At 43.5% G+C, this 144,179-nt stretch overlaps 1 protein-coding gene across 1 annotated transcript; it reads right to left on the bottom strand.

Annotated features, from left to right (window-relative positions):
• Window positions 1-49,260: 49,260 nt before the first annotated feature.
• On the bottom strand, window positions 49,261-101,590 carry MAP2K6 (mitogen-activated protein kinase kinase 6). The gene is made up of 13 exons (XM_032591100.1): window positions 101,586-101,590; window positions 98,471-98,474; window positions 93,666-93,732; window positions 84,528-84,576; window positions 83,592-83,705; window positions 81,630-81,749; window positions 80,214-80,330; window positions 79,501-79,552; window positions 77,088-77,215; window positions 76,095-76,172; window positions 74,382-74,521; window positions 65,880-65,925; window positions 49,261-59,573 (listed from the first exon to the last, which is right to left on the bottom strand). Exons 5-13 carry the CDS (start codon window positions 83,667-83,669, stop codon window positions 59,496-59,498), a joined length of 837 nt encoding a protein of 278 aa, XP_032446991.1. The 5' UTR covers window positions 83,670-83,705; window positions 84,528-84,576; window positions 93,666-93,732; window positions 98,471-98,474; window positions 101,586-101,590; the 3' UTR covers window positions 49,261-59,495.
• Window positions 101,591-144,179: the final 42,589 nt, after the last annotated feature.

The raw sequence follows: 144,179 nt of genomic DNA, 5'->3' as shown, positions 1-144,179 counted from the left end.
GGTTATGTGGTTGGAGGAAAACAGGCATTAATGGAAAAGGGACCGAAAGCAAGTTCTCTTCCGATTGCTATTCTGGAACTTCTGGTTTTCCTGTGGAACTCCTGGTCAGTGGTGATTGCAAAAAGAAAAAGAGCGACCCGAGTATCAGACATGCAAATCACCAGGAGTCTATGCAGAAGACACATACATGCAGACTTCAAAGTCGGAGGGAATGGGTAATGTTCAGGAGTGGGTAAGGTTGCACAGTCTGAGAAGTACACAGTCTGTACTTCTCTGTCTCACGTCGGGCTCCCTGTATCTCCAACCAGACTCCTCAGAAAGGTTCCACAGCTGTGCCCTTAGGACACCGGGCATGTTCTGACATGTACAAGGTTAGCTTATGCACTCTGTAGCAGCCAGCGCCACCTAGCTTCCACATTTCCTCAGGTCGACGATTTTCCAGACGGTTAAAAAGAGTCTTGCCGAGGGGCTGGGTATCAGTCTCACAGCCTTCTGGATGATGGAAGTCAGGACGGGAGAGGAGCTGCCAAATTGCTCTGAATAGTTCTCAGGTGGGAAGACACGTTCTCCAAATCTGTGGAACTTTATGTGGGATTTACACGGTTTCTCAGTGCCTTGACTGGTCAGAGCCTGCCTTTCATCTGACAAATCGCCGCGTGCCAAGCCATCAGGTAACATGCACGGAGACCTGACTTCTGGATTTTAACCACTAAGTCCTGAATTAGGGAGGATTTCTAATAAGAGAGTCTTTGCGAGGCTCACGCCCAGGGACTACTGCCTTATAACCAGAGAACAAAAATTGATTGCTAGCAATGAAAAAAGTTAGAAAGTCCGGGAAAAACGGCAGGAGGTGATTTGCTGTATCTCAGCATTCTCAACCTTTATGATGTCAACCTTACCTTTTTACATACTTTTTTTTTTTAAGTTCATTCATTCATTCATTCATTTTTAGTAATCTCTACACCCAGCACGGGGCTCAAACTCAAGACCCTGAGATTAAGACTGATTAAGACTGCTCTTCTGACTGAGCCAGTCAGATTCTCACCTTTTTGAAAAGAAGACAAAGATCTCATCCAGGACATTATACTCTTCTGCTTTTATGATAGCTAATTATAATTATCATGTGAGAAACACAGGACACAGAATCAAAGCCCACGCTGGATCTATACTGTTGAGATCAATTGTGTGGGAGCATGATTTGATACCCGTGAGAGTTCACGGGTGTTTTATTTTTTATTTTTTCTTATGTTTCAAAGTTTATTTATTTGTGAGAGAGAGAGAGAGAGAGAAAGAGAGAGAAAGAGAGTGCATGCAAGCAGGGGAGGGGCAGAGGGAGAAGGAGAGAGAGAATCCTAAATAGGCTGTCAGTGCAGAGACCGAAGCAGGGTTCAAACTCATGGTCATGACCTGAGCTGAAACCAAGAGCAGAACGTTTAACCAACTGAGCCACCCAGGTGCCCCATGGGTGTTTTAAATATGTAATGAATATGTAATGAATCAACACAGAGAGAAAAAGAGCAAGCAGAAGAATATCCCACTTGGATTTCTTGGAAGGCATTTCTTCTTGTTTTGTTTTGGAGGTCAGGATAATATGATCACCAGCCATTAATTCAATGAGGGAATTTTCCAGATAGTATCAATGATGATGATGAAGATTATGAAGCTAATGATGAGGAAGAAGAAATGGCAAAGTGTTCGATACTCACAGTGTTCGCCTCTTCTTGTAGACTTAGACTTTTTTAAGGTAACATCAAAAATTACTACAGTTCCCAGTGGTAGCAATGAAGGAAGGCAGAAGGGTCTCCTTCTGCCCAGAAGCCTAAAAGCTCCTTCCGTTCCAACAAGAAAGCAGCTTAAACCTGTCCAAATTCTTGTATGTTACCTCGGCAGGTAAAATTCTATCGTTCTATGGACTGGGTGATTACTACCCCCAATAGGCTTTCATTAAGAATAGAAATCTCATTTCAAAGAAAAGATAACTGGGGTCTAGCAACTATCTCAAGTTCCAAGACAGGCATGCTTTACTAACTATTCTTAACAAAAGAAGCAAAGCGAAAAGTCCAATATAAAGCCTCCATTACTGTTTCTTTGAATTGAGTTTGTAGTCTTTGGAATCCCCAAAGTAAGCCACACAAAGATCTCAGATATTGGTGCACTTTTTGATTTTCCTCATATGAGGAAGGGCGATGGGTTTCACACCAGCATTTGCTGATGGTGAAATACAACGAAAACATTTATTTCAAATAATGCAGACCACATTCTAACTGCCATGTAATGTAACCATGCTCTATTTCTTAATATTTAAATTCAGCATAGTTAGTCCCAGGACCAGTTATGCTATGATGTGAACCTTTTGAGTCCTGCCTGAGAAAGTCTGCTAAGGTACTTACTGCTCAGGAGAGAGACCCAACCAAAGTCACATTTAGAATTAAACATCTTAGAAGGTCAAACTTCTTGAAGGTTACAAACGATTGGGCTTTTCAAACGAACATCTATTCTTGTGTATAAATCATTAGCAAAGGGAAATTTTGGCTTTTCATCTGTAGCGGGTTGAATGGTGACCCTTCGCCCAAGAGATATGTCGACCCAGTGAGGGTGTCCTTATTTGGAAAAAGGGTTTTTGCCAATGTAATTAAGCTAAGGATCTTGAGATGCCATCATCCGGGATTAGGGCAGGTCCGAAATGCCATGACGATGGCTTTATAAGAGGAGAGAAGACAGGGGCACAGAGAATAAAGCCATGAGAAGACATATCAGTTATGCTGCAACAGGCCAGGGACCAACCACCTGGAGCCAGCAAGGAAGGACCGGGACAAGCAAGGAAGGACTCTCTCCAGAGGCGTCAGAGAGAGCGTGGCCCTGCCAACACCTCCATTTCAGATTTCTGGCCTCCAGAACTGGGACAGAATCCAGTTCTTTTTTTCAGCTCCCGGATTTGTGGCAATTTGTTACAGCAGCCTGGAAAACTAGCACGCTCTCTAATGCCACACAAAAAAGAATCAGTTAAGAGGAACAAATGTTTAAAGAGCAAACCCTTCTCCTTCTCTACTGCTCACTTCCTTCTATCCGTCCTCTACCTTCACCAGCATGGACGCTGCAGTGAGAAAATTTAGAGGTTTTGGAATATTTAAGTATTAGAAGTATAAGAATCAAAGAAACTACAGAAAGTGCTATTAATTTGCTTATTTTGAGAGAGATGGAGAAAGAGCGAGAAAGCAGGAGAGGGGTAGAGAGAGAGAGGGAGACAGAGCATCCCAAGCAGGTTTCACACTCAGTGCAGAGCCCAAAGTGGGGCTCCAATTCCACGACGCTGGGATCATGACCTGAAACCAAGAGTCAGATGCTTAACTGACTGAGTCACCCAGGCACCCCCAGCATGCCCTTTCCACCTAAGAAATCCCACTAGGCTTCCAGATGCAAGACAAGTGTCGCCACCTTTTCCACTCCCTACCTCAACCCCCCTACATACACACAAGATCACTCTCTATTATGGCCTTCTACAGCATTTCTTACTTGCCTCTATTACAACACAGATTACGATGCTTTGCGGTTTGCGGTTTATAGAGCTATCTCCCCCACCAGACCGTGATGTTCGTAAGCACAATGATATGACCTATTTATTCCCAACCTCACTACATACGGTCTCCAATCCTTCAGTGGCCTAGCCTGGACTTCCTTACAGCATTATGGTTGGGTTCCAAGTTCTAAGATACAGAAGCTGCCAGTTTTCCAAAGGCCTAGACTCTGAAGTCCCAGAATATTCTATCAGTCAAAGCAAGTCATAAAGCATCCTCAACTCAAGAAGTAAGGAAATGGACCCCACCTCTTGATCTAAGGAATACAAGCATCCACAGAGATGGGAAGAATTGTTGGTGGCCATAAGTGGAGACTACTTACTCTACCTGAGTTCTAATCCTGCCTGTTTCTTACTAGTATTATGACCTTGGCCACAGACACAGAACCTCTGTGATTCAACATCCAGGCCTTTAATACTAGGATAACACTGTTTACTTATAAAACTGTTAGAAAGAGTAAAAGAGATGTTGCAATTCGCTTAGTGTGGTTCTTTGCACATAGTAACCTTCTGACTAATGATATCTACTTTCCTCTTCCGATAAAAGGGGGACACATGAGAAAACAGGAAGTTACTATGTGGCTCAAAGGAGGAAATGCAAAGGGAGACCTTCCTGGAAAAAAAAAAAAAAAGAAAAGAAAGAAAGGCAAAAGGATGATAAATACAACCTTTATCAACTTCAATTCTGCCAAGGGTTAATCTTATTACGTAATATCCAGCAACCATAATTGAAATAACCAAAACTCTAAAAGAAATATTGTGGGTGTTGAACAGCTTAGTGTACTCCCATCTAGGAAACCTCCTAGTTCAGCTTCAGGGTATATACTATAGCTTTGCAGGTTTATGAAAATGTATAGCTTTATAAAATAATTTTTTATTTCTAATTATTAAAACAATATACACGGAGAACTTTTTCAGTACTATAGAAAGTAGTAGAAAGAAAATAATCATCTATAATGCTATCACAAAAGATGACTGGTGTAAATAGCTCAACATACTTCCCTTGCAGTTCTTCTGTTACTAAAATACACATGTAGGTCTGGTGTCATGGGTATACAATCTGTGCAGTAACACAGGGCCCCACGCTAAGAGAAATCCTGTTTTTGGTTTAATTCTCTGCTGTCACCGTCTTAAAATTCTTAATTTTTGTACAAGAGGCCTTGAAATTGCTTTTTGCTCAGAGCCCTACAATTACGTAGTCACCCCTGCTTACATGTGTATATGTGTGTGTGTATCTGTGTATACATAGATGGATGTAGCTACATATATATACACGTATGTAAATACTTCTGGCATATTTACAATTACATTTATATCAGATTTTAATGTAACACATTGTTATAAGTATTTTCTCCCACATTATTAAGCCTATTTTGTAAACATTATTTTTTTTAAATTTTTTTTTTTTCAACGTTTATTTATTTTTGGGACAGAGAGAGACAGAGCATGAACGGGGGAGGGGCAGAGAGAGAGGGAGACACAGAATCGGAAACAGGCTCCAGGCTCTGAGCCATCAGCCCAGAGCCTGACGTGGGGCTCGAACTCACAGACCGCGAGATCGTGACCTGGCTGAAGTCGGACGCTTAACCGACTGCGCCACCCAGGCGCCCCTGTAAACATTATTTTAATGGGTGCATATATTTCACCCATGGACCTCTCATATTGCAATTAACTGTTCCATTCCTATTAAGCTTTCAGGTTATGTACATGTCTACTTATTCAACTTATTTTGCAGCATATATCTTTGTCCATACATTTTTCCTAAATCTTGTGTTTATTCCCATATGAGGGATCCTGAAAAATGGAGATACTGGATCAGAGTATAAATACTTTAGATGTTAAAATACATTTTCAAACTGATTTATTCTTAGCAAAACCATTCAGACGGATAGTCCAAAGGGCAGTGAGAGTGCCTTAGGTATATTTCATAAAAGACCAGTAATGAAGACAATCCATTTATACAAGGAAGATGCACAGTGCTTAAGAGACTGGGGTTTGAATTCATTTTTAATATTATCCCTGCAGTTGATTGGCGATAGCTATGTGATTTTGCACAACCTCTGTATGCCCTCAATTTCCTTACGTAAGTCACTGAGACTAGTCATAGCCACTGTACGGAGGTGCAGTGAAGGTAAGTGTACCTCATTCAGCAAGTGTGAGTCCAATACCTCCTCTGGGTCAGGAGTTCTGTCAGGCCTGTGGGATGCAGCAGTGAACAGGGCAGACCAGTCCTTGCCTCCTGGAGTTCACAGTTGGGCAGGGAAGGTAGCCATGAAGCAGGAAATGGTATAAAGTGTAATGGGCATTATGAGAAGGAAAGGAAAGGAGAGGAGAGGAGAGGAGAGGAGAGGAGAGGAGAGGAGAGGAGAGGAAGCAAGAAAGAAAGCTTTTTAAGGGTATATAGTAGTGTCCAGAATTGGTATGGCTTTAAGATCTGAAAAATGAAGGCGTAGGGGACCCAAGGGAAAGCTGAACAAGAAGGAATGTTGAAGACAGAGGAGAACATATGGGGCAAAGGTCCAGAAATATCTGTCAAGTTCAAAGAAACCAAAAGAAGTCCCATATGGCTGGGGTGACCAGAAGTCCAAGGTTACCTAGACAGCCCATGTTTATATCAACTGTTTTGACATAATAATTAATAGTGTTCCCACATCATCTCAAAAATGTCCTGGTTTAGAAGATAAATAATGCCATCAAGCTACAGCAAAAAAAAAAAAAAAAAAAAAAAAAGAACAGGAGGAGGAAGAGTGGTAAGAAATTAGGTAAGGGTAGACTTTGGAGGATCTATATCATGTAAAGAAGTTTCCCCTTTATCTTAAGTACTTAAGAGGCATTGAAGGATTTCATCAAGACAATTACATCATCTGATTCGCATCAGAATGAGAGATTTTTGCTGAGCTGAAGATTAGCACTCACAGAATTTAGGGACACTTTGCAATGTCTAAAAATGACAAGGAATGGCTACCTGGATTTGCGGAGAAATTCTCAGAAATGAGTAATGAAAAACAAATAAGAAATTCGATAGGCAAAGATTTGAACAAGCATTCCCTGGAATAAGAAACCCAAACAGGTAACAAGTACATATGGAGAGACACTTGCCCTCAAAAGTTCATTATCAGGAGGATGCAAATAAGAACAATGAGATGCCACCTTACATTCACCAGGTAAACATAGAAAGTACAATGACACTGTTGCTGGAGATTCCTCATTCACACATGCAACAAATATTTGCTAAGAGCCCATCAAATGCCAAGCACTAGGATAGACACCGGGAACACAGCAAGGAAAACAAACAAACACACACAAAAAAAAAAAACCCCAACAGGCAAAATCTCTGTGACAGTCGGAAAGAGGGCAAGCAATAAACCAAACAAATAAGGGTATGTGATGGCATGTTCGCTGGCAATAAGTCACCATCAGATGAAAAAGGAATGAGAATGTTGGGAGAGAGGGGTCGTGATTTTAAATATGGTGCTCAGAGAAGCCTCACTAAGGGGGGGTGGCACCTGACTAAGGACGTAAAAAGAGTAAAGGAGAAACCTCTCCAGGTACCTGGAGGCAAGTATTGCAGGTCGAGGAAACAACAAAAGCAACGATCCTGCTAAGGAGGTAGTGGGGTGCACTCAAGAAAAAATAAATCTGTGGAAGTTGGCTGGGGATGGCATAATGCAATGGAATAGTCTGGCTGCCTTTGCCTAAGAAGTTTATGGGATCAGGTATGAAAGAAAGATGGGGGACACTGTAATTACATAAATATATCATTTTTAAAAAGATGGGAGAAATATAAATTACGTAATTTATAACTATAATATAAGTAACACTAAAGGAATCTTCCTAACAACTCAGGTCTGTAGAGTTGATGTCAAGCAACAACACAAAGGGTAAAACCAGAGCCAAGGTTATCTAGGGTACTGGGAAATGAAGTGTGGAAACTACTAAGCCAAGAGAGAGCGCACAGAGAGAAATTAGTCACATTCAAAGGACTAGAGGTCACAGTGAGACCCAAGGACAGGTGTAACAGAGTTCCCGTAGGAGTCATCCAGAGGGTAAGTGATGAGAGCCGGAGACGGAACTCCGACTCTCTAAGCTGGGACAACACTGGGTGACATGGCCCAAGATATAAGCCTTGCAAGTAGTGACAGAGAGTCATTGTAATGAGGAATCATCAGAATTAACCAGCAGTGGGGTGCGTGGGTGGCTCAGTCAGTTAAGCATCCGACTCGACTTCAGCTCAGGTCATGATCTCATGGTTCGTGAGTTTGAACCCCGTGTCGGGCTCTGTGCTGACAGCGCGGAGTCTGCTTGGGATTCTCTGTGTCCCTCTCTGCCCCTCCCCTGCTGGCACATGTGCGCTCTCTCTCTCTCAAAATAAATAAATGAACTTAAAAAAAAAAAAAAAAGAATTAACCAGCAGCAATGGACTGGTTAGCCACAAGCAGCTGACATTAAACTTGGCCAGGATAATAGCACATTTATTCCAGATACTTAACACTGTGCAGAATATATGTAAGAACTCAGCAATCAGGAATGTTGTTATTATTATCATCACTGTTATAAATCATCACAGTATTCTTAAGGACTAAAAGAAATATAGACAGCTCTATGTAGAAGGGTCTTAAGGTCTTAGAAAGCAACTAGATATTATCTTACAAAAGTGATACCATCCAACTGCTGTTTCCAAATGCTAGTTTATGTTCAAATCTATAGTGTTTGAAAGAATAGAGAAAACAAGATGTCAGACACATCACTGATTATATATGTTTTTCATCTTCACTGATTTAAATTTCTTTTTTAATGTTTATTTTTGAGACAGAGACAGAGAGAGAGAGCACAAGGAGGGGAGGGGCAGAGAGAGAAGGAGACAGAGGATCCGAAGTAAGCCTCGCGATGGCAACAGAAAGCCCGATGTGGGGCTCGAACTCACAAATTGTGAGATCATGCCCTGAGCCGAAGTCGGACACTTAACCGACTGAGCCACCCAGGAGCCCCCATCTTCACTGATTTATACAGCAGATGCTTCTTTATACTTAACTACGTATTTGTTGCTGATGTTTTTTAATCAGACGATTTCAGAAAAGAAAATATGACCAAAAGGAAAGAGAGAGAGAGAGAGACAGACCATGTATATGAGGCCATCCTAGTTTAGAGGGAAAAGTGGGGGAGAGAAGAATGATGAAGGACACCTCAGATGGAAGACAGCTACCCAGCCCGTGTTAAGACCATCGCATAGATGCCCGGGGCCACCTAGACACCTAATATAAACTAAAAGGGATTCGCTTTCCATTCTTCCCCATTTAAACCACTTCTACCTTATTTCACACAAAGCAAACTAGTCAGATAAACTGAAAAACCACCAAAAAGGCCTTTATTCCGCGCAACTTTCTATCACAGCATAATATATAACACACACGACACCTAACACAACATAACACCATTGGGCACATGTATCGCCAAATATCTGAAATTTTCTTAAATGCTTAAACTTTTGGTAGAGGCATTCAGAACTCCAGTTTTTCTCCTTGAATTGGATCCTATTCTTCTGAAAGTTCTTGGGGATGAAAAGCATAAATAGCCTCTAAACTTCATCAAATCACAGCATATCTTTCTCTTTGCTGAACCAGTGGATCCCATGGCCTACCCCTGGAGGAGACGGGAGAGGCGGAACCAAAATGTTTATTTTTTTAAGTCTATTTATTTATTTTGAGAGAGAGGGAGTGCAAGCGGGGAAGGGGCGGGGGAGGGGGGGGAACAGAATCCCAAGAAGGCTCTGCCTGTCAGGGCAGAGCCCGACACAGGGCTCAAAAACTCACGAACCATGAGATCATGACTTGAGCCGAACTCGAGAGTCAGACACTCGACTGACTGAGCCACCCAGGGGCACCGGGAACCAAAATATTTAAAATGCATTCTCTGGATCCACCGTAAGGAGTGTTTAATACAAGCTACAAAAGGTATAGTCCAGGAGCGGGGGGAGGGAAATTCAGCCAGGGATATAGCGTAGGCCAGGGAGAGCGTCCACAAGTGACAAAGGATTTGGTGCGGCCGCCAAAACAAGGAGGCTGGGAGGCTGGGAGGCTGGGTGTGTGATCCAGTTACTAACTCTCCACCTTGGGAAACGACAGGGTCTTATGAGTAAGCCCTGCCCAAGGTAATGAAAGTTTAGACATATATTTACACAATACTCATTGAAGTTGAGCGTTTTTTCATCTTGTTTTCTAGTCTCCTGGCTAAACAGGAAGTTTTCTGCAGGATGCTCCGATATCCTCTGTTCAGAGTAACAACTTAGCACTTTGCTTTCCTTTTCTCCCACGACACACTTAATGTTTTCCGCTCTGGGTCCTGGATTCAGTCACAGATTTCCTGCAGGAAGCTAAGGCTCCTTAACTCTTTGCAAGGATCAGTCATACCCCCCTTGGGTAAAAATAATCACCAAGACTTCTTTGTAGATAGATTCCACTCACTGACGTGCCCCAGGGAAGGTCAGAGCTGGTGAGTTAACCTTGCAAAATATGACTGGCCATCTATGTCGATCCCCACAGCATTCCCTGAATATCAGGTCCTTAAAATAATTCCTGATCTTAGTGAAAAGGATAAATGATTCACTGGGGTTAGCTATGAAAGGAAGCTCTTCCTCCAGGCCTTATCTTGGCACCTGGAAATAATTAGAAGGGCTAAACGCTGTTGTCATCTAAAGAGGATGATGAAAATAAAATTAATATTAGCTCCAATATGCAGCGAGCCATATTGCATTAATAGCCATCGTGATTACACCAACAGCTGTGAATCTCCTTTTGAACCAATCTCTTATTCATCTGGTCACGTTTAATTTCAGTTCTGCCTGTCTGGTTCAGTACTGCATGGTGACTGAGAGTGTGGCCTTGGAGTTGGGCCCTGGGTCTGGCTCCCAGCTCCAACACTTATTTGGGTAAAGTGGAGGAAACCTGTCTATCCTGGGGGGGGGAGGTGGGGACAGGAGCACTTCTCTTTTTCTTCATCTTTAAAATGGGAATCATAATCGCATTTGGTTGAACCATAAAATTACTCATTTTTTTTAGGTGAAAGCCTACACAAAAATTTTTTTGGAAAGGGTTAAGTAGTTAACACATGTAAAACTCCCGGCACACGGCGAAGGCCTGTTAAATCTAATAAAGCAATCCTATTTTTATCATTGTCATTGAGCATCATTAGTCGTTTCAGTCTATCATTGCTGAGTATTTATAACATGGAGACCACTTAATAACATGGTAGAGCCTGAGATTCTAGGGCACGGTGTTTGTTCACTGCCATATCTGACCACAGAACAATGCCGGGTGTGTGCTCGATAAATATTTGCTGTATGAATGAGTATATTAATAACATAAAGATAACTGTAATGAGATAGGGCTTACCACTAGCTTGAAAAATCTTGAGCTATTTTCTCCAATGTCTTGCCAGTGAAATGAGTTATTTGCTGAAAAGGCAGCTTTTTCTAATTGGCCCAGGCAGGTGGGCGCATTTTCAAGATGGCGGGACAGATCTGCTTCTAAAAGCCTTAATCCCTAGAGATTTCACATCTCCTCAGAAATGTCAGTAGCCATCCAAGTGAAGCGGCAGCTGAAGCTATGGAGAGGGCGGGGAAGGCCTCTGCTTTAAATCACAGGAACCAGCAAGAACGGCCACCACGGTACTTCTTATAAAACCAACGATAGCTCTGCCTATTCAGGGGCAAGAATGGTTCACCTTATTTTGACACTTTCCTTCTCAACTTGTCTTCTTCCTGGCTTCTTTCCCTAAACAAAGAGAGGACAGGCAAGTCCTAAGATAGAGATGATATTTTTCTTGATAATTATAGAAAAAAGATCTCAGGCCTGACCCTTAAACAATCACATAAAAGCACTGACGCAAGGCCATCAGAACAGTGGCACCTGCTAGAAGAAATTGGCTTTGGTGGGAAATTTCACTGGGATTTTGAATCTACGACTGGAGAGAGACTGATACTTTTTTGATTATTTTAGAGAGAGAATGCGCAAGAGCCAGGGAGAAGGACAGACGGAGAGAGAGAGAATCTCAAGCAGGCTCCATGCTCAGTCCAGAGCCCAATTCGGGGCTCAATCCCACAATTCTGGGATTATGACCTGAGCTGAAATCAAAATTCAGACACTCAACCGACCGAGCCACCCAGTCACCCTGAGACTGATCATTTTACCAAACAAAATTAACGGAGTGATCGCGAATTTTCATTTGCTGATCACAGGGTTTTCATAGAAGAGTGTGGACGTCATGCAACACCTACTGAAAAGTAAGGATAGTACAGACAGGCAAAGAACATAAGGCACAAGAGACACACTGCCTGGGTTCCAGTCCTGGATCCACCACTTACTGGCCGCGAGGCATTGGGAGAGTCACGTCCCCTCTCTGTGCAGAAGTTGCTCCATTTATTAAGTGAGGTAATACACAGGGAGCACTCTGCCCAAGGCCTGGAATGGGGAACTCTTCAAAAACGTCATCGTTTGCCGTTAATATGGTGTTTAGTGAAGACAGCATCTGCTTCAAAGGAGATGCTGTCGGAAAGATAAGGTCATGAAAACCCTTTCTTCTTTTTGCTTTGTTCCAATTTACATCATTTCCCTTAAAAGAGTGTCAGTCCTGAAGTATTTATGTTTTTATTCAGCTAAAGACAAGTTCAACAGTGTAGAAATGAGACAGTTGGTCATACCCACGCGCGCACGTAAAAATAAAAGGGCAACAATAAGACGTGTTTACGATGTCCACTGGAAATCTTGAAACTTTGTTTCATCTCTAGATCATCTTCCTGTTCCAATAAAGATTCTCATGAGAGCCTTGAAAAACTAGAGTCCGGCAGACTTGGGTGTGAGCTGTCTGCTCACTTGTGTCGGGAGGATGTTGTTTATGTTTTAGATCCTGTTTTCTTCCTGGTCAAAGTGCCGTAGGCTACCAGGTGCTACTTCTGCTGTTATTGCCCCCTCCTTGGGGCTCGGGCTGCTGGAGGCAGCTTCCTGCAGCCCCCCATGTGAGTCTGGCTGCTAAAGGCAGGCGAGAGCCTGTCAAAGGTTATCTCCCACCCGGGGTTGTGGCTTCAAAGGGTCATCACGATCCCGTACAGGCATTTATATGATGTGCCACAGACCACATGGGGGAGGCAGAGCTGTTGCTGGAGGGGAGTTGAGAAGGAAAAACTAAGGCCAAGAACACAAAGATGGGCGGGGCGGGGAGGTGGGCAGTGGAGATGCTGAAGGAAAAAAGAACCCCAACAGCCACACGCCGGAGGCAACAGGTAAAGTACAACCCGCTTACCCTCCCGGGAAAGGCAATGAATGCACGTCACACTACCCATGACTTCTAGATTGCTTTGCACAATCTGATGCTCATGCTGCTCCCAGAAACAACTTCGATTTTGCTATCCAGAGAGAATGACTCTTTGGATCCTCCTTCAAAGAAAGAAGCATTGTTCCCTCCTCAGATAATTGGTCTCCAGAACTGAGACACCATGGACCAATTTTACTCCTAAAGGCAATACATGAGCCGATCAGAAAGCAAGGATGCTCCATTAGGCCCTTAAACTTACAGTTTCGGCTCTGCTGTGCCTTAGAACCAAAGGCAAGACCGACCTTTGCTCCATTCTGCCTGCCAGACTGGGGAGGGTAGCAGGTAAAGAGAGGCTTACAGAGATACAAAAAATGATCCCACGAAAGCAGGCAGACAGTTCAATGCCTGCCAGCAAACAAGCCAGCATGCCTGTAGAAGCCACTTACTTAAGGAAATGAATTACTCAGGTCGTATCCTCTGAGTTATCCAGTTATTGACGGGAAAAGCAAAGACTTGACTTAGGAAGAAGGAAAATATCACTCGCTACACTTCCTCTAACTGAGTCTCAGCTATTTCCCTTGACTACCCGTGGCTTCTTTCCAGACACAGGCTCAAGCAACAGTCCTGTAATTCCAAAACAAGCCCATTCAACCCACCCAAAGGCAAATCACCAATGGTAACCGTAACAGCAAACTCCAGAGCGTGATCAGTAATTTTTCCACTTGCTGGTAAATTAGGGACGAAAATGGGGCAGAAGAGAGGTGCTGGTAGGTGAGGGGTTGTGATTTCTTAGAACAATCATTGGGATTCATTTTTATAGATTTCAGGAAAACAGAGATTTGAAAATACACAGAACTGCTTTTCCTTTCAATCTTTTTTTCTCGATTCGGGTAAAAACCTTTCCTAAGCCCTAGGGATAATCACTTTCCAGTAGTGGGATAAAACTAAGCAGTTTCTAGACCACACGGGAATTCAGAACTCTTCCCACTGAATAAGAAACGAGAAGTGTCTAGGGGAAGCCATGTGTCCTACAAGGAGATTTTAGAGTCTCAAAAATAAGCAAGAAAACTTAATTTTAAAAAGTAAGTCTCACTACTCTTAAAATATTAATCAAAAAAGAAAAAAATTATCACCATTTCCACTCAAGCTGGCTATAGTATTTGAAGGATACTGAAGTGTTACTCCAAAATATGTTTCCTCCAAGCCTATGACAATGTCGAACACGCCACATTTAGGGATTTGTCCAGTTGACTTAGGACCTGAGCTTACTGAGTGCCTAATATTTCTAGGCACTACAGAGTCGCTGCATAGACACAGTGCCTGACCGATAGTAGTTCAAATTGTTCCGTAATGAACAATTGTTTAAAGAAAAAAAGAGTCCTTGGGGCGCCTGGGTGGCTCGGTCGGTTAAGCGTCCGACTTCAGCTCAGGTCACGATCTCGCGGTCTGTGAGTTCGAGCCCCGTGTCAGGCTCTGGGCTGACGGCTCGGAGCCTGGAGCCTGCTTCCGATTCTGTGTCTCCCTCTCTCTCTGCCCCTCCCCTGTTCATGCTCTGTCTCTCTCTGTCTCAAAAATAAATAAACGTTAAAAAAAAAATTTTTTTTTAAAGAAAAATAAGAGTCCTAAAACACTTTCAGCACCAAAACAAACAATAATAGTAACAGATTATAAACCACAAAATAAAATAAAAAATCCACAAATCCATACTGATAAATAAATAAATAGGAAGAAAAAAAAGAAAGAAAGAAAGAAAGAAAGAAAGAAAGAAAGAAAGAAAGAAAGAAAGGTTTTTTTCTATTAACAGAATTCACACTGATACATATAGAGGAATAAAGGAATTTTAAAATTCACCACTTTAAAATGGTTATTTGGTAACCACCATAGTAATCATTGTCACAGATATGGATTACCAATGGATGTTAAAACTACTGTGTAAAGGTTTAATAAGAGAAAAAAGAATACTTACATAGATTCAACGTACCCTCCCGTTACATACTTATTGAATATAAAGGGAGACATTAATTCTAAAAGTGGAGACAATCTAACAGATAGCACCTTAACCAAAAGGATCAAAATTAACATCACCAGTAATGGGAAAAATAAACACCAAGTGTCTCCTGTTAGGCTGCACTGAGAAAGATAGAACATGACACCTGGAGTACTCATGGCAAAAATGTGTAACACGAATCTACTAATAATGCAACTTCAGATAAACCCAAATTGAAGCGTGGTCTACCAAATAAAAGGCTTCATATTTATCAAAAATGTAGAGGTTGTGAACAATTAAAAAGGACAAAAGAAATGTTTTAGAGTGAAGGAGAATCAAGAGACGTAACAACTAAATACAAGACATCATCATGGATAGGATACCAAGCTAGAAAAAAAATTGTACTTTTTCTTTTACAATAAAAAACATTGTGGGCAAATGATAAAATTTAATCAGATCTATCAACCACATTAGGGGCCAAAAATTTTTTCCCTAGAAGTAAATACCTTCAGCTCTGCAGACCACATTGGCTCTGACATAACTATTCAATTCTACTGTATTGGGAAGAAAGCAGCCATAGACAAATGATAAGCAAATGGATGTGGCTGGGTCCCAATAAAGCTTTATTTACAAACATAGACAGCAGGCCACATTTGCCAACTGCTGGACTATATAATAGCATTAGATCAATGTTAATTTCATAATTATCAAAATTTTAATAATTTTGATGATTATTCTGTAGTTCTACAAGAGAATCTTTGTTTTTAGGGAACGTACACTGAATTACATTGAAGTAAAACACATCACACTTGCTCGTGACTTACTCCCAAAAAGATAAGAGAAAGAAAGGGAAGAAGAGTCATAAATGTGGCAAAATATTAATATTTGGGGAAGCTGATAAAGGATACATGGGAACTCCTTGTACTATTTTAGCAAATTCTAACTCTGAAATAATTTCCAAATTAACAATTACAAGGAAAAACGGGAACAAACATCCAGGAGACAGGGTAACTGCTTGGGACATACCTCCATCACTGGCACCATAACCCCATCATGGCTCTGCCACCAGCCACACAGAAGCTGCTCAGTTAATGTCTGATAACAAATTAATTAGAATTCATTAATTAATAAATTAATACCAATTAATTAATTAATTAATTAGAATTCACTGGAGGAATGACACATAGGACAACTAGATTTTAAAAAGTTGAGAAACAGGAGGGGTGCCTGTGTGGCTCAGTCAGCTGAGCATCCGACTTCGGCTCAGGTCATGATCTCGCAGTTCATGAGTTTGAGCCCCGAGCTGGGCTCTGTACCGACAGCTCAGAGCCTGGAGCCTGCTTCGGATTCTGTGTCTCCCTCTCTCTCTGCCCCTCCCCCCCTCTCAAAACTGAATACACATTTTGAAAGTTATTAAAAAAGAAGTTGAGAAAAGAAATGAAGGAGGAAGGGCAGCCTATGTGGGAAAATGCCATGTACACACAGAGAGAGGGGTAGAATGTGACAGAGAGTACAGAACAAGACAAAAATAACAGCTGGGACAGGCCATCGGGACAAAATTTCTCCGGGACTGACTTCCACAGACCCACCTGAACTAAACTGATACTCACTTTCTTACCAGCCATGATTTTAACTGAGGCCCCTCGGGCACAATATTCATAAATGTTCCTCCTACCCTGTGTTGCGAGCAAGATGCGTTAACTCGGAAGGGAAACTGCTTCTACGCTTCCTTTCTTCTCAGCTCTCACATTGTTGGGGTTGTCTGGGCATTTCGGAATCCACAGGAATACTCTGCATAACACACAGAGCTGCCAAACATCGCAACCAAAGCTTTTCCAGATATACGTCTCAATTAGTGGGATAAGAATTATAAGGTTGTGGAAATAAAATCTGTACATCTAGGATCGTTTCCAAGGCGATATTTGGAACCACGCTAAAAATTTGGATAATCATTCCAATATCAAATACATGTGAAAAATATCTAATAGGTTCACTTACGGTATGATGAAGTCATGAGGAAATACGATACCCAAAACATGGGTGGCTGACCTCAGCAAAGGATCATTTCTTGCTCACAAGTGCCATGCCGAATTTTCTCTGAGAAGTCCCGGCCACCGCTCCTTCCATGTTGGGTGCAACCATTTTGGCTCCCAGGGCCCCTAGAGCATGGGAGGAGAGAACTGCATGGTCACAGAAACTTTTCTGGCCAGGCATGAAAGGAACAGAGATCACCTCTGCTCACATCCCATTCCCTAAAACCGGTCAATGGCTCCAACTTAAATACACATGGGGCTCGGAATTGGAAGCAGGGCAGCACTGATATTCTGTGAGCACAAAACTCCTCTGCCACCAGTTCCCTTGTGGCTTGTGTTGCATAAAAACCCATAACCTTCTGTCAAGATTGCCATTTAATAGGCAATGGAACACATCAAGTTTACTCCATGACAGAGTGACTGAACCACAGTTTGAGAAGTGACTTCCCTGTTCCTGCCCTAAAACAAACCCTACAAATGTCACGTGCACTTTGGTGTTAAACGTCTAGCCTTTCAGAAGGCACGAGTAGAATTTCTCTGTGACTGAACTGGCTGCAGAAGTGATTCTGTCGTTCTCGGTGTGACAGGTGGTAGAAAGGCACTGGGGACTTGGGTGGCTTCTTATTTCTATTGTAACTGAGTTTGGAAAACTACTCAGCAGCAAGTAAGTAGATCACCACTGTCACCATCATAATAATGCAAGAGAAAAACATCTCAGGGAGAAAGAAATTAATAAATTTCTGACATTCCAAGGTGTGAAAGGAAACAACGTGACGTCTGAAAGCCGGAAAAAACAGTTTCTTGGCCCATGTTTCTCACACACACCAAGGTCACCTCGAGAGTTACCAACAGTCAAAAATGGATGAAATTAACAGTCTATTTGAAATGATACCTTCTACCTGAAAACCACAAACAAGCAAGTTGAGACCTGAACGTTTTCTCTCCCCTGTGTGAAAGTCCTCAGAAAGACTTCATTATACGAAGATGGTTATTCACCAGAGCAAACGCTAGAATTAGAGAATAATTCCCAAACGTATTGCCCACCATATGTCATGGAAACCATAAGAGGCAAAGCCTGAGAATGTTTACTCCAAGATGCAAAAATGATGGAAAGTCATCACTCAAAAAAACTAGATTAATGGAGAAGAAAATCCTTACCACAACTAACGTCACAGGGAAGCAAAGGAAGTAAAACAAGGTTTGCCTTGAAATTCCAACGCTCCTGTGGCATAAAAACTACACCTCTGGGGAAGATTCTAGTTTTAAGATGTTAAACATTTACCAATAAAAGTCCTTCTTATGACTTAAAGAGTCAAAAAAAAAAAATAGACTTCCTTGCATTAGCAAAGAATATGCCACCATTGGGCTTTTTTTTTTAATTAAACTTCATCTTCACAGCCAGGTCCTCTCTCTCTCTCTCTCTCTCTCTCTCTCTCTCTCTCTCTCTCTGTCTCACACACACACAAGCACACACCCTCACTGGAATAATATCTTACGTCACTGCTGAGTTATCAACTGAAATAATTTTATTTATTTTTTTTTCAACGTTTATTTATTTTTGGGACAGAGAGAGACAGAGCATGAACGGGGGAGGGGCAGAGAGAGAGGGAGACACAGAATCGGAAACAGGCTCCAGGCTCTGAGCCATCAGCCCAGAGCCCGATGCGGGGCTCGAACTCACGGACCGCGAGATCGTGACCTGGCTGAAGTCGGCCGCTTAACCGACTGCGCCACCCAGGCGCCCCTGAAATAATTTTAATATATACTTAGTGTGGTGAATGGGAAAGGTGGTGATATGAATCAACCAAAATGGAGAGATACTGAGGGAAAAAAAAAGAAGAAAACAGAAAATGGTGGAAAGTTCCAACACACCTACTTGTTGTATCCTGCTTCTGCCATTCCTTAATGCTGTGATCAGAAATAAATTACATTACTGGGGCGCCTACGTGGCTCAGTTGGTTGAACATCCGACTTCGGCCCAGGTCATGATCTCGCAGTTCATGAGTTCGAGCCCTGCGTCGGGCTCTGTGCTGATAGCTCAGAGCCTGAAGCCTCCTTCAGATTCTGTGTCCCTCTCTCACTCTGCCCCTCCCTCACTCATGCGCGCGCGCTCTCTCTCTCTGTCTCAAGGATAAATAAAACATCAAAAAAATTTTTTTTGTTTAATTACATTACTTCACCAAGCCTCTGGCTGATCTTCTACAACGCCGGAGAGCGTGGAGTCTGCAAGATACACGGACGGACTAAATGACAGGACACCTGTAAAACGATACAGGGCCGGCCACAGATTTTCTCACTCTTCTTCCATCGAGGCTGTATCATCAACATCACTGCGAAAACCTTCTAACCACCCACATGTGTGTTAAACAACCAACCGAAATGGAGTAACGACAAGCATACGTAGAACGGAATTCTCACTAGCTGATAAAGACGTAAAGACAGAGAAACCAGATGACAAGAAGATGGCGTTGGCACCTAGCAAGATAGACTGATCTGTAGCTGCTCAACAGGATATTCGGGTACTGCTCCAACCCACCCTTTCCCCTCACTTTACCTTCAGCTCATAAAGTAGAAACCAGCTGAACAGTATTTGCTTGCGTGTGGTTTCAAATGACCCTTAGAAACTATCACAAATGTAGTCACTTAACAGACTCCTGACGTTGGCGAGTGATTCAACTCTTCTGAGTCTTGCTTTCTTCATAGATAGAGTGGTGATGGTTATTGTAAACATGGACCATAGTGCAGTACCTAGCAGAATTTCCTTTGATTCTACCTGTTTCCTCACCTCATACATCCAATTCAAGAGTGAGTCTGAGGCCAGTACCTTCAACACATGCCAAAGCCCTCCATTTCTTCCCATCCTCACTTTGGCTTTTTAGGCCTTGCCTTACAATCTGATAGTCACATAGTACATTAGTCAGGGTTCTCCAGAGAAACAGAACCAATAGGATGTGTGTGGGAATATACACAAATGGAGAGAGAGAGATTTATTTTAAGGAACTGGTTCATATGATGAGGAGGCTGCCAAGACCAAAGTCTGAGGGGTCCAGCAGGATGAAGACCCAAGAAAAAGCTGATGTTGTAGCTCCGGCCCACAGACAGTCTGGAGGCAGAATTTCCTCTTCCTGGGAGTACACTGCCTTTTCTTCTCTCTTCAAGCCTTCAATCGATTAGATCAGGTCCACCCCCATAATGGGAGCTAGCATGCTTTACTGTCAGTTGGCTTAAAGTCTACTGATGCTCAAATAATATCTGATTGTTATTTTTATTAATAATTAATTTTCATCCTTTATCATGACAATGATTTACATTCTAGTCTTTTACAACCAAATCCACACTCTCTCTCTCTCTGGATTCCCTTTTAATAAGAGATACTAAATTTATCCTTAATCCCACTGTCATGATGACTTTGTGAAATCTCAATTCTATTATAGGAGGAGCAGAAGAAGGATTATTAAGGAATTAGAAACAAGACTTATCTTGCAAAGCGTAATATTCCACATATTATCTTATCTCATTGTGGATATAAAGAACAGAGCCCTAAAATAGAGTATGCCTACACACACAGAATGAGTTAGAAATGACTCAATAACCCTGTGTCATTCAGGCTGAAATAACCATGTCAATTGTAGATATTCTGGTAAGTAAAGCAAAGATGGGTTCCTGTTTCTTGGATTACCTCGTTAATTGGCTTTATTCCTTCCATCGTTTGTGCATACAGACACTGAAGAGCGCTCTGAAATTTATATTTGGCAGAGAAAATGAGCCTCCTTGGAAATTCACTTTCTTTAGAAGGATATAAAAGTTCTAACTTCACTGTTCACTGGGGAAATGGGACACATGAAGGTAGATACTGGGAAGTGAAATGAAGTAAAGCCCTGAATGGACTACCATTTTCATAGTCTATTCTGTTTATATCATATTCGGTTAAAGCTCTGAACCTGCTAATAAATACGACTTTGTGGCAGAGGAATGATAGTCTTTTTTTTTTTTTTTTTTAATGATCAAGTCTTTTCATTAGCACAAAGGTAACCCTAGAAGGGAGAAACTAGTAGAAAATTCTCAGAGACGTTTCTTCTAGCGAGAGTTCTGGGGGACTTCTTCCCAAGAACCTCCTCAGCATCTCAGTGTCCTTCTTTTTCTCTGTTTAGCCTGAAACCTTCACAGAAGCACACACATTGACCCATTTCTGTTTTTAACCTATGAGGACAGTTTCATCTTGTCATAAAATTATTCTTTCCAAAATGTATAATTTGATGAAGACACAGGGACAATATTAACTATTTCTTTTTCAGAAAAAGATGTTAAGCCAGAAAACAGATTGGCCATTCCTTAGCACCCGTAACACATCTTGAGAGCCACTTCCTTGTGGGGCATTTATTAATTGGAAGCAAGGCCAGCGAAAGAGAACTTCTCCACCTGGCCATTCTCTTCTTTACAGAAGCCAGAACAACTCAGTATCCAGTTCATTTTGGAGATGAAAACGAGAAAGGAAATACAACCTTTCCATACTTTTGGTGAGCCCACTGCTGAGCCCCAAACCCCTAAGCCCACTTTATCTCCTTGAACGGTGCTGTGAAATAGGTATTATTCTTACTCACAAACTTGGGCAAGTACTTTAACCTTCTCCAAGTCTCAGCCATATGAGACAGAGGAGAAGATTAATATTGTTCTGTCTAGCTCCAAAACCTGCACAGGAGCAAGCTTTACATCCAGTGACAAAAAAAAAAAAAAAAAAAAAAAGCCATCCAGTAGAAAACACACACACAAAAACAGAAACCATACTGAAAAGACAGGTGCAGCTACTTAAAAAAAAATGTTTTTCATGCGTGTGGAAACAAACCAACCAACAAAAGGCAGCCTAAGACTCAAGGCAAACTAGGAAGATATTGGTATATCTAAGAGAAAAAATTAATATCTAATGGAAAAATGATTCTTATGACTCAATTAGGAAAACCTAACAATCTCATGGGGAAAAGTGGAAAACGATAAAAATTAATCCATTAAAGACAAGATATAAATAACTAATAAACACATGTAAGGTTACTCAAGCTACCCAATAATAAAGATGGTCAGAGGGACAAAGATTAGAACGAACAAAAACTCTATTGGCAGGAGTTTGAGGAAATGGAAATTCTCATATACTGCTCGAGATATTCGAAGTGGGTCCAGTCTTCTGGGGGATGGTATGTCAATGTAAAGCAAAACTTTTCTTTTTTTTTTTTTTAACATTTTTTTAAGTTTATGTATTTACTTTGAGAGAGAGAGAAAGCATATGCACAAGCAGGGGAGGGGCAGAGAGAGAAGGGAGAGAGAATCCATGCAGAGCCCAACACGGGGCTCCATCCCACGAACCATGAGATCATGACCTGAACCGAAATCAAGAGTCAGACGCTTTCCTGACTGAGCCACCCAGGCGCCCCGACGTAGAGCAAAACTTTAAATGTGTATGATTTTTGAGTCAGTAATTTCACATGTAGAATTTAATCTGAAGAAAAATGATTTTAAAAATTCACTTAAATAAAAGTATTAAAAAAATAAGTTGCAGTAGTATTGATAAGAGTCCCCAACAAGTTCATCAAAAAGCAACTGGTTGATTGGATGTAAATAAAAAAAAAAAACAGCTGCATCTTAAACTCACCAAGTTGTGCACATTAAATATGTATAGCTTTCTGTATGTCAATCATTCATCAATAAAGTGGTTTAGAAAAGAAAATAGAGCAGGGCACCTGGTTGGCTCAGTCAGTTAAGTGTCCGACTTTGGCTCAGGTCATGATCTCACTGTTTGTGAGTTTGAGCCCCGAGTCGGGCTCTGCGCTGACCGCTCAGAGCCTGGAACCTGTTTTGGACTCTGTGTCTCCCTCTCTCTGTGCCCCACCCCCACCGATGCTCTGTCTCTCTCTGTGTCAAAAATAAATAAACACTAAAAAAAAATTTTTAAATAGAAAAAAAAAGCAATTGGTTGAATTGTAATAGCCCTGAAATGGATGTCAGCACTGAAAAGAATGTGCTGTGCTCATCCATTTTTCAATTTCATCTTTATATCTTTGCATTCTCTTTGAATTGTCTATATACATATATATATACTCACTCTTTGAATTGTCTCCCTCTCTCTCTCTCTCTCTCTCTCTCTCTCTCTCTCTATATATATATATATATATATATACTCACTTCAAACTCAGGGTTAACAAACTATAATTTTCAAGCCCTTTAATACACCTGGCGCTTTACAATTTACAAAGCGCTTTCCCATATTTTATTCCACAGTAAAAACTAGGTCTCCTATCCAATGAAACTATAGTTTCACATGGTTTCATGCCAAAGGCACTCGTTTCTCTTCAGCTGCGAATTTCTTTTAATTACTTCAAAAACAGGAAGTAGACAGCCTGCTCAAATTCACCCAGATGTTTGAGCTCAGCAGCCGTGATCCAAAGGAGAGAAAAATGTGCTCTTCTCTCTTCTTTTATTTCATTCCCCTTGAGCATCTTCAAGACCCTCCGAACGGACACCTGCCTCTTCCGGGCAACGACTCGGCTTGTGCCCCGAGAGATGAGAGGTACCCGTGACGAGCGGTCCTGTTTGCAGGACCCAGGCAGCTGAACTTGTCCGTGTCTTCCCCGGGCTCTGCGGGGTTGGCCTTTCATGTGAGCAGGAAGGAAATGGCTGACAACTTTCTCGTCTTTATGGAAGGCGGACTTTATTTCCAGCTCTCAGGTCAAAAGGTGGCGGAAAGAAAACAAAACCACCAAGAGATAAAGGCTAAAAATAATGTCCCGTAGGGTGAATCAACACAGTTTGGGACCCTGAAGACAGCAACAAGGCAAGGATGTGCGTAGGGCTAAATCTGCGTCATCCTTAACAGGTGGTCGTGACCAGAATCGAAATGCCTGGACAGGAGAGGAAGAGGCTCTACAAACAGGTGTGCAGGGGGGGAGGCGTGGGGCGGGAAGAGGAAAAAGCCATCTAAACAGGCCTGGGCTTGGAGCCCAGACACTTTCCCAGCAGTCTACCTCTGGGAGAGCCCAAGGGTTGGGCATGGGCTGGGAAGGAGCTAAATTTGATTTGGGGTTTTGTGGTTTGTGTGATGCACTTTGAGTTTAAAATAGAAATCGATGTGTTTATGCAGTTGGGCTTTCTTTCTCCTTGATTTTAATTGTCACTTTAGAAGAAGTAAATCTATGATTCACAGACTAATGTCAAAAAAAAAAAAAAAAGGAGTTCTCATTTGGCAATTTCCTATTTTATAGGAAGCAACAGGAGAACGGGTTTAAGAAATCACACTAAAGACATCCGTAATGGACTTTTGATGCTGATGAGTATAAAGATGATTTAGTTTATTTATACGCACTTGCGCTTCTAACAACATTTCAGTTTGGACATACAACCATCTGGAAGATCAATATGCTAATTATTATTAACCATATTTTACAGGTTAGCAAAATGAGGTCAGATAAGTTAAAGGATTATATGAGTCTTTGTAGATTGAGTTAAAATAATCACACGCACACAGGGGCGCCTGTGTTAAGCATCCGACTTCGGTTCAGGTCATGATCTCACGGTTCGTGAATTGCAGCCCCGCATCGGGCTCCGTGCTGACAGCCCGGAGCCTGGAGCCTGCTTCGGATCCTGTGTCTCCCTCTCCGGCCCCTCTCCTGTTTGTGCTCTGTCTCTCTCTGTCTCACAAAAATGAATAAATGTTTCAAAAAAAATTTAAACAACAATCACATGCACACACACACAGAGGCCAGTCAGAATCACTGTATCTTTAACTGTACCATTGGGCACATCTCCACGTGAGGAGGTCGGTATTAGACCTAAGGAGCACAATGCCAAAAATAATACTCAACACAGGAAGTATGAGAAAGAATCTGGCCCACCTGAATTTAGTAACAGCTAATCCCACAGAGATCTGAGCAGCACTACCTACTAGTCCTTTCCAACTATCTGCTGGGTATCTCTACGAGGATGTCCCACTGACACTAGACATCATGCCTACCTGTGCAAGATGGGACTGGTCATCTCTCTTTCTCCCCCTCCCCCTTTCTCCTCCTTCCTTCCCTTTCTCTGTTAACATCACCCTTTTCCCAGACTCTTGGAAACAAATAAGTTTCCAACTTCTCTACCTCCCTTGCCGTCTACTTTCAACCAACCGGCTTGCTTCATCTGTTGAAATGACTCTCACCTGTGCCTCTCTTATATCCTGTATGAGTCTAGTATTCTTCCCACCCCCAACAAATGCAATAATTGCTTCCCTCTTCCCACTATTTCCAGGTCTATTCCAGCTCCCGTCTGTCTTGCTCACAATCCCAGCCACTTTCCTTAGATGTGACTCCACCACCACCCGGCTCAACATCCTTTACTCGCCATAAAATAAAATAAAAACTCATAAGCCATAACAAATAACACTGAAAGACCATTTTCCTCTAAATACACTCTCTTAGTGTCTGTCACGTAAATTCCTACATCTCGCTTCTCTGTCTACAGAAATAACAAGCATCCTTCAATGGCCAGTTCAGATGTGCCCTACTGAGTGAAACCTCCAATTTTCTGGGCCATTGGGCATCTCATTCTTCCCCTCTGTCCCCACTAGATTTGGCACCACTGATGCACCATCTATCACACTTGGTCTTTTAATAACAGTGCTCTGTATGTTTCCTAATAAGTTGTAAACTCCTTCAATGGATGCCAAATCCTATTCATCTTTTTTTTTTTTTTTTGAGAGAGAGAACAAGAGCAGGCAGGCGAGGGGGGGGGCAGAAAGAGAGAAAGAGAGAGAGAGAATATCCTAAGCAGGCTCCACACTGCCAGCACGGAGCCCGATGCGGAGCTCGAACCCATGAACCACAAGATCATGACCTGAACCAAAGTCGGATGCTTAACCGACTGAGCCACTCAGGCACCCCCTATTCATCTGTATATCCTGGAGAGGGCTGGACATAATCCTGTGCTCATACAGAATACTTAGTAAGTATCAGTTGTAATGGATTTGGATTATCTGAAGCTTGCGTCATAACTTCTGCGTTATTAAAATATGCATTAATGCCACCTCACCGTTCATAATTTCCAAGATAACAACAATGAAAGTGGCAGCATTTAGTATATGCTAAGGATAGTGGACACACGTTCGAGCTCACAATGACCCTGTGAGATTTGTCCTATTCACATTTCATGTAGGGGAAACTGAGGATTAATGACCTCTTCAAAGCCACATAGATGGGAAGCCAAGAAGAGAGACTTGGAACTATCTTACTCCAGAGTGTGGTCCTAACAAGCTATAACCATAACAGATATTACTGGTGGGTTTTCACATCTACCCTGGACAGTACAACCAGTTTTCCCTGAAGAGGGAATAATTTTTCACCAAGACATTGACATCCTCTTTCGCGGCCTCCCCTTGAGAACAGCTGGATTACACCATGACAAGTATAAACCATGGCTCGGGCTCAGGCTGTGGGCTGAAACAAAAACAGAATCTACAGCACAAACCCAGAACTGGGATCACCAGAGAGAAGCCAAGGCAGGGGCAGACTGGGGAGTTGGCAGGAATGAAATCTAATGGGCACTGAAGCCGAGAACTTGACTCAGAACCGACAGGAACAGGCACAAAGTCTGGAGAGACCAGCTGTAGGCTCAGAAACAAAACAAAAGCCTGGCCAGCGAGGGGTCCCGGACACCAACAAGAAGAATGGGCAAGGAGTCAAGTTCAAGCAAGCCCAAGGCCAGAGCGCCAGTATGTGCCAGCCTTTGCTTTCCCTCTTGATGTGGTAGATGTTTCTGAGAAGGCAGGATGCGATTCTGAATGTTATCGGACTTGGGACTTTTAGGTAGAGATAAGTGGAAGATCCTGCCTGGAGATGAGAGTGGTGGGAGGGGAGGGGGTTCAGAAACTTCTGATCATTATTCCCATATTCCCAAAAGTACATGGCACAATGCAAAGTGCAGAGTAAATGCTCCCTTAACAGTTGCCAATTACCCAATGGATCACAGCGAATTTGTTTGTTGTTCTCTTATGAGCAAAAACAAACCAAGGCTATTCATGTTCCTCTTCTCAAACTAGCACAACAAATCCAAAAGGACTCAAAAGAAACCAATTCCTTTGCACAGCGGTGCAGAGTGAGCCCCAGGGGAGTACTCCGCTGCCTAAGCCTGGAAGTGCCATCGCTCTTTGAGAGACGAAGCGTAGAGCCTTGCCTATTTTAGGAGCAACACAAGAATTCTCCAAGATGTTATGATTTCAAGTAGCAGTAGAGAAGCTAGCACGAGTACAATCAAAACTAGATGACTTCCGGAAAGCTCTACTCCACTCCATAAAAATACTCCAAAAACACATTTGCTCGCCCAGATAAGTAAATTCATCATATGTCATCATCAAATTTCCCAGAAAAGTCCAAGTTCTCTGTTATGAGTGTCAAAATTCAAAGCCAATTGTTCACTCCTATCAGGGCCGTTTCTGAAACCTGAAATTCCCCAACGAGTTAGACCTGACAAGATACAATCTGCCCTCGGAGATTTCAGGACAGTGAGGTTTATCATCAGCGATTTCCCCCTGTACCCTTTTCTCTCCAATACCCTGAAATGAGCTCACTCTATTTCGAAGGGTAGCCAGTAACCCAAGGCATCAGGGAAAAGCCTATTTTTCATTATTTTTGAAACACCTCATATTTATTTTAGGGTATTTTACAACAGAGAAGGCTTAGATCCTTAAATGAAATATCTCCCAGCATGGATCACTCTAGAATAATATGACCTATAATACTTTCCACCTGGAGTAAATATTTTCTTCCTGCCAAACAAGAATAAAACATTAAAACCCATGGACAAAATTAATGTTTCTTAACTACAACTTTGTAGTTAGCAGGTTTTCTACTTATCACTGATGTTGTGATCACATTATTCTCCATAATAGAATTTGTTTAGAGCTTGTTCTTTTAATGATTTCAGGAGTAAAACCAACCTCTTTTGTGGCCGCTCAAACAACACACACATGTTGTAACCAGATATTAGCCAAGCATCAGCCACTGAACAAGAGGGCAACACAGTATTTGAATTCCAAAAACAATATCCACACCTTTGGTTATAAAGACCAGGCACTAAGCTTTGCCATAAACTAATGCCATAATGTTAAGTTTGCATAGCTGTGTCTCTTAATCTGTTAAAATTTATAAAGAAATAAATGGTGGGTATAAGAGAAGGTTCTCAGTAAAGTCTAAAATACAGGCTAAAAATTATTTGGGGGATGCCTGGGTACCTCAATCAATTAACCACCGACTCTTGATTTCAGCTCAGGTAACGAATGATCTCATGGTTCCTGAGATCTAGCCCCACGTCAGGCTCTGAGCTCACCGTGCTAAGCCTGCTTAGGCTTCTTTCTCTCCCTCTCTCTCTCTGCCTCTCTCTCTCTCTCTCTCTCTCTCTATTCTTTCTCTCCCTCTCTCTCTCTGCCTCTCTCTCTCTCTCTGTCGCTCTCAAAATAAATAAATAAAGATTTTTTTAAATGATTTTTTCCCTTGCCCTCACGGAAAGGAGGGGGGAAAGAGGAAAATGTTACTAGACTCTAACTGTCCCGTTGGAATAAATACAAATGTCCCCTGATTGGACCCACACATACCCCCTCAACACTGCAGCACACCCACTTCCTGTCAAGCTAATCCAAAGGAGTACCATGGGTCTACTTAGGCAACTGTGCACCCCAAAAATGTATTTGCCAGTCCTAACTCTGCTGGCCAGCCAACCAATCTTAGACATTCCTGGAATACCATTTCTTCCCTCTCTGCCGGGGCAGAAAAGAAAACTGACGACAAACACCTGACATCCGCAACATGGCGCTTACCAGACAGCACCGTCAGAAACACCTAAATATCCCATTCGTAGAATGACTGCACATACGGAGCATGGGATGGGAAGCTGACGTCTGAAGCCAAGCGTGGTTCGGCGCACCTGGGTGGCTCAGTCAGTTAAGCATCCAGCTCTTGATTTTGGCTCAGGTCACGATCTCGCCGTTCAAGGGTTCAAGCCCCGCATCAGGAACCATGCAGACAGCGCAGAGCCTTCCTGGGATTCTCTCTCTCCCTCTCTCTCTCTCTCTCTCTCTCTGCCCCTCCCTCATGGGCTCTCACTCTCTCAAAATAAATAAACTTTTAAAAAAATTTTAAAAATACAGCAAAAAGAGGTTCTATGTATACGGACATGCCAAGAGTTTCAAGAGAAACACCTGACATGCTCCAAACAAGTTTTATTTCATGTATCAGGAGGGTTCTGTTTATAGAAAGCCCAGATCACAAAAGAGCACAGAGAAGAGCCTCTAGAAGGATGAGAAAATCAGGCTGGACTGCTGGGATAGAGGGTAGCCACCAATAACGGCTTTAGGTTTATCTGTAAGTTTTCACTGGGAGGAAGCACTGATGTACTTTTTACCGAGATGCCCTCTGCTCCCCTTCCTTCTGCCAACAAGGCGTTTCTGCCTAGATCCAATAGCCATGCTTAATTGCAAACAGGGTAGCTTCTGGGTATGACACCACCACACACTCCTGTGGACCATGTGGGACATACCACACGTGTCCATCTTCTTGGGCGATTTCTCTTAGCACTTAGGTCTGGCTTTGTTGTTGTTGTTGTTGTTGTTGTTGTTGTTGTTGTTTTAATTTTTTTAATGTTTTTATTTATTTTTGAGACAGAGAGAGACAGAGCATGAGCAGGGGAGGGGTAGAGAGAGAGGGAGACACAGACTCCGAAGCAGGCTCCAGGCTCCGAGCTGTCGGCACAGAGCCTGACGCGGGGCTCGAACTCACGGACTGTGAAATCGTGACCCGAGCTGAAGTCGGATGCCCAACCGACTGAGCCACTCAGGCACCCCTGTTGTTGTTAAGTTTACTTATTTATTCTGAAAGAAAGAGGGAGAGAGCACAAGTTGGGGAAGAATGGAGAGAGAGAGAGAGGATCCCAGGCAGGCTTCCCAAGCACGGTCTGGGCTCTCAGCTCAGAACCCAAAGCGGGGCCCAAACTCACGAACCGTGAGATCATGACCTGAGCCGAAATCAAGAGTCAGCCGCTCAACCAACTGAGCCACCCAGGCACCCTAGGTCTGGCTTTTTAAAAGCCATCTTAACCTGCAAAGCCCAATGGCTGTTGGTTTTACCGTTTTAACCAACTTTGGTGAGAATCGTCCATTTCAATCATTTTGTTACTCCTCTTACTATTTTGTTGCTCAAAGACCCTCTGGGACCCCTCTGCTCTTTGAAGCTTCCTCTGCTGGTCCTCTGCACAACATCTCCCTCCCTCTCTCTCCCTCTCTTTGAATTAACAGATCTTTTTTTTTTTTTTTTTTTTTTTTGTAGATCTCCCAGGCACGTAGTATGCTGCTGCGCACAAACCCGTATTAAAAACAACAACAAACATCTACGCCTTTCCCTTTCCTCTAGTTGACCAGGCTCCTCCATAGTAGAGTGACAACATCAATAATTGACGATGATGCTCCACGTAAACTAATAATGCAGACCACGCTAATAAAACACTGTAAGTCTAGAACCCTGCTAATGACCACACAGTGGTCACAAAATTAACGTTCTGCCTGAGCTCTTCATCCAAAAACATCCCACGGCGCTTTACGGTTTTCAGATATCAAGAAGCCTTTGCCCTCTTCACAACCCATATGGTGGCTGCTCCCAGACTGCACAAGTGGCCAAGATAGGAAGTGTGTGCCTCAAACTGGAAAATTACAAATATGCGAACCGGCTTCTGAAATTCCCCTTTGCACTGGACTGGAGCCAGGACACCACGTCTTACACTTCCATCCATGCATGAATGATGTTTGGGGATTTTTCTAATCCAAGACCCACAGGACTTTTTCCTGATGCCTTCCGGGGGACAGAGCACTGAGTGAAAGCATATCTTGCCGCTGTCTGACTTCTATATCTTTTTTAATTTATTTAACTGCGCCATAATGGCTCACCCCACGTGCTATTGTATTGCATCCCGTTAAGAAATCGGATGAGGGGCGCCTGCGTGGCTCAGTCGGTTGAGCGTCCGACTTCAGCTCAGGTCACGATCTCACGGTTCGTGAGTTCGAGCCCCGCGTCGGGCTCTGGGCTGATGGCTCGGAGCCTGGAACCTGCTTCCGATTCTGTGTCTCCCTCTCTCTCTGCCCCTCCCCCATTCATGCTCTGTCTCTCTCTGTCTCAAAAATAAAATAAACATTAAAAAAAAAAAAAAAGACATCGGATGAAAGATTTGAGTCCATCACTGTTTTCTAAGTAAGGATGTACATTAGAAGCCTGAAACAGAAAGGATCGACAGGTCTGAAATTGCACATTATTCAAGGACAGGTAGAAGCATTAAGTACCCCCCAAATCTGACAGTTCATCCTACATGAGCTTATCAATATGAAAACAGCTGGTCAATTCTAACGGGCTCTGCAAATAGAAGACATCATTTTCAAGGCTATCATAAAAGGTCTAACAAGGACTTTGACCTAAGCATATTGCATAGCACTGAATGGAGTTTTGGCAGGGCACATGGTATTTTTTTAATTATTACTCATTGTTATTAATACAAATAATTTATGTAACAGCTGTTCACGGGGCAAACACTAATGTTTGAAATGGACTTACCAGGAAGCATTTCCAATTTTCTCAGCCTGTTCCTCTTCCCCTCCCCTTGGGCATCCCCCCCGCCCCCGACCATTTCCACCGCGAAGCCACACAGGATGACTCACGCTAGATCACGTGTCTGTCCCACTTTGTGTGTGTGCAAAGCAGCATGTGTAGACATCACGCTCTTCTTTAAGGGATTTGCACCAAAAAGACGGTAAGGAAGGGGCAAAGCTGAATGTCAGAGTTGACTTCCAATCAGGATATCCCACCTGGAAGCAAGCCAGCTTCCGCTCCTTTGAATTAAGCAAGAAAGACATGACCTTTCTTACGAGTCAACGTACAAGCCCTTCGGCACGGCCGCCGTGGGCTTCTGCCTTGAACATGACGAACTCATTCGGTAACAAGTGAATTCCTGAAAAAGACCTGCATTTGGCAATAAAGTCTTAATATTCAAGGTGGCAGAATTAAACTGCTTAGTCACTCTCCTTTAAAATTTCACTTTAAAACGCAAATAAAAATTCGCTTTTAAATATTTCTTTAATGATCACTCTCGGGAACGGTGAGAACCTGGACAGGGTCACACGCTACGAATGAGAGAATGTATTGGTAACACTTTTCTAAAAAGCAGCTTGGCCTGATTTGACAATACATGTTAAACACTCGCATGCTATTTAAGATGTCCTTAACCTTTAACATAGAAATCCTGTTTCCAGGAATTTAACCTAAGTAAGGATTTGTAATGCCACAGAGATCAGGCTATATAGAAACAACTTTTATAAAATACTTAATAGAAAGGAAAAATTGAAAAACAGCTTACAGACCCAAGAATAATGGCCAGTGATATTAATGAGAACATATTCATACACTCACATGCTCTGATCTTCTTAAACAATGGGACCATTTAGGCGTGCCCGGGTGGCTCAGTCAGTTGAGCGACCGACTTTGACTCAGGTCATGATCTTGCAGTTCATGGGTTCAAGCCCCACATCGGGTTCTATGCTTACAGCTCGGAGCCTGGAGCCTGCTTCAGATTCTGTGTCTCCCTCCCTCTCTGCCCCTCCCCCCACTCATGCTCTGTCTCACTCTCTCCGTCTCTCTCTCAAAAATAAACAAACAAAAAGAACGGGAATGTTTAAGAAGAATAAAAGCAAAAAAAACCCCATTTTTATAAGTTTATATATTTTGTAAATTTCATATATCATGTGAGTTTATATAATGTGTGGATTGGATGTGGACAGGAAAGAAAGAAATCAGTGTGTGCACATATACCCACAGACTCACACACAAAGTCTATACCCCAAAAGGTTAAAAATAGAGATTATCTCTGAATGCGGGGGTCGTAGGTGCTTTTTATTTTCTTCTTCTTGCTTATCGACATTTGATACATGAAAATCTCATTTTTGCAATGATTTTTTAAAATTATGTTAAAAATTCGCAACCCAGGGAAACAGAGAAGTTTTTGTTGGGGTTTGGTTTGACTGTTGATGCCACTGATTTTGTTTCCCTTTGTTTCTGGTTCTTGTTTATTATTTGTTTGTTTCCTTGTGGTTTTACAGGTCAGGCTTTTTTTTTTCTTTTTAAATGTTTATTTATTTTTGAGACAGAGAGAGACAGAGCATGAACGGGGGAGGGTCAGAGAGAGAGGGAGACACAGAATCCGAAGCAGGTTCCAGGCTCTGAGCTGTCAGCACAGAGCCCGATGCGGGGCTCGAACTCACGATCGTGAGATCATGACCTGAGCTGAAGTCAGATGCTTAACCGACTGAGCCACCCAGGTGCCCCCGGGTCAGGCTTTTAAGATACGTGTAACTTCATAGAGAAAAGGGACTTAACCTGAACAGATTTCCAAATTACCCTGATTTACATATCTTCCCACTGACCTGATAAAGCTGCATTGGGGGAGGGATACGACCTCAGGTTGAAAGGTCAGAATAGCACAGATGAGGTCTACACCCTGGGCAAGGATGAAGGGTGTTGAATGGACCATTGTGAAGGCAAGGAAAGTTTCGGCCTGATGGTGGGCCCCACACGTCCCTCAGTTTCCATAACTGAACTTCCTTACGCCATTGGTATGAGATCATTATTCTGCCATTCCCACAGGGTCCTGGGGGTGATTCTGTGAACACACACACACACACACAACCTTTTCATTTTCCAAAACAGCACAAAACATCACCCCAACAACGAGCACATAGTCTCCAGCTACCATCACTTTATGCTACCAGATACCCATCTTTCTACTCAAAAAACTCATTCTCGCAACGGGAAGGATGAACTGTTCCAACTGGTCGTTTTCTTCCTTTACATCATTTTTTCCTTTTAGGCCATGTCCAAAATAGGAAGGTAAATACATGTTTTAAATCACCGGTGGCAGTGTCTTAAATTATGTCGTTTCTTAAAGAAGAAGGAGGAGGGGGAGGAGGGGGGGGAAGAGGGGGGAGGGGGAGGAGGGGGGGAGGAGGGGGGAGGAAGGGAAGGAAACAGAAGAGGAAAGGAAAGGAAAAAAAAAGACAAGAAAAAGAACAGCAACGGTTATCTTTCTGGTTCCTTTTTCACAAAGTGCCACCTGTGGAAGTAACTTCTTGCCGTGGGACACGCGGCTAACACACGCCTGGCAGTTCTGGGGGGAGCTGAACAGGCACATCTCTGGTTAAAGAAGTGCTGTCCGATTTTGATTTATTCGTTTGGCAAGAACGTGCTCCCGTGTCAAAGGCAGAGCTAAAAATCCCCTTTGCACAGAGGTAGGGAGTGTATCACTGCATATTTAAAATTAAAGGCCCAACGTAAGAAGGGAGGCTGTTATTTACAGTTTACCAAGAATGAGTAGAAGAACATTTATTCAAAGTATAACGTACAGGGGCACCTGCGTGGCTCAGTCGGCTGAGCACCTGACTCTTGGTTTCGGCTCAGGTCATGATCTCACTGTCATGAGTTCGAGCCTCGGGTTGGGCTCTACGCTGACAGCATGGAGCCTTTTTGGGAGTCTCTCACGTGCTCTCTCTCTGCTCCTTCCCCATTTGCACCCATGTGCTCTCTCTCTCTCTCAATATAAATAAATAAACATGCAAAAAAAGTGTAACTTTATATTTTCCCGTATGTTTTCCATATACGTATTTTGTAGACTTCCGTTCCGTGTGCTTAAATAATCACAAGTGATGGAAAATCTACTATATAGGATGTTTCACAGACGTTTCATTTGCAGGTCTATGAAACCAAAAGAAACACCGTGGGGTTCTAGTTCAGAGTGTACCTCTGGCTCAAGGGTAGGCTGACAAATGGAGGAAGACCTTAGGCAAACCAGAGGCATTGGACCCCCAACCCGCCTCCCTGCCAGACCACCACATTCCTCCAGGCTTTGCAGAGACAGACAAACGCACAGAAAGCCAGTATGTTTCTCAAGGCCCATCCTCAATAAGAACGGAGTCCGCTGAGAATTCTCCCCAAACCACAGCAAGTCAACGTCAGGGGCATGGAAGGGTAAAATAAATTAACTTATATTTAGAACGTAAATGAATATGACTTTTAAATACAACCGTTAAAGTCCACAGATTAAAAACTCAGAAGATGTTTTAAGGGCCTTTTCGACTGAGCCCTAAACTTTTTGAGATGGATGCTGGCAGCCACGTGCCATTGGGCACGGTGCACCTTGATCACACCCCCTTTTGCGTTTGTAAGGCCGGTCCCTGGAAACCTCGAGAGCTTCCGGGGAGGCGGGGGGGGGGGGGGGGTAATCTGAAACTGGCCCCCAGCACGGAGGGGCAGAGAGGCAGGCCACCCCAGACGGGCAGGTGGCGGGTTTAAGAAGCAAGGGAACTTATGGGGCAACCGGGTGGCTCAGAAGGTTGAGCGTCTGACTTCGGCTCAGGTCAGGATGTCACCGCCCGGGGGTCCGAGACCCCTCGGGCTCTGTGCTGACAGCTCAGAGCCGGGACGGAGCCCGCTTTGGATTCTGTGTGTGTCTCTCTCTCTCTCTGCCCCTCCCCCGCTCACGCTCTGTCTCTCTCTTTCTCAAAAACAAATAAATATTTTTTAAAAAGCAGCAGCAGCAAGGGAACTTACTCGTAAGCCTTGTAAGGCTTGTCCTGGGTGCCGCCAGAATCTTCAGCATTTACACAGAGGCCTTCAAGGGGTCCCCACTCACACACGCGTTGCTCGCCGGCTGCGTCCTTGAGAATGGCTCCCACGTGGCGCGGGGGCAGCACGTACGTGGTGCATTTCAAGGAGGGGAGGGGTGAAGAGCCTGCCCCGGGGCCAGCTCCCGGGTCACCCCGAGGTCACGTCCTCTGCAACACACGCCTGTATTATTGCCTGAAGTTAGGGTGTTGAGACCAGCTTTTGTTCCCCGGGGGGCGCACCAGAGTTGTTGTCAAATACTTTTTGAAAATAACTAGGTACAGAAGGAAATGTCCCGTCGCGTCTCCGTAATGGTCTCGGGGGTAAGAGCGCAGTTAGGTTGGTGGCCTTCTTGTTTCCAGTTTTGTGCTGTTCATCCTTCTCATGGAGAATCCTCTGGTTGAAAACTACAAAGAATTTCTGGATTTTCAAGCTGCTTTACCGGAGGACGTTTTGGTTTGTTTTGTTTGTATGTTTGTATTTTTCATTTAAAATGTTCACTCAGTGTGGTTCTCAAATGTATGATGAGTCACACACAACGTGCCTGTAAGCCTGTGGGGGTGGCCTCGTCAATTAAAAACTGTAAGCGTGGGAGGGCGCCTGGGTGGCTCGCTGGGTTAAGCCTCGGACCCTTGGTTTGGGCTCAGGTCATGATCTCACGGTTCGTGGGTTCAAGCCCGGTGTTGGGCTCTGTACTGTCAGTATGGAGCCTGCTCGGGATTCTCTCTTTCTCCCTCTCTCTCTATCCCTCCCCTGCGCGGTGTCTGTCTCTCTCTCTCTCTCTCTCTCTCTCAAAATGAATAAATAAACTTTACACTTTTTTTTTTTAAAGGGGGTCTTGCCTCCTATAATGAGAAGAGAGGACTACATTACACCATATTGAGGGAGACCAGGTGGAACATATTCTGTGAAATTACGTTATTTTTCCTTACGAAGACTTAAAGACTCAGGAACATCTGGTCCCAGACAACCTCATATCTTTTTACTGTAGACAACGTCACTCATCCTGACAAACACTTGTCCCTGTAGACAGGGATCGCACTGGATGAAGTGGGAGACACACAAATGCATGTGATTGTGCGTTTAAGCTGTGTTGCCCTAGATTCAACCCTGGTGAAGCCTGTTCGGGGTTTGAGACATGTGAACAGCATGTCCTTCTTTTGTGGTTGCAAAACAACCTCTCTCCTCTCCACCCCTTCTGTTAGCCTGTTGCATGCATGGGTTAAAACGGTACGATTCTGTCCTGCTTGGGATTCTCTCTTTCTCCCTCCCTCTCTGCCCCTCCCCTGTGCAGTCTCTGTCTCTAAATAAATAAATAAATAAATAAACAAACAAACAAACAAACCCACTGAGTCATTTCAAGAACTGCCAGGTAACTTCAGGTAACGTAGGAGTTACCAAAAGCAGGGGGGAGAATAAGGTGGTCTCCCTACCCGAGCGCAGCAGAAAGTACACGGGGCTTGGAATCAGGACCTGGGTTGAAATCCCAGCTCTCCCACTTAATCCATGATGTTAACCAAGGGACTAACATCATCAAATCTCAACTTTCTCAACAATAAAAATGGGAGAACATAAAACCCAGCTCTCGCAGTACTCACGTGAAGGGAGATGGCGTATCATCAGTACTCATCAGGAAGGAATTACTGAGCCTTGCCATGTGCCACTGATTCCTTACAATAATTTTAAAACTACAGACTTGATCGAATTCTTACCATAGGCCAGGCTCCCAGTTAAGTGGGTGACATACATTCTCTTACTGGATCTTTGACAGGACTTCTCTCCCCCTCTCCTTGTGTTACAGGTAAAAGTTACACCTGGAGATTACAACACCTGACCCAGGTTAACAGCTGCACAGTCAGGAATTCGGCCAACAGTATCCGGGTTTTCCTGGTATCCTAAAATCCACTGCATTTTGTAAGTCTTTCTACCGAGCAGAGCCTAATAATTAGTAAGTGATTCATAAGTCCTAACCACTTCTTCTGAAGAGAGTCTGTTTCCCTACTTAAAAAAATTAAATCCTATGGACACTCTACCCTATTGTTATTCTCTCCTGAAATACAGGAAAATCTTAATAGGGAAAGATTAAGATCTGCTGGAAAGTACAGTGAACAAGTGCCAGGCTTTAGCTCTCTGTGTGTGCAAATCGTAAGAAATACTTAGAAAGCTGATGTCTCCTGTATTCAGTTAGGAATATATCCCAGGAAGCTTAGTGCCCCCCCTCCTAGTCTCACTATATTTGTCCTAGAAATGCCAGTGCTTGTAGATGGCTCAAATCCCAGGTACTTCAATTATTTCTTTTCATTTGCCTTCTTCATACCAGTGGGGCAGATATAAAGTTGTGGCTTCATCGTTTAAGGGGAATCCGGCGTATTTTGCTGCCCCCATGTGGCCGTCTAAAAATTTCCCTCTTGAAGAGCCCCATAACCTGGGTTAAAATTTTCCAAGTAAAATTCCTCCCTTCAGAGGACTAAGTGTGCATTCTTTGTACCATTGTCATCGATGTAAAAAAAAAAAAAAATGTATATGAACTAACGCACTGATTTTAGCTAAGCTACGACAGATACAGTGACGATGGACTTCTCAACAGCGTTCAAAAGGAATCTCCTGATGGAAACGTCCAGTATGTCAAGCAAATTATTTCTTTTTTCCAGAGTTTAGTATTGGAGCCAGGTCATTCACCATATTATCAACATAAATAGAACGTTACATTGAAAGGGACGGAAGGAGGAATTATAAAGTTAATCATGTTGTTTATCTGCTTTTTACAAAAATGTTAAACAAGTTTAGTGTTTAAAAATTTTTTATTTATTTTTGAGGGAGAGAGAGATGGAGCACAAGCAGGGGAGGGGTGGAGAAAGGGAGGGAGACACAGAATCGGAAGCAGGCTCCAGGCTCTCAGCTGTCAGCATAGAGCCCGATGCCGGGCTTGAACTCAAGAGCCGTGAGATCATGACCTGAGCCAAAGTCAGACGCCTAACCGACTGAGCCTCCCAGGTGCCCCAACGATTTTAGTATTTTAAGTTGAGAGAGCAGCGATGAGTCGATTTGAGATAGTTTGCTCATCGGTGCTGTGGAACTGGTCCAGAACACAACCATACTGAGAGGTTGTTGGGAAAGGAAAGAGTAGAAAAGTGAAACTTGACAAAATAAGTGAACCGATCAAAATATACCTGGAAATTTTAAGAGAAATTTTTTTTTATTGACTAGCTTAAAATCTGGTTAGTTCATTTGAATATTTACCAGCCTCTTCTCTAAAACTTTAATGCTTACTGATATTCACACCATGCCTGGAATATACCCTAACAAAAATAGGGTGTGTTTTCCCCCAGAAACACCAAACACTTTAAAAAACAAACATTTTAAGACCTACAGTTGTGTGCTATGGAATATCAATGGTCAAACATTGAAAATGATTTTTTGGCTCTTTGGTTCATCTGTTTTTTGTCAAAATTTATTCTCCACCACTCCCACTTACATTTTCACTTACACTGAAAGTGAGTTAACTCTTTAATTTGGGGGATAAATTGCCTTTGAATCAGAACGAATATTTTAAGGTATATATTGAATATAAGCCCCATGTATAGTGCATAAAGAAAGCTTCTTTCACTTTATGGAAAAGTTAACACACATATTTGGGTATTGATTAGTTAAAATCATTTTGTTATCTGGTCTGGATGTGAGGTTAAGCACATTACTAAAATTCATAATAAATATTGTACTCTATGAAAATAGCATTTCTTTTGGTGTTTTTGGTTTTCTTTTGTGGGGGGGGGTGCTTTTACTGCTATGGATCCTCTATGAAAAGGGTACTTACATACATGCACAATTTTGCAGTTCATCTTGTGAAGTCCACAGCCCCTCTGAAGCCATCCATGGGTCCCAAATCCCCCCTGATGGCTTGATCTGGCCATATCCAGAAGCTGTCCATTCAGCACCAAGGAGGCCCCTGATGTTGGAAAAAACACAAGCCCACCCAGCCTGAGGAAGAGAGTAGATTCCAGTTACTGTTAAGTAGTGTTAGGCATGTACAAAGCTGAGTATCTGGAAGGTGATTCACTGGATGGTATATTTGAATTTCATTCAGCAGTTTTTGGTGTGAAGGCAGTGATACTACCCTATTCACCGGCCCATGAAAACACTGTGTGTAGATTTTATTATTTAGATATTATTGCTGGTGATATTGCTGGTGTTCCAATACAAACTCAATTTTTTTTAATTTTTTTCATGTTTACTTATTTTTGAGAGACGGAGAGGCAGAGCATAGGCGGGGGGAGGAACAGAGAGAGAGGGAGACACAGAATGTGAAGCAGGCTCCAGGCTCTAAGCTGTCAGCACAGAGCCCGATGCGGGGCTCGAACCCACGAACCATGAGATCATGACCTGAGCCAAAGTTGGACGCTTAACCGACTGAGCCACCCAGGCACCCCAAACTCCCTTTTTTAAGACTGTACTACGCCCTCAGGAAATTATTGAAGTCAAGATACCTTACCAAAGATAGTTTTACAATTTGAAACGGATGCCGTTCCCTGAGGACAATACACTGAGATGGCTGTCCCATCTCCTAGAAGCTTGATAATTCCTTCCCTCAAAAGATCTAATTCTCTGGGGGAGTGGGGGTAGAAATTTGCTGCTGAATTTGCTGAATTACTGCCAAAGGTTAGGGTTATCAACAACCAGATTATGAAGGAAAAAAAGGAAAAATAAAAGGCTGACCACTGACTGTTGAAATGCATTGGAAAGAATTGAATCAAAGCTTTTGCGCATTCATTGTTGGCAAATCAGTTATTACTAAGCCTCCTAGAAGCCATCCCATGAAACATTCTTTCCCATTCAAATTCCTGCTCACACCCAAAGGACGACGCAGGGCTTCCCTGTGTTGACTCCTCTAAGGAAAGTGGAAATTGGGATTACTGGTCCGTGTGTACTATACGTCTTAAAATATTTCCGTCTGCTTCCAGAGTTTCCATAAGGGCATGCCAGAAAGTGTTTTACAGATTAACAAGAGGGGGAAAGGAGAGGTTCAGTGAACCTTTTCCCAACCACATCTTCCCACCTCTCTCCTTGCCTGCCACCCCCCCACACACCTAGTCACTGTGTGGTATTCCTTTGGCTCCGACCGAGCTCCCTAACACATGCAAAAGATATTAACTTTACATTTTCCGTAACTTGACCCTGACCACAGAGACATTCATTCACTAAATGTCAGACTATATAGGACATGGAGGACTTTTCCCTCGTTCATCAGGATGGGATTGTGTGTTTAAGGAGGCTGAGCCCCACCCCCACCCAGATTTTCTAATCTGATGTTTAAACAAGTTGCCATTTCACGGCCATCACTGCAACAGTTTAAAGGAGCTAGAAGGTTATTTTTCGAGTGGCATTTCTGAATGGAGGTAGAATTGGTCTTTGCCATGGCTCTTAAAGAATTCATTTCTTCTTCTTTCTTGAATTGGGGAATCAAAGCAGTTCGCATGCTCTAACTACAGCCACTGGTTACAAGAAGCGGGCCTGGTTTTTCACATTCCACCCAAATGGCATGGACAGGGTTGCCTGCTAACAAACCCCAAGTTCCAAAGCACAAAGCCACCTTGCAAGGCGATGGTCCCCATCTAAGACATTTCTCATGAGGTTCCTGAAAGCGAAGAACAGATTATCTGAGGTCTCTTCCTCCCAAGCACCTTGTGTGCACCATGCACGTGGTGGGTGTGGAATCACCCAACCCTTCCAGCTGGGAAATAGAAACGTCTGCCATTGTTTCAAGCCCAAGATCGCGGGTTCTGGTTCCTGGCCCCTCATTCCCCTCCTTTGCTTCATTGGATCCACCAATCCATTTCGCCTCAAGGCTCAGTCCCAGCCTGCCAACCGTGAGAGCGTAACGACCACGTGAGCAGCTTCTGTTGCCCCTGGCACACCTCTGCAGATCTTCACACTGGGGAGCTGGGTTGCCGCCCTGCCGCCATGACAGCTGAGTTACTAGGTGACCTCTCCCTGCCCATCAGCCCCACCGTCTCCTTCACTGTAATCCCTAAATGAGATGCAGAGCACATAGATGAGTTCAATTCACCTGGGCTGCCTGTTACGGTTCTCCATCTCTGAGAGAGGGACTCAACAGTCTTTCTGTTCCCCTCCCCTCAGCCCCCACCAGGACCCAGCTCTCTATTGTGCCCACACTGTAGAAGACAAAGCACCACCTTAAAGCCCGTCCAGCTGCTCGAGTCCTGATGGTCTTCCCCCAGACCCACTGGGAAAACACCTGCCCTCATTCCACCCTTTGCAGCTGGACTAGCTGGGCCAGGCCTGGGCCTTCCGGAATACCACGTGCAGCTCTTTGCTCTGCCTTCCCTGGACCACACAGGGTACCAAAGGTCCTGGGCTCCGCAACTCCTCAAATTGGCCCACTTACAACATTTATTTCCTTGGCAGATGAGAAAACAGAAAAATTGTTCTCAGGGTCAAGGAAGTTAGAAAATGTTTTCTTGGGTTTTTTTTTTAATGTTTTATTTAACATTTATTTATTGTTGTGTGTGTGTGAGAGAGAGAGAGAGAGAGAGAGAGAGACGGAATCCGAAGCAGGCTCCAGGCTCTGAGCTGTCAGCACAGAGCCTGATGCGGGACTCGAACTCACGAACCGTGAGATCATGACCTGAGCCGAAGTCAGATGCTCAACCGATTGAGCCACCCAGGCATTTTCTTTGTTTTAATGCAAATCCAAAAAATATTCAATAGGGCCCAGCCCCTTCTGTAAAGACCTGAAAGTTCTAGCACAAATTTAGGTGAGTTACTGAACTTCTGAATCTCTGTTTGGGGTTCAAAACCTCAGGAGCTTCTCAGGTGAAATCTGAAACTGGCCGGGAAGACAGAGGCTGGCTACTTCAGATGGGCAGGTGGCAGGTTCAAGAAGCAAAAAGACTTACTTCCGAGGCTTAAATCGGTTGCCTCCAGAAGAGCAGATCTCCAAACCTGTTGCCAGAATCCTAGAGGTTTATATGCAGACTTTTTAGGAGGTTCCGACACACATATCATCTTTCTCTCAGGCTGTGTCCTTGAAAATGTCTCCCACTGCGGGCATAGGATCAGCGAGACAGAACGCACATTCCAAGGACAGGAAGGGTTGAAGAGACTCCAATGCCAGGGGCCGGCTCCTGGGTCAACCAGGCATCCTGTCCTCTTGGTGCTCCTCTCACTGCCACTTCTCCAACTGTAAAATGGGAGCACCCAGAGTGCACACCTCTTGACATTTCATGAGGATCGAACGACATGTCACGGCATTACCATTCTCATTTCAGAGGTGTATCCCCTTAAAGCAAAGTGTCAAGCTCTCTTATCAATAATTTTAATACATAAATATCACACAGGACTGCCATATATTGAGCACTTACTGCACACAATCCCCACTTGGCCTGGTACTGTGTCAACCGAAATGCATGCATGTGGGAACCGAATCATCGTTCACCATGGTTCTGTGAGTTGAGGCCACCATATGCAAAGTGAGGGCTGTATGCCAGGCATCGTGGTAGATGCTTCATTTCTTTTCCTTACAATGTCCGCTCCACCCTTCCATACCATTCGTATCGTTTTCACTTTTTGAGGTAGGAAACTGGGCCTTAGAATGAGCCGAGATTCAAACCCAGATCTGAATAGCCCCAAAGACCACATGCTTTCCACTGACATATGTGTGGTACTTTCTCTAAGAATTAAATAGTATAACAAAGTATATATGTTTTTAGGGTCTCGAACCACACAGATTACTTTCTTAAGTATTTGATAAATTGCAAAGACATTTTTGCTTAAAATTATTTTTATGTTTTCAGTATTTATATCCCAGCAGTCTATAACATTTTATTATCTGTTGCCTAATCTTCGTAAAAAAAAAAAAAAAAAAAAAAAAAAAAGAGGAAGGAAGGAAGGAAAGAAGGAAGGAAGGAAGGGAGGAAGGGAAGGAGGGAAGGAGAATGGAAAGAAAGAAATCTACAAGTACTGAGCTGCTCTTTTTTGATGTATCTTATTTCAATCTTAATAAACACCCTGAAATTTTCCTTCAATATACATTGGATTTGCCATTTCAAAAGTGGTTATGTCACTGTTTTAACCTCATAAAGCAGGGTTTGCAGAAGTAAAATGTGTTGCTTTGATCACTGTATGAGTAGGTAAGCAAAGCTTTTAATCTGATACACAAACTGAAAAGTACAGGCATTTGTTTGTGACATGGAGATTTGGCTCTGATGTATAGTCCTGAGCGTTCGGTCAACAACAGCCGACCAAGTCTTATTGTGATGGATTGGGGTAAGTAGTCTAGAACACCTTCATACTTGAAGTTGTCTGCTCATGTTTCCTTTATATACACTTCTGTTGAATCTTATTGGTGGAAAAAGGATTTGAGCAGAGGACTGTATTAAGAAAACTTCATCAACTGATAGTGATGTAGCAGACATTGCGTAAGTGCTCTGCTGTGACATTCCACGGAATCCTCAGTGACTCTCTAAAGTAGGTCCTGTTATTATCTCCATTTGAAGAAGGAATCAGTTGAGGGACAGAGAGTGGAAGGCATACGTCCGGGGTCACACAGCTAGTAAGTGGCCGAGCCAGGGCTTTAAACAGCCTGTGTGGCCCTGGGCTGGTGCCATCTTCCTTGTTTCCATACCCACTCAAGCCCCATCTCCGGCTCACTTCCGCTATTTAAAAATATTTCCTCACCCATTTTCTTAGCATTCTCAAATCATAGTTCAACGCACGTTATCCCGTCAAAAGGATGCCATGAATCATAGGTATTTTTGCACACAAACAATTTTCAGATAAGCTGAAGTAAAAATCACTGGCTCCATAATTTCTCAAGAAATTGCTTACACAAATGAACAGAATTCGTGTTCTTTGCTCTTGGCAGGCATTACCACTTGCCCTAGGTTTGTGGCTTGAAACACACCCAATCTATCCTTCCTTATGAGCTATAGTTTAGGGAATTGGAGGCTTTGGCATATCAGCATTTATGTTTATCTCCAGCTGTGACTCATCTGATTCCGGTGAACGAGTCCCAAAAGCCAACCAGCTCACGGAGTGCACAGCCCATCCAAAGATCACTATCTGACTAGTGAGACCAATTTAGCCACTTTATGGTGGAAGCTGTGAATTGTTCAGAAGTCTTCTAAAGCACACAATGTCACTGGCTTGACTTTCCTGGCTGACAAATTGGAGAAGCCAAGAGACATGGCATGCTCTCGATAAACAGTTCTGCAGCTGTTGAAAAGGTCAAGTGGTTTAGCAAGTTCTTGTCTAAGAACAGCTCTTTGCCTCTCGGTCCATGGGGTCACTCCGGATCAGGGGAAAGCTGATTGCTCTTAGCTGAGCTGAGCATTCTTAGGCGAGTAGCATTAAGCTCTGAGTCTGCCTCTTGCCCTTTCTCGAGGGACAGAGAGCCACCATTTGCCAAGGAAGTTTCTGACTGGACCAGCAGACCAGCAGTGCAAGGAAACCAAAGATGAGGTGCATCATGGCCCAGATAAGACCAGGAAGTTGGGGAATTTGGAAACAGTGGAAGCACTAGGTCGTTCTCTAAGCTTTACAGTTGCTACCCACTAAAGCTCCTTCTCTAGGAAGGCTACACAATGTTTGGCATCCCCAAAGCAGCATTCCATTTACAATCTATAAAACACTTCTATCTCTAACTGATGTAAAGGTGTTCAAGCATGAGGGTCATTTTTTCCCTTCATGAGACTAGTTTTCAGTAATTCTGCATTGAACCCATCATCAGAATACCTATATATTTACATATACCTGAACACATATAATCCTCCATCCACTGTAGACTTTCCATTTCTAAAGCTGATGATCACTTCCAGAGGCATCTTGTTTGTCTGGAGTCCATGTTTCAACATGGCGTCCATGTCGAAAGAATTACAACATTTGCGGCCTGACCACGGAAACTCCAAAATCAGATGAGATGGATAGACGGCTATCTCTCCAACTGTAATGTGAAGGTGAGTCCCCTGGAGCAGGGCTGTCCTCCAGGCTCTTCTCCGCATTGCTAGCTAGCTCCTGGGCGGTGGCACGGATGCCATGGCATTGAGGAGCAGGGACATAGAAGGCGAACTCGAGAGTAGAGCAGAACTTCTCCAAACCAGCGTAGCTACATCACCCCTGAAAAGGGCTTTCAGAGCTAATGCCTATTGAGTGATGGATGCTGAATGGCAGCTCTAGCTTCATTCAGACTTACTTACATGGTCATAAATGGTTAGGGTGCCCACTAGACTAACCAGAAATTCTGCTAGTGTCCATTATAGCCATTGCATAATCATTGCACCAAGACTACAAGGGGAAAGGAAAGCAATCTTTTGCTTCTTAAAGGCAGACACCAGGGCACCTGGGTGGCCCAGTCGGTTGAGTGTCCAACTCTTGATTTCAGCTCAGCTCATGATCCCAGGGTCATGGGATTGAGCCCGATGTTGGGCTCTGTGCTGAGTGTGGAGCCTGCTTAAGATTCTGTCTTTCCCTCTCTCCCCGGCCCTCTCCTCTGATCACATGCTGTCTCTCTAAAATAAAAAAATAATTTTAAAAACAGATTTTTAAAAAGTATGCTCTGTACTTTTCCTCCAAGTGCTTCCTCCTGATAATTTTCTTTCCTCTGTGGCTATTCCTGAAAGACACTCCTTATGCTCCAATTTACTTAAGAAATATATCACCAAAGCGCCATTGTGTGGACTGGTCCCCACACTGAAAATTCCTAATTTGGGTCATTGCCAGAGAAGTCTGATCTCTTATGACTGAAGCTGGGGAAGAGTGGGTGCCACGGTAACAAAAGGAGACAGCCGTGTTGAGACAAGTAAGTGAAACCATTGCTGATGTTCAACCCTGGTGGAAATGTTTAAGGCCCTTTAGCTTTTTAAAACTTCTCCAAGACAATAAGACTCATGCATAAATATGTAAGAATAAGAATATTTATCAAAGCAATCAAAAAGTAAATAATCATAATTTCCACCTATGGGGACGCAGCTAAATATATATGTGTGTATATACATACATATATATATGTATGTATGTATATACACACATGTTCACATACATATATATGTATATATACAATACATACATATATATGTATTGGAATATTAGGCAGCCATCAAAAATGGTGATACCATCTACATTAATCGACATAAGATGCCTGTGGTATAATCTGGAAAGCAAGACAGATGATAATAGCATAATCCCATTAAGATGGTGTGTGTGTGTGTGTGTGTGTGTGTGTGTGTGTGAGAGAGAGAGAGAGAGAGAGAGAGTATAGGACAATATACTTTAAATAACTTATTAAAAATAAGAGCACTTGGGTGGCCCAGTTGGTTAGGTTAAGTGCCTGGCTCGTGATTTAGGCTCAGGTCATGATCTCACGAATCTTGGGGTCGAGCTCCAAGTCAGGCTCTATGCTGATGGTGTGGAGCCTGCTTGGGATTCTCTCTCTCTCCCTCTTTCTCTGCCCCTCCACCTCTCGTGCGTGCTCTCTCTCTCTCTCTCAAAATAAATAAATAAACTTAAAAAAAATAAGGAAGATATGAACTATTCACTCGGAATTGGGGATAATGTTTATTTTCCTGCATGTATTCTCTAAGTTTTCTCATAATGCATTATTTTTAAAATAAAAATCAAAGCCATTTCCATCTGAGGAGAAAACAGCTACTCAGCAAGTATTCATGAGCCCTGACGTCTGGGGTGGCAGGGACATACTAACAGTTTCATGGGTCATCAAGTATCAATGTTCTTGACACTTGTCTTATTTTCATTCCGACTATGGCTTCAGACTTTCAGGCAGGGATGGCTACTTCAGCCTCTACAGGACAACGTCATTGACCAAAGTGCTTGCCTTGACAAAACTGTGGATAATAAATGAATGGAAAACTAATTCCATCATGAACGTTAGCACATTTCTTGTACTGCCTCTGGACCTCCAATTTAGGAAACAAGGAATGAGATCCATTTTTAAAGGTCACGCGTATATTCTAACTGTATGGGACTGACCAAGCATGTAGCTAGTCTTCAAAATGCCCCACCATGAAACACAGTCCCAGTATTCTGCCTGGGGCTTTTGGATGACTAATGTGGGGGAAATCTAATTTGGATGACTAATTTGAGGGGCTGTGAAGAACCCACGGTAGACACATAGACAGGCTGCCTGAAGGAGAGATGCCTGATCAAGCCCAGTCCAGCCACCCCTGCCCGGCACCAGACAAGTGCGTGAGGACACCCCCAGTGGCTCTTGCTTCAGCTGCCCAACTACCAATGCATGAGAGATGACAAGCAAGAACCACCCAGCTGAGCCCAGCCAACCCACAGGCCTGGGAGAAGTAGTAATAAGCTACTAAGTTTCAGGGTTTGTAATGTCACAGTAGATCGTCAAATGACCAAGGCAAAACCAAAGAAGCTTTTGTTACTAACCCAATCATTTTCTCCACTTTCCAGTTTAATTCAGTTTCCTACAAAATCTTGAGTAAAGAGGAACTCAGTTGGATGGGGGCAACTTAGTGTTGGTCAACATGAGAAGCATGCAAAAAAAGAAGGCATTATACCCATCGAAAGGAACAAAACTTTAAGATCTGATATTTCAATGTATGAAAATAAGAATGACTACAGAGGACTGTATAAAATACTTTCATACATGATGCCTGAGAATACGGTGTTTGATGCCTTCCTCCTCCACGCACCCCCACCCCTTATTAAGATAAAATTCCCAATGCCAAGGAAGCCCTATCATTGAAGAAAGATGAACGATTCAATCTTAATACAGTAGACAGGCAGGACTTCCAGATCAGTATAATAGAGTCTCAGCATTGGAAAATACTTAAGCAACATACGCAGAAGTAGGGTGAGTCCTCCACTTCAGACTCTCAACTCTGAGATGATATCTGTCCAAGGTGAAATACTAGGGGATTTAAAAGGAGTCTACTGACTCAGCAACACAACGTGTTTGGGCAATAAGCAAGACAGAGGTGCACTTCTGGGTATAACTGGTGATCCACTCAAAATGGTAACATTAAGATCTAGCCATTCTTGTCTAAATTGGGTTAATGTGGATGCTCATCAAATAGTTTTAGGCACTCAGTTTATAGGAGAAACCAGAGAACTCTGCAGACCCAACCATATATACTTGAAATGACATTTTCTTCCTATCCCAGGACATCCGCATCACAGCATGCCTGATGATGTAAAGCAAATTTCCTAGTATTATGCATGCTACAAGTAGGACTAGGAAAAATTCAAATGATTAGTTGGCCTAAGACTTCAGGGTCAGAAATCTGTAGAGACATAAAGTCAGGGCCTTGCTTCTTTTCATTTAAGCCATCTGGACCCATCCTTCCCACAGCTATCAAATTTTAATAATGTAATATTTGGCCTTCACTTCTAACCTAGGAATACTGACTATAAGAAGATTGAGTCTGAAGTTCGTTACCATGGAAATGACTTTCTAATGAGGCTTCAGGACTACAACACTGTTGTTTTGGTATGCTTTGCTCCGTTATGTTTTGGAAGTAGGGTGGTAGGAATGGGAGAAGAAAAACAGAATGAATCATTCAAGCCAGTTTTTTTCTTTTTTCCACCTGCAGGGCTTCTATACATAAAAGTAGCATATCCCTGGAACAAAGAATTTCCATGCACAACTCAATTAATATACAGACTCGCTGCACTTTTTAAAATGTCTTTTATTGGTTGTACATTTTCTTATGAGATCAACACACCATTTCTTTCAAGGACACCTTGCTTCTGAATACGTATGCTATTTGTCCTAGCTATGAAAGTCATAGCAAGCACTTTGACAAAAAAGAGGTGGATGGGTGTCTGTTGCCATTATTACTGTCTTCTCTCTCTTCAAATTGTTGTTTGAGTCAGTTCATAGATTGACACAACATTGAACACAACACACACAGTGTGAAGTTTTACATACACACGCACAAACATCCGGAGACCAGTTAGAGTCTACGGCTTGTTCCTTCCTCCTCAGCAGCAGTATGAAACTGAAGAATATCCTGAGATAGGAAATCAAAGTGTAAGCTCCTCACCAACAGAGGAGTCCAAGTTTGACTTAATGTCCCAATTTCATTTTCCTTTTGAGGTCGCCATACGAACCATGTAACAACCACTTAGTTCAACATCTCAGCCATTTCCTTGGTCAAAAACAGATTCAATGAACTATTCTGTATCACACCAGAACTTTACTCTTCCTTTACTGTGCTCTTGGATCAGGAAAGAGATGGGAAATAATAGTTATTCTTTTTATAAGATACCATAATTGGAAATTTCACCATAGAATGACCTGTAAAAGGCAAAATTACCTCCACCTTTGGCAATTATTAGAATTCCTTGTAGAGTGACTGACAGAGGCCAGTCATCCAGGCTGTTACGTATGAACCACAAATGGTATTTGCATGAAAAGATGGATTTCCCAAGAATAAGGATCCTAGAACAGGTGGCTTCTCCAAATGTTAAAACAAACACGCTGTCTTTAAAGCCACCTTCAGTATATTTCTGGTAACTCTGTCCAATCTTAACCTACATCAATACCAATGCTTTCATCTACCCCAAGTCCTGCACAGTAGCTATTTCCTTGGCTTCAGGAATTCTGAGATAACATCACCATTTACGATAAGCAGTAGTTCAAAAGAAAACAACAACAATAATGCACACGATCTGGAGAACAGGAAAACAAGGCTAAAGTAAAAATGCATGGTGGCCACCAAAGCCAATATGGCAAAGTCAACAAAAGGCATGCTTCCCCATAAAACAGGTATTTTTAAATACAATCCTAGAGCCTGACTGAAATTATCAATTGATATTCATAATTTTTCTTTCCTGGACAACGGTGAGAAATGCTTTCGCCTTGAGACAGCAGCCCTGTACATTTCCTTATAGGAAAACAGATGAAGTACACCCTCCCCGACTCCTTTCCCTCTGCAGCTCACAAGCAAAACGTTCCCAAGGCCAGAGCATCAATTTCCCAATCACCTCAAAGGCATGGAAACATTCTACCCACATCCTTCAGAGGCCTTTACTTTATGAACTTCTAATGAATTCCATACTCTCCAGTCCAGTCTGCCTCATTCATAAAGAGAAGATATTGCCATCCATAAAGAGGAGATGATTTCCACCAGGGAAAGCTAGCAGCATGTTCTACAGAGCAGGAAAGATGAGGGAGTCAGTCAATGACGGAATCCACAAAATGGTAGTCATTCTGCTATTTCACGCTTTCCAGAGACACAGTGTTGGAGATGGGGTTTTGAAGGATAGGGGTGCACAACCTCTCCAATCTCCTTGCATCATATTTCAGGTATTAGGAAGAGTTTGCAGGGCCTAACGAACATATGGAATTACTTCCTTCTTAGCATCAAGGGATTGTAGAGACCAGACATGTTTCCACTTGCCCAACAGCTGTCTTTACAATCAACACGGCTTACAAACAAATGTGGGGTACAACACAGGAAAACAATCCATCACATATACAAATAAAAAAGGTCTATCATAAAATTCACACCATGTAAGGGAAAAAAGTGTGTGTGTGTGTGTGTGTGTGTGTGTGTGTGTGTGTGTGTGTTTCCTTACAAAGACCAGATTAATAACTGGAAGCAGCATTTTCAGCAATGAAACTGATGCACAAAGGAATCTGGGGAAACCCACCTACTTTACTAAAATTCTTATAAAGTTCAGTTCCGTACAGAAGTTACATCCTGCACTCCATCAGGCTTTTCACAAAATATATAGAAAAATGTTCGTGTGTTTAAACAAAGACTTTGAACTACATCCTTAACACCTTTTTCAGCTTTAAGTGACTTAATGTGATGATTCTGTACAGCAGAAAATATGTTGCAATGGCGGACTTATTAATTACGCCAAGAAGGCATTTTTTTTTCCTTTAAAAATACCTGTTATTTTACTAAAACATCATTTCGGCCCCTATAGAAAATCACTCCACTCAAAAAATAAATTTGAAACTAAAGAATAAACCAAACACGGGGAAAATATGACAGATAAATTGTCTGAATTTTCTTAATTGAACCTCCTCCGGTGGCTTTTTACGCAGAGATTGGCCAAGGGCTCCACAAATTGTTGCCAAATGTAGCTTTATGACACATACAGAGTTCTAAAATGGGTGCTGGAACCCCCCAGCTGTTCAATTTGGTTTAGCGGCTAAAGCACCGTTATCAGAATTCACCACAGACTCTGTGTGTGTGGAAGGCACCTGATATGTTTCAATGGATGCCTAAGGATCCCCCTTGTGTTCAGTTCAGGACAGATAACACCACCTGTTTTCAGCTTCCAAAGGCTGTACCAGTTTCCCCTGACAGATCTTCACCTGGAACACCCGGCGAGGGTAACCGTTAGCTTGACTCTCAGATGGGATGCTGCTCTGTGCCAAAATCATACAAAGAACTTTAATTTTTTCTAAATGTCAATAACCAAAATGACAACTCCTGTTCCTGAAAACATAGAAATGTAGATATTCCACTGCCCATCAAGAGCCCACTCTTGCCCCTCCTTGCCACTGAGATCACATTATTTGCAACCACTTCTGAAAAATAAGCAATTCAAGAGTCTACATGCGTGGCCATCCCATATCGATGTTTGCATTTTCTTTCAAATGATTCATGCTCAGAAATTTAAAGAAATGGCCCTCTCTTTTTGCCCTTCTACCTCCAAGCCCTGTTGGCATACGGAATACAGCAGAAGCCAGGGCTGCACAGACAGCATTGGCTACAAAATTTCCCGGGTTCTGTGGCTGCTTCTGGTCTCCAAGTAGTGACTTCATCCAAAGTCCCCAAGCCTTTAATAGCCACAGAGACTTAAGGGGAATGATAGTTAAGTGAAGGGGGAATGATACCAGTAGCCAAATATTCTCATTGGAGGTTGATGGGGCTTTCAGATGGCCATCACACTCTTCTCTCTTCCCCTTCCCTTCCTGACCAGAGACCCCCACGGGCACCACCCTACACAGTCTGGAAACCACTTGGTGCCCTCGACACCTCCCTCCATGAGTACTGAACACAAGCAAGGAAGACAATTTGAGATCGGCAGAAAATAAAACTACTTTCCCACACAAGTCCCTTCTTCTGAAAACTCAAACTAGCTTTGAGCGTTATGTTTTAAAACTATAAATTCTCCTCTTCTGATGAAGACCTGTAGTGTCTTTCTAAGAATATTCACCATCCTCTGTCTCATGGAAAAAGTATATTCATCAGATAGCCTTTGGTGTCCACCCTCCTTAAAACCATCAGCCACCAGAACTAAAGATGAAGGGGCTCAGCTTTGTGTTTGCGTTTCTTTACTCAGAGTCTAGCTCATGGGTGGGTTGCATGCTCTCAAAATAATACCACTAATCATTTATCTTTTTTTCTGGGTGTCATCAGGTTAAATTAGCGACTCTGTAGCGTCAAGAACACTAGGGAAACAAGAGAACATTTTCTGAGATCCAAGCCAATGCCACTCTCTGAATCTTCTTCTGGTTCAGTATTTTTAAGGAACAAAAATTAATGTTTGCCTTTTTGACAGGGTTTTCCCATAGGAGATCACGTCCATAGGAATACTAAAAATAAGTTAAGCGATATACCTGTCTGCCATTTTCTTTTTTCAGCGTGCTCCTCCTCGGAGACCCTGGTTAAGCACTGCTCTCTGCATGTATCTTTTCTCCCCGCCCCCAAACATAATTTCACATCACTGTTCAGCCTTAAAGCCCAAAGTCTGATGACAGTCTCCTAAGGCAGGGGCCTGACTTGCTTTGTTGAACTAGCTTGCAGACTCCAATACGAATGAACGTTAGTAGTGACCAAATGATGCTACCTGCTCATTTCTGGCCACAACAGAATATTCCTTAAGAGGAACAGATACCCAACCCAGCAATCCTTTTTTACAGGATGAATGGAAGGTTCACTGTAAGGTCTTTCGTTCAGAAGGAGGGTTTTGCTACAAGTCCTCTCAGACATCGCTTACATTCATTTTCAAGATTCGGGAACAACAGAATCCAGGTAGGCAAACCAAACCAAAACTGTTGGTTCTGAGTTCTGCCATATGAAAATGGTTGGATCGGTTCCTTTCCACAGAAGCATTCAGTCAGCCCAGGTCCTGTGTGCGTGGGCAGTGGAAAAACAAGCAAATGCAATCAAGGAAACCAGGAAAGACAAGGTGGCCCGGTCGAAGCCACAAACTCTGGGGACTATTTAGGAAGTTCTGTTTCCTACATTAAGCCACAAGTGCGTGCCTCAACTTTCCCGTGCTTTCCCTGAAATCAGTCTCCAGGTCCTAAGAGCATTAACCTCATTCCTCAAAAGAGACCCTGAGTCCCAGAAAGACGTGGACCCTGGGAAACCCTGTATGTGTCAGGAGGAACAGCCCCCAGAGGAATCTTTCCATGCTGACAACTCTTGAGACAGAAACACAATGCACATCTCCAAAAATCTCACTCTAAACTCCCAAGAATAGAGGGCTCAGACTCCCTAGTTCAAATGACAATACAAATGATGTCAAGATGCTGACAGTCCCTGGGAACTGGATTGGATATTTTTTAATTCTATTAACACATGTTTGTGTTAGAGGTGATATTTTTTTCTTAAAAAAAAAAAAATCCCTACCACAAAGTCCTTGACTTTCCTTTGTGTTTCTACTTAGGGCCCAGTCCCCTTCATGTCAGATAGGAAAAGAGCTTTTGGAGAAATTTTGCTTGAAAAGGGAGTTTGAGGCAGGAGCTAAAAAGATAAACCCCAACTTAAGTGCTGATTCCAAATGACTCCATTAGAAAACTTGAGGTGGGGAAATTATATTTGCATAGCTGTCAACAGTGACTCTCTAAACCCCAGAAAAACGACACAGCTTCTTTGCAGATACCAGGAACAGGTGGTGAGTGATATGTCTGGTGGCAAGGTGCTTTCCCCAGAAGGATGGTTTCATTTTGAAGGCTCTGGAATTCAGGTTTTGTTTCCCAGGGCGAAGAGAAAACTTTCTTTCAGGTAAACTGCCAGATCAAATACTTAAATATGCTCTTCAAGAGTTTCCAAGCAGCCTTCTAAGTATAATTTATGTTTGCCTGATGATGCAGCAGGAAGAAAACTGTTTCTGAATAACCAAGCAACTGCAGCTTTAGGTCAGCTGTGTTGGACTATTCTGGAAGAGGAAAGTGGAGTTGGGCACCTTAGGTGACAGACAGTTCTTTGTGTAGCGTTCCTACAGCAAAGGAGGGACAAGGGTTGACCAAAGACAAAGGAAAGGACAGTTGTGCTGGTCCCATGGGGAAGGCAAAGCTTTCACTAGAGACTAGGGGGCCCAGGAACTCAACAAGGGACCCAAGATAATCACATCAGAAAGGAGGCATTTTGCATAAGCCCCTTAGAATAGAAATTCAGTGAGGATTAAAGAAAGGAGTAAGATAAAGCAGCCTTGTCTTTCCAAGTCCAAGGACAGTACCCAAGGGGGCCCAAGTCTCCTGTCACAGTGAGAGCCTAGAGCTCTGTGTCTACCTGAGAACAAGAATTTTGACCCCATACTTATCTTTCTTCCTTTCTCAAATGATGGCCAAATAGAACAGGGGGATAACCTGGAAGATTTTAAGACGTCTATCTGCCTTCTACTTCTGACGTAACTATGGCCTCCCAAATTTTCAAATCTTAATGCAGTTCAGGAAAAAGGAAAACCCGAGGATTAGTGTCTGGCTTCATGATCCTCCCTGCACAAGCATCACGTCCCAGAGAGAAATAAAATGCAAAGCTAAGAGACAAGAATGCCGTTGATGTCTGAGAGAAGAATGCTTTTTATTGCCAAGCTGAAGTACGTTATGCCGGCTATTGTATGGAAACGGAAAAAGCAGGTGCTCAATTTCATCTGAGGAAAACTGTCCCATTGGCCTCCAGGGCAAGGAATACTTACCTAAGAAAATTAAGAGGCAATTTCCATGGGACTGAACAGTCTCCACTCTTCCCAAATTCATTTCTATGTCCATCTTCCTGATCTGCCTCAACAGCTGAGCTGAATACTAACTAAGTGGAAAAGCTCTATACACATATTCAATCAATTGGAGTTTTGCATTCGATGCTCTAGGACTGGTATTGGCAAACCATAACCTGTGGGCCAAATCCAGCCCATTGCCTGGTTCTGTAAATAAAGTTTAGTTGGGACACAGAACCACACTCATTCATTTGTGTATTATTTATGGATGCTTCCATACTGCAACCCCAGACCTGTGTAGTTGTAACAGACTAATGCAACCCAAAGCCAAAAATATTTACTATCTGGCCCTTTACAGAAAAACTTTGCCAGTCTTGGTCTAGAACGTCACAGTCCACATTCTGCAGAGCAGAGGTTATTGATCCTGCGGGGTCTATAAACTGCACTCCACTCCCCTCCCCTCAACAAAACATGTTTGCAAAACTACGTGTTCCATGTACCATGTGCGTTTTCCTAGGGAAAAGGTCCTAGCTTTCAACAGATTCCTAAAGAAATCCAGAGTACCCCAATTAAAGCCAAAGAAAACCAAAGAGCATCTTTAGCTGCCAGCATATTAACAGTGCTAAAACACACACACATGCGTGCACACACACACACACACACACCCCTAGACAAGAGGAACACAGACCTTCTACAATAAAATCTCTCTTTTTTTCTATTCTAATAGGGTTGGTTTGATAGCTTCCACGTCCCAGATTTTACTCTGGCATTTTTCCACCTGAATATGTAAATTTTCAGGGGTCCAATTAACAACTGCATCTTCTATTTGCTAATTCAATAAAAAATGGAAGGTTGCTTTTAAGCCAGCAAATCTCCCTCTAAGTCATAGAGAGGCATTAAGAAGACAACATCCCCAGCACGATAGAGATTTAATTCATTTTACTTGATCTGACCACCAACTCCAATGAATTTTATGAATATATGAATCTTCCCTTCAAGGCCACAGGGAGTCACATCACCAAAACAAGCATTTGGGGGGGGGGGGATCAGGAACTGGGCATCCGTTGCACTTTTAAGCCAAAGATTAAGCATTTTGTTAGACGACTTTGGGAGAAACAGAGTAGTTTCTCTGAGCAGAGCTAATGAAGCCTCTTGGTCAAGAAAAGCATTTTTAGTGTTAAAAACTATGAAAACATTAGCCCTTCTCTGTCACTTTTGTGACTACCTTCCAAAGACACTAAATCAAATGCACTTGGAGAAGCCAGGGGTCGCGTTAGTCTCAGGGCTGGCTTCCTCAAATGCTGAGGCTAATGAGTATTTCATGTCCTAGACTTGGACGTCTGACATTTCAGGACTAACAAAGAGCACAGGAGGGTAGGACCACAATTAAAAAGCTAATCAACCAAAGGTAACCATAAACAATAATAATGCTGATGCACAATGAGTGGAGTAATATAGAGGGTCGAGTGACCTGTGTGTATGTACAGGAGACCTTCCAACTTATATCAACTTAAATATGGTTTACACATCTCTCTCTTTATTTTAAAATTAGTTTAGAACTTATAACACGGTTCACACACACACACACACACACACTCTAGAATTTAGACTCGTAAGTCTAGCAAGCCATTCTACTTGAGCACATAAGATATCTAATCACCATGTTGTACATCATTTCTATGGGGACAATGTATTCCAAGTTCCAAGTCAGTATTCCAGGAACACGCCCTCTCTGATGTGGCGTGTGAAATATGCCAATTCCCAGGCCCCGCCCTGGACCAATGAAATCTCAAACTTGGCACAGGCAGTGTTCACCAGCTCCCAGTTGATTCCAGTGTGCATCAGGTTGAGAACCATTGACAAACTCCTTCTCTGTCTCAGTACGATTGTTTTGCAAGTTTGGGCCCTGGGTTCACAAACTGGAGAGGCGAACGCATGAGAACACACTCAGTTAAGAATATTTCTAAGTAGAAACCGCACTGAACAACAGGTATGAGTTGTCTGACTCAGACCAGAACGAGGTTTTACCTTACATACTCCGCCAAAAGCTGTGACGGAGGGACCTCCGAGTTTTCTACTACTTGCTTTTTTCATTAAACAGATGAAGAAAAGAAGGAATACAGTTGTGATGTTTTTTTCTCTTGGTCTCAACAAGGGAAACTGCCCAATTTAGTAAGGTAGGTGAGAAAGAGAATGGCCATAATCACTGGGATAATACACTTTTCCTGGCTGGAAGAAGATAAGGAACAGAGGTAGCTTTAAAGAAGATGAAACTACATTTGATCAAACAGGTATCTCTTGGAACTAGGGATACAAAGAAGGTACGGGAGGGCCATACTCACTCTGGGCAACTGCTCTGAGCCAGACAAAAGACAAGAACAAGGGGAAAATGCAGACACAGAAAAACTAACGACTGCATTTCAAAATCTAAAAGGGAAAGAAGAGAAGATTTTCAGGAGGAATAATCTCCATATCTGTGAACTTGAGGCAAAGAAAGAAAGAGAGGGAGTTCTCTTCTTCCTTTCTCATCGAAATTCTCCATCATTGTCCTTCAAGAATAGCCTCGTGTAAACCCAACGTCCAAAAGCCATGTTTGCTGGTTATTATCAGTTTACAGCTTCCCTGCATCAATTCACTCACTTTTCATCAAGGAACCTAGAGAACCTAGGGCCATATTTAGTCTTAAGAAAGAGCTTTCACTGCTTTGTCAACCTGCCGGGAATCCATAATGGCACTAGCCTCCTACGGAGGCTCCTACCCCGTGCTGCTGTGTGCTACTGAAGTGAAATGTGGCCTCAACCACTGGCAATCGGGCCATCTATTCCTAGGAACTAATTCAACCTTCCCCATTATCTCCTATCCTGTCAAAGAACTTTTATTTTCTTGTATTGCAGCCCTCCCGTCAATAGTAAGGCTTCTTTATTGAACAAGGGGGAAGAAGAGAAGAAAGCGAAAAGCGCATCTTAACACAAAGGCAAACCTTGGGGCTTATGCATTGTAAGGAGGGACAGAAGCAGAAAAAGGCACCAATTCTCAGTGTGGTTTGACATGACATCTCCTCTCAGAACTGACATATATCCTCCTCGCTAAGTAGAGATGTCCACAGAAGCCACTTGGCGGAGCTTGGGACTTATCAAATATACACAGGCACACATGTAGAAGGGTAGATAGGTGATAAAAAACTGCATCAGGAATCACATTCCATTAATACCACAAAGGCCAAGAGAACCCAACTCGTGACTCTGAGATGCGACAAAAGTGATTTTATGTTTCCCAAAGTTGGGGAAAGGGTATGACTGGGATACCTCACCACTTCACCTGAAATATGTGGTTACTACCCAGGAGTTGAGCAGAAATCTAAGGACGTGGCAAGCAGCCACAACAGCTGAACAGGTGTTTTACAAAGAAGAGCTCCTCACTGTTATTGTTATAATACTCTTAAAGATGCATATTAAATAGTTTCCTCTGGACCACAGACACGACTGAACTTAAAAATAAAAGCCCTATAAATATTGCCAACCCAACCTTGCCTCTTGTATCTCCCTCCTTGCATAAAATGGAATCTTTTCAACCAAGCACTTAAACATAAATATTAAAATAATAAGTGGGACAGACTACAGATCTACTTACAATTTCATCACTACGGTAGCACCTTTTGACCAGGGCCAATGCATTCGTTTTATGAAGAACAAGAGAAGTCTGAGAAGCTTAAGGACTCATATGACACATCATTAAATATTTAATCACCTTTTTAAGTCCTAAGCCTTTGCCATATTTCATCCATCTAGACAGTTCATTCTATACTATAGATTCCAAGGCCCCCTTTGGAGGGGAAAAAAAGGAAAAGAAAAGAACAGAAAATGGGGGAAAACAACCTTCTGAGAGGCGGGATTAAATTATCTCAAGGATGAGTTTCTATTGGTGCTTTAGTGAACCTGCTTCACCCTGTAAACCCACCAATCCACAGGAGGGCCAACCAATTGAGTCCACGGTATTTAGTCTCCAAGAATCAATTTTACAAAAGATGCCACGTCTGTTGCTTTGGATTCGTGTAGGGTGAAAAATGGATGTTGCTGCAAGAGAAAAGAGGAACACATGGTATTAATATTCAGCACTGACAATACATGAGATTAGCAACTTAACAGATGTGTTTGGTAAACAGATTAAAGTACCCCTATTAGGATTAAACTGGACTCTTCCAACCTCTTCCCAAGTCAAGTATACGCCTAGTGATGAGGACATTCTAAAGATAACTTTTATGAAAAGCCTCCCATTTTGATATGTTTCTGCTACAGAGTATTTATCAAGTATATGCCTAGTGATGAGGCCATTTTAAAGATAACTTTTATTGTAAGCCTCCCATTTTGATATGTTTCTGCTACAGAGTATTTCTTATTTGGAAAATATATGTAATTAGGCTATATAAACCCCACCTATGGTAAAATACAAGGATTGGCAAAGACAGCCCAGACTCTGATTTACAAATAACCCTGTCCCCTACAAAGTAATTTTAGACTGATACGGTGGTAAAATAATGAGAAATTTCATAGATTTATGCACACTGATTTCTCAAGAATTGGATAGCAAAAGGAGAAACCAATTTTTGTAGCGTAGTAAATGGGCAAAGCATTGCTTTCCCTTGACCCTGGAGAGCTGGTTTGAACTGAAACAGTTATCAAAGCCACTCTCTAAGCCACATCGACAGCCACGAGTTGTACTTATGTCTCTCTTAATGAAGAGTTGATCCATCTGGAAAATAATGCAAACTGCCAAACTCTAGGTATGTGCAGAGAAATTCAACTTGGAGATTGAAGATTGAAAAGCAAAAAAAAAAAAAAAAAAAAAAAAAAAAATCTCTATTCATGCAGCTCAGATTAAGCAAACTTCACAAAAATGCCATAGCAGGGGCGCCTGGGTGGCTCAGTCAGTTAAGCATCCGACTTCGGCTCAGGTCATGATCTCACGGTCCGTGGGTTTGAGCCCCGCGTCGGGCTCTGTGCTGACAGCTCAGAGCCTGGAGCCTGTTTTGGATTCTGTGTCTCCCTCTTTCTCTGACCCTCTCCTGTTCATGCTCTCTCTCTCTGTCTCAAAAAATAAATAAATGTTAAAAAAAAAATTAAAAAAAAAAAGCCATAGTGAGCGCAGGCATAGTGGGTCCAAGAGGCCACACAGTGGAACAATTCTGAAGAAAATGAAGCCATTTCCTCTGCACCAGCACGACCCTCCCCCAAAGGCACAATTTTGTTACAGTAAGGTCCCAGGTGTCACACTGGAACCTCACACCTCTAATATAAAGGAGATACATCAACTCACGAACCATAGTTCTAACAGTGGGAAACAGAATCCAACAAACAAACCAAAAAGGATGATTCCTTTGGGTAGAACCTAGTGCCAGTGTCATCTTCCACCTGTCAGGTACACCCTCCCCTCCGTCATGGCCACCTCCCTCATTGTCTGGTGGTATTATTTTCAGTGCCTAGTTGAGCCGCTAAATAGGAGTGTTTCTACACGCAGACATGTAGATGACTCGCTTCATTTCTCCCTGACTTTGGGGATGTTAGTTTATCACCTTCATGTTGCCCCAGCGGTAGGTTTTCTCACTGTATGTGTTTTAAACCTGACGGCACAGGGCTAGATGAGCCAGCTCTGTGGGGAACTGAATGCCCGCCCATTGAAGGTTTAGGAAGCCATGCAAATGGGAAGAGAACAAAGGAATGAAACCCCAAAGAAGGTAGGTGGTCGCTGGTCAGTATCGTGACTCAAAACATGGAAAAGAGGCTTTCTGCTTTTGCGCATCTAGAAGATACAGGTTGCGTGTTGGCTCAGAGCCTTACCCCCACCATATTAACCGAAGTTCTAGATGCCGGGTCCTGCGTCCTGAGCTCCTTACCCAAATAAATAGCACAGTTACTTCCGATTACTAACCACTTATGCAGCACACTTACCAAGGGCTTTACCATCATGCTTATTAGCTTTCCCACATCCTCTGACATTTCACGATCTCTTAGTGTACTTAAAAGTTTTTACTATCAAAACAGGACATGTCAAACCTCAGATTGTGTCCATGACTACTGCTGATGCCTGCCAGCCCTATTTTGCCTCTGGTTCTGCTCTGGTGGTTAGCTCAGTGAGGGTAGCCTTAGTCTGTGAATGAATCGAATGACCTAAACCGACGTCTTTAAGAAAAAGAGTCCTCAGGCATCTTTTAGCATTCCCGGGCTGGGAAAATGCTGTGAGAGTCAGAGGACAGGGGGAGGGGAGGACAGGCCGGCATGTCAAAATGGAAAGTGTGACTTGCCTTCTTGTGTGGGTTTTGAGGCTGTAAAAGGTTGGGAGAGAAGCCAGTCCCTTCTATAAGCAATAGACTAGGAATAGCAAGGCCAGCAGCTCGGAGATGAGCAAATGAGGCATCATGGATTCCTCTCCCCAGGCTGCGTTTTTCTAAAAAGGAGCCAGCTACAGCAAGGGAGGACATTGCCAATGGTTGTGCCTGGAGAAAACACGGAGATCCGAGAACACACTGCCAGGAGCACTGGGGTGAGCCGCAGTCACCAATGGTCACCATATCTCTTCTACACAACACCTCGTCCCTCATGACTATCATTTCCTATGGGTTCAATCATCCTTGCTCAGCACTTTGATTCAATCTAGAACTTCCCAGGATATTCAAAGAACATAATCACCTCCCTGGGCAATCATCTGCATCACCTGATTATCATTTCTGGTGGTTATCATCTGGGATTGGGGGGTCAACAATCAATGTTCCAGGGGCCAAATCTAGCCCACTGCCGACTCGTGAAGTAAAGGTGTATGGGAACACAGCCACACCATCTGTTTACATATTGGATAGAGCTGCTCTCACGCTAAAACAACGGAGTTGAACAGCAGCCCACAAAGCCGGAAACATTTCCTATCTAACCCTTTACAGAGCAAGTTGGCTGGTCCCCACTCTAGAGGAACAAACCCTACTGAGTCATGTCCCTCAGTGGGAGTTTGAGAGAACAAGGAGATGATGGTGAAGCATGTACACCCTCCATCCCAGTTAGGGGAAAAACATGTGAGATTTCTATAAGGGGTACATGTCTGGGTTGGCGCCTTAATTATACTGTCCTTCACCTGGAAAAAGGACTTTCTTCCCCTTTCTTCACCAACTCCTACAATGTAAACAATAGTCTCTCAGCATGTGTTTTCCCAATGCTAAAGTCAAAGAGTTTGGACTCAGATTTTCCACTTAAAAACCTCAATTCCACAGGAAAGCAGGGAGCAGTTACAGCCTTAAAAGGCAAATCCATTTCCAGTCACAAAGGCAAATGCCATAAAAAGAACTGGGGGGGGGGGGGGGGCACATGACCTTATAACATTAATACGTAGACCATAAAAGACCACAGCATTAGAACATAATGGAAAGGTGGAATTCAACATCACTCGCTCATGTATACGAAGCTAGAACTCAGCATTTTTTTTCCCAAATGTGTTTCACTGAAACCTCTGATAAGAGGCCCCTCGGAAGGGAAAAAAATGTTCTGCATTTTAAACAGGCAGAAATATATAGAAAGTGCTCTTCTCCTTCTGAAAATAGGGACAAACAAGACAACTTTAAAATAGGAGTACAGGCTTCATAAGACACCCCAGAAATCACCCCATGTCCATTGCACTTTATGTGAAATTAATTTTAAAATGCTCTGGAGGTTGCATAAGTATATCCAAAAAGGGTAGCCAGGACTGAAAAGGCCCCCGACGGGCTATTAAAAATATAGCCAGAGAGGAAATGTCCAGCCCAAACAGGTGGTATGCTAAGTTTTCTCAAGCAATTACGCATCCTCTTTCCTCCCTCCACTGTGGGTCACAGTTGAATACAGCCAACAGAATGCTAAGTCCCAGGGGATGCCTTTTTATAGGGGACAATTGCTGCCCCGAGGAGACCACCTTTTCTATTCTGGAACTCTCCCCAGGGTTCTTTTATGGTCCCTCAATCGGAGAATGGTTCAGACTGAAATCAAATTTTAACCAACAGAGCTGAAAATCCACGTGATTGGCTGTGACCATCACCTATTGTGTGGATTGGCTCTCTGTAAGTCTTTCTGGCTTGACATCTCCAAGCTATACTGTTTCTTTCCTTTTTTCCAACTTTACTGAAATAGAATTGGCTTATAGCATCGTGTGAGTTTAAGTATACAATGTGGCGATTTGGTACATATTTATATATTATGAAATAATCACCACGATAATACCATCCATCACCTCACACAGTTAGCATTCTTTTTTTGTGTGATGAGAACCTTTAAGATCTAGTCTCCTAGCAACTTTCAAGTATGCAACACAATATCATTAACTATGCTATTAACTATTAACGGTGCTATGCACATTCCATCCATGTTGCCACAAACAGCAGAATTTTTTTAAGGCTGAATAATATTCCATTGCATGTGTATGTGTGTGTAACAAGTGTTCTTTTCTTTTTTTAACGTTTATTTATTTGAGAGAGAGAGAGAGAGAGAGAGAGGGAGAGGGTGCGGGCGCATACACAAGTGGGTGAGGGGCAGAGACAGGAAGACACAGAATCTGAAGCAGGTGCCAGGCTCTGAGCTGTCAGCACAGAGCCCGAGGCGGGCTGGAACCCACGAACCATGAGATCATGACCTGAGCTGAAGTCGGATGCCCAACCGACTGAGCCACCTAGGCGCCCCTCGTGTGTTCTTTATCCATTCGTGCACTGATGGGCATTTACATTGTTTCTCTGCCTTTTGCTACTGTAAATAATGCTGCAGTGAACATGTGGATCCAGGTGCTTCCTCAAGATAGTGATTCCTTTGCCTGACACATTACACCCAGAAGTGAGATGTCTCGATCATACGATGTTTCTATTTTTCTTTTTTTGAGGAACGCCCACACTGCTCTCCATACTGGCTGTATTAATCTGCATTCCCAGCAACAGTATACCAGGGTTCTCTTTTCTCTACCACCTCACCAACACTTGTTGTTTCTTATCTTTTTGGTAACAGTCATTCTAACAGGTGTAGTTTGGATTGGCATTTCCCCGGTGACCAGTGATGACGAGCATCTCTTCGTGTACTTGTTGGCAAAAACCTCGTGGGACTACTTCAAACCAAAACCTTCTGCGCAGCAAAAGAAACAGCCAATGGAAGGAAATGGCAACCCACACAATGGGAGAAGATATTTGCAAACCACATACCTGATAAGTGGATAATATTCAAAATATATCTTAAAAACTCATACCACTCAATCGCAAAAAAAAAAAAAAAATCTGATTTTTTTTTTTTTTTTTAAATGGGCAAAGGACCTGAGAAGACATTTTTCCAAAGAAGATATACAAATGGCAGGGGGGCCTGGGTGGCTCAGTCGGCGAAGCGTCCGACTTCGGCTCAGGTCATGATCTTGCGGTTCGTGAGTCCGAGCCCTGCGTCGGGCTCTGTGCTGACAGCTCAGCGCCTGGAGCCTCCTCCAGATTCTGTGTCTCCCTCTCTCTCTGCACCCTCACCCCCCGCTTGCACTCTGTGTGTGTGTCTCCCTCTCAGAAATAAAATAAAAATTAAAAAGAAAAAGAAATGATGTCAATGTTTGCTCTTATTTCTACCAAACAAAACTTCCTTCCCCCGCTAAAATTAAAACCTTGAAACTTGAAATAAATCTAGGGAATGGTTAATGCAAATTAGCAAATAGTCAGAATCTAATCATCCCCCCCCCCAGGTGTGTTTGAACATACAATTAGATAAACGTTCCCAAGTTTAGGTGCTCACCATCTATGCTAAAGAACCATGTGTCATTAGCTCAAACTTGGGAGTTACCACAATTTCAGAGAATCTATTTTTAGACAAAAATTCTGAGATCCTATTCTCACCCCTTCTTTTCATAGTTTGTGCAAATGGTAAGCTGTGAATGCAGAGGTAGGGCAATGGAAACTAAGAAGGCTTGGTGAAAACCAGAAGGAGAAAACAGTCTATCCCCCCTAAACACTCACCGAAAAGAATTCATCCCGAATATGTTATCAAAACCTGATGAGTTGTTCAGCACTTTTTCGCCTCATTACAGAAATCCTTTAAATCATGCTTTCCTTCATTTATAAGTGGTGGCTCTTGATATCATAAGAACTTGAAAATATAAATTTTTATAGGCATCTAGTGTATATGATAACCAGTTTACCAATGTGGAAAAAATTACAAAGCAAGGCGACCCGCCCCAGGTCACGCTAAAGAAGGGTTTAGGAAGCACAAAGGACTCGACTCTTGTTTTCTCGAATTCACTTCCATGTCAATGAACCAGCTCCTCCAACAAGGTTGTTTGATTATAATTTGGGTCTTAGTCACTCTACCTTTACTAGCTGTTGGTCAGGACAGGTTTACGCTGGGAACCATACGTACCATAAGTTCTGGATATGTTGGCCGTTCTTTGGAATTCTTCTTCAAGCTTAAAGAAAAAAATTAATCACATTAAAACCTAGGAACCATCTGTATTTTCACTAGCCTAGGACGTCAGAACCTGCAGAAGACTAAACGTAGCCAGCTTTAAAATGTATTGAACACATAAATCTCTTGTCTTGACTTCCCCCTTTTGTTACACCTTTAAAATTAGGTTTTAAATCACTCTCGGTGTACCTTAACAGGAAGAAGAGGTGTGTGTGTGTGTGTGTGTGTGTGTGTGTGTGTGTGTGCTGCATCCTTTGGTACTTTCAAAAAGTATCCTTTTGATACTTTACCAACAACGTACAAACTAGCTCTCCTGATCTACAGCCATTATATTCCAAATTACAAATCTACTTTCCTTCAAAAGAGCTTTCCCTCACCCCTCCCCCCAGGAAAGAAATTGGCAGGTGTTTCTTACATTACATCTGTTATCTCTTCACTCTCTTCAATGCCTGGTTCTCCTGGCTTCTGGTTCCCTTGAATGTATCATTTGCTTTTATATATTCCTAACCGAACCCACCTAAGATAGAAGCAATACCTCCATGAAATGTCTAAAGTAAGGCTACTTGTCTACAACCTCCTAGCTAATGAAAGAGAAAACACCCTCAGTCAGTGCCTAAGCAGTTTTTCTTCTTAGAAATTCTCTGTGGCCATGCACGATTGTCCACTGGCTCCCATTCTGTATATACAACTGCACATATACACAAATGTCTTAATCACATGTGATACCGGAGGCAACAGTAACAACAACAGTAACTTCTTACTGCAGTGAGACCAACCCTTCCCCTCTATCCTCAACCCACCCCTGTATCCACCCATGGCCTTAAAATAGAAAAAAAGAAAATAAGCAGTTTATTTTGGAGTTGGAATCCCAGGTTACAGAATGAAGAAAAGGAGGATTCTGGAGACTGTGGTTTGCAAGGCAACCTACAGACTCCTCTGCCCACGGGGGCACAAAATCATACATGAATGGAAAGGAAACTTAGCCTGGCATCGAAGTAACCAAAATGTGACTGATCAGCAGGTAGCTGGGATTTGTGCTAATGGATCATTTTGAGCAGATGGGAGCTTATGTGTGTGACATGAGCTCTGCTCCTCCCCCAAAGGCTAATAACAACGGGGGCGGGGGGGGGGGGGGTCTGGGGGGGAGGCGGGGGGTGGAGGGACAGAGCCATAAGAGAGTGAAGTCACTGAGACGCTTTGAGAAACTGTGGTGTAAAACAAAACGAAATGGGAAAAAGAGAGAGAGAGAGAGAAGGAGAAAGCTTTTGAACCAAAACAACTTAAAACAGCCTACCAGTTTATTCCAGGCAATGCTGTGAGTAGAAGCCAGGGAACCTGAGACAGGGTACAGTAGATGTGAGCAGAGAAGTTTCAACCTGGGACTGAGGGCAGATCTAGGACCTAGTGACCTCAGTAACCAGACAACCTATGGGAGAAAGTTTCGTCTCAACTGAGGATAAAAATAAGAGTGGATTAGAAAGAGGAATTATCAACTGTCAAAATCAGGTCGATATGAGAAGGTGTGCCTGAGTGAAATGAATGAGACCTTGGACCCTTGGACTCACTTATGACCTTGTATCTATATCCTTCTGGATCTCTATAGATATGTATGTATCCTTCTGTATCTCTATAGATACTTACGTATCTATATCCTGAGGTTCTATAGTGCTTTACTGCTGGTTCTCAAATGCAGGTGATTTTGACCTCTAGGGGATACTTGGCAACCTCTGGAGGCGTTTTATGGTTGATACAACTGGCATCTAATAGGTAGATATTAGATGTGGCCCAGGATATTGTTAAACATCCTATAATGCACAGCACGGTTGCCCACAACGAAGACTGATCCAGTCCAAAAAGTCATTAGGGCTGAGGCTGCAAACCCTTGGGCTACGTGTCCTAGGATATTCCTCCTCACTGCTGCCTTCTCTCTCCTGCTCGGAAATGAAATTCACTTACAAGCAGCCCCAGCTGGCTTGTCTGTCCTTTGCACACATTCTCAACACTACCACGTCTCTATCCCCGAACCCCAGAAGCAGAAGTTGTCTTTCTAAGTTCAAGAGCTCGTTCACCTAGATGGAAACACAGGAGGAGGAGTGTGATCCCAGGAGCGTGGCTGATTTGCACACAGACCATAGTGAAAAAACAAAAGGGCTAATGCACAGAAGCCTTGGGTTTTCGGCTACCGCTCAAAGCCAATCAAAAACCAGAAAGTCTTCCCCCAAATCTGAACAATCTAACTTCCGAAAAGCAACAATGAAAAGCACAGACGCAGCATTAAATCCACGCTCGCTCGTCACCAGCTTGATTTCAGGTGTCTCTACTTAGACAGGAATATTAGTCAGCCATCAGCCAGGACTCTGCATGGACTCTGTTAACATCCTCCCTGAGGACCATCAGCCACCTTCACATCACCAGCTTCCACCGGTCAGCAAGTGAACCAAGGGAATGACAGGAAAGGAAGCTTCTTGCTCAAATGTTAGAACAATGGCCACTTCTACCAACCAGAGATCTTTGTGATGTTGCTGATTTTTGAAGTTCTATTTAGCAGAAAATGAAATAAGACTATCTTCTCATCAGGTAGAGAGATGTAAATGCTTCCTTTTTTTTTTAAGGAGAAATTTTTTTTTTTTTTTTGAGAGAGAGAGAGAGAGAGAGAGAAAACGTGAGTGGGGGATGGGGAGAGGGGGGGGGGACAGAGGGATCCAAAGCAGGCTCTGCGCTGACAGCAGCGAGCCCAATGGGGGGCTTGAACTCATGAACCTAGAGATCGTGACCTGAGCCAAAGTGGGATGCTCAGCCAACTGAGCCACCCAGGTGCCCCCAAGGAGAGGTCATTGTAAGTAAGGATGGTTTATCTTTTTACTTCTGGAACAGGTTAAGCAAAGTTCTCTAGATTTTTTTTTTCTTTCTTTTAGTCTGTATAAAGAAAATGTGGGGAACGTACCCCAAGCTGATGCATCATAAATGTTTAGGATTCCTAAAGCCTCAGGGATTGCTGGCCAATAGGCTATTTCTTGACCTGTGATTAGAAGGCTCACAATTTCCTGCAATATAGCACTACTGTGGAGCATTCATGGAAAATACTTACGTAGCAATCCAGGGCTGTTTACTGAATTAATGTAACTGATGAAACACATTGTCTCCATCTTTTAAACCGAGCACTTCAAAACATGGGCTAAGAATAGGAAAATACTCAGGATCAGGTTGGGGGGAGGGAGCAAATTTTCCACGTTCGATAGGAAGTGCTTGAAATCCAGTATAGAATAAGCCCCACCAATTTCTTTTTGGATTGGAGTCAGACTTTCGAATTTTCAAGTGGCTGGTCATGTTCAAGCGTGCAATTAGCTAACTGCTCTAATTCGTCTTCCAAAGGCCACAACACACGCTCCTGACCGTAGCTGACACTAAAAAACACCTCCGTGCCGTCTTGAGAACTGCTAGCTTGACGTCTGTGCTGACCAGAGGATTTCTGCCTATTTGAATGCCCTCTGACGGTTTCCAAGAAGGCCTGTGCGGTACGCCCACAGAATAAAAAACACGCTGCGCCTCTCAAGCCCATACATTTGTCAGAAGCGAAATAAATGTCCGGTGCCTCTATTTACTCTTCTTCCTGAACAAGTCGGGAACTATATTTGATCGTCTCTGTTTGATGCCAGTCCCTCTGAGTCAGACAGTTCAGTGTCTGGGTGGGTCTCCTCCAACATGCCATCAGGCTGGTCAGCTGGGCACTGAGCCCCTTAAATAGGCCTATAGAGAAAAGCGTAAGCCTGCTACGGCTCCCTTTTTCCCTTCGGGATATTCATTTGTTAAGCCTCTGTGGGACTGGGATGTAAAGCTTTTCTATTGGACTTCTGTGTTATGAATCCCCAAGCAAGGCCCTTCTGGTCAGCATCACCTACTCCGGGAAAGCTTTAAAAACCCTATGACAGGGGCGCCTGGGTGGCGCAGTCGGTTAAGCGTCCGACTTCGGCCAGGTCACGATCTCGCGGTCCGGGAGTTCGAGCCCCGCGTCGGGCTCTGGGCTGATGGCTCGGAGCCTGGAGCCTGCTTCCGATGCTGTGTCTCCCTCTCTCTCTGCCCCTCCCCCGTTCATGCTCTGTCTCTCTCTGTCCCAAAAATAAATAAACGTTGAAAAAAAAATTAAAAAAAAAAAACAACAACCCTATGACAAGAGAGCCATGTGTAGGGAAAAAAAGAGGAGGAAATGTCATTCAGTAGTCCAATTTCAGAGGAAGGACAGAAGGGAACGGCGTGTAAGACACCACTGGTTTTTCCTTTAAGTCCATAAAGAACAAATGCTTTAAATTTCTCTCCTCTCCTACCCTTCTGCCCCCACCCTCCCACTCCCCAGAGTGTCTGAGGCTACTGCACAAGAAACACATCGGCTGGGGCTCTGGGCTCTAAATGTAACTTTGGGTGGGACAGTGACAGCCTGGTGGCACTTTCAGCTACACTCACGCCACAGACCAGGATCACGGTCAACTCACAAGCCGTGATCAGAGGAGAGGGGCCGCCAAGATGACCCCCTGTTAGAAGCTGTGCCGTGTAGAGCAGCACTGGGATGTCATCAAGTGCTCAGTTAGGATTAATCCCAGGAAAGATCACAAATACTCTGACAGATGACCTAAACCAGGAACAATGCAACCTTGCAACCTTTCTCTTCCAGTGTGGCATTTAGCCCAAAGACAGAGGTAGGAGATAAAATCCCAGGTGTACCTACCTCGAAATTCGGGATCAATTTTTTACTTCCCAAATCTCACGCCCCTTTCCCCACTCACCACAAAAATTGGGGCTTTCTGAGAAGTCGTGAAGGATCGTTGCCTGACACTGCCATTAAAATACAAAAACACACATGGAGGTCTCTCCAAAAAGGGTCCTTTCATGAAAAGGTATCTCAACACACAGCTGTGTAGATAGGGAAGTAGAGAAACTTCTATAAAAGGGACTTACACTCAGGCTGTATCCTTTTCTTCATCAAGAAATAGAAAGGGGGTGCTCGTAAATCACCTCTACATTCTTTCTACTCAGCCCCAGATCAAATTTAAAACTGTCAGTGAGAAAACAAGTGAAATACCTAGTTTGCTGCTGGGGGCAGGTGTGTATCTGTAAGCTAATACGTAGAAAAGGAAATGGCTTCCAGCAAGATCTAAGCCATTCATAAAAGCTTTTTGAAAAAAAATCAGCACCGTCTCTTGAAGCATTAGACAACTTTTCCAACTTGGTTGATCTCAAAATAATGTTCACACTGAAGGGGTACCAAAGAAAATATACTGGTAGTTTATGGAAGGCAAAAAACTATTGACCTGGATTCTGAAACAGAAGGGTCTATACTCTTAAAGAAAATCCAAGTGAGGATCATTAAGAATGCTCATAAAATTCAGAATTAATTCTCTTCTTCTTTCCAATTCTCCTACCAACAAAAACGACTCGCTATTTTACACAACTGATATTCTTAAATATCAGCTTCTATAGGGACAACAACACTGAAGGTTTGAGGAACTTCTTCTTTGAAGACTTCAAAGTTCAAGTGATTCAAGTTTTGTTTCTATTGCATACATACATATACATATATAGTGTATTATGCATTACATATATATGTATATAAATAGTATATATATATGCATATTATATACACATATTTATATTAGTAACCCCCTTAAGCAAGCCAGACTGGCTGACATGAATATGAGTAAAAGGACACAGAATTAACAGCATTAACAGAGCTAATGGTTCCAGGAAAGCTAGCAAATGTCTATGGCTCAAAGTTTTTAAATGAATGAACTATGGTAGCTGAGACTAAAATTGACAGAAAATGAGAGGGGAACAGAGGCCTCAGAGGTCAGCCGGAAGATACTGGCAGTGATTTTTTTTTTTTTTTTAATTTTTTTTTTCAACGTTTTTTATTTATTTTTGGGACAGAGAGAGACAGAGCATGAACGGGGGAGGGGCAGAGAGAGAGGGAGACACAGAATCGGAAACAGGCTCCAGGCTCTGAGCCATCAGCCCAGAGCCCGACGCGGGGCTCGAACTCACGGACCGCGAGATCGTGACCTGGCAGAAGTCGGACGCTTAACCGACTGCGCCATCCAGGCGCCCCACTGGCAGTGATTTTAGGAGTGTAGGGTAGGCACAGGGCGGTCACCCTACAAAGCACAATAATAAAGTATCTGGATTGCCCCCGTATGTGTGTGCACCTGTTAAAACTAGAAAGCATTATTTCAAGGTTCTCATTTTTAAAATGTCCATTAAAAAAAAAAAAAAAAAAAGCTTTAATGCTTTGAATCAAATTAGAAAGCATTATTTCAAGGTTCTCATTTTTTACATGTCCATTAAAAAAAAAAAAAAAACTTTAATGCTTTGAATCTTCAGGGGGAAATTCTACATCAGAGGGAAAAAAAGTACTCTAGTGAAAGAAAAAACAATTGAATGATTTGTTTTCAATAAATTATAGAAGAAAAACGGTTCCTGAAAAGGAAGCAGTTGATAATCAGGTCCACAGACCACAGGTCAACATTAGGGGCCCTCACCCCAGCTGTATAGTGGAAAGATTCGAACATTTGAACATTTGAAAACTATTGAGATTCGGGACCCTCCCCCAACCAATGAAGTCAGAACGTCTGCGCGTATGCCTAAGAGACAGTACATTTGAAAGTTCTCTCGCGTCTTATAAATGAACAGCCAGCGTTAACAACCACTGCATTACACTGGTGATTCTCAAAAGGCAGCTCAGCTTTCTTAAACTTTTCACATCAGCCTTGTTCTTACCAAGTTTTCCAAAGTACCCAGAATCCTGGGGAAAGGGGGGCAGGCAGCCGAAAGGTTATAGGGAGGATAGTTTGAGAAGCTTTCCCTAGATAAGATGCTTTCCCTTTACCGCTCCTCTTGAGAACTACTGGTCTGAACTATCCAACGCGACTCACCCCCTTTTCCTCGGGGATCTTTCAACGTTTGGGGATAAGGAAAAAGAAAAACAGCAACAACAACGACAACAAAAACAAATGTTTGAATCCAGAAGGCAGGACCATGGGCCCATCTCAACCTGGCCAGTATGCCACCATATCCAGCACATTTGCTCAAGGAAAGCTCAGAGGAGGATACACCTCAGTAGCCCAGAGGAAGTACCAGTAAGAGGCATCTAACAACACCCCATGCCCACTGCTTCAGCCCCTCTCTAGCCATTCAGCCAAACCTCAAACGAAAATGAGCAACGGTGGGCCGGCCTCATACGTCATCGGGGCCAAAGACCAGGGGTGACACGGGGACCGGGGCTAACCAGAAGTCCAAGAGGCCTTAGTTTCACAAACAACAGACGGTTGCTTTGTCTCATCGTGTTTCCCAATAAAAGCTGCATTCAGAACGCTTCTTCCAAAGAGCGTGGAGGCCAAGGAATGATAACATTGAGGAGCTGTGCTGTGAAACAGCCTCCAGAGGCCCAGCTCCTTCCTCAGAGGGAGCGGCCAGGGTCACTCCTCTCCCAGGGTCACAGCTGGGCTTGTCACTGTCTGCTTCTGCAGATAGGATGCCCATATCAACGAGCTCCATTTTGTGCTTTCCTTCTGTTCTTTTCCTCCTCTTCCAGGAGCACTTGCAATGGTCCTTAGGATGAGGTTATACCAGGCAGTCTGGTCACCAGGCAGAGAGGAGAAAACCATGCCCTCTCCCACTTTCCTCAATCCCACTGGCAATTTCCAGGAAAATAAAATTTACATTGTTAGCACGACTCCTTCCATCTTCCCTCTCCAACTTGGATTGGATTCCCTCCTCAGACCCCCCAGTACTGTCCATTGTACCCTCACAGGCAAGGATATCCCCCGTTAACAAGTACTGTGTAGAAGGCAGCCTAGAAGACACGAGAACTACTCTACAAGACGTATAGGTAATTAAGCCACACTCTCCAACTCCCTACTGCCTGCTCATCCAAAGTAATTCTTTGCATCTAATCTACTCCCCAGCTCTAATCCTCCAATGGTCTGACCACTGTTCTCTTAACGCTCTAATCAACCTCAGATAGCTTATAGCTCTCATAAAGGAGTTTCTCACTTTTGTGACATGAAGCATGCTATGTTTTCTGCTTGGAATACCTTTCCCTTCCCTACTTCCCTCACCCCTTGGAAAATCCCTCACGTCGTCTTCAGCTCAGGATCTATCTCCTCCCAAAACTCCATCCATCCTAATGCCTTTCCTCTGAGTTCCCCGAATACCCTATGCAGATCTCCACCCCTGGACGTGCCATATTGAACCACAAGTACTGACTGATGAGACTCCACTACTTGGCTCTGACTTCAAAGAGGGCGGGGACTGGGACAAAGGCATCTTTGTTTCTCCAGCATCAAGGGCACACTCCATAAATGCTTTGGGAATGAAATGCATGCAGAATGGATTAAAACCAATGGAGGAAGTCCATGAGAAGTCCTCTTTGTCCTTAACACCGGCGTTTGGCAGATGGGGCTCTCTTACCACTGTGAGGTAAAGTCAACAAACTCTTCGGTGAACTTGTCTCCCGGGAGCTGTGGTGAGGGCTCCTCTACCACCTGTTTGAGCTGTTGGAAGGGAGTTCCCCAAGAGTCATAGGGAAACCGAAGGATCGCCAACTCAATCTAGAGGGGAGAGAAAGACAAGGGGACAACAGCTTACATAGAGCTACTTTAGGGAATCCGCTGTGTCCTGATCCAGAAGAGTCAGCGGGAACTCCAAAGGTGAAGTTCAAGTAAAATTGGGGGAGAAATAAACTAACAACATGTTCTCTATTTGTCCCCAATTCCTAGCGCTAGGGATCGTCAAACGTGATGTTACTAGAGGCAGCCAATGAAGCCTATTTATCACTGGGTCCTCCGCAAAAGCCACTGTGACACTTAATAAAATTGCAAGCCAGCCGTATTAAACTTTGGGATGTAAAGCAACCAGGTTTTCCAATGTTTGGTCTGAAATGGAATTCTCGCCCTGAGACCTTGGCGGAGTGTACATCTGCTGCCATCTGCAGGCCCCTTGCTGGAATGGAGAAGAAACAAAACAAAACAAAACCAAACCCTAGGACCAAATGACGGGTCTTTTTTTGGATTTGAGTAAGGCCACTTTGCCATGACAAGACTATCACGTGTCTTCTGGGCAGGGATGTGAAATAACTCACAGGATTTAATCAGCTGCTGTGCCTGGAAAGGAGCCAGGCCCACAGTGGATAATTCCAGACCTTGGTGATACACTGAAAATTTATGACCACCAATGTCACAAACAAAGCACTAATTGTATAACTTTAGGACTGCGCCTAAGGAGATTATCCTGTGTGTTACTATGCCCTTTGGCTATATATGACCCCGCTGGCCAAGACTTCTATCATAATCCTATTCTGGAAAGCACAGCCTATGTCCTGGGTGACTCAGCTCTGTCAGGCTCCACGTACATTAGCACTCATTGAGAAGCTTGAGCCTCGATTAAAATAATTTAATTTTCAATATATTTTTTAATGTTTATTTATTGATTTTGGGGAGAGAGAGAGTGCCAGGAGGGGAGGGGCAGAAAGCGAGAAAGAGAGAGAAGCCAAAGCCGGCTCCGCACTGTCAGCACAGAGCCCGACGCAGGGCTCGAACTCACGAACCGCGAGATCGTGACCTGAGCCAAAACCAAGACTCGGATGCTTAACCGACTGAGCGTCCCAGGTGCCCCAAATAATTTAACTTTAACGTTTATTTATTTTTGAGACAGAGAGAGACAGAGCATGAATAGGGGAGGGTCAGAGAGAGAGGGAGACACAGAATCCAAAGCAGGCTCCAGGCTCCAAGCTGTCAGCACACAGCCCGACGCGGGGCTCGAAGTGGACACTTAACCGACTGAGCCACCCAGGCGCCCCTAATTTTAAACTAGAAGGAAAACTACGAGCAGCTGTAGTCAGGATTCATTGTACAGATGAGGATAATAAGACCGTCCATGTGACTCTATTGGTTACTCAAGGGCATACGACCGGTTAGAGGTGGAATAAAGACTGGGTTTGCTCAATCCCAGGGCGGTTATTTCTACGACACCACACTGCAGACAACCATCACTTAGAACCTCCTGCTATCTCAGGCCGAAAGCAGAGGTTTCTGGACCCACACTTAGGGCATTTGCCTTCCGGTCTCAGAACCCACCCCATTTCAGCTTCGTGCCCAGAACCTCACAGACCAGTGCGATCATTACCATTGTGATGCCCAGACTCCAAATGTCAGACTTCACACTATATCCCTTCTGATTGAGCTCTGGGTTTATTCTTTCGGGCTGGAAAGGAGACGGGAAAAGACAAATGAGATGACATTCTTAGCTCCACAAAGTGTCTAGGGGTGGGGGTGTCACCAGCTGCCAAGTGAGTTGTTTTAAACTTGTTAACCTGCCTCCCAGGCCAAGAAGATTCACTACTGCAAAAAATATTGACGCCTCCGTGGGATTTTCCGCCTTCTACAGGAGTCTGTTCCCGGAGGCGATAATGGAGCAAAGTCCCCCCCAATTCAAAACTAATTTCAATTTCGCCTTAAGAAGAAATAGGAGGTACACATTATGAAGCTACTCTGCCAGTCTAGAATTTTCCTCGTTAAAAACACCAACATTCCAGAACTCAATACTAAGAATGCGCAAGCGTCCCTGAGAGACTCCCTGAGATTAGCTCAGCACTGATGGGAAGGTTTTCAATCCCAAGGGCAAATCTATTTCCAAATAGAACACAGAAGCCCCTTCATGTTAAAGGGGGTCCCGAGGTCTCTGCCAATGGCAACGAATCTTCACAGCCATGAGGTTCTCTCAGGACTAACCTCCTTGTCTGGTTGGGGTAACTTAAATTCTGTTCACTGTTCTGTCCCCAGCAAACAAGATAACACCCCCCCCCCCCCGCCACACAGTGTGAAAAATCTGTGTAGGCGGTATGGATTACTTACACGTTTTTCTTTTTCCAAGTGATATACCTCTTTTACTTGCTTTTTATTAAAAAATAATAGTACGTACGAAGCAAATAACTAAGGATTACAGACAGAAAATATTTGAGAAAAAAATAAGACGGAGACTATTTCTTGCACCGTAAGCACATTTCCATTTTCCCTCTGTGGCCATCCATTTCCTTTTTCCTGGCATGGTCTGCTTGTGTCTGCGTTCCCAGATTGCAGGCCCCCTCCCCCCCGCCTCCCCCCCAGCTGGCATACTTACGGCCATGTACGGTTTGCATCCGGCATCAATGGTTTTAGCGACCGAGTCTACAAGGTAGCCACTGATTCCAAAATCGCACATCTTTACTTGGCCCAGAGTGTTGATCAGCACGTTGGAAGGCTTGACGTCTAAAAGCAAGCACCAGGAGCCCATGATCCCAGCCTGCTTTGAATATCCATGTGTCTACCACCAGGGGGCCTGAAATCTCCATTCCCCCTCCCCTTCCCTTCCCTCTGAGGCCCAACACAAAAGTCAACAGCCATCCCTGACTCACACTTCATAGACCTTCCTGCTTTCAACTTTTCTATCTCATGTTTTGTCCCTCTCGTAGGATTGCGAACCCACCGATGGAAAGGGCCGTTGCCTCTATCTATTGCCCCCATACACGTAGTAAAAACTTAAAAAGCTATTAGTGAATCAAATGCCCAGTTCCTTGGGCATAGTCTCTATTATGCAAAATGAGTAAGTTCCAGAAATCGGCTGTACTACATTGACCCTGTAACGAACAGTACTGTATTGCATGCTAAAACTTTGCCATGAGTGTAGGTCTCATGTTAAATGTTCTTGTGACAACAAAATCATTTTTTTAAAGCCCGGCTCATCATGACCTATTGCACATTAAGAGTAGGAGTAAGGGGCGCCTGGGTGGCTCAGTCGGTTGAGCGGCCGACTTCAGCTCAGGTCATGATCTCATGGTCTGTGAGTTCGAGCCCCGCGTCGGGCTCTGTGCTGACAGCTCAGAGCCTGGAGCCTGCTTCAGATTCTGTGTCTCCCTCTTTCTCTGCCCCTCCCCTGCTCATGGTCTGTCTCTCTCTGTCTCAAAAATAAATAAAAACATTAAAAAAAAAAAAAAAAACAGTAGGAGTAAACAGACCACAGAATGAAAAGGCAGACCGCAATAAAATGATATATCAAATCTGATCAAAGCAACCAGTTTTGATGGAAGCCTCTGCAAGGGGCTTGTCAGAGGTCACATAGTGTAAACTCATCAGAAATCCAGAAATTTCAGACCACAAAACATACCCCCAAAGAGATTACCGTTATCTCTGGATAACGGACTTAGAAATTACGGTCAACTTTTTTCCTTTGTGATGCTTTTCACAAAGCACACGTAATCAACAGACTTATTCTAAAAACATTAAAAATTATCCTTTATAATGTTTTCCCTTACACTGAACAGTGGACATGCACATTTTATTATTTTTTATACTTCACTTATACATTTTTAATACAAACGAAATACTTCCTAATTTTGAAATAAATCCTTAAAAATTAAGTTTCCTGTTTGTGGGTAATCCACATTCTTCTGTCCATCTGGATTCTTGCCCACTTGCTCCTCCTCCTCCTCTTCCTTCCTATTTTTCCAATTTCTAAAAGTAACAATCAATGATAGTAATAACAGCAATAACGGGCACTCTCTGTAAGGCATTTTGCATCACTTTCAGACTCAGAGAGTATAAGAATTACCAAACCCCACTACCCTACTAGCTATCCATACTTTCCATTAATTTTTCCTCAGATTTGGTTGAGTGCATCTTCAAAGTAGCTTTCTTTGACTATAGTCACCCGGTGCTAATCATTTCCTTGCTTTATATTCTACCTAGACTGCTTCCATATTTGGCACTCCTATATTTGCAATGTGGTTTATTTTCTCCATGCATTTGTTGTATATTTGTCTTATTTCCCTATCAAGAATCCCTTTATGGAATTTTAATAAGAATATGTTTTGTTCTCAGATACCTCTTGGGGTATCTATTATAGTGCTGCATAAATGGTAGAAAAAGGAGTATAAGTGATAAATGGATACGTGAAAGATGAACGATTGATACTCGGGCGGATGGATGGATGGATGGGTGGGTGGATGGATGGATGGATGAAAGATGGCAGGCCAATCAATCAGAAGGAAAAAAGAGGAGGTAGAGGAAGAAGAGACAAATCTACCGATGTTTTCACTTTATCCTGCCTCCTGTTGTCTGAAAAAGCTGTGCTTTATACCAGAACTCTTCCAACTTTAAGGTATGCAAAAATTTCCTGGGGATCTTGTTAAAAATGGAGATTCAGGTGGTCTTGGGACCCATGATTCTGCTTTTCTAACAAGCTCCCAGGTGCCAGCCAATACGAGATGCATCTTCATCCTTTTCTCCAAAATTCTCAGTAGGGTAATCCCAGAGCTGTGTCTGGTAGCAGGTGTTTTATATTCAATTTAGGTGTAATAAAAAGCCCATGTCTTCGCATGTCCTCAGACAAGATAAAAAGCGGCTACTTATCTGATTTGCTATTCATCTGGGAAGGAAAACCCCTCAGTTCTATTGCCTAACTCAATTCCACTTCCATCCATTGGGGGAAGAAAAATCTGGGTGAAAGAAATAGATTTTATAAAAGGAACAGCTAAAGCAACACCATGGATGCTTACCTCGATGAATGACAGAGAGCTTACTGTGTAAATGTTCTAACGCCTTTACAATCTGCAAGAGAAACACAAGATCGATTTTTCTCCATCACTGGAAAGAAACTGAATGTTAAGTATACCCAGGTTTATTATCCCTGGCTTAACGTCATAAGGTGAGGTATTCTCAAATAGTGGTGGCCCTATCCAGGAAAACACAGAGGAAGCTACACTAATTGGACTCCACCCACCAGAGAGGACCGGATCTCACAGCGTCTCCCTCCTCTAACTGGTGTTTCATTTGGTCTCCAACATTTTTTCTCTCCACCCTCATGAGCCATTAAGAGAGCAACCTTTTTTTTTTTTTCCATTTCATTTTCTTCTGCTTCCTTCTATGCCCTATTAGCCCTAAGAAAATATTTAAAAATCTACAAGTGAAAATCAAAATAAACTAATATCAGGATATAGCCACCAGGAACGTGGTCACAGCAGATGAATGCGTTGCGTGGAGACATTTTAACTGAGAGTTTACCAACCAGGTCAGTGGTAGAATCTTCTACATGGTGCCCAGAAAGAAAAGCATTCATTTACTCATCCACAGATGTACTCGTGCGTTCAACAGACATGAATCGGAGGGAAGTTCTAGTCCAGCTAGCGTTTCTTCATACTAGGGAATCAGGGACACCTAAGGTCTAGACTTCTCACATTCTCCTTGTAAGTAGGGTTCATGATGTACTCACAGAAACTGCTATTTTCCCTAAGATGTCCTCTGGAATTGTTTGGCCTTTGTCAATCACTTGTTTGTAGAACTTATCTAGCGACGTATCCATGAGTTCCATGCAAATCCAAACATCACCCTGGAGACCGATTGGTTCAGAGACGGTTAGTAAGGAGAGAAAAGGAAAAAAGAGGAAACAGTTAACACCTGTCAGGAAGAACTCTTTTTTTTTTTTTAACTTGAGTTTTTGGAGGAAATGGACGATTTCCCTTCCAGACCTCAAAGGAACTTACAAGGAAGCAAGTTTGTTTCCAAAGAGTCAACTAGCAGATGGCCAAGCAGGAATTACATACCATCACCCACTCCTTGATAGAGACTAGGACCTAAATACCAAGAGCCACACCAGTTATAGAATGAAAAACTTAAGAGAATAAAAGGCACACGACAGGGAATATGGCCAATGATATTAGAATAGTGTTGTATGGTGACAGATGGTAGCTGCACTTATGGTAAGCACAGCATAATGCACAGAGAGGTTGAATCACTCTGCCGTACGCCCGAAACTAATGTGACATAGCGTGTCAACTCAGATTTTTAAAAAAGCTTTTAAATAAACAAATACATCAGTACTAATAGCCACAAACAGTAGATTCCCAGAAATATAAGCCTTTATTGTTACTGCCCTGTAGGAACTTAGGTCTCCATGCCTCCTCCATGTCTGATCTCCCACACGGAGCGCTGGCAAGAATCGAAAAGCTGGTCAGAAGAGTGAGTTGAAGCATCACAATCCGTGTCACGGTAAAATAAAAGCAAAGGTAAAGCCAAGAGATACGCTTAAGCCTCGAGGGTACATAGACAGGCTAAATAAAGCTTATCCACTGGTCAAAAGACTAGAACATATCAGATTTTACGAAATCTATCTAAATTAGCCTATGGACAATTGCTATAGCCCACTCTGCCAAAATAAACCAAAACAGAAAGGAGAAAGGGAGCCTCAGCATCTTCAAAAGGGCTAAACACAGTTAAAAATACTACGATTTCAAGCCAACTTTGTGGCGGGGCATTGTCATCGTTGCACAAATATAAAACAGTCTATGGGAGACATGCCAGGGGCGCCTTGTGGCTCAGTCGGTTACGCTCAGACTCTTGATTTCGGCTCAGGTCCTGATCTCATGGTTCGTGAGATCGAGCCCACGTGGGGCTCTCGCGGAAGGAGTCTGCTTGGGGTTCTCTCTCTCTCTGTCTCTCTGTCCCTCCCACACTCATGTGCATGTGCTCTCTCTCCCTCTAACTAAATAAATAAACCTAAAAAAAAAAAAAAAAAGAAGATGTGTCAAACAAGAAAGAGGACCATGACCATACATCACATTGATGTAATTAGAGAAACTTCCTTTTAAGTTACTGTTCTCTTCAGATTTTGAATTGACGGATCACCTACCTCCCGGAAGAGTGCGCCATAAAAGGTGACTGTGAAAGGACAGTCCACTGTCCTCATGGAAATATCCAAATCCATCAGTAGCCTTTTCTGCTCCTGGCTATTTACTGTGGCCCGGATCCGCTGAATGGAAACGCATGGAAAAATTTATGGTTACTGCTCTGAGGATGAGTCAGTTAATAAGGCAGGGACCTTAAGGAGTCCCATCCTGAAAATACTACAAAATTCACAGCACAAGTTCTAGCAATGACCTCTCAAGTATTTGTCCTAGTGATGAGTTATTTGTAACAAATGAGAAATATGGAAGACTTTCACTGGATTTCCTGAAAAATCCCAAGCCCTCTGATAATATATTTTGGAAAACATGCAAACATTGGGGAGTGTATTTCCAAGTCACAAGAACAGTCTGCTTCATTATGTTATGTATGTTCAGTTCAGAGACCACAGTATCCATTACTTTGTGGCTGATTTGGGATCCCACAAAAAAACCCCAAAGGCCCTCTTTGGGAACAAGTAAGAATATTTGGATTAAGTAGCAACTGTAAAAGAAGTGACAGAGCTATCGGAAATGGACAGAATCAAACAGAAATGGAGAAAATGTTCATTCCTATCCCAGCGCTTCTGAGAGAAGAGAAATCTGTCACGTCAGTAAATGTAGCCTTAAAGAAGCACGATTTTGCTATTAAATGAGCATAAAGATATAATGTCACTAGGCTTCCGGGGCGCCTGGGTGGCTCAGTCAGTTGAGCATCTGACTTTGGCTTGGGTCATGATCTTGCGCCTCGTGAGTTCGAGCCCTGCATCAAGCTCTGTGCTGACAGCTCAGAGCCTGGAGCCTGCTTCGGATTCTGTGTCTCCCTCTCTCTGTCCCTCCCCCACTCATGCTCTGTCTCTGTCTCTCAAAAATAAATATACATTAAAAAAAATTTTTTTAAAGATATAGCATCACTAGGCTTTCATATTTTTTCCCTAATTAGCGAAAAGTCTGCAGAAGAACAAATTGAAAACTCTACAAGGTAAGGGAAAGGTATCTCCATTCTCCAAAAACAAAGGGATCCAAGTCGTCTGACCATCTGCTTTCCTAACAATGGTCCAAATCCATGAACTCATGGAGAGAGGGTAGTTCTCCAAAGCCCCTCAAGAAATATGCAGTGATTCTAAGTTTCTTTTTACAGCTCAAAAATGATGCAAATTCACTCAAGATACATTTTACTCTCCTGTTTTCCACAAATGGAGACATTGCTGGTTTCCTGATTTTTCAGGGATCATTCTTCAAAAACAACAGAATGTAGAATAAAAAAGACTTTTGAGACATAACAACCAAACGCAATTTGTGAACTTTTATTTGGATTTGGATTTCAACAACCACCAGGCAAAGAAAACCAAACAACTTTGAGATGATCAAGGTAATTTTAATTTGGAGCTGTTATTCCATGCCATTAAAGAAGTACTGTTCATTCTTTTAAGCGTGATGATGACACGGTGGTTACATAAAAAATTAAAAGGAGGAGGTCAGATTTATCAGTTAAAAAAACTGGGGCACCCGGGTGGCTCAGTCGGTTGAGCGTCCGACTTCAGCTCAGGTCATGATCTCACAGTCCGTGAGTTCGAGCCCCATGTCGGGCTCTGTGCTGACAGCTCAGAACTTGGAGCCCACTTCGGATTCTGCGTCCACCTCTCTCTCTGCCCCTCCCCTGCTCGCACTCTGTCTCTCTCTCTCTCAAAAATAAATACACATAAAAAAATTAAAAAACAAAACAACAACAACAACCAACTGGTTGATGTAACTTATACCGAGGAAGCCTTTTCCACACATTTGGAGGTCTCTAGGGTTCCCTACAATTAATCTTCTTTGTTTTACTCCATTGAAGATTGTTTTGCTTCTATGAAAAGAATTGATCTGCAACTGAGATGGACGAACATATACACCACAGACAGAAAACGTTTGGGGACCATCGACTCTACCTTCACCGCCATGATCTGCCCGCTGGGCACGTGTCGCATCTTCTCCACGACCCCGTACGCACCTCGCCCCAGTTCCATTATTGGTTCCAGATCATCTGCCTTCACCTCAAAGTTCTGCAAGAGAGAAAAGGAATACTGCAGTAGTAAACAAAGAAATAAAGGACACAGTCTCTTTCGTCCTCTCTCTGGCTTCTCCCAACATTCTATGGGTTATTTCTAGCCCACAGGCTTCTTGTCTAGAAGCTTATCCAGGCAGCCATTGAATGCAAGATGCACCATGGGAAGTTTAGACTCTCACGGTGTGCCACCTGCTGGTCACGGGCAATACAGAGATCCAGCTCCAACTCAGCTTGCAAATTGCTCAGTTTGCGGGTCTCCTGGTGGCTCAGTCGGTTGAGCGTCTGACTTCGGCTCGGGTCATGGTCTCACAGTCTGTGAGTTCGAGCCCTGTGTCGGACTCTGTGCTGACAGCTCGGAGCCTGGAGCCTGCTGCGGATTCTGTTGTCTCCCTCTCTCTCTGCCCCTCCCCCCGCTCATGCTCTGTCTCTCTCTCTGTCAAAAATAAACATCAAAAAAAAATTTTTTTCAACTTGCTCGGTTTGAGCTGTCTACACTGTGCTTCCTTAGCTCTGCCCCCTTCATCACATGTGTCACCCATTTGCTGACTGATGGCAACGAGATCTACACTTGGACTTTAAGGAATGTGTCCCAAAGCAAATCATCTACTCTCCTCAAACACCTTCCATCAGGACCTCACCAGCCTGATTTCAATAAGGCATTCAAAATAGCAAGAGCACATATCACATCTGCTTAAACTCAAACTTTTTGACCCATCTCCTTATGGCGTGTAATGGAAAATAAATTTTTCAATGGCCAGTCAGAAAGCATATATGGAAAACGGTCAAGATATTAACTGGCACACATGATTTTTCTTACCTGATTTCCAATAGAAATGCAAGCTTTGGAGTCTAAGTCTCGAGGTGGCCTAAGAAAGAAAAGGGGTAAAGAAAAACCATGAAATATTTAGTCAAATATGCCCTTCTCAAATCATATACAACTGGAGAGATGTTTTTTTTTTTTCTGCAGGATTAAAGTGGAAGTTCATCAGTAAAATTAGGCAGCACAAAAGTGTTAGTAGTGTGGGATTTGGAATAAAATAAAATTCGGGTTTAAATGACTTAATCTCTTTGAGCTTCTATTTCTTCTTTAACGTGGCCGGCATATAGTAAATATCCGATAAATATGATCTAGGTGTAAATAGTTATACAAATAACCATACTATTCTAGTAAGTCCCAAACTTTTTCTTTCATCCAAAAACACCAATGTGCCTAATTACTCCACCACATTTTCCCACAATTGTTTTCTTTTAAGTTTATTTATTTATTTTGAGAGAGAGAGAGAGAGAAAGAGGGAACACGCACAAGACCAGGGGAGGGGTAGAGAGAGAGGGGGACAGAGGATCCAAAGTGGGCTCTGTGCTGACAGCAGAGAGCTCAACGTGGCGCTCAATCTCATGAACCATTAGATTGTGACCTGAGCCAAAGTCCGACGCTTAACCAACTGAGGCACACGGGCACCCCTCCCACAATTGTTTTAAAAAAACAATAATTAGCCTATGGTTATATTAACTCACCATAATAATTCCAAATCTATCTAGTCCCCACATTTACAGATGGAAAAAACATCCAGAGAGGCTGATGTGACTTGTCCAAGGTCACAACTAACCCAGTGACTTGCCCAAGGTCACAACTAACCCAGGTCTCCTGGTTTGTGATCAGAATACTTTCTGTTCTATCAGGCTGTCTAATCCGGTTGTGATATTTCTTCCATACACAGTGCACATGCAACCCAGGGGTCATCTCAGAAGCCAGAGGTTGGCTGATTTTGTGTCTCCATAGAGAAAGCACACAGTCCCCTCATGGGTATGTATTTCTACTACTTCAATACTACCTGGATTGATATCAATCCACTCAAGAGAAGGATGTTTGGCCTTGGCCTTGCCACTAATTAGGAGCCTCGAAAAGCATTTTCTTGAAATAAATGCACCCAAAGCATCACTAGAAAAAGACAAAAGGATCCCAGTGCTGGCAGAATCAAGGATGACCAAAGAGAACCAGGTCCTCCTAAGGGGACATTCCATGCCAGAACTCTGCCTCTACAAAAATACAAGAAAAAATAGAAGACAGGGAAGATGAAAGGAAAGGAGAGAAGAATCCTCGTGTGTTATAATCCTACCCCATGTGCTGAAACTAAATTTAAAAAACAAGAAAAAGTAAGAATATAAACATAGGTATAAACATAAATTTAAAGTTTTAATGGCAAGCCCTCCCTCACCTCAAAATCCCTTTGAAATACAGAGAATACCTAAAATAAAGTTTTTCTATACTAACTTAAAACCAGGGAGTAGGAGGAAGAGATTGAGAGGAAAACACACACATCCACACGCACACACTCGTACACGCACACACCAGTGATGTTTTTATAGATCTTGTGTTTATAAGCAGGGAAATTTTCTTCAGAAATACGTTCCAGAGGATTAAGTCTCTAAAAATCTGATTTCTCTTTCTTAAAATTTCCAAAACTGTTTCTTTCACTGTCAATAGTTTGTACTAATTACAATGCAATTCTGAAATAAAGACAGATATTACTTGAAACATGACTAACATAAACAGTAAAAAAAACCTTTTGCAATTGTTCAGGACCCTTCCTTTTAAAAAGTATGAAGCAACTGGGGCACCTGGGTGGCTCAGTGGTTAAGTGTCCGACTTCAGCTCAGGTCATGATCTCGCGGTTTGTGAGTTTGAGCCCTGAGTCAGGTTCTGAGCTGACAGCTCAGAGCCTGGAGCCTGCTTTGGATTCTGTGTCTCCCTTTCTCTCTGCCCCTCTCCCACTTGATTTCTCTTTCTCTCTCTCTCAAAAATAAACACTAAAAAAAAAGGTATGAAGCAACAGAAATGTCACTGGTTATTTGGGGCTACCTCCATTTTCTTGCATGAGGGCATTGGGTAAGACCCCTTCCAGCTCTGGTGTCCCAGTATCCATGTAGAGTTTTGCAAATTACAGCCCGTGGCCCAGCTAATAATTTTTTTCAAGTTTAAAAAGTTGTGGAAAAACAATTTACGAAGAATATCCAACAGAGGCCACTGTGGCCCGAGTAGCCTGAAATATTTACTATCTGGACTTTCGCAAAAAAAAAAAAAAAAAAGTGTACAGACTCAAGTGTTATACTAACCTTGCATTATACCTCTACCTAATAGGAGGAGGTCATGCCATTTTCCAGAATGAGAGAAAAATGGAACCCAGAAAAGCTCAGTGGTTTGCTAAAGCCATACAGCCTAACAGAGCTGAAAATAAAACTCATGTCACTTGAATCTGTCTTGACCTAAAGAATCAGGTGAAGTGCTTTACCTACATCTCATTTAATGCCTTAAACACACACACACACACACACACACACACACACACACACACTCCTATGAGTATCATTACTCCAATGGTCCAGATGAGAAACCATCTGGTTCAGAGTTTAACTAACTTGCTCCCAAGTGGTAAAGCCATGATTTCAATCCAAGTCTAATTGAATCCAAGGAACTTACTCTCAACACCCAGGTCCCCTCTAATGAAAATGATCAATCCACCCGAGCCTGAGGCCTTTGGACTCATCAAGTCTGCCAAAAGCATCAAACGATGCAGCCAAGACTGACAGCTCGTATTAGATTAGTTGACACTGTGTTCTGTCCAGACTGGGCATATTATTAGTCTGCCTGGGGCACTGAGTCTCTGCAGGAGGTTAAACTGTGGGTGTATGTTCTCCGTTGCTTATTCAATATTTTAGACCTGTGGGGACAGAAACAAGCTTATTACAAAATTCCCTCCCTGGAAGGCCAAAGGTACTCCAACGGTCACCTAGTATTAGCTTTTATAGGAACAACAAGCTTCGGCATATTATAGTGATTGTTTATTTGTAATTCTAAGTAATAAGTAATCAGCTTACTGGGTGTTATGACAATTATTATTCGTCTATTGGGCCAGAGACTATGCTAGACCCTTTATTATTTTTTTAATGTTTATTTATTTATTTTGAAGGGGGGGATACAGAGAGAATCCCAAACAGGATCTGCACCCACAGCACAGAGCCCAATGTGGGGCTCAATCCCATGAACCACAAGATCAGGACTGACCTGAGCTGAAATCAAGAGTCGGACACTTCATCGAATGAGCCACCCGGGCACCCATGTGCTAGACCCTTTATATAAAATATCTTCTTTAATTTACACAATTCTTAGAGGGACTATTATCTCTACCTTAATGGGAAGAGTTGACATCAAAACAGACTAAATAACTTCCCGTCATTCAAAGACATGGTGAAATTAGAACCCAGAGCCTCACTCTAACGTCTTCTCAACTGCGAGAGTAAAAGATCCTGCCTCTTGTTTCACTAGCCACAGACTATTTGGCCACACTCTCTACCAGTCCGACATGTGGCTAAGAGCATATACTTGAAAGTCAGAGAATCCTGACTTTGCACACCAGCTCTTCCACTTAATAATAACTATTAATAATTACTAAGTGGGGACACCTGGGTGGCTCAGTCGGTTAGGCATCTGACTCTTGATTTCGGCTCAGGTCACGGTCTCATGGGTTTGTGGGTTCAAGCCCCGCATCGGGCTCTGTACAGACAGCATGGAGCCTGCTTGGGATTTTCTCTCTCCCTCTCTCTGCCCCTCCTCCGTTCACTCTCTCTCTCTCTCTACCTCTCAAAATAAATAAAAACATTTTAAGTAATTATTTAGTGGATTAGTAATAATAACAGCAACAACACTTGGAGCAGCCTTCTTTGAGAAATCCCAAGGGAAAAGGCTAGACACTTAATAGAGGTTATGATGCCTAAACCTCACAGCAATCACATCATTATTTATTCTCATCTTTCAGAAGAAGAAACTAAGGCTCCGTCGAGTTAGATAACTGGCCTAAAGTATTCATTCAACTAGTGAAACGTAGATCTCAAAGACGAACACGGACCAACTTACTCGAGCCTGAACTCTTACCCATGAAGTGATACTCCACTGTTTTGAGCAAGGCACCTGACCTCGTACAGGTCTGTCTTCTCAGGAAGAGTAACAGTAACGGCCTCCTGAGCTTCTTGGGAGGTTAACTGGAATAATACTCACTAGCATCGAATCAGTTCAGAATTAGCCGCTGCCAGTCCAGTAAGGGGACAGCTCAGAGACCTGAGCCAAAGACACACTGGCATCACTTACTCAAAGAAAGAGCTCCAGCAGAGGGACCACACACATGGAACTAGGAAGAATGGAGCTCTGTCCCAGGATATTTATTTTTGTGAAGTACTGCAGAAGAAGGCAGGGTATAAATGGTAAGAGTCACCAAGCCAAGCTCAAAAACTTGCCAAGAAAAACACAAAATGTGGAAGCTACTTCTTTAGGAGTACAAATTTGCGCATTAGTATTAAAATAATAATAATAACAATCATAATAATAATAATGGGCTCTCCATGAGCTTGAGTGGTATTGTCTACAATAATGATACTCTTGGCTTTACACAGTGAAAAAGAAAATCATATTCAAAGTTTATTCTACCACATGAGGGAAAGAACACAGAAATAGCGTAGCATTACGTAGGCTTTCATTCACTTGTTTATACCAAGGAAGGATTTATGATGGCTTTCAAAAATTCATAAAATGCAGAAAATTAATATCAGTTAGAAATGAGTGAAGACTAAAAATGTGAAGGGAAGGAATGTAAGAGAATTGAGAGGGTGATATAAAAATGTATTACCAAAGAAGATAATAAAAATAAGGGCAGAAATCAGTAAAATTGAGAAGCCAAAAATAAAAAAAAAAAATTTAAAAAAGTTGGTTCTTAAAAAAACAAACAAACAATAGTATTGATACACCTCTAGCAAGACTGAAACATTTAACAAGAGAGGACACACAAATTACGAATCTTGGGAAAAAACAGGGGATATCACAATATATCCTGTAGCCATTCAAAGAATAATCCAGAAGTACTATGAACAACTTTTATAAACTCAACAACTTAGAAGAAATGAACCAATTCCTTGAAAACCACCAATGACCAAAACTTAGCCATGATGAAACAGGTCATCTGAATAGTCCTATAACTACTACAGAAACTGAATTTGTATTTTAAAAGCTCCAGAAAAAGAAATATTTTGGCTAATTTTGTTTCATAGACTTTATGCGTCTACCAGAAAAAAAAGAAGAAACTCTTACCAATTCATTTTATGAGGCCAATACTACCTTAATATCAAAACCAGAAAATAATAGCACACACCAAAACAAAACAAAACAAAAACAAAACAAAACAAACAAAACTCAAAACAACCCACCACAGACCAACATCTCTCATGAACTTAGACACAAAACTTCTCAACAAAATTTCAGCAGATTGAGTCCCACAGTGTGTAAAAAAAATAATGTACCCATAACCAAGTGGAATTTATTTGGGGTATGCAAAACTAGTTCAATATTTAAATATCAATCACAATGTAATCCACATCAACAGTACAAAGAAGAAAAATCTATGATCGTGCCAAGTGATGCAGAAAAAAGCACTTAACAAAATTCAAAACACATTAACAATAAAAACCTTCAGTACCCTACAACTAGAGAAGAACTTTTCAAACCTCAATCTACAAAACCTACCATCCTGCTTAATAGTTAAAGACTGATCGCTTTCTCTTTAAGAACAAAGCATGGTTGCCTGCTCTCATCAATCTTAAGTGACACAGCATGGGGCATTCTTGCCACTGAAACAAAGCAAAATAGTAATAATAATAATCTTATTCAAAGTTTTAAAAATACAGCTTGCAAAGGAAGAAAGAAAACTGTCTCTATTTTCAGAAGGCATGATCGTCTCCATTGAAAGTTCTAAAGTATCTACAAAAATGCAAAATAACAATAATAATAATAATAATAATCATCTACGAAAACTCAAAGAACAATTAAGTGAATTCAATATGGTCACAGGATAGAATATCAACACAGAAAAATCTATTGCATTTCTATATACTGATTCCTAACAAGTGGAAACCAAAATTTTAAATGAAGTGTCATTTATAATTGCTCTCCACAAAATGAAATACTTGGGTATAAATGTTAACAAACCCTAATGCAGGAATGCGTGGGTGGCTCAGTAAGTTAAAGTTCCGACTCTTGATTTCAGCTCAGGTCACGATCTCACGAGAGTTTGTGAGTTCGAGCCCCTCATTGGGCTCTGCACAGATGGAATGAAGCCTGCTTGGGACTCTCTCCCTCCTTCTCTCTCTGCCCCTCCCCTGCTCGTTCTCTCTCTCCAAAGAAATAAATAAATATTAAAAAAAAAAACCTGATGTAGAGAATAGGTATAATGAAACTATAAAATACTGATGAAAAGAAATCAAAGAAAATCTAGATACTTACAAAATCGACCAGGCTCATGGATTAGGAGATTCAAGTTAGGAAAGATGTCCATTGTCTCTAAATTGATCTATATGTTAAACACAATTTCTACCAAAATCTCAGCAAGTTTATTTGTAGACACAGACAAGCTGATCTAAAACTAATATGGAAAAAATAAAATAAAAAAATAAAACTAATATGGAAACAGAAAAGCACTAGAATAGCCAAAATTATTTTGAAAAACAAGAACAAAGTGTGAAGCAAAGTGTTCTTAAAATTGTCACCAAAAGCATGATCCCTAAGAAGAAAAATTGCTAGACTGGATTTCATCAAAATAAAAGAATGAAGAGACAAATTATAGATTGGGAGAAAATGCTTTTAAATCACATACCTGACGAACTCTTTATGTCTAGAATATAGAAAGAACTCTCAAAATTCAACATTAAAAAAGCAAGCTAATTAAGGAATAAGAAAAGATGTGCACAGACTCTTCACCACTAAAGATACATGGATGAAAAACAAACACCTAAAAATACTCAGCACCATTCACCATTAGAGAAACGAAAATCAGAACTGCAATGATGTATCACTATACATCTATCATAATGGCGAAAATGGAAAATAGTGTTAATGTTGGCAGGGATGCAGAGAAACTGGATTATTCATAAACTGCTAACAATGTAAAATGGTACAATCATCCAGAAAGTACTTTGGAAGTTGTTTCAGAGCTAAAAACAGATTTACCATATGACCCAGCAATTGTACTATTGGACATAGGTCCCACGGAAATGAAGACTTATTTTCAAGCAGGAACTTGTTTTTATCATTGACAGCCCCAAACTGGAAACTACCCATATCTCCTTCAAAGGCTAAAGCGTTAAACATAGTGTGGCATATCCATACCATTGAAGGGGGTCAGCAATAACAAGGAATGAATTACTGATACATGCAACAACTTGAATGAACCTCAAGGAAACTATGCTGAATGGAAAAGCCAACCTCAAACAGGAGGAGATGCATGATGCCATTTATGTAACAACCATGGAACAACAAAATGGAAATGGGGAGCAGATTAGTGGTTGTCAGAGATTTGGGCTGCGGGTTAGAGGTGGGCATGGCTCTAAGGGAATGACGTCAAAGAATCTTACAGTGTTGACATAGTTGAGTATCTTGCTTATGGCTGTGGTTACATAAGTCTACAGATGTGATAAAACTGCATAGAGCCACACACACACACACACACACACACACACACACACACACATGAGTACGTGCAGTACTGGCGAAATCTCAGTGAGTTCTATGATTTGCACCAATGCCACTTTGTTTTGATATTGTGTTGTGTAAGATGTTGATGTTGGGGGGGGGGGACACAAACTAGGGGAAGAGTCCATGGGACTTCCCTGTACATTTCTGTATAATATCCTGTGAATCTACAATAATTTCAAGATGAAAAGTTCTAAAAGTGTATCACGTAGAGTCCAATACAGATAGTACAGGGAAACAATATATTTGACTCTAAACTCTCTAGAAACCAATCAGAGGGGAAAAGTTATTAATTACACAGGTCTTAGGTCCAGAGGAAAAAACAAAAACAAAAAGACCAAAAGAACTAATCTCGATAGCAACGGAAGGAACTTTATCCTGTAGTGCCTCACGAAAGGAATCGTGCAACGTGAGCTTGACCCTTGAACTATGGTGTAGAACCCTGAAGACAAGCCCTCCACTCCGCTCTGCACTTAGGAGATTCTTCAATGGAATGCAATGGCAATAGCCTCGACAAAGTCTTACGGTAGACATGATTTTTACCAGCACATTCCAACACCAGGAGGTGCGCTTACTGATAGGATGGGTCATGGTTAAGTCCAAAACCCTTTTGAAAGGGAGGCACCTTTGCAGAGATGAGCAAAGGCCTTGTAAACTCAAGCTTCAATTGGAATGGCTTTTCTTTCTTTAGGCTTGCTCTGCCCCTCCAATACTCCTGTTATGACTTTTTTCCTTGCAATTTCCATTCCTCCCAAGCAGATGCTTTATAAGCTGGTCATACTTCCAGCGGGACAGGGGGGTACTCTCACTCCCCCACGGAGTGAAAAAGAAATTAAGAGGGAGAGAACGGGAGAGGGTAGCCCGCTTCACCAGGACTCGAGCTCACTTAGGGATCTGGGCCAAAGCCTCTGCTAATTAAAAAAAAAAAAACAAAAAACGCTCCTGTACCTCATTTTGCCCTCTATTTATACGGGATGGGATTTAGGTGTCAGGATGCTGAGTCCTTACCAAATGCCATCTTTCCATCTCAACTCATGTTTTACAGTAGTGGCTTTATACGGGGATTCGCTTGTTGGCCCAAGCCTATATGGAAAAGGCAGAAAGTCCACGTCCAGGAACCTTTCATAAGACTCCATCTGCCAAATGACTTTGTGACACTCAATTTTCTGCCAACCGGTAATGTGAGACATTGAGTTCAAAGTGACCCATTCGATATAGACTGACGGACCTATTCCAGGTCCATGGCTTTCCCCTTTAAAGGGCTCTTCTTTCTAACAATGCTTTCCATAGTCGAGGCATTGCGCACCAGTCCAGAAATGAACCCCTATTCCCAGGAAATCTGTAAAGTGGAGTGTTTGGATTAAGACGATGATCTTGCCAACTTACGTGGAACTGGTCTGAGGTTGTTCAAATGCTTCTTTTGGAATTTTAAGGCCAGGGTTTCGCTTCCTGCCTATGGGGGAAAGACATAAGGATAAGGTTAAGGTCTAAATGACAGCATGAGAGTGGGGACAGAGACTGCAGCAAAGGAAAAGGGCTAGCCTGGGAATGTGTTGCTCTCATCTCCCCATTCAGAACCCCACTTCCCACCCGGGAAGCCTGTGAGTGACAAGCACCCAAGCCCCAGGCGGAGCACAGCTTCCCAAATGCTCTGTGGTCATGGATGAAGTTTTTTGCCACTTATGGGTGAAAATATCCTTATTAGAATGCTAACTCTCTTTACCCAGGAAGACCTGCCCTTTCCTCCCTGCTGAGAGGTGGTCATTCTGAGTTCTTCGTTCTTTCTCATACACAACGATGATGATGATGGTAGATGGTGTCGAATACACATTTTTTTCCCCTTTAATGTCAGTCAAATGTAGTCACCCTCGTCTCAGCATCTTACAACTTTCTAATTTAATCTGTAAACATCTGATAGAGTCAACTCTGGAGGTAAAATAAACAATACTTTCCCACGCTTCTGTCCTGCCCATTTCTCAACCACCTGCCATATAAGCTGAAACGCCTAAAAGACGGAGAGAGTATTTATTTACATTTACCCTGTTCCAAAAAGGAAGAAGGATAATAGATGGGCTCATGCAAAGAGGTTATCGCCTCTTTGGGGGCCAGATGGGAATGTAACCCATGTGTTCATCCCTGGGCTGAAAGTACAGAGAATTTGGCTCAAATAATTGTTGCTGATGAATAAAAAAAAAAAAAAAACAAAACAAAGAGCAGACTGAGAAATGCCACCTCAGGAGGCAGATCAGAGAAAACAGTCTCTTAAGGGCCCAGGATTTTCCTCACCTAAGGAGATTCTGTGCCTCCTTCCTTTCTCTGGTAGGAGAAACCAGAACAGAGCTGGATCAAATGCCCATGGTCCTCCTTTCCTTCTCCCCCCACCCCTGCTCTACATCGCAGGGGTGCACACTATGGCAATGACGCAAGCCCCATAGAGGGTCGGGTAGACACAGACGGACAGAGACTCTCAAGATGCAAAGAAACTTAAGACATCAAACAGTATAACCTCCTGGTAGGAAAATGACATCCAAAGGCTTCCATGATTGCTCAACATCACAGAGCCAGCAATGACCCAGTCGGAATCAGAATCTAGGTCTCCAAAACCCAGATTGGAGCTCATTCCCCTAGTCTACAATGGAAGGAGTTTAGAGATGATGAGAGGAGGGGGGCAGGGGAACATGGGATTATGAGCTTTTAAAAACTTGGCTTACATCTGGTACTTCACTCATTAAGTGACCGCCGGAATCACTGTTCACCTGACTCTCGATATCCTCAACTGTAAAATGGGGAAATAATACCAATACCTACCTTCCTGGGCTGGATAAGAGAACCATGAGGTGTCACATATGAAAGAACACAGACATACCTTAAGTAGCTGTTAATTATAATCATTCAGAGAAAGAATGTGTATAATCTCACTGGGTGTTGTATGGAAACCAATCTGACAATAAATTTCATATTTAAAAAAAATTAGTCATTTAAGGGGCGCCTGGGTGGCTCAGTCAGTTAAGCGTCTGACTCCTGATTTCGGCTCAGGTCACGATCTCACGGTTCGTGGGACCGAGCCCCGCATCAAGCTCTGCCTTGACAGTGTGGAGCCTGCTTGGGATTCCCTCTCTTCCTCTCTGCCCCCACCCCCCGCTTGCACTCTTTCTCTCTCTCTCAAAATAAATAAACGTTTTAAAAAAATCACTTCAGAAATTCATGAGCACAATTGGTCAGATCATCACAGCCCAAGACAATGTGCAATTGAGTCTTCTTTTCCCCCTCTAGGCCTTCAAAGTCCAAAATGAAGATCAATTCTGCCAAGTTGCATAAAGGCAAGAAAAAATATGCTTGGCAGTGGTCAATGCAGAGAAAGCCTTTTGGGTCCACCTTCATTGTAACAGGTCTTCTCGACTCTCTCCTCCTTTGGGCTTACCTATGTGTTTTATAAGACTCAAGACTCACTATTCACCTCCTCCTCCTGGAGTTTGGAAGGCCGCTTAGCACATGTTACTACGTTAGTCAGTTAGGCAACGCAACGAACTGTGTCCATACATATGGGTAGACAATACACAGGGCTGTGATATGTACCAAGAATGTTAAGTAGCTGGATCTGATGGTGAAAATCCAAATAGATGAATGGCCTAATTCCAACAATTCCTATCCATGAGCCTCAGTGAAATAGATAACGATTGCTATTTTAAATGGGATACTCCAGTGAGGAATGAACGGCAAATTCCATTTGTCCAGATAACTACATCTATACTCCAACACAGGCGACAGGTAATTCAGATCTCCCAGCGGCTACAACCCTGTAGCCCTCTCAGTGAAAACAAAATAAAACAAAAGTCAAATACATTTCGCCTGTGAAAAAGGCATGGTAGCCACGTAAGCAAACCAAAAGCAAAAGTTACTCTGAAATTCCTACATCTCTCGCTTCTTCATTTCTTACTCAGCTCTTAAGAAAGATGTTGAGAGAGAGAGAGAGAGAGAGAGAGAGAGAGAGAGAGAAAGAGAGAGAGAGGGAGCTATTTATGGGACAAACTGCCTTTGAAAAAGAAACAGAGCAATGAATCATTCCACCACAGCAATTAATTATTAGCCATTCATTATTATACTATAGCTCAACAAATCATCGAAACGTCTATACAAAGAAAGAGTAATATTACAAGAGAAAGAGGGAGCAACCTTTGGGCACAGAGACTAAAGGAATAAAGGACCACAACAAAAATAAAGTCTTCCAGGTGTGAGAAGAGAAGGCTCCCTCTTCTCTGACAGCAGCCACCGAAACAGTTGCAGGGGACACAAAAGCTGGTTGAATTACGTGGTTGGGATACATCCCGCCTTCATTTCTGATAGTGCATCAAATAAAACAAAAGTCACAGACACAGGCACCAACGTTCCATAATTCACTTACTTGCCCATCACTGAAGGAGGAGCCCAGTAAGAGGCCAGAAGTGACTCTGATGAGGTTTGCAAGGCTGCAAGCAAGACTAGCAGAAGAACACCACACACGAGGCATTCTTTGCTCAGTGCTGAAGACCACACTTCAGCAGAGGCAAGCAGAACTGAACAGACTCCACCCTCCCCAGTGCGGATCGCAGCAAACCTCTCTGAGTTTATTGTTCCCAGCAAACCGCCAACTTCACAGAGAAAGAAGGAAAGTGGGTCCATTTAGACACCAAGGCGTGATGTTAATCATTAGCTAGACTTGGAAGGATAAATCTATAAAGTAATTCTGGCCAGGACCGCATTCTCCAGCCTTTCTACAAATGCCTCTTTCATTTCTTAAAAGGAAGAAAAACAATACATGGTCAGTTTCCAGCTGTGTTTATTTCTAAGCAATCTGTTCCCCCCGCAAGGCTGCCAACACCTGATGCTAATGTTTAACACGTTAAAAAAAAAAAATTAGGCAAGGAGACCATACGAATTAATACAGCTAAGTGCCCAAGTATGTTAAGTGGCTGTCTCTTTTGATAGCCTAAAGCAAAAACAAAAACATAAACGTATCAGGAAATAGGCTCCGTGTGGTGTCACATGGTCAGAACCACCTTCTCAGAGAGAGAGAATTCTGTGTATTCCTGCAGACCTCAACAAACTCTGCCCTCTTACTGGTACAATCTGCAAAGGGTAAGCCTCGTTGGCTTGGCTGGGCATAGGCAGTGCTAGATTACATCAGCCTGTATCACACCCGTCGCTTGTTTTCTTTGAAAACGCAGTCCCGCCACACACACACATTTGCAGAAATTCATCTTAAACCGAAGCCGGGGTCGTTGCGATCCTGGCCCGGAGCAAAATGGCACTGGAGCCTAAAAGCCTTGCCAAGAGCTCGCAAACATTTCCCAGGCCACAGAAATGTTCGCTAGCTTCGGCCATCCTGAAAATGATGGGGTGTACCAGACCTCTTGCTCAGTACCCACGCGGACAGGCTACGCACAAAGAGCTTCTCTCATGTGCTTTATTACATAAAACAGAAGACTGTGCTCCAGTGCCAACCCAAACAGCAAGAGAATCCCACAGGGTCAACAGAAGGTGGCATCGTAAGGATAGGCTGACGCCGAAATATGTGTCAGCTCGGCCGAGGGCTGGGGGTGCGAGGGGGGGCATGATTATGACGGTTTACGGTTATTGACACAGCTTTACAAAAGGATGGCATGGCTTCCAGGGCCAGATTTATTTTAAAAGTCTGTTTCCCAACGTCAATGGGGTTTCCAGCCAAGTCACTGGCAACCTGGAGGCCTTGGCTGCCCTCTCCTTCATACTTGCATCTAGGCTTAAGTCCCAAGGGTAGCTGGCACTGAGATCGGCAGAGAAGTGTCATTAAATGTTATTAAATGGCGATGATCAGACGCAAAGCAACTAATGGAGCAGCGGGAAGGGAGTGCAGGGGGAAAGCTGGCTTTACAACACGGTAGGACGCCGATGCTCCTGTTCCCCCAAACCCCCGGCTCGCACCCACCCCTGAGGCTCTAGCCGGCATGCCGAAGTTCTTCAGAATTACATAAAATTTAGAGAAAGAAAGCCCAAAAAGCTCGTGTTAAAACACACAGTCATTTTGATTTCAAGGAGGGAGGTGGATTTCCCGGGACCTTGCCTTTATCTTTGTACTGCCTCTGCCTAGAAGGCTCTGGCGCCCTTGTGGACGGGAACCCAAACTTCCACATCCAGCTCTCATATCGCATGGCCCACAGAACCCCCTCCCAGACCTTTCTGAACACCGCTTAAGGGTCATGCATCCGGCTTTCACATTCCAGCATCTCACCTACAATGTGAACCTGACTCACTTTACCGAACCCCCGCCGTTTTAGTTTAAAATGTCCGTCCACTCTGTCTCTGTTGGTGGGAATGCAAACTGGTGAAGCCACTCTGGAAGACAGTATGAAGGTTCCTCAAAAAGTTAAGAGGGTTGCCTGAGTGGCTTAGTCAGTTAGGCATCCAACTCTTGGTTTTGGCTTAGGTCATGATCCCGTGGTTGGTGGGACTGAGTCCTGCATCAGACTCTGTGCTGACAGTGCGGAGCCTGCTTGGGAGTCTCTCTCTCTCTCCTTCTCTCTCTGCCCCTCCCCCACTCACACACACACACACACACACACACACACACTCTCTCTCTCTCTCTCTCTCTCTCTCTCAAAATAAATAAGTAAACTTTTTTTAAAAAGTTAAAAATGGAACTATGCTATGATCCAGTAATCGCACTACCTAAAGAATACAAAAACACTAATTCAAAAGGATACATGCACCACTGTGTTTATTGCAGCATTATCTACAAGAGTCAACCTATGGAAGCAGCCCAAATGTCCACTGACAGATGAGTGGATAAAGAAGATGTTTTGTACACACACACACGTACACACACACACACACACACACACACACACACATATACAATGGAATATTATTTAGCCATAAAAAAGAATAAAATCTTGCCATTAACAATGACATGTATGGAGCTGGAGAGTATAATGTTAAGTGAAATAGTCAGAGAAAGACAAATACCATACGATATCACGCATATGTAGAATTTAAGAAACAAAACCAACAAAAGGAAAGAGAAAGAGAGAGAGAAATCAAGAAACAGACACTTACTTCTAAAAAACAGACTGATGGTTACCAGAAGGGAGCTGGGCAGGGGGGACGGGAAGAAGATAAGGGAAACAGATGATGGGGACTAAAGACCACACTTATCATGACGAGCACTGAGTAATGTATAGAATTGTTGAATCACTATATTACACACCGGAAACTAACAGATTAAGCCATTAAAAAAACCGTCCACTCTGTCTCAAACAGATCTGCACGACTGTCTTCCACTTCTATTCCTCATACCATGTCTCACAACGTCACATTATTTTTGTATTTATGTATTTGCTTCTGCATTTATTACTTATTTAGTATTTATCTTCCCAATAGAAGTTCCATTACGGCAGCCATGCCGTATGATGTCTGGTGCCTGCACATCACAAATACTTGTGGGCTGAATATTTGTTCTTTTCTCAACTGTTTTGAACATTAGTATTGAGTGAGCCCTTCAGAAAAAAACCAAAAATAACAGACTGGAGTAGAAATAGCACAAACTTCAACACCAGTAGACCTCATTTTAAATCCCAGCTGTGCCGCTTATTAACACGGTGAGCTTGAAAATATGTCTTAAACCCAGTTTCCACACCTGCAAATGTAAGATGAGAGGCTCAGGTCACGGAGGGACTCAGCTGGCACAAAATACACGAGGATATCTAGCAGGGTCTAACATATAACAGGTGCTCAATATGTACTAGCTTCTGTTCTCCCTTCCATGTTTGTGCTAAAATTTTTAAAATATGAGCTAAATAGAATGTTCCCTGTATGGGGAGCATGTTTCTTCAGATGTCCTCTGTTCTTCCTCTCTTATGTTATTTATATTAAAACTACATTTTTCAAGACGCCTGGGTGGCTCAGTCGGCGAGGCCTCCAACTTCGGGCAGGTCGTGATCTCACAGTTCGTGAGTTCGAGCCCCGCGTCGGGCTCTGTGCTGACAGCTCAGAGTCTGGAGCCTGCTTCGAATTCTGCGTCTCCCTCTCTCTCTCTCTCTGCCCCTCTCCTGCTCTCGCTCTCTCTATCTCAAAAATAAATAAACATTAAAATTTTTTTAATTAAAAAAACCTACATTTTTCAAACATCTCGTTGATTTTGAACCATATTCTCTTGGTTCCCACTGACCATGGGAACTATTTCAGCTCTAGCATTCAGGATCTCTGGAAGCGAGGCCTCAGAATCCGTATCTTTTTTTTTTTTTTTTTTATAAAGGGCTTATCTTTTTTAAGCAGTTTTAAGCTCATAAGAAAATCGAAGGGAAGGGAAGGCACAGAGATTTCCCATATACTCTCTGCCCCCATACGTGCACAGCCTCACCAACATCAACAACCCCCCCCACCAGAGTGATGGGTTTGTCACATGTGATGAATTTACACTGATGCATCATTATCACTCCAAAGTCCACAGTTAACATTAGGGTTCACTCCGGGTATTGTACATTCTATGGGTTTGGACACATGGATACTGACAGGTATACTGATATATATGACATTTACAGATATGCATGGATATCACTACAGTATCATACAGAGTACTTTCACTGTCCTAAAAGCCCTCTGTGCTCTGCCTGTTTGTTCCTTCCTCTCCCCAACCCCTGGCAACCACGGATCCTCTTACTGTCTCCATAGTTTTGCCTTTTGCAGGATGGCATACAGTTGGAATCATACTGACTGGCTTCTTTCACTTGGTGATATTCCTTGAAGGTTCTTCTGTGTCTTTTCATGGCTTGGTAGCTTCCTTCTTGTTAGCACTGAATAATATTCCATTGTCTGGATGTGCCCCAGTTCGCTAATCCATTCATCCACTGACAGGCATCTGTTGCTTCCAAGTTTTGCCAATTATGAATAATGATCCCATAATTATCATTTCATAATATTATGAAAAATAAACATCTGTGCGCAGGTTTTTGTGTGGACACAAGTTTTGAATTCCTTTGGGTAAATAACAAGGAGTGTGATTTCAGGATCATATGGTAAGACTACGTTAGTCTTGCAAGAAACTGCCAAACTGTTTTCCAAAGCGGTTGCGTTACATACTTTTCTTTTTTTTTTTTAATTTTTTTTTAATGTTTATTTATTTTTGAGACAGAGAGAGGCAGAGCATGAACGGGGGAGGGTCAGAGAGAGAGGGAGACACACAGAATCGGAAGCAGGCCCCAGGCTCTGGGCCATCATCAGCCCAGAGCCCGACGCGGGGCTCGAACTCACAGACCGTGAGATCGTGACCTGAGCTGAAGTTGGGCGCTTAACCGACTGAGCCACCCAGGCGTCCCTCTTTTTTTTTTTTTTTTTTTAATCTCTCCAAGTGATTGAAGATTCCAGCCAGGGTTAACAACCCCTTGTCAAGGGTATGTTTAAGTAAAGTGTTTCCTTTTTTTCACCTTTTCTCTCTTCATGAGGACAAGGTCACTCTCCCCTCGGTTCCTGGTCCTTCCCCCATCACCAGTCAGTTCTTTCTGGCCAGTAAGAAATTCCAGATGAAGCTCCTGACCAGGCTCTCTATATCTTCGAGCCAAAACTGTTAATAATTCACCAAAGTAGACATTGCAAGGAACAAAAAGTTCATCAAGCTACAAACTCTGCTCTGAAAGAGTCAGGGGATAAGAAAACCCAGTTCCTGTACTATTAGAGTATTAAATGACAACTGTCACACCATGAATACACAGGAGGTTCAAAGCCGATGAGGGAAATGAAAAACAAATGGTCTCATGGGGGAAGTGATATTTTAGGTGGTCCTTTGATCACTGGTAGGCTTTAAGGGTACATGAGGATTTATTATACAATAGGTCTTCTTTTAACATATTTAAATGTTTTCATTATAAAAAGTTTTTTAAAAAAATAATGGGTAGGATATTGACAACCAGAACACAGAAATGCAACAGTGAGGCTCTAAGCAGAGTGAGCATGAGCTCCTAGTGGTGGAGAGAAGGCACCGTGGTATACTCAGCCAAAGACTGAAAGCCCAAAACTAATAATCTTTAAATTTCATATTTAAGAAGGGAAGTCAGCTATGTTTTTCAGTTGAGGAGGTCACGTTAGGTCATCCACATTTCAAAAAAAATAACGTAACAAGGTGAATCTTACATCTGCAGAATATTTTGAAACTGTGGGACACAGACACACACAAACACACACACACACACACACACACACACACACACACACACCCATATACACACACCTGGGTGTTTTAAGCTTCCAGGTCTCGGCTTATATTTTCCCTGGAATGTTGTCATCACCTGTCTCTACTGGTCAACTTGAACACTCAACTCAGGCATATTCTCCTTCTGGGAGACTTCCATAAACAAACAAAAAAAAAAAATTAGAATAAATGCTCCTCCTCTCTGTGGTCACAGCAATCTGGATGTCTCCTTTCTATACTGATTGACTGAATCCATCTGTTCACCCATGCCTTGCACTCGAATGCCAACTCTTCAAAGCCATCCACCATGTCCTACCCAGGCACGGGGCAAGCAACAGACCCAAGAAGTCAGAGGCAGAGACCACAGCCATCTGACTGATAAATAAGCTACTTAAACTTTATGGAGGGGGCACCTGGGTGGTTCAGTCGGTTAAGCATCTGACCGGCTCAGGTCATGATCTCGCAGTTCATAGGTTTGAACCCCGCGCCAGGCTCTATGATGACATCTCAGAGCCTAGAGCCTACTTCAGATTCTGGGTCTCCTTCTCTCTCTCTGCCCCTCCCCCCTCCTCTCTCTCTCTCTCTCTCTCCTTCAAAAATAAATAAACATTAAAAAAATTAATAAACTTTATGGAGGCAAAACCCATAGGCTCTGGTAATTTACTGGATTAGAGGTGTGGAAGATCAGAAGATAAGCAGTAACAGCAGTAACACTAGTAGTAGTAATTTGGCTTTTTTACACCTAAATGAAATTAAGTGAAAGAAGAAGGTCAAGGCCAGTTGGGATGGGTGGTGGAGAAGGAAGACAATGAGTCCCAATTCTGACAAGTAAAGTCTAAGATGCTGGGGTGGGGGTGGGGGGACTGTGACAAATTTCAAGCAGACAAATGGAGCTTAAGGTGGGGGGTGGGGGGGGGAATATGCACACCTGGGAGTGACCAACAAAGGTAGAGAGTCAAAAACAAAACAAAACAAAACAAAACAAAACAGAGAGTTGGACGAGAGGCTGAGAAACAAAAAGAACAAGAGAATGGAAGGCAGACAAGGCGAGACCATTTTGACAGAATGAGATGTGAATGAAGCATCAGTGAAACACACAGAGAATTGATGGATGTACCAAAGAGGAATAAGCCAATGTGTTCAGAGCAGCACCATCAACTCATTCGGAAATGGCCGTATTTTCAAAGAATGAAAGCACTCAGAAGACTCTCCTTACAACCTCAGGTGATCGAAGCTCTTTTTTTTTTTCAGACTGGGTTGAACTGAAGCATGTTCTCATGTTAACGGTTTGATGCTGACTATGTGTTCTTGAAGGAATGTAAAAGCAAATCACAGCCAATGCCCTTTACTTGTGGTCTGGGCCCCGAGTGAAGGTAGGAGGCAGGCAGTGGTTAGGCGGGGAATCCCCAATGTCTGTGCTCATCTTCCTCATTTATGGGCTGCTTCATTCATGAGTCTCTACTGAAAGGAAATGTAGTCATACGAATGTTAAAGTACCACTTTGAAATAAAAATGTGGCAAGGAGTTGCCGAGAAATTTAGTGACGTGTTTCACCTTTTCAAAATGGTGCACTAAATTTTAGTTTAGGTTTAAAATTAGCACTCATATTTTAGAGATAAATACTGAAATGTCTCCAAATGAAATAATATGGTTGTAGAGTTTGCTTCAAAATAATATGGTGGAGTAGGGGTGGGGAGGGGAGCTATAGATGAAATAAGATTAGCCATGAGTTGGGAATTGTCAAAGCTAAGTGACAGATACATGGTAATTCATTGTCCTGGGTGCCTGTGAATACGTGAAATTTTCCAAAACATAAAGATTTTATTAAATAGCTACTGAACAACAGAAAATTCTCTTTTAATACTTAAAATAGAGGGATAGTGAATAAGAGGGTTGAATTTTTTTTTCCTTGGGAGAAATGGATTATTTTTCCCCCTCTGGTCCAAGGTCATACTTTTAATAGCAATGTGATCACCTCCCTTCTAGCCAAGGAAAACTACAGAGGAGTAACTTTGATTCCACCAGCTGCATGAAGGCTGAGATGCAAAGAAATAACACAGGAAAGTCCTTCGTCTATAATCCTTCTTAGAGTGTTAACCAGTGCAGAGTCCATCCTGCCTCTCTCCTGATTTCACCCCACTTCTCCTCTTGAACTACATTCTACCATGATATCATTTACCCATGAAAGAAGGTACACCTTAAAAAGAAGCATCTGATATTCATCTCTGTAAGGATATATTTCATGACCTTATGTAATGCCCTCTTTATAAAGACTCTTAGAAAAAAATGTGTGTCATCAATAATTAGAAGAGTTGACTTCTTCTGTATAATTGATCAATCTCTCCCTATGGATGACATGAATGTTTTCCTTTTTGTTTCCGTCCTTGGGTTGATGGCTCAAAACCCGGGACACCTGGGTGGCTCAGTCGATTAAGTGCCTGACTTCAGCTCAGTTCATGATCTCATGGCTTGTGAGTTCGAGCCCCGCGTCAGGTTATGCGCTGACAGCTCGAAGCCTGGAGCCTGCTTGGGATTCTGTGTCTCCTTCTCTCTCTCTACCTCACCCCTGTTCACACTCATGTTCTCTCTCTTTCTCAAAAATAAATAAATATTAAAAAAAAACTTTTTTAAAGCTTAGGGCCAAACTGGGACTCATATTCATATTTGTGCCCAAGTAAGTATTTTCTTTTTTTTTTTAATTTTTTTTTGGAATGTTTATTTATTTTTGAGAGAGAGAGACAGACAGCATGAGCAGGGGAGGGACAGAGACAGAGGGAGACACAGAATCCGAAGCAGGCTCCAGGCTCTGAGCTCTGAGCTGTCAGCACAGAGCCTGACACGGGGCTTGAACCCACCAGCCGTAAGATCATGACGGATGTTCAACCAACTGAGCCACCCCGGCGCCCCCCGCAAGTAAGTATTTTCTGTTTGTGTCTTATCTACCCCTTTAATAACATTTTATCATGGAGCATCTTAGATACACGAGAAAGTAAACAAAACAATTATAATCAACTCACATGAACCCATTCCCCAGCTTCAACAAATACCAACTCATGACCAATTTTGTTTCACCTATACCCACCCACCTTCCCAGACAACAAATCATTTTGTACATAAATATGTTACCCAATATCTCCAAAAGAAATTGACTATTAAAAAAAACATAATCACAAAGAGTGTCATCGCATGTGAACAAATAAATAATTTTTCAATATCTACTCAGTGTTCAAAATTCTAATGGTCTCATAAATATCTCAAATAGTGTTAAATTATGTTGTGTTTGAATCAATATCCAAATTAGGTCCATGTTTTATGACTGCTTGATAAAATTTCTTCTGTCTCTCTTCGTCTATAAGCTCCCTCTCCATTTCTTATTATCTGTCCCTCCCTCTACATGAAATTGTTTTGTTGCAAAGATCTGGCCATTTGTTCCATAAAGCTTCCCACTGGGTTCTGCTGATCTTATCCCTTGTTGATTCCCACACTCCTCTGTAAGTTAGAGCTCAATCAGATTCAAACATGACTTTTTTGCTTGTCAAGACTCCCTCACAGGTGACCTCATTTACTTTTTATTTATGCTAAATTGCTGAATTATATGCATCCTAGTAAACTATCTTCAACTCTTAATGGAAAAAGGAAGAAATAAATAAATAATCCCTCAACAACACTCCGTATTCAACAAACTTTTTAATCTTTGTCAGTTTGATAAGTAAACAAGAGTACCTCATTGTTTTTAATCACATTTTTAAAATATTTAGCACAGTTAACAAATATATTAACAAATATTTTTGTATGTCTACTGATATCTGTGTTTGTCTATGAACTGCCCATTCAAACTATTTGCTCATTTTTATATTAGTATTATTATTATTATTTTATTTATAAGAGAAGACATTGCCCCTTTGGAAGTTTGTATTGGAACACACACACACACACACACACACACACATACACACACAATGTTTGGGCTTTTCTCCCCTTTCGATTATACAAAATTTAAAATCTTTACATTCCTTTCTGTCCTCTGCGTTTTTTAAAAAACTTTTTAATGTTTATTTATTTTTGAGAGAGAGAGGCAGAGTGTGAGGAGGGGAGGGGAGAGAGAGGGAGACACAGAATCCGAAGCAGGCTCCAGGCTCTGAGCTGTCAGCACAGAGCCCGACGCGGGGCTCGAACCCACAGACCGTGAGATCATGACCTGAGCCAAAGTCAGACACTCAACTGACTGAGCCACCCAGGCGCCCCAGTGGCCTCTGCCTTTTTATAAGGAAAGAACATTGTTTCCTCTTCCCCAAAACCGCCTGTTAGATAGTTGTCCCAATGCCACCTGTTGATCTGTCCCTTTGTTCCTCCATTAATCTTCTATACCTTTTTAACATGTATACCTCTTCTATAAGTTCATTGGCTTCCATGTCAAAAAATAATTAAATGTAATGGTCACTGCAGACATCTTCACTTGATCCTGACTCGAAGAAAACTTCTAGCCTTCCACCTTAAAAAAAGTATGCTTGGTTTAATTCATTCGTAGAAGTATATAACTGTTCACATTTTAGTGAGGGGAGTAGGCTACCAAAGGTTCCCAAGATGTGCCCGTATCCTAATCCTTGGCACCTGTGAATACTACCCTAGCAACACTTTTGCAGATGTGATTAAATTAAGGATTTTGAGATGAGGAGATTATCCTGGATTATCCAGGTGGGCCCTGCAGGCCATCAGAAGTGTCCTCATAATGAGAGGAAAGGGGAGGTTCAGCTTGCCCAGAGAAGATGGAGGCAGAGACTGGAGTAAGGAAGCCACAGTCCCAGGCATGCCGGCAGCTCCCAGAAGCTACACAAAGCAAGGAAAGGATTCTCTCCCATTCTCTCCCAGAGCCTCTGGACGGAGCCTGGCCTGCCCACGCCTTGATTTCAGACTTTGGCCTTCAGAAGTAAGACAGAATAAGTTTCTCTTGTTTTAAGCAACCAAGTTTGCAGTAATTTGTTACAGCAGCTGCAAGAAACTAATACAGCGAATTATTAGAAATGGACACTGAAGTTTATCAAATTCTCTTTCAAAACTTAGCCAGTGTCTCTCCTACCACACCCAAGCTGCCCCACTCTCTACCAAATAGATTTCTTACTTTTCTGTCTTTTCCCCTTCTTTTCCCCTTCATTTTCATTCCCTTTATTTCCTTATTAACTGCTTCTGCTGCAGGACTTCCAGAGCATCCTGTGATCCTACAATCCTGGTGGTCATAGAAACACCTAGAAAGCCTTGACAATAAAAGGGGACAAAACAAGCGACACTGAGAAGCTAACTGCAAACTAGAAGGAGTGGGTATGGGTAGACGGAGCCATCCCACTCCTCGGTGGATGCCCTTTGCTGGAACAAAGAAGGAATGAATGCTGAACTGGAAGGCTTCCAGTTCTAACTGGATGCCATCTCAAAAGAAAACTTCTAAGAAATGCAGCCCTTTCTCCAGGCCTGTGGCTCATTCTGGAATCCCTTATGCCCCCTGCCAACAAGAAACAAGAATGTAAAGAAACCGTGGCCAAAGCAACATCAAAAAACTATGTCAGGATCCTTCGCCGTGCAACTCTAACCTTCCAGCCTGGAAAAAAAAAAAAAAAATCAGTATAATCCTTTGCACTAAGGTTGCTTCTGCAATGTCTAAGTCACCTTTGTTTTCCAGGGAGGATGGTCGGTCTGAGAGTCCTGTTTTGCAAACCCCTGGGCACACTCCTCGGTAGAGGTTCACGGCGGTCCGTTAAAAAACAGAGACCAAGAAATAGCTTTGAGAACACCACGAAATTTAAATGTGATTTTCCAAGAGGAGAATGCTAACATACAAAAGCAATCAACTTAATTCCAAAGCAGAGTTTTTGATGTGAATCTACTCATATTTCAATACTATGTCAGATCCTGTGGGACCCTTTAGGGAAAATTCCACAGTGCCATTGAAAGACTTCAGGCCCTCAGTTTCTAACTCTGGATAAGCCATTGTCACCGTAATTAACAATTATTGCTTCAGGCAGCACTATAACTCAAGGTGTCAAAAAAAGTGGAGTTCTCTAGTCTTGGGTAATAAGTCTAGAAATTGTTCCAGGCAGTCAGTCACCGTGAAACATGTAAATCAGTTAATGTCCAAGACTCAGGACCCAAAAAAGTATATAACTTCCTTACCGCACCAGGAGACTGTTCCACCTACCCACGTGATCAGAAATGGGAGTGAAACGTGTAAATTTAAAGAGACTCTGTGAGGTCTCTTACACACTGTTCTCTATACAACTTCCCCGAGCCAGCTTTAATGGCTCGTGAGAAGGTATTAATCTAAGCCTCATCCTTAAAATGGGAATATCTGTATCTCACCTTGGTGGAATGACACAGGCTAAGCAAAACATATGCAGGGCCAGTGGACACAACTGTGTTGGATAATTGAACGCTGAAAATTGCCATGTCAGGCTACTCTACCATTTTTGGCAGGTGCGTTCTTTTTTTTTTTTTTTAATTTTTTTAATGTTTGTTTATTTTGAGAGAGAGAGAGAGAGAGAGAGAGGGAGGGAGGGAGGGAGAAGCAGAGAGAGAGGATCCCACGCAGGCTCCGTGCTGTCAGAGCAGAGCCTGATGCTTGGGCTCAAACTCACCAACCGTGAGATCATGACCTGAGCCGAGATCAAGAGTTGGACGCTTAACTGACTGACCTGCCCTGGGGCCCCTAGGTGCTTTCTTATTAACAAGTAACTGCTCATTAGAATAATAATAGCAACTAATATTTATTGAGAATTTATTACATACAGGCATGGTGCTCAGGTTCACACATAAGCTCTTAATTTAATGATGAGTACAACTGCACGGGATGAGTATTACTTATTCCATTTCAAGGCCCTTGTCCAGACACGTGGAGCTTTACAGATGTGAGCAGTCGGCTTTCCTATTAAATATAATGATATGCAGTCCTTCAATTGCAATTACTTTTCGTCTCAAGTCTATTTCCATTAGCTCGTAGAGGGATTATTGCCGACCCGTGTCTGGGCTCTCTCTAAAATCTGGGATCCGAAAGTAACAGTTCTGGGTTAAATCCCCTGTGCAGACTTTCTACCCCGATGCCCAGACTTCTTGAGATAACACACGTAGGTTACAAAGCTGTTTACCAGGAACCACTGTGACCTGACCTAAGGCCTACCAGGAGATCAAGGCTCAGTCGAAAAGCTCTATTGTCATGAACTTTGTCCAAGATATTTTATTTAACCTCTCTGGACTGTAGTTCCCCTGATGCTGAAATGGAAAATATTCCATCGATAAAACTAGCTAATCTTCTCATTAAATGGAGCTCTGGTATTTGGAGGAACACGATACCAGTTTCATAGACAATGTCATAAAGTTGTCTACCGTGTGATAGTTCTGTGGTATGTTCGTAGACCAGCACTCCTTCCCTAAGGGGGTTCTGATAAAATTGATAAGCCTGTCTCCTACCTGACATAAATTGCTTTAGCGGGAGGCTAATGGCCAAGTGGCTATTTAAAAGCTGTCACTATGGCTTCTGTTTGCAAAACACTGTGTTAGTGCAACTTGGGCTGTGCGGGGACGCCCCTCTCTCAATACAAAAAAAAAAAAAAAAAATGGTGGGTGGGGGCTTTCAGTCCATTAATGGACTCCTTGATTGGCTCATCCTGATGGTTGAAACATCTCAGCCTGATGTTTCTCCCATTTTACCAGAAGATTCACCAGTTCTGGGCTGGACTAAACACTCAAGGTCACCGAAACCCTTAAATCTGATCATATTCCAAACACCCCAACACTCAACATAAAATAAATGCACAAAACTAAATATATTCCAACCAATACCTTGGGGGAATTTTCTATGATGGAAGAACTCCTGGCTCTGAGTAACGGTGGTACTTTTTCTCCAGGAAACTGCCCCCTTCTGCAGTGCTTAACAAATAAACCAACCAACAATCAACACTCTCACTGCATCTGGCCACATAACCAGAATGAGAGTCCACTAGGGGTTGTCGGGCCTCTGGAACAATGCCTGGGAAAACCATTTGGAAAATCTGCTTTCCATCTTGCTGAAACCCCATTTCTCTCTCACATCCATAACTGTCCTAGGTAGGATATGCTCTAGACTTAATTTTAGCACAGGACTCCCAACTCTGTAACTCAATCTCTTTGTCAAAAGGACACATCAATGAAAACAGGAAAATACACAGACTTTGCAAAAAAAAAAAAAAAAAGGTAACTGTGGGCGGGGAGACAACACATAGTATATTGAGGAAGAAATAAGAATCTAAGGAAAGTTTGGGAGTTTGGGTTCTTTTGTGCATTTGTTACCACTTTCTAAATACGATGGGAAATTTGAGCAGCTGTCTAGCTGAGAAAAGAAGCCAATGGGGAAAGAGACAAAGAGGCCAGAGAAGTACACAGAAATGATGGGGCAAAATTCCCAACAGGCAGCGTGGGATCAATAGCACAGTGGAGAAGGCTGGACTCAGAGAAAGGAGTGGAGGGTCTCTCTTTACCATAAAGAAGGAAGAAGGGCATAAATAGTGACAACAAAGAGAAAATTCAAGGGGCGCCTGGGTGGCTCAGTTGGTTAAGTGTCCGACTTTGGCTCAGGTCAGGATCTCATGTTTGTGGGTTCAAGTCCTGCAACAGGCTCTCTGCTGTCAGCACAGAGCCCGTTTTGGATCCTCTGTGCCCCTCCCCCCAACCCCTTCCTCTCTCTCAAAAATAAATAAACATTAAAAAAAAAAAGAAAATTCAGTGTGAAGGGAAGTTGAGAGAGGCACTCCGTATTGACGTATAACAGGGTGTTCTGCCAAGATTTCCCATGGGGTCCTAGGAAACACGGAGCCAAGAAACATTAGAAACAGCCAGAATAGGTCGGCAAAGAAGTTCCTGTAGTTTCGAGTGAAACTTTACCACATACCCTTGCAGTATATAAGCTCCCGAGGAAGTAGCTAATGAAAAACATAAGGGAACATTCCAAAAGACCACTCAACTATGTAAAGCTAAAGTAGGTATGATCTATAACTTCCTTATTTCCTCCAAGAACCTCCTCCATTCCAAAGTGGCTCATCATAAAACCTGGAAACAAACGAGTCAGAAGTGGTGCTCAGCTCAAGAACTATCCATGAGTCTCAAAGCTCACACGTGGGGAGTATGTTGTAGATTTCATCCTTCTAGAGAATTCAGCAAGTCTGTTATTAAAGAGCTCGAATTCTTTTAAAAATTTTTAATGTGTTTTTATTATTTTTGAGAGAGGGAGAGAGACAGAATGTGAGTGGGGAAGAGGCAGAGAGAGAGGGAGACAAAGAATCTGAAGCAGGTTCCAGGCTCTGAGCTGTCAGCACAGAGCCCGATGCGGGGCTTGAACCCACGAACCGGGAGATCATGACCCGAGCCGAAGTCAGTCACTTAACCGACTGAGCCTCCCAGGTGCCCCTATCTATTTAAATTGTACAATTTGAGGGGCGCCTGGGAGGCTCAGATGGTTAAGCATCCGACTTCGGCTCAGGTCATGATCTCCCGGTTCCTGGGTTCGAGCCCCACGCCGGGCTCGGTGCTGACAGCTCAGAGCCTGGAGCCTGCTTCGGATTCTGGGTCTCCCTCTCTCTCTGCCCCTCCCCCACTTGCGCTCTCTCTCTCTCTCTTTCAAAAATAAATAAACAATAAACAAACAAAGAAATAAATAAATTTGTACAATTTGATGGTTTTCAGCATACTCACAGACTTGTGCAGCTATCACCACAATCAATTCCCTAATATCTCTCACCCACAAAAGACACATCATACCCGTTAACCATCATGGCTTATTTTCCTCCAAGGCCATCCCTCCCTCTGGTCCTAGGCGATCACCAGTCTAAATTCTGTCCCCGGAGACCTCCCTATCCTTGACGCTTCGGATAAATGGAATCCTACCCTCTGTCGCCTCCCCCTTGTGTGCCAAAGACTGTGTTCTCTGAAGCTAAACGCTTTACTGCGTCTCCCAATGGTCTCAGTCTCCACAAGCCGTTGGGCCCAAAGCTTTGCTCTCTGCAAAGCTTGAAAGTAGGACGGTCCCAGGGGGTAAGGCTGCGCAACGAGTCGCGTTCTCCCTGTGTGCCAAGTTGCAAACAGGTTGAGGCTGGTGGGAAGAACGGAATGTCCCATGACAAAGAGGAGGGGCACAGAGAGAGTCACAGGCAGCAGGAGGAGCTGCCCGTGCTGGGGAACGAAAGTGAAAGAGCATGAAGGAGCAGACAGAAATGCAAAATGCTAGGAAGTGAGACTAAGTCCTTCGGCATGCTTAGCTTTCAGGACTAGAAGCCCCGTGAAGGGCTGGACTGGGTCTTGCAAACGATTTGATTCCTACATGTTATAAGCAAACAAGAGAACATTCAGCGTGGGGATATCAGGTTCACGCTCCCGATCCTCCTGTATCGGGGAGGGCGGGGGGAGAGCAGGCAGCCAAGGATGTGTACAAAGCGATGTTATGGAAGGTAAAGGCACATGTCCCGGGCTTGGCTCCCCAAATATTATCACGGTCAGTCAAGCCCTGTTACATAAAGCTCCAAGAAACTGTTCAAATTCTCCGGCGGTACTGAAATTCTGTAATATTTAAGACCGCCTGGAAAAAGTAAGCCGTTAACTGGGGCTAAGCCTTTTTTTTTTTTCTTTTTTTATATATCAAATAAGTAGCTAGGGCTATGGGATTAGCTCTCTTTCCACAGACAACGCAACCTGTTCGAAATATTTTGGCAGAGGCTGGAATCACTGGAAACACCAGGCTTCCCGCTGAGTATTTACGTGACCACATGCTTTTTCAGTGAACTAAACACTTTTACAAGCACAAGTTGAAACACAGCTTGCTCTGACCTCGGGAGAAAAGTGGAGACATGAACACTCAACAGGTAGCTCAGCTCAAAACCCTTCCCGGAGTCTTTATACTCAGAGCCTAAGAAAACTCCCCTCTGTGGTAGCTGGGTAGCTGGCCGACGGATGCCTCCCAGCTGGCACTGGCACAACAGGGGCCAATGTCTTACCCAAGGGGCCACGTAAGCTAATGATGTCACCAAGAAGGGAAATGAAGAGATTAACACATGCCGCTTCCGTTCATTCATCCTCCCCTCAAATATTTACTCAGTCCCTACTACGCATCGGCACCAAGCTATGCCCTGAAAGTAAGACGGTAATCAGAGCTAGCCCCCTGCTCCTGCCCACCCCACTCTCCAGTATGTCTTTTCTGGAATGATGAAGTTACACTGGGATACTCCCAGTGGCTCCAGGAAGGACAGAACTATGGTCACTTCCTACATGGCCTAAATGAGCCGGGCGGTGGGGACAGGAGAAAACCAGGCAGCCCCTGTGGTTAATTCCCAATGTTTGAGGAAGTCTGTCTCTGCCTCCTTCCTAACTGCCAGCCAAGTATAATTCAAATTACTCAAGCTGGCATTCAAGAGCCTTCCCTAGTTGTGCTGTCTACTCCTGCCACCTCTAAGAAGTAACTAAGACCCAGCCTGACAGAAGCCATTGCTCTTTCCTTGAACACACCCAACCTTGGTCTTGACCCTTCGTCTGGCCATGCTGCTTCTGCTTCCTGTGCAGTGCATACACACAGTCCTCTGCCCACGAAGAGCTCTTCTGCCCACGTTTTGGTCCAATGACTTCTTCCTACCTACTCATCCCTCACCTCCCATCTCCTTCCCTTCCCCTCCACCCATAAGACTAAAAAGCTATCCGTGGATCTTCTGCTCTTCACAGGCAGGAGGTAGGTCACCAACATTTACCCCAGGCCCAAAGCGAGGAATTTAACCGATATCTCCCTCTGCTAACCCTCCCGAGTGCCTAATGATTTGTTGTCCTCAATGCACAGCTGAGAAACTGAACTTTAGAATGGTTAGGTAAATACTCCAGGGCATCACCGCTAGATAAGAGTGGAGCAGATTGTGTTCTGCTCCAATCCTGAACTGCCCTCACTCGCCCGTTTGGAGTGCAGTGCGTGCAGAGGACAACTCGAGCCCTGCCCCCCTTCCCTGATCTGGCTTTCCAATTCAGCCCAGGTTCTGGCCACTTCCACACTGATGCGACCTGGCAGTGCCGCGTCTTTTATTTTTTAAGATGTTTTCTTTTTTCTCATATTTATTTATTTATTTTGGGGGGGGCGGGGCACGCAGAGGGAAGAAGAGAGAGAGGGGGAGATTATTCCAAGCAGGCTCTGCGCTATCAGCACAGAGCCTGACGCGGGGCTTGATCCCACAAACTGTGAGATCATGACCCGAGCTGAAATCAAGAGCTGGAGGCTTAACCGACTGAGCCACCCAGGCGCCCCAACGGTGCCTCATCTTTAGTTGCACCAGATGCCCTCTTCCCGTCTCTGGATTCCTACTCTCAGAGTCCTCTGGCTGACAGAATCTGCTGGGCTTGCTGACGTGCAGAAGCTGAGGTCAAAGCCTGTGGGGCCACCTGCGATCAGTGAACAATGATGGACAGGAACTGAGGAATAAGCCCTTTAGTCCCATGGGCACGGGGTTCTGAGAGACATTTCTCAAGGCTCTTAGAAGATCCAATGGTATTAAACATCAGTTGCCCCAGCAGTGACCGCTGCACGGGCTTTTCCCTCCCTCCCCGTCCCGTCTACCTTGTCCGTCCTATTGACTGAGATACAGGGACAAACACGTCTCTTGCACACAGGCGTCTATTTCGGGCTCTGCGTTCAGAGGCGGCAGGTAGCAGAACTATGAGCCAAAGCAGGGGAGGACTCAGCCGCAGTGCGGGCTGTCAATCTGCCCTGCCCCTCGGGCCACACGAATCAGAGATCCCACGGTGCTTGAAGTGACTGGGAAGGACGCATGTCTCACCTGTGGATGTCAGCTAGCTTCCTCCTCTCAGTCACTCCGGTGCCGGCACAACGCACCCATGAACGGCCTGGCCCTGGTGGCAGGGATGGAGGCTACACATGGGCCCAGCAGCGTGGGCTTCCTCCGACCAATGACGTAGCCATTGCTCCTGCTAAATGTCCGGCCAATCAATAGCAGAGACAGACGCTAATCCCTCCAGTATACCTTCAAGGATGGCAGCCGGCCCTTTGGTGGAGGGTCGATTTTCACCTACCACTTCTACCCTGGAGGTGAGGAGGAGAGAGTAATTCATGGTTACTGGAACTCAGGCCCACCGACTCCAAATACGGGTTTGCCTTCTCCGCAAGCACAGCATCCAGGGACCTAAGAAAGCCTAACCTACCAGCACGGCATGCCACATCATATTGTTGCAGACCAAGGGACTGATTTATGTCAAAGGAGGCATGACGATGGGTGCATGACCGAGGAATCCACTCGTTGGATCACAAACCTCATTGTTCCAAAGCAGCCAGCTTAACTGAATTGTGAAATGGCCTTTTACTCAGGAACCAGCAGAGTCAGGGCAGTAGCACACCAACAGCCTGCTCTTCCAGTGTCACCTAGATCCGTGCCCCACCCCTCGAATTTCTGGAAGGAAACTCGTTTGCCTTCAGAGTGGGCAATGGCGTTGAGATCTGAGGACGAGGAGTGTTCGCTGCTACTTGAATATCATCTCTTCTTGGCCATTTTGCCGCTCAGAGGTGGGAAATATATAAATGTGGGTACATATATACACCCATGCGTTAAAAATACACGTACGTGGGGCGCCCGGGTGGCTCAGTCGGTGACGTGTCTGACGTCAGCTCAGGTCATGATCTCATAGTTCATGAGTTTGAGGCCTATATCGGGCTCTCTGCTGTTAGCACAGAGCCCGTCTCAGATCCTCGGTCTCCCTCTCTCTGTGCCCTTCTCCCACAGTCTCTGCCTCTCTCAAAACTAAATTAACATTAAAAAATTAAAAATACGCATATGTGTACATCCGTACGCGAACATACATACGTACATCCACGCACAGAGTTTAGAAGTCGTGAATTCATACAAAGGTGGCCAGTTCCAGTCCATCCGCCCAGGGTTCCTTTTGCTTTCTCTCATTTGCTCAGTCCTATAACACATCTAAAAGAGTGTCAAGGCAGCTGCCTCCATACCATTGTGTGTTTTTCATTTTAAGAGTAAAATTTTAATTTTGACACAAAGCTCCCCAGCAGAATTTCACTCCTGCTTTATTTGCCAGCAAAGTATCACACCCATGTCAGAACCAATCTCTGGCAAAGGACGTGGGACCACCATGATCAGCTTCGACCAATCGTCCTCGCCACACCTCCACTCCTGGGGCTGGGGTCAGGGTCTCCCCTCAAGTGCATGGTCACGTGGAGGAGGGTGAGATCCTCAAGAATATAGGGTTTCTAGTAGGCAGAAGGAAGGGGGCCGTGGAGTATGGATATTAGGGAGGCAACCAGCTGTATCCGCTATATTAACCTACAATCCATAGAGCAGACGAGGTGACTTAAATCCTCTGAAATAATATGCAAACTTCTTTGTGTGCGCACATGCGTAGTTTTCAAGGGAGAGGATCCTCGGTCATCATCATTTCTCAGAGGGCTCAGGTGCCCAAGAAAAGACTAGAACCATTTGATTTTAAGCTGGCAGGAGCACCTGGATGGTTCAGTTGCTTAAGCGTTGGACTTTGACTCAGGTCATGATCTCGCCGTCTGTGAGTCTGAGCCCCGCGTCGGGCTCTGCACTGAGAGCGTGGAGTCTGGAATCTGCTTCAGATTCTGTGTCTCCCTCTCTCTCTGTTCCTCCCCTGTTCATGCCCTCTCTCTCTCTCTCTCTCTCTCTCTCTCTCTCAAAAATAAATAAGCATTAAAAAAAAATTTTTTTTATACTGGCACAGTCTTCATCTTCCATTTACAGGGCACAAGAGGTTTCCAGGAACTTAGACCCTAATTCAGAAAATGCAAGGGTTTCCCCAATCTCATTTGCTACATTCCTGCCCCTAAGGCAGAAATCAGAAAACTGCACGGCCTTTGTCAAAATACAAATGTTTGTCTCAATTTGAGTCCTCCTAGAGTTCGTTCCTAGAGACGGACTTTTCAGGCTTCTAGGGCAATTAAGGGGCACTAAATCTCCTCCACATTAGACATGCTGGCTTTAAACTTCCAGTCTTCTAAAGAAAAAAGGGGACCACGCGGGAGTCTCCAAAGGAACAAAGGGAGCAGAAGTGCAAACCACCATAAAAGAAGAGAGTCCGTGGTTTAGGAGCCAAAGAGCAAATGTCAAGGCAGCTTGTCAGTGTCAGTGTGTTCTCAGGATTTTATCCCATTGGCCCCAAACGCAGCGTTCAGTGTCCTAGACCAAATCTGGGCCAGCTGTGGTAATAGAAAGAGCTCCCCAGTTCAGAGCTTTAATCCTCTAGGGTTCCTTCAACAGTTGTATTTATCTGTCCCAAAGAGCTGAATACAAAGAGTGGCAGCCACTGCAGAATCGGGGGGGGGGGTGCATTCAAAAGCATATGCCCTTGGGTGTGGCTCTTAAATTTTTGCCAGGCAGACAACTGCTGTGCAGACAGAGATGCAATCCCAGATTCTAGATCCAACGTAGCCATCTTGGTGACAGGGTGACCCTATAAAATGACCATCCCACATGGACACTCTGGAGGACGAAGGAGGACACTGTTAATGACTAAAGCAAGGCATGCAGGGTGAAGGAGGGCAGTCCCAGCACACCCCAATCAGCCAATGCTTCCTACCACTCTCCTCCGCTGTCCTCTCTGCGTTCCTGCAGCCCCCGCGTGTCCCTCACATTGTGTTCGGCATCACGGAGAATACAAAGGAAATTAAAAGAAAATAGCATATTATGGGGGCACCTGGGTGGCTCATTCGGTTCGGCGTCCGACCCTTGATTTCGGCTCAGGCAGGTCACGACCTCGCTGTTCGTGGGTTCAAGCCCCGAGTCAGGCTCTGCGCTGACAGGCCCGGAGCCTGCTTGGGATTCTCTCTCCCTCTCTCTCTCTGCCCCTCCCCTGCTCGTGCACTCTCTCTGTCCCTCTGTCAAAATGAATGAAGTTAAAAAAAAAAATAGCGTATTACGGCGTGCCATAATACACCTCACCATGTTGTCCTTGCGCGCAAGGGGTCGAGCTCTCTTCATTCTAACGTTACTCCGTCTTGAACACGACCATCCTGGTAGGCTTAAAACCAAACTTAACGGACACTCACTCTGCGCTAAGGCATTATAGGACCATTTGTAGGCTTTGGTTTTTGAATCTTATATCCAAGTGACTCACTGGACTATTTTGGTCTTGGGAACGAAGCCGCATTCAAAAAACCTTGCTGCAATCCCACATACCAGGGTAGACAGAGGCCCTCCTGACAGAGGCTACAACATCCGCCTGAGGTCGGGGCATCAAACAGATCTGACCAGGTACTCACTGCAAATCTCTTGAGCCCTGATCATATTTTTACACTTTATTTTTTTTCTCAATAAGTTTATTTATTTTGAGAGAGAGAGAGAGAGAGACAGCGAGTGCGTGTGCAAGTGGGGAAGGGGCAGAGAGAGAGAGACAGAGAGAGAGAGAGAGAGAGAGAGAATCCCAACCAGGCTCCGCACCACCAGGGCAGAGCCCGATGCGGGGCTCAAACTCACAACCCATGAGATCATGACCCGAGCCAAAGTCTGACACTCAACCAACTGACCCACCCAGGCACCCCCATATCTTTACACTTTAAATCGTCTCCACATACTCTCCTGGATCAATAATCATTTACAATCACTGCTTCATTTTCTAGTTCCCTTGGCTAAAAAATATTTCAAGTCTGGGACTCCTGGTTTCTTCCTCTCATCATTGGGCCAAAATAAAAAAGTAAAAATAAATTTAAAAAGCTAGCTCATCCCTGACGCTTAAAAAATAATAAATTACTCATTAAAACAAACACCAAGGATTTTTCCGAGTTTTCAAAGGTAGAAAATATTTATTTGAAAAGTTAGAAAATGAGGGAAAGCATAAAGAAGAAAATTGAAATTGCCCAGATTCCACCACCGAGGCTAAACCGTTGTTACTATTTTGGTGCACTACTTTGGGGTCATTTTTGCACACAGATAGATCTACGAGTTCATAAGCTTCCATATATACGGCATTTTCTCACAAACTTAAGACCATACCGTGTGTGTGATCTTTAACATTGTTCCCATCTCTCGGCATTTCATTGTGAATATTTTCTGCAGACATCGATCGTATTCTTTTTAAATCTCGTTTCGGTTGCAAAATACTCCATTCAAAGCCCTACAAATACTGGCTGTAAAGAGGAATATTTATTTGTAATTGTGAAGTGACCAACTGCATAGCTGGCATGCCTTTGTAGCACATGTGAAACGTGTTTGGCTCTTTAAAAAGAACAAGTTGACGACTGATATGCTAGGTTACCCAGTTTCACAGAACTTGAAATCAATCCACTTAGAGCACCACCAGCCTCCGAGACGGATACAGAGCTTAAAATCACGGTGGCATCAGACTACCTTCCTCTAAAGGCTGTTCAAAGAACAGAAGGGCATGTTCTAGAAAGGAAGACTTGCCAGAGACCCAGCTTCTAAAGAAACCTATCATTTTTAAATCGTACAAAATAATCTATCTACACATTTTTATGCTTTCGACAGGCTTTGCAACGTGCCAAATAATAGTGATACAAAGGTTACTAAGCCATCATCTTCCTCTGGGGGACTTCAGAGCCTCCAGGGTGATGCAGAATTAAAGCTGGGACTTGGAATGCATGTGGCTGCTGGGATTTGGCTGCGGAGACTGGGCAAACCAATCATAACACGTCGATGAGAAGCATAATGACGGGTCAGGTACAGATTAGATTACATTGATTATTCTATCCTGCTTCGATATTGGTTGATACACGTTCCATCAGTTTACCTGCTATGATGCTGGTAAGTTCCATGAACATTTCGAGCTGTTTATACGTGCAGGCACCGTGCTAGGTGCTACAGATACAGAGATGAAAGAGACATGCCTCTCCTCAACGAACTCTGATTTTAGTAGAGGTTACAGATCTATCACACATAATTATATTAGGAGTATAGCAGTGTCACCAGGGAGCTCTGAGAGAAACTGAACAGCTAACCAACCTGGGTGAGGGGGTGGCTCAAGGCTGGCTCCTGGAGCATTGGAGGTGGGAGTAGCAGGGGGTAAGGTAAAGTTAGGGGAGGCAAGGCATTCCTGTGAAGGAAGTAAGCAAACACGAAGTCAAAAGCAGACAGGTGTGGTGTGTCCAGAGGGTTCTAAGGAGCTGGGGAGGCTACAGTGTAAAATCCTATGCAGAGTGCCAGGCAATGAAATTAGAGAGAGGCAGGGAGAGCCACTAAAGGGTTTGAAGGAACCAACTGGTGTGGTCACAGTTCTGTTTCAGCCGATGACCCTGCTTCATACTTCACTGAAGAACCGGAAGGTCAGAGATGGGACTTCACTTGTCTCGTCACCGTGTCACAAAGCTTCCTCTTCTACTTTCTCTATACAAAGGTTGGCAAGTCCCTCCCATCAAAGGCCAGATCCACCAATGGGCTCTGGAACCACCCTAAGAAGGATTCCAGTCCTTTAGATATTCCCTCCCTGATGATATTCCCCAGTATCCCCAGCATGCTACTCTTGCCCGGTTTATTTATATCAGTCAACAGCCATGCTCTTCTATCTGCCCTAAAAAATGCTTCACTCCATTCCACATCCCCTCCAGCTATAATTCCAGTTCTCTGAAGAGTTGTCTACGTACGCGTTGTTTCTACTTTCTGACTCCTCCTTCCATCGCTCAACCCACCGTGATCTGGCTCTCTTCTGCCATCACACCCCTGAGAAAGTGCTGTCAAGGTCACCCACCACCTCGGTGGCCACCTTTCTCATTTTACCCAACCTCTGTAGTAGGCAGAACAATGCCACTCTCCAAAGATGTCCACACCCTAATCTCCAGAACTGGTGAATATGTCACCTTACACAGCAAAGGAACTTGGCAGGTTGTGTTTAAGGCTAAAGGCACTGAGACAGGGAGATTACTTGAATTGGTTAGGTGGGCCCAATATAATCCCAGACGTCCTAAAAAAGGTAGAAGAGGGAGACAGAAAGGTCAAAATCGTCTTCATCTCAATAGATGACTCCCTCCATCCAGTTGTTCAAACCAGCCATCTTTAATCTCCGCCCATTCTTTTGTCCCCATGTCTAATCCAATAGGCGATCCTATTGATTTTACTTCCCAAAGTGATTCCAAATCTGTCCACATTTCTCTATCTCTCTTGTTAACACCTTGGTCTGTACCATCACCATGTCTTGCCTGAACTTCCTGTAACAAGCTCCTACCTTGTCATTCATCCTCCTTTGACACACGTCCCACAAAGCAAGAGGAGAGGTGAAATGTAAACTGGATAAAGCCGCAACTGTGCTTAGAATTCCTCAATAGTTTCCCATTGAACTCGGGGTAAAATGCACTCCTACTGGAGCCTTCAAGGCCCTGAGTGATGTGAGCCCCACCCATTTCTCTGCTCTTATCTCAAATCACTCTCCTTTGATGGTTCTGTGCATTAATCATTCTCTTCTAGTTTTCTGTTCTCTGAACCCACCAAGCTCTTGCACATCCCAGTGTCTTTGCACAAACTGTCCTTTCTGACTAGAACATTTATTTCCCCACTAGGATTATTTCCATTCCAGGTCTTTCCATCGTTTTCTTATCTCAGTTTAAATGTCATCATCAAGGAGAGCCTTGCTTGTCTATATCATGCAAAGTATGTACACCTGTTACATCCTCCATCTAAAATCCTGGTTGGTTTCCTTTGTGATATAATACAGTTTACAAACACGTTAGCTGTCTGTCTGGGTACGTGGCTTTGTTGGTCTTCAGTGCTAGAAAACAAACTCGGTGAGAGCAGAAACAGTGATTAGCTCACTGTTTTATCCCCAGCCCTGAAAAGAGAGAGAATGATTGATCTGTAAATGGTTACTGAATTTCTTAACTTCTTTAGTCAGCCGGGGGGCAGATGGAGAGGGGATCAAGATGGAGGGCAAGAGTGTTGCTTGAGAGGTTACTACAGGGATCCAAGTGAGAGGAGAGAGGAGCCTGGGCTTGATCAGTGACCGTAAAGATGAAAAGGAAAACCGAATTACATGAAAAAGGTCTTCCTAAGAGAAATGGCAGGTACCAACTGGGAACAAGAACACAGGAGAAGCAAATTTGAGCAGACAGGAAGGGATGGGCTTGGGCTGGAGTACAGTGAGGTTAAGAGACCATTCCAGTAAAGAAAGTCAGCCAACAAGGGTCTATGTATTTCTAAAGCTTCAAGGGAAGGTTTGGACAGGCAACCAAGATTAGAGAATTATTATTGTACACAGAAATGTACATATTACCACTTTTTTTATAGTATAGTATCTTCAGGGTCTCGTCAAAAAGTCCAAGCCTAAAACCACTGTTTAAGAGTCAGCCCAGCAGCAGTGAAAATGGAAAGGGATTCAGTCCAGAGCCTCCCTCTAGAAGAACCAACCAATACACAATGAAAGGAAATTCACCACAATGGCATTTCAGAGCTCCGTACAACCCCCTTTCCTCCCACCTCTTCCCCCTTGATCATCTTAAACCTTCCTGGCTACACATGGCCCATTTCCTAACACACATCAGCCCAAAAGCACCAAGTGGCCGTGATGCCTACAGAGCAGACCAGTCAGATATTTTTAAGCATTAGACACAACACCAGGTCAGGATTTCTCCCTGAGAAGTATTAAAACACAGATCCCAACATTTTCTAGTCTCTTCCTGTATATGTTCATCATATATGGTAACTCTTCTTTACTTAACCCCATATTCTTTGCCTTATTCCAGATCCCTTTATCCCTGCCGGGTATGCAAGTATGAGCAAATAGCTGGCTGAGTAATGCCCAGCTTCAAGCAATGCACCGACCAGAAGAATAGAATGGGGTCCAGTAAGATGACCAGTTCAGGAAGTAAGTGGGCAGGCTGTCACTTACAGATTTATAGAACGTACTAACACCATTTTATTTAAGACTTGGTGTTTGAAGTGGTCGGTTCAGTTAGTCCAACTGGGGTCCCAACAAGGACTAGATGAATCTCGAATTCCTGCCCGGACATTGCTCAATTTCATATACACAGACTGCAACTCGAACCTCTCCAGCTGGCTCCCGTCATTTAAAACAGCGGTCTATCATTCACTCATTTATTCACTCAATTGACAAATAGTATTAAGGAGCTATTATGAATCACACTCTGTGGAGGTCCATAAAAATAGAAAAACCATTTCTCTCCTCAATGAGCATATAATCTAGTAGAGAAGAGAAAAGAAGCCAAATAAAAGCAAAATAAGTCGTAAGTGTTTAAAATAGGGAAACTATTATACTAAATGTTACACATGTAATAACTCATTTATCTTCACAAAAAATTCTACAATCAACCATTATCATTTCCACTTTACAGATGAGAAAACAGACCTAAAGGGGAATAGTTCACGTGCCCTGGAGTTGGGAATTGGAGCCAAAAGTCTAAGTTCAGAGTCCATTTTCTTGACGTATAGTAAGTAAAGTGAGTACATACCTTACTATTTAAACAGGGACACTTTTGTGAGTGAAAGGTGGTAAGAAAAATAATAAAAATTAGACAATATATTAAATGTCCACCGATTGATCCGTAGATTGGTTTCATTATAGTGGTGAGCCTATACAATCCAAACCTACTGAAAGCTGTTTTCAAAATGAAATTCTTTCTAAATACACACACACACACACACACACACACACACACACACACACGTGCATTAAAGCAAAATGCACATTACGAAATGACATAAGCAGAATTCTTTTTCTTGGCACAGGTTTCCACCCTTCAGGTCAGTCTCTGAGCCATGAAGCCTCGAACCCTGTGTCTCACGGAACAGCTCGGGCCACGATAGTATCAGGTGCTTCTCCCACCCACCTAAGACTGGAAGGAGCTGGCAGCTCTGACCCTGCACGCTCTCCACAACAAGCAAGGAAAAGAGAGAGAAGTCCTGGCTGGTCATCTTTCGGATATGCCCGGGAACTGACATAAAATCCTGCTTGCTGCCTGGGCGCCTGCCACACTAACAGAGACCAGAGTAGAAGCCAGAACAAAATAGGGATAGTCTATAAAACCTATCCTGGCTTGTTTTAATGCAACTATTAGATAATGCTACTTTGTTTAAACTAATTAATTAATTAATTAATTAATTAATATACTGGGATAAATGCTAATCCAGATGGAATGCAGGACAAAGGAATATTCCAAGGCTGCCCTGGGCAAATCAGGATGCATGGTCTCTAACTACTGAGCTATACTAGCCCATCAACCACCATAACAGGAAGCAGATGTCAGAAGGAGCTGCCACAAGGAAGCTTCGAACATGTGTGGGAGAGATCACCTCTCGTATGGGTAATTAAGAAAACTTTCTTTTTTGCCTTTCATTATAAGAAATTTTAAACGTATGCAAAAGAGAACAATATAATGAATCCCTATGCACCCATCACCCTTCTTAAACAATTAGCAATTCTTGGCCAGTCTTGCTTCATCTATACCCCCACCCTACTTCTTTAAAGGGAATCCCAGACAGCTTATAACTGCATCTGTATGTTGTTCCGCATATATTCCTGAATATATATATATATACATATATGTATGTATCTATGTGTGTATATATATATGTATGTATGTATATATGTGTGTGTGTGTGTGTGTGTATATATATATACATATATATATAAAGAAACTTAAAAAAAATCAGCTCAGATGATATCTCGTGGCTAGGGTTTTCTCAAAGCCATATATATATATGTATGTATATATGTGTGTGTGTGTATATATATATATATATGTATACATGTGTGTATATGTATATATGTGTGTGTGTATATATATATGTACACATGTGTGTATATGTATATATGTGTGTGTGTATATATATATATATATATATATATAAAGAAACTTAAAAAAAATCAGCTCAGATGATATCTCGTGGCTAGGGTTTTCTCAAAGCCATATATATATATATGTATGTATGTATATATGTGTGTGTGTGTATATATATATATGTATACATGTGTGTATATGTATATATGTGTGTGTATATATATATGTACACACGTGTGTATATGTATATGTGTGTGTGTGTATATATGTACACATGTGTGTATATGTATACATGTGTGTGTGTGTATACACACACACACACACACACATATACATACATACATACATATATATATGGCTTTGAGAAAACCCTAGCCACGAGATAGCATCTGAGCTGATTTTTTTTAAGTTTCTTTTTTTAAATTTTTGATGTTTACCTATATTTTATATATATAGAGAGAGAGAGAGTGTGTGTGTGTGTGTGTGTGCGCAGAGGAGGGGCAGAGAGAGAGGGAGACTTAGAATCCACAGCAGGCTCCAGGCCCTGAGCTGTCAGCACAGAGCCCAAATGGGGCTCGAACCCACAAACCGTTAGATCATGACCTGAGCCAAAGTAGGACACTTAACCGACTGAGCCACCAGGTGCCCCAGTTTATTTATTTATTTTAAGACAGGGTGTGAGCAGGGGAGGGGCAGAGAGAGAGGGACAGTGTCAAGCAGGCTCCATGTTACCAGCGCAGAGCCTGACAAGGGGCTCCAAACGCCTCGAAACCTGAGCCGAAATCAAGAGTCAAACGCTCAGCTGAGCCACCCGGGCACCCCCTGAGCTAATTCTTATGAACAGGACTTCTTAAAGGCAAATACAAAGAAAAGAAGAGACTCAGAGCCAGGGGAAGGAAAGCAGGAAGCACAAGCGAGGGGGGGGGGAGGAGGTGTGCAGGACACGAGGACAGTGTAAGGGGAAGCCCAGCCTGCATGAAGAACAACCATCCCGGACAGGCCCAGAAATCAGGCCAGGACTCAGTCATGAAGGGCCATGTAAGCAGGGCAAAAATATTCATGGCATACAGACATAAAGAAGACGAAACTGTAGTTCAGAGTGGTTAAGGACTTTAACCAAGGCCATACAAAGAACATGAAGCAGACACAGGACTCAACCCTAACGGACCTTAGACTGCTGGTCTAGAATTCACTCGAAGAAACCACCTTTGTCCGGACCCTCAGGGGGAAAAGTAGATGGCTCAATACAAATCCAGCAGCACTCAATAGCACACTGTGTTCTGTCATTTTACGGAAGAACTGCATGTTCTGGAACCCATAGGGACGGGCCAAGCCTCCCTTCACCACTGGAATGTACTCACCACCCGCCCCCCCACCCCCAGCAGCCGACCTGAGTCCATGCCCCGACGGAGGAGATGCTAACCTGCTCCCTGCCCCCTGAGGCAGAGGCCCCCACCATCTCTCTCCACCTCTCTTGTCAGTGCTCCCCTTGCTATGCTCCAAGCCTGCCTGTAAGGGACTCTGTGATGTGCCCAGGAGTGCACACAAGAGAGAGAGAGAGAGAGAGAGAGAGAGAGAGAGAGAGAGAGAGCAGGATGGCCTGAGACAGGGAAGTTCCAGCCTTATGTTTGCACGTCACAATCCCAAATGGGTGTGATTCATCCCAAATGCGAACTGAAAACCTGACTAATGTCACCTTCCTTTCCAAACTGCCTCCTTTCAAAATCCCTCCACATAAATTCCGACTGAAACTGACATGGTGTTTCCTGCAAAAGAAAAGCTAGCGACTGCCAACCATGGAGGGAAAGTTATGAAAAATGGTAGGTACACAGCTGCTTTGTTTCCTTTTTTTTTTTTTTTTTGTCATGTGTGATCACCGATTAAAATGCAATCTTGCTGGCCTGGGCTCCTTCCTGACTACTACTAAGCTGCTGAGCTTGGCGGCCGTTTCTCTCCCCCTCACTATCTGAGTGAGACCCAGGACAAGGCCGCAGAAGCCTCGGATGACCTCCGCTGGGCAGAGGGGACTTCGGGATGCTGCCTCCAGCCCCTGGGAGGGCTTTGGAGAGAGCCCCAGAGGGTAGGGGAGCCCCGCAGCCTTCCCAGCAGTCTGCTTTCCCAAACCGGCTCTCCCCAGAACAAAAACGACCCTGTCAGGCGCCATCAACAGTCAGGAAAACATGCCTCCAGACAAAGCGACACTATTCAGCCATCCCAGAACTGTCCCTTCCACCCCACGGGTTCACTGACCCTACAGCTCACGCAGAGTCGGCTGTAAAAATTGGAGGAAAGAGCGGTCTGCGGAGGGAGGAAGAAATGAAAGGCAAGGAAGGCATGTCCCGCATTCTCTCTGTGTCCTTGTGACCACGTGCTGCCGGCCAGGGTGGCAGTGCAGTTAAGGGGTCCAAAGCCGTGTCACTTAGGGGACCAGTGGGGACAGGGGAGGGCGTCACACCCCCCAGAGGAGAAGATGAAGGAAATCAAGAAAGCTCCCTCCCAATCCTTTCTAGAGCTGTTGGGCTGGAAGGGGAGCAGATTTGTTCTCAGTTACTCCTGGAGGCAAAGGGACAGGAACACACAAATGGTATCACCATAAAAAGGATTCTTCTGGGCGCCTGGGGGGCTCAGTTGGTGAAGCATCCGACTCTTGATTTCGGCCTAGATCGTGATCTCGTGGTTCGTGAGCTGGAGCCCCGCGTCTGACTCTGCACTGACAGCTTGGAGTCTGCTTGGGATTCTCTCTCTCCCTCTCTCTCTCTGCCCCTCCCTCAATTACTGTCTGTCTCTCACTCTCTCTTTCTCTCTCTCTCCCTCTCTCTCTCATTCTCTCTCTCCCTTCTCCCTCTCCCTTCTCCCTCAAAATAAATAAATAAACTTAAAAAAAGGGGGCACCTGGGAGGCTCCGTCAGTTAAGCGTCCGACTTCAGCTCAGGTCATGATCTCACGGTTCGTGGGTTCGAGCCCCCGCGTCAGGCTCTGTGCTGACCGCTCGGAGCCCGGAGCCTGCTTCGGATTCTGCGTCTCCCTCTCTCTCTGCCCCTCCCCCACTTGGGCTCTGCCCCTCTCTGTCTCTCAAAAAAAAAAAAACACAAAATTAAAAAAAACAAAACAGAAAAGGACTTTTCTGACAACTAGTTGGGAAGGGTGCTGTGCGTTTTAAAACCGTACCGCAAAGGTCTTCCTCCTCCTTCTCTAAGCAGCTCTTCCTCTTCCGTCCCCATCAAAGGCTCACCTGACCTGAGATTCTGTCTTTGGCCCATGCTCTCCCTGTGCCTCTCACCTGTGTCGTATTGTCAAGGCTTCTAAGACCCCAGGGACTTCTCCACGCGGAACCCCAGGCTATCGCGTCTTGGCCAGACCTTACACGCATCCAGCCAGTGAGGTCCCATCTTTCAGGATTGCGCTTCCCCAACCCATGGTCCTCTTAGCTGTCACAGATGCCCACTGCCCATGCTAAAATCCAGACTCGTCCCCCACCTGCTCCCCCACCAGGAGCCTGGTGACCTCCCGGTCCCACTCATGGGGCCGCAGCGCCTAAAGAGCCCTGCGTCCGCCCTCCCAAAGCTGTAACAGCTCCGGCTGAAGGGAACCCGCTCGCCCCTCAAGATTCAACTCCAGGAATGTCCCTCCTATCATGAGTCTCCGCCTGCTCCCCACTTACCCCGTCTTTCTTGCTCCCTCTCCAGCAACCGCACCCTCACCTTCCCCGTACGTCGAACAAACTGTTTTGTTTGACTGCCCCACGCTAAACCGTTAGCATCTTGAAGGCAAGGGGCCACGTTTGTTTCATTGTTCTGTCTCCAGAGCCTAAAGTATTGCCTGGAATGTGTTTGCTGAATATGTAAAAAAGAGAAGGAAAGAAGAAAGGGAAAGAGGGAGGGAGAAAGGAAAGGAGAGAGAACAGGAGCGAGAAAGGTTTTGGTGTGTGTGTGTGTGTGTGTGTGTGTGGTTTTTTTTTAGAAGGATATCCAACATGATGCATTCTTACTCTCCTTCCTTTTGAGTACTTCCCTTCTATTGAACGTTTAGAGATTTGCTTCGTAAGTTCTCAAAGAGAAGATAACAGTTTCTTTAGCTACTCTGATTATGGGTGTGTTCTACAAAACAAGGGAAGATTGTAGTCCAAAGCAACTACAGACTGGTAAGCCACATAAGAATAATATTAGCGATTATTTATCTGAAGAAGTTTGGTAATTTAATGAGGTAGGAATGAAAATCACTAGCTTAATGCTTAAAAAAAAAAAAAACAAAAAAAAAAAAACAAAAAAAACAAAAAAAAAAAAACCTTCCTCTTTGCAGTAACCTTGAATTTGTAAAACATGTTTTTAAGGATGAAAACCTTCAGGGACTGACTACTTTCCCACCCCGAGGGTTGGCAAGTCAAGGGAGGGTAAGGTCCAACTTCTCCCTGGCTTAGAAGCTGACGCTCCCGCTCAACCTTGCACACCAGCAAAGCAGGTTAAAACCGGAAGCCGTGCGTTTTCGCAAGGTTGCCGACCTCTAAGAGATTTTCTACAGGGCACTCAAAAAGCTCAGTGAGCATGAAAAGAAAGACGTCCCTGGTGACTTTTGCGAGAAGAGTTTTGGTGCCCAGGTGGGGAAGAGAGGCCAGACCGCAACAGTAAGAGTTGAGCGGGCACAGGGACAATGTGGAGAAAACCAAGCACTGGCACCACACCCTGAGCTGAAGCGAGTGACGTACGCAGAGAAGTGGGGCAACTGCTAGGAAAGGAAGCTCGGAGACACCATGCATTTCTCGGTGCAAGGTGAAGAGCTGTTCCAACGGCGGGATGCAAGCCGGGAAATCTGGGCATAGGGAGAGAACAGCACCCTCCACGGCAACAGGGAAACTGGAAAGGGCCCACGGGCCCTCAACGGAGTTAACACTAGCTAAGTCCAAAGTTTCGGGGTAAATCAGAGACAACGAAACAGTTGAGCAATTCCCTGGGATGTGGTTCTCAGACTTCAGGGTGCTATAAATCTCCTGGGGTATTTGTTTCAGAAGCAGTGGCCCTACCCGCCTGGGATTCTGACTCAACAGGTCCAGGATGGATCCTATGAAGGTGCATTTGAGGAGCAAAAGGAAGGAGGGAAGGAGTTCTAATCTTTTCAGAAGAAGCCCATGCATTGAAGGGCGAATGTGTTACAGACAGTAATGGGACCATAATGTTGAGACCAGCCCAGGGCAGTACCTGTCAAGCTTTAATGTCCCTATCAATCTTCTGGGGACGTGGTAGCATGCAGATTCTGACGCGGCCGGTCTGGGGTGAGCCCGAAGATCCTGCCATTTCTAGTGAGCTCCCCGAGGATGCCAGGCTGCTGGTACACAGGTCCAGGGACCAAACTTGAAACAGCAAGACCCCAGTGAAGGATATACTTTAAAAAAAAGAGAGTCCCCTATGAAAAGGAGCACGAATCGGGCTCCCTCATTCATTCGAGCATTCACGCAGAGCACACACTGTGAGCCAAACATTGAGAATTTCCAGATAAATATCACTCTACACAAATGATAAACACATCAATAGGCATTGGATGGGACAGGGAAAACACTGCAACCATGCTTAGCAGTGGGAGTTCTTCCTTCAGTGTTTGTTGTTGGTGCACAAAGGTAATGAGAGACCGATCAGGGAGTCATAACCTCATGCTCTAAATGCCCAAGCTGTATCCTTCAACAGAAGAAACCGCCATTACAGGGAGGTACCAAGGTCTCTCACCAGGAAGAGAGAGCACTAGAACCGGGTCCAAAAGAACAGGTGCATGGAGAAAGGAAAAGGAGGATGTTGTAAAAGAAGGATGGGGGCAGCATGTGCAGGAGTGTGGATTGTGAAAGGGCTCTGTGTGTGTGTGTGGCCCATAAAGCAGGTCGAGCAGGGCTTCCAAGCTAAGAAGCTAGTTTTTATCATGGTGGCCAAAAGGAAGTTGAAGTTGAAGGAAGTGGTTCGGTCAGTTTAGCATCCAACTCTTAGCTGAGGCTCAGGTCATGATCTCACGGCTTCGTGGGTTTGAGCCCCACGTCAGGCTCTGCGCCCGCAGCACCGAGCAAGCTTGGGATTCTCTCTCTGCCCCTCCCCAACTTGTGCTGTCTCTGTCTCTCTCAAAATTAATACATAAACTTAAAAAAAAAACAACAAACAGGAGAATGATGATAGATGTTTTGTAGGGAGATATTTAGCTGCAGTGTAGGAGAGATGTTTGGAGAGAATGGTGATAAAATACATAGGGGCAGGTGGTACAAGAGAACCCAAAACAAAGCAGTGAGCCAAGATGAAGAGACAAGGCCAGGCAGGGGAGCCATTTATGATAGAAATGGCAGGATTTAGGAGCACCTGGGTGGCTCAGTCATTTAAGCATCCAACTTTGGCTCAGGTCATGATCTTGGGGCTCCTGAGTCTGAGCCCCACGTCGGGCGCTGTGCTGACAGTTCAGAGCCTGGAGCCTGCTTCGGATTCTGTGTCTCCCTCTCTCTCTGCCCCTCCCCCGCTCGTGCTCGCTCTATCTCTCTCTCTCTCCTTCAAAAATAACTAAGCATTAAAACAAAAAAGGAAAAGAAAAAGAAATGGCAGGATTTAGTGGTAAGGAACCATGGGGAAAAATAGTTCAGGGAAGATACCACTCGAGACTTCACAGTCTCATTGAGAAAACCATCGGTCCAACCAAGCATATTTCTATAAACACTGACAGCAACTCCTCACTCTCAAATTACTACCTCCAACTTGGGAAAGTCATAGATGTGTAAGTACTCAGCCGATCAAACTCACTTAATGAGTTTAAAGATCGGATTATTATAATGGAGAGAATGAATTCAAGCCAATTTCGAGAATCGAGGATTTTAAAGTTTTAAGACATAAAGTTGCCTTACTCTAAAATAAAACTCAAGATAAATCCTGGGCCATTCCTAACCGAGCTCCTTCTCTGTAAAAGAACATTAGAGACATCTCAAAACCAAGGAACTATTGTTCTCCATAAAGAGAGCTAAAGTACAGGCATTCCCCCAAGCCAAGCCTAGGCAGGTTCCAAGAAGGTCCACTAAAGAGGGTGACCCACTCATTCGGGTTTGCCCTGGACATTCTGGATTTTAAAACTGGAAGTCCAGGATCCCAAGAACCCACTCAGTCCCAGGTAAATCTGTAGGTTGGTCATCCTATAACTAACAACGATCTCAATAATCGTTTTTCTGGCTCATGTTAACAGGTAGAAGGCAAAGAAGAACAAAGGAACCAGGGGTAGGAATTTTCAGGTATATTGTATAAATATAACTTTCATAGTATTCCTGTCATACCCATTCTACAGATAAGTAAACTGAGAATCAGGAAGCTAAGTGACCCATGAGGCTAACTGACAGCTAGTGAAAAGGGAAAGCCTTTAAGAATCACATAATTCATCTCACCCGGAGTATGCCACATTGTAATCCTTAGTAAACGCTTGGTGAGCACAAAGGTTTAACAGAGAATTTGAGGCAAGGCAAGAGTGGGAACCCCATTCCGTAAACTCCAACCCATAACTTGCTGCATCCCAAGATCCAAGAGTCTACCATCACGGTAAGATAAGGATTCTCTCTCTTTACGTACATTTCACTTGGGGCACCAAACGTTTGTCTATGCAGTTAATTACTGCTCTTCTCAAAATAGAATTTGTTATCATTAACAGCAACTTCAAACACTAAAATCTTCCCTATTTCAACTTCATCATTTTTTTTTGATGATACTACCTCTTAACTGCTTTTCTAGAAATCTAAAATCTTAAGTGTGAAATATGCCCATCCAAATATAGTAAGAATAACATTACTGCGATTAAGATGCTTTGGGTTCTCTGAATGGTAAGTACACATTTCTACACTCTTGTACTTCTGTAACATTCGGTAGAGACATCAAAGCCTCCTTCAATATACATGAGTTTTCCCACATTTCCCAGCCTCCCTTACAGTTAGTTCCGGCCAATGGGATGTGTCTAGAAATGAAAGGTGCCACTCTGGTCTAGGAGTTAGTGAAAAGCCCATGTTAGAATCTTTGGCTCACCCATCTGCCATAGACACCTTCAAAACCCATGTGTTCTGGATGGTACTGTGTAAGGATGTGTAGTCTAAGCTTCATCCAACTTGACGTGACATAAAATGAATGAAAGCAACACTTTGTGTTAAGTCACTGAGATCTGTGAGTTACTGTGTCATTCCTGGACAGCTTATCCTAGCTACCTTCCTTCTTTTCACTCTCTCTCTCTCTCTCTCTCTCTCTCTCTCTCTCTCTCATTTCTCAATTAGGGAATTTCTTGTATGGGTGTTAAGAAAAAAACATCTAAAACTTAAAATAAGGCAGAAGGTCATCAGCATGCCTTTCAATGACATATTAGAACAATGGCTCTCAAAAGTATGTTCTCCGAATCGCCAGTATCGAATCCGAATCAGAAGCATCATCTGAGACCCTTGTTAGACATGCCAGGATTTCCCCATCACAGACTATCGCAGAATGAGAAACTGAGGCTGGGGCCACCAATGGTTTCAATAGCCCCTCTAGGTGATTCTAATGCATGCTTCCATGTGGGAACCACTGTTCCAGAGCACTAGTTGTTTGACCGGCTATTTTCATTTGTACCTGTTTTATAGACACAGATGATTTCTGTCTAGTACCAAAAATAATTCCAATGATTTGTCAATAGCCCTGAAGCATACTAACCAGGTTTGTACGTAAAGTAGCACCCCTAGACCCACGTTCTTGCTTCAGTGTCTATAAATCCTCAGCTTCTTGATTGCTTCCCTGAACCAGCTTTGCTATCCTCATTAACAAATCATAAAAAGATTAATGCTCACTATATACTTGTATAAGACACAGTTAATTTTTAACAATTTAAAAATAGGGGCACCTGGGTGGTTCAGTCAGTTAAGCGTCTGACTCTTGATTTCAGCTCAGGTCATGATCACACAGTTTGTGGGATTGAGCCCTGCATTGGGCTCTGCACAGACAGCACGGACCCTGCTGGGGATTCTCTCTCTCTCTCTCTCTCTCTCTCTCTCTGTCCCTCCCCCGCTCACAAGCACGTGCATGCACACTCTGTGTCTCTCTCTCTCTCTTTCAAAATAAGTAAATAAACTTTAAAAGAAATTTTAAGATTAAACTTCGACAGGGGCAACTTGGATAATCAACGTGAAGTCTTCTAGAACTCCATGGATGTGTAAAGCTCGAGAAGGGCAAAAGAAAAACAGGTAAAAATTTCACAGATTCTACTTGACCCCTGAAAAAGCCTACCTAATAACTACAAAATCTGTTAAACAATCAATTAGCTACCTACACTTTTGGAGGCTACATTTTTACCTGGATATATTCCACAAAAAATTGAAATAAGTCGGAGTCATGTAAATATGAGAAGACTACCCAAGAATATGAGGACTCAAAGAGATCATTAATAAGAGAAAGGGAGAACATTTTCCATCTCAGCATTATTGACATGGAGGCCTCCATGGAGGTCTACAGTAAACGGTTGTCCTGTGCTTTGGATAGTGCTTGGTAGCATACCTGACTTCTACCCGCTAGATCCTTGTAGCAACCCCCGCCCCCCACTGTGACAACCAAAAAAAACGTCCTTAGACATTGTCTGATGTCCTCTGGGAAGCAACAGCATTCTCAGTCGAGACTCACTGGGTGAGAGGTGAATCCAAAGGGCAGAAGCTAGTCCTTTTGACATCGCAACGATAAAACCTACCGAATTTTTCTATTGCGGCAATTCCGGTATACCTTTGCACATCTATCATTGTCCGATTTATTCACTCTAGCTTTTAGAAACTATTGACAAGATTCTAAACTGTGTAAGGAAAGGAAAAGGTATGGGAAAAGAGAAATATGTAATCTAAAGATGTTTAAAAGGGGGGAGGGGCGAATGGAGTTTAAAATGAGATAGAAGGCAGGGGCGCCTGGGTGGCGCAGTCGGTTAAGCGTCCGACTTCAGCCAGGTCACGATCTCGCGGTCCGGGAGTTCGAGCCCCGCGTCAGGCTCTGGGCTGATGGCTCAAGAGCTTGGAGCCTGTTTCCGATTCTGTGTCTCCCTCTCTCTCTGCCCCTCCCCCGTTCATGCTCTGTCTCTCTCTGTCCCAAAAATAAATAAACGTTGAAAAAAAAAATTAAAATGAGATAGAAGGCAAAACACCAGCCACTGCTGTTGTTATCATGGGACAACCTGATCGATCCTCTTTCTTGGAAGAATACGGATACAGCGGTGGGGCTGTGGAAGGAATAATAACACTCAACCAACATTCGCTCCCCTTATATTTCCCAGCCTTCCTTCCGGGTGGGTTGACCCATGGGATCAGTTCAATATGTCACTTTGAGGATGCGGTTACAGGAAGCTCAAGAGCCAATTCTCCAGTCTCCCTCCTTCCCTTGCCTCGGAGATGAGAGGCCACGTGTTCCGGATGGTCCGACTACTCGATGGCGGAGCCCCCGTTAGGCTGGGTCCCTACACCGCCAAGTGGAGTAAGGTTCCCCCTCAATTCACTAGAGACATGTAGTATGAGCAAAGAATCACATTTTTCCTGCGTTAAGCCACTGAGATCGGGGATTGTTACCTAGTATAACCCGACTACCACAGTGAGAATAACCCCACGCCTATTCAAATTCTACTGAAGTCCTGAGAAGCCACATCCCAGTTTTGCTTCACCAAGTTGCCCGTTGCCAAATTACTTCGAAATGTATATAAATGGACGAGAGAGAGAATTTAGAGGTCATGCTTCCTCACACTAGAGGAAACCTGAACCAATTGAAAACCACGAAATAATGTTGTAGTACAATTTAATCAGGGTTCCCAGCATATACACAAGAGGAGCTGAGACGGTAGAACTCCCCAGCGATGATACAGGAACACTAAAATAACTAGCCCTACTTGTTGAGGGCCTGTGATGTGCCCAGGACCCCACTAGTTGCTTTATTCAGCTCCATCTCACTTAATAATCATTGTGATAATTTTAGAAATTAGATATTTCATCAGGAGATGAAACACAATTGATTGGCTTATGCCAGGAGCCATGGCCTGGCCAATGTTCCCTAGACCTAAAGAGTCTTTGCATTTGCACAGGGTTCAGAACAACAAAAGAACATGGAACAGAGACCCCGTGTGGCCCACAGAGCCTCAAATACTCACAATCAGACTCTTTACAGAAAAAGTTGGCAGACCCCCAGTCTATGCTAAGCATGACAACCCCTCTTGCCAGGATGGGTTTGAGGGTGACCGAGCAACAGCTTCTGACTTCAGGTTTGAAATCTAAGAGGAAGTCTACTGGGAGCTACTGGAAAGCTTTTCCTTCCTGGTTGAAATAATAACAAGACCCAGGGGAGAAATGCCCCCTTCTCTTCCTGCCTTTTGATGTTGTCATGTTACATCATGGTATTTAGGGCTACTGTGGCCATCCTGTACCAGAAAGGAAAAGTCAAAGGATTCAGGAATTAAGGGGATACCTTCCAAAGCCAGAGAGCATGGTTAAATGACTGAATCGCCCAACCCTGAATGGTATATTTCCATCCAATATCTTCATGGGGGGGCAATAAGCCCCAATTGTTGCCACCACTTCTGTTGGGTATTTGGTGACTTGCAGCAGACAGAATCCTATTCTCTTTCCATCACCTCTCAATAAATGAAGCCAACTCTCATGTCTCTAGCATAATGGAAACTGAGAAGCTGCAGTAGTCATTAGACACTTTGCTCCGAGCTGGAAAACTCCTTGGAACATGGTAGGCTGTTCCCCCCTCCCCCCCGCCGCCAAATACCATGATTCTCTAACTCTTGCTTAGGAAAAGAAAGCACTGCATCTTTGAAATCCAGCCTTGAATATGAAATGCTTGAGCAACTCCAGGGTCACAAGGTTAGAATCTTCCATTTGTAAAATGTAAAAGGAAAACGAAAATACGACTGTTGTAAAAAAAAAAAAAAAAAATGCTGTTGAATCCCTCAAAAATGTCACAAAATAGGACTATCCCCATATCTATATTTTCAAATTAATTTTGACAAATGTTTATTTTATTTTATTTTTTTAATTTTTTTTAACGTTTATTTATTTTTGAGACAGAGAGAGACAGAGCATGAACGGGGGAGGGCCAGAGAGAGAGGGAGACACAGAATCTGAAACAGGCTCCAGGCTCTGAGCTGTCAGCACAGAGCCCGACGCGGGGCTCGAACTCCTGGGCCGCGAGACCATGGCCTGAGCCGAAGTCGGACGCTTAACCGACTGCGCCACCCAGGCGCCCCAATTTTGACAAATGTTTATAAAAGTTTTTCAAATTTACCTCTTGAATTGCCCTATATGTCTCCCTACATTAAACAAAAATCACCTCTCATTTCAGCCACCAGGGTCTTTTTTAGAAATACCGTCAACGGGGCGCCTGGGTGGCGCAGTCAGTTAAGCGTCCGACTTCAGCCAGGTCACGATCTCGCGGTCCGTGAGTTCGAGCCCCGCGTCGGGCTCTGGGCTGATGGCTCAGAGCCTGGAGCCTGCTTCCGATTCTGTGTCTCCCTCTCTCTCTGCCCCTCCCCCGTTCATGCTCTGTCTCTCTCTGTCCCAAAAATAAATAAACGTTGGAAAAAAAAAAAAAGAAATACCGTCAAATATGTATGCACCCATTAGGATGTGAGAAAGTTATTCCCTCCGGACACAGTCAGAACATATGTCCTGAAAATTTCCTCTGGTAAGACTGGCTTTGGCGGACAGATAATGACTTAATCACTGGAACTTGGAAGCTTTCACCGTGTTCAAAAGCTGTCACTACACGTTGATGGAGAAAGTGCTTCTGGCTAGAAATACAGACACCAGCCAAGTCACAACAGCTTCCTGAAACTTTTTTATTGCCAGTATCAAACCATAACAAAGAGTTTCTACTGTGTCACCAGTAAGTTTGTCCAAATACGACCCTTAGAATCTGAAGAGTCCAATTCTCATAGTTAAAACCTAGAGGCCATGTACACGGTTAGCCCTACACAGGTTAAATGGCCCTCTGCATCTGAAGCAATTGGGGAGGACAACTTTTTTTCCCTCTAAATCCAAGGCAGTGGTTCTTAACCTTGGCTGCACATTGGAGTCCCCGGGGAGCGTTAAAATATAATGATGCCTGGCCCTCTCCCTGAAGTTCTGATGAATTGTTCCAAGTGCAGCCTGGGCACGGCGATGTCTAAAAATTCCCCAGGTGATTCTAATATACAGTCAAGGTCGAGAACCGCTGACCGAAGGTCAATGGTAAATAGAAGAAAATGTAATTAAAGAGCTACACCCAAGAGAAAAAAATAACTAAATTGCATTTACGAAGAGTTAAGAGACGAGAGGAGAGTGGCTTCCTCCCACTGTTTAACACTTCCAAAAAAAAAAAAAAAACCCCAGAAAATCAATTATTATAAATCAAATTATTATATAATCGATTCTTAGAAATTACGGGTTTTTTAAATGTTTTTTTTAAATTTCTTTTTGGTTTTTTATTTATTTTTGAGAGAGAGAGAAAGGAGGCGTGCGTGTGCATGAGGGCAAGGGGCGGGGGGGGGGGGGGGTGGTGGGGACAGAAGATCCGAAGCAGGCTCCACACTGACATCAGTGAGCGCAAAGCAGGCCTGAACTTACGAACTGAACCGTGAGATCATGACCTGAGCCGAAGTCAGACACTCAGTGGACTGAGCCACCCAGGCACACCATAAGGTATGTTTTTATGCTAAATTATTAAATATAAAAATTATATATAAACACACACACGTGTGTGTGTGTGTGTGTGTGCGTGTAATTATTTAAAGAAAGGAGAGGGATGGCCAAGAGTAAGAGACCAAAATTAAGCAAGGAAATTAAGGGTGCCTGGATGGTTCAGCTGGTCAAGCGTCTGACTTTGGCTCAGGTCATGATCTCATGGTTCATGGGTTCAAACCCTGTGTCGGGCTCCGTGCTCACAGCTCAGAGCCTGGAGCCTGCTTCGGATTCTGCGTCTCCCTCTCTCTCTGCCCCTCCCCTGCTCACGTTCTGTCTCTCTCTCTCCCAAAAATAAATAAACATTAAAAAACTTTTAAAGGAAAGAAAATACAAGTGCTTGGCCCCTTAGTCATACATGTTAGTTGCACCTATTATTCCTCCATATCCACACCTTCCTTAAACAGAAATCTTTTTTTTTTTTTTTTTTAAGTGCTCCTCAAGACGGTAGTCCAGAGTCTGCAAATTGCTGGCCATTGGCCAAATTTGGCCTGCCACCTGTTTCAGGACATAATATTTTAGTGGATACAGCACACTCACTGATTTCCATATTGTCTGCCTGCTTCCACCCTACAGCAGAGGTGCAAGAGACCATCTGGTCCATGAAACCCAGTATCTGCCCCTTTACAGAAAAAGTTTTCAACCGCTGCTCTAGCCTAGGACCAGGCATACATAGATCTGTGCTTCTCCCGCTAATGCCGGTGCCAGAGCTCTGCCCTTGCGCTCCTGCCTGTGCCGCGGCTCTGGCTGCTCTACCCCATCAAAGGGCCCCCGCAGTGCGTCCCAGAGTCCCTCTGTTCCATCCCAGCAGCTTGGAGCCCTGTCTTCAGCTCTCACTAGGATGTCTCAGAGCACCAGGCTGACGGCCGCTCTGTGCACTAAGCAGCCAAGAAACAAAACAAAACCAAAACCAAAACAAAACAAAAAACACCAAAGCTCTCCCCAGCTTGCTCATGTTAAGAGGCAAACAAATATATTTGACATAGTGCTTCTCCACAACCTCCTTAATCAACTTCTGGTTTTTTGCCTAATTCAGTCGAATGTTCTTCTTTCGCTTTACTACTCGGCTAGAACCTAAGCAATGCGTTTTCACAGTACCCCCATAGTTCTGCTGTCTCTTTGCAAACCTTTTACGATGGTAGCAAACACCAGAGGTGATTCTTATTATTTGCTTGCTTGTACCTCTGTATTTTTCAATACAGGATGAAGCTCTAATTTACTTGCATCTTTGGGAAAGAAGGGAGATAGGAAAGACGTGAGAATCTATTGCTACCTAGAATTAAAATTTCCATCAGAGACAAGCAGGGCTTTAGTGCATTTGTTTGTAAAATCAAGGTTCTTCCCTCCGTAAAGTACTGTCGGTAAAATACCGTCTTCACTTGAGCAACCGGGTACTGAGTTGTGGACTCAACACCCAGACACCCAGGGAAGGGGCAGAAAAACAAGACCTCTCCCACGTCCTTTCCGTTACTCCAAATATCATTCCTTTCTTCTTAAGATCAGATCAACCTCGACACTGCTGACATGTGGGAGCTGGTAATTCCTTGTTTGGGAGGCTACCCTGTGCATTGTAGGATGCTTGGAGAATCTCTGACCTCTACCCACTAGAGGCCAGTGGCATACTCACAGACACACAATACCTCCCCTTTATGACAACCAAAAATGTTTCCAGGCACTGTCGAAGGTACCCTGAGGGGTAGCCCCAGGGTCTCAGTTGAGAACCACAACATGAGGGGAACTGGCCCCATAGACCCCACCTTCCCACTCTTCATCCCATCTCTATCGCTGCTTCCTTAGTTTATGCCTTCATCGTCTTTAACCTGGACTGCTACCATACTCTCCCAGTTACTCTTCTTGCCACCCACCTCCCCCAGAGCTCATACCTGTACCCTCCAGACTGCCACCGAATCAACTTCAAGCACGAGGCACGCCCTCCCCTGCCCGCTGGACGTTCTCCGCCGAGTGCTGTAAGATGCACAGAGCCGCCGCACCACGGTTATGTTCCCCTCCACAGGGACACCCTCTATCCTGACACCCCCCCCACCGCCGTGCCTCTGAGTGGGTTCACTCCGATGGGCCATTCCAGCTCCAAAGCATCCCTGTGGGATGGGCCTTACAGCTGCTTCATTATTCAACCGTTCCTTCTGCCCAGTCCCGTTTCTTCTGCTTGCCTTCAAATGCGAGTGGCAAGGACACTCCCCAGTAAAACTCCTGTGCGCAATGCTCCCTCTCTGGGTCTGCTTCCTGAGGGACAGGACCAAAGACACAGAGTGATCACCTGAAATTACAGATCTGACCACGTTGCCTCCCTGCCAGCCATCCTGCCCTCCCTCCCCATCACCTACACTGAGGGACCCTAAAGAATAACTCTCCGAGTGGCAGACAAGGGCATCTCAATCGGGAGAGCCTGGCAAGGGAGCTCTCTGCAGGGGAAGCCCTGATACGTGGTATATGCTGACTTCTATGATGTAAATGTCTCCACCACTATCCACTGCAAGGGACCACCAGTTTAACAACCAGCCTGCAAAATGACGGGCCATTTAATAAATGGCTCTCATGAACCAGACACGAGGCAGCTCCAGTAGGCCGCTGATACCCCCGGACCGTTCACTGTTGTTGATTCTCACTGTTCGCCTTCACTCAGACTTCATTTCAGCTATGACAAAGGCTTGCGGTTCTCAGACCGCCAGGATGCTTTGAGGTTCTGTGCCCTTACTCATGGGGTTTTCTCTGTCTAGAATATGCTTCCTTTCTACGTGACTCAGGCAAACGTACTCGATGCTCTGGATTCGGCTCAGATAAAATCTCTTCCATAAACATTTTCAAAGTTCACCCTTCCCCATCCCATTTCACTCAGAAGGTTAAATAGACCTTTCTTGCTTTTGTGTCCACGAGGACCAAAGAGATTTCCTATCATAGCATTCCTACGATATTTGTGCGGTGTGTGTGTGTGTGTGTGTGTGTGTTTACAAAACTAAACTGTCTAGACTGTAACTCTTCCGAGGGTATGGTCTTACTTATTTATATTTTTCTGGCACATAAGACACTCACAAAATGTGTTTTTGGATAGACTAAAAACTGGCCTCACTTCCTAGCTCAACTTTCCCATCAAATAGAGATCGTAAAAGAAAGACATCCCAAGGAAAAAATACTCTATTACCCCCAACTGCCTCAGACTAGGAGTCCCACTGGTGCTCACTGTGCTTGGGATTTAAGTCAAGCTTTACACACTCACGCGGTGCCTACTGCTTGAGAAATACTGCATCCTTAAAATAAGGATAGAAACGATAAACAACCACTTAGAGGAGTTTGAGGAATAATAACCAGCTTTGCTTTTAAGTCAAAAACATTTTTGTTTTTGTACACCTCCCTCCAAAAAAAAAAAAAAAAAACTCCATGAAAACGAAGAATAGTAATGCGACCTCTTATATAGCACCTGCTTGCTGGATATAACAGCTCTGTTTTAAAGGCTTTACATAGGGGGCGCCTGGGTGGCGCAGTCGGTTAAGCGTCCGACTTCAGCCAGGTCACGATCTCGCGGTCCGTGAGTTCGAGCCCCGCGTCGGGCTCTGGGCTGATGGCTCAGAGCCTGGAGCCTGTTTCCGATTCTGTGTCTCCCTCTCTCTCTGCCCCTCCCCCGTTCATGCTCTGTCTCTCTCTGTCCCAAAAATAAGTAAACGTTGAAAAAAAAAAAAAATTAAAGGCTTTACATATACTATTATATATGTATAGTTTATGTACTATATATTATACATATTAAGTTATATATATATATGTTAGGGTATATGTCATTATATAACATTATTATATATGAAATTATATTATATTCATATTACATATGAAGTTTTATATACATATATGTGTTAGGGTATATGTTATTATATAAAGGTAGCTTGTTATATATAACAAATGCGAGCGAGTATGCTATATATTATAATAATATGTAACACATTTATAATAATACAAGATACACAAATATAATACTGTAGTATATGTGTAATATAACATTATTATATATAGTATTGTTATATATGTTATACATTACGATATAGAAAATACATTATATATTGCGAAGTTTAATAGTATGTTAGATTATGTATGATACATATTGTGTAACATAGAATCCTCACATCATCCCTACATCCTCGGTACAAGTATTGTCCCCATTTTACAGATGAAGAAACAAAGATGTTAAGTAATCTGCCTAGGCTACCCAGCTAATAAGGGGCAGAGCCAGGATTTGAACTCAGGCAGCCAGGCTCCAAAATCCATGTTCCTGACCATATGAAGAGAAGGAGAGAAACAGGCTCCTTTGCAACGTCCCTCCACCGTCATCCAAGGATTGGCAACGAATGTCCCCGTCAAAGCCTGTACGCTGGGAGTTCCGGCCCCTGCCCATCACCTGCAGCAGCGACACCCGGCCAGCCCCGCCACAGAGACCAACGCCTCGGTTGCCTAGGGACGCTTCCTCTCAGCAGCTTCCCCATGTGGAAATGCCACAAACCCCAATGACAGAAGGAACCAGAGGCGAGGAAGGACAGGAAGCGCCAGCAACGAAAACAAACCCTCTGAGCAAGGCTGAAAAGAGCCAAGAGGAGACAAAGTGCCAAGAGGACATCCGGCCTGTGAACAGTCTGCTCACTGACCAGAAGGAAGGAGTTTTCTCGTTACCTGGGGACAGCTAAAGAAGTAAACCGCAGGGGCCAGGAGCAAAGATGTGGCTGAAGACAGAACAGAAGAAAACTAAAACGATGAATGAAAAGAGCCTTGACCAGCGATGGCTGCCGTTGGGACCGTGGCCAGGACTATGACGCTGGTGGCTGCGAGGCCCCGGGGCAGCCATGGGGAGGCCCGGGAGTCACCCACCACGGCTGGGAACAGAAAAGCCCTGCACCTCAGCAACTTCTCGTGGGCTCCGTGCACTGCAGAGCAGCACGCGGTCATGCTTATCAGCCTACGTTGTTTTTTTTTTAATTTTTTTAATGTTTATTAATTTTTGAGAGACAGAGAGAGACAGAGCGTGAGTGGGGGAGGGGCAGAGAGAGAGAGAGGGAGACACAGAATCCGAAGCAGGCTCCAGGCTCTGAGCTGTCAGCACAGAGCCCGATGTGGGGCTCGAACTCACGAACAGCGAGATCATGACCTGAGCTGAAGTCGGAGGCTTAACTGTGGAGCCACCCAGGTGCCCCTATATTGTTCTTAACACGTGCTTATTCGTTCTTGAGAAAGAGAACGTGAGCA

This window comes from Lynx canadensis, chromosome E1, assembly GCF_007474595.2.
Source record: "Lynx canadensis isolate LIC74 chromosome E1, mLynCan4.pri.v2, whole genome shotgun sequence".
Lineage (NCBI taxonomy): Eukaryota > Metazoa > Chordata > Mammalia > Carnivora > Felidae > Lynx > Lynx canadensis.
This window is presented reverse-complemented; position numbering and strand designations above follow the sequence as displayed.

Coding starts and splice junctions, on each gene's coding strand:
- MAP2K6 (XM_032591100.1), bottom strand. CDS start 83,669: ATGGAACTGGGGCGAGGTGCGTACGGGGTCGTGGAGAAGATGCGACAC. Junction 81,750..83,591: donor GGCAGATCATGGCGGTGAAG/GTAGAGTCGATG, acceptor GTTTCCATTCAG/CGGATCCGGGCCACAGTAAA. Junction 79,553..80,213: donor TAGGGAAAATAGCAGTTTCT/GTGAGTACATCA, acceptor TTTCTCTTGCAG/ATTGTAAAGGCGTTAGAACA.